The sequence below is a fragment of the Vipera berus genome (assembly GCF_964194415.1).
Source record: "Vipera berus genome assembly, chromosome: 3".
NCBI classification, from domain to species: Eukaryota; Metazoa; Chordata; class Lepidosauria; order Squamata; family Viperidae; genus Vipera; species Vipera berus.
In genome coordinates, this window is record NC_138204.1 from 8,896,038 (window position 1) to 9,040,216 (window position 144,179).

A 144,179-nucleotide genomic window follows, 5' to 3' on the forward strand; every position below is an offset into this window, starting at 1 on the left:
AGGACTTACCTGTAGAAGATGGACAAGCCATCTCAGGGATGGTTCAACATGGATTCCTTGGAATAAGTGGCGAGTTGAAATATCGATGCATTCAATCCTTTTCTTGTTCCGTCAGTCTATCATTCTTCTATGCTCCCATGAACATTAACAGCAAAATCTTGTTGTTCTAGCACTGGTTCATCTTTCGGAGATATTCATGTGCACAGAGCAAGATTGGGGAAAAAAAAAGTTCCTTGCAAGTCCTCCTTTTCTAAACTTACTTACGGTGAAGAAATTTGCATTCAAGTCGCCCACTTGATGGAAATTTACATGTGAAAGAAGGAAAGAGCAGCGATTTCCCTTCGATTTTAGAAATGGCTTGCAGCAATTCATGCTCACCATTAAGCCGGTTAGGAGAGGTTGGGTGAAAATGTTCTGTTCCAGCCTACGACCGGCCCTGTTTGTGTGTCAGGGACAACCCCTTTTTCCTTTTAACAATCAATAGGCTGGAAAAAAAACCAACCCAAATTTATTTACAGTTTCAAATAATAAAGTCTTTCAAACAAAAAAGCAGCAGAATATTTTCTTCAACCCAAAATACATGATTCAAAACATCCAACAAGAGTCAGACAAGAGTCAAACAGATTAGCAAGAACAGACCAGGATTCTCTTTGAATGTCTCCGACCGCTTGCCTTCAGCAACCAGCACCGCCCACACCTTCCCCTTTTGTTATCTGTCCCAAGGCGTGGCTTCTCAATGCCTTCTCCTCCTTTTGCTGAGTTGCCTCATTGATTTTCTCTGCTCTGCTCTGCTGGATTGCCTTCTGCTTCTAGCGTCTCTGAACAGATTCAGCTGTGACTCCTCTGAGTCCGACACCTCGTACTCACACAGCTGAGCCTCATGAGGAACACGACTGGAGGGGCCAGGCTGAGAGTCCTGCAGTGCATCAGAGCCTGCCTCCAACACCGAAGGCTCTCCAAACCCCTCCTCCTCCTCCTCAGATTCCTCAGACTCAGCTGCTGGGAGCACAGGCTGACACTGAATCATAACAGTGAGAAAGTTATGTCATGTTCTTCAAACTTTATTTTAAAAATGCTCAGGAGAATCCCATGGACTAGGTGTCAACGCTGCTGACACCGGATGTTTTTGCATGGACAACAGATGGAAATGTAGCCATTTCCTTCCTTTCGCTTTTAGAGTTAGATGATGCTGGGGAAGGAGAGGATGTGAATGAGAGTCCAGCTAGACATAAAAAACACTGAACCTAGCGTGAGAACCAAGGTTGTTGAAATCAGAGCTGATAAGGAATCGGTGGGCTGGAGAGCTGTAGAGGAAGCCTGTGCTTCAAGCTAATTGGGGAACATGATTTATGACTGTAAATTGGAGGAGGGAATTGTGCTTTGATATTATTTACCCAGGGGAGGGGAATTCAGTTTTTGGCTTCGATTATGTAAGTGCCGATATTATGCTACTCAATTCAAGATTTTTTTAAGGTAAACAATGCCTTGAAGTTCTTTTGAAGAGCCTCATCTGTCGGAGCCATGACACTAGGTTAATTGGGTATGTCTAATTTAATGAAGGGACACGGTGGCTCAGTGGGTTAAGACGCTGAGCTTGTCGATCAGAAGGTCGGCAGTTTGGCAGGTCAAATCCTGAGTGCTGCGTAACAGAGTGAGCACCTGTTACTCGTCCCAGCTTCTGCCAACCTAGCAGTTCGAAAGCACGTAAAAATGCAAGAAGAAAAATAGGGACCACTACGGTGGGAAGGTAACAGCATTCCATGCGCCTTTGGCATCTAGTCATGCCGGCCACATGACCACGGAGATGTCCTCGGACAAGCGCTGGCTCTTCGGCTTTGAAACGGAGATGAGCACCGGCCCCTAGAGTCGGAAACGAGTAGCACGCATGTGCGGGGGAACCTTTACCTTTACCTTTAATTTAATGAAAAGGAGTAGGGGTGACATAATATTTGACAGGCTGTCACAGAAAGGTAGGTAGTCAACCTATTCGCTAAAGCACCTGAGGGCAAGACAAGAAGTAACACGTGGAAGATCATTAAAGAGGGCTCCAACCTAGAACTAAGGAGAAATTACCTGACTATGAGAACTATTAGTCTTCAAAAATTGTGGGTGCTCCCCAGTGGTGGGATTCAAATATGTGAACAAATGGTTCTCTGTGTGGATGCCACTTCCGGAAGTCCATTCTGGGCCTGGGCAACAAAAAATTAGCTACCGGTTCTGCTGAACTGGTGAGAAACTGGCCGAATCCCACCACTTGTTGCTCCCTCACTGGAGATTTATAAGAAGACATTAGACAACTATTTGTCTGAAATGATATAAGGTTTCCTGCCAGAATATGGGCTTGGACTAGAAGACTTCTAAGGTCCCTTCCAATCCTGTTATTCTGTTAGTGTAGGCAGTAAAATAAATAGGGACTTTTAGCAATTCACATTTCCATAACTAGAATACGTAATGGGAGAGATCAATTGAGAACGTGAACTTCCTGGTTATCAGGTTGATAATTGTTGGAATTAGGGTTTAGTTATAGGTACCGGTATTTTAGGCCGGCCTCTCTCTCTCAGCCCTAGGAAGAAGAAGAACAAACCACTTCTAAAAATGCTCGCCACATAAAGAAAACTCCATTCTTAATATCACCCACACGGAAAGCTTTCTTTTAAGATGGCAAGCTTGTCTATGTATGTGTGTATATATCCTGAAGAATTTAACAATTCCCATGCCTGTAGGGCTTGTTTAATGCATCTAGTTTATGTCAATCCAAGTAAAGAGGGGTGACATGAGAAGCCCTTAAGTTCCATTATCTCACTGTGAGTGTTATTGGAAATTGATACAGGCAGGAATGAAAAATGGCATGCCCCAACAGACATTTATAAAGGGCATGATCATCTCGTGCCATTTTAAAGGAGGCAGTGTTGTGTTAATCAAATCAGAATTTCTCTTAAGCAACCCATATAAAACTTCCTTTAGTGCAGGGTGGGGAAATCTGCGAGTTGATGTCCACGGGTCTTAAAGCGGCCAGCATTGGTTAAGGGAATCTCTGCAATTGTTAAGTTAATAACACGGTTGTTAAGTGAATCTGGCTTTCCCATTGACTTTGCTATTGGGGATGTGGTGGCTCAGAGGCTTAATGATTCTGGATGTGCTGGGCAATTGCCAGCACTCCAGTGGTTTGAGTCCAGCTCTGCTGGATGGGTTGAGCTCCCATCTCTTGTCTCAGCTCCTGCCCACCTAGCAATTTGAAAGCGCTGTTTGCAAGCAGATAGACAGGTGTCACATTTCGGTGGTGGGAAAATGCTGGTTGAGTTCTGTGCTGGGGTGCTGGAACTGACACTGAATCCTGGATGCAGTTGGTGGAAAAATCATGTAGTAAAGTCCCGGATGAACTGGCTTCCTCAGAGAAAGCTGAAGGCCAGCTGGTATGAAGCACGTTTTTCCTCCTGTGTTGCACTGGTGCAACACATGGACTAGGGATTGTTGGCTGTCCAGACTTCTACTATGTGCGTTGTCACAGCCGTCCACGCTGAAAGAACGACGACAACGTGGTACGGGTGACGACGAGGTTTTCTTTACTTCAGAAAAGCCTAGCAGATACAAAGTCAGCGTTGGGAGCTAGCCGTCCCAACGCGTCTTTTATACATTGGGGGTGATTAGCCCCACCCCTCCCCATGCAAACCAGCATCCGGCTGAGTCTGCTCAAAACCCGCCCCCTTCCCAGCTCTCCGCACGTCACCCCGCCCTTTGTGCCTGAGCTCCCACACAGACTCCAGGTGAGTGTATGCCCTTAACCCCCCTCTCGTGCTCCCCCACCCCTCCTCCGTGCTCCCCTCCACCGTCCAGCATGTCAGTGTTACAGCCCCCCTAACAGCTCCCCACAACGCCCCGCTATCCGGTCTTCGTTCTGAGCCGCCCGACGCCCCCTCTGAGCTGCCCGACGCCCCCGCCGAGGAGCAGGCAGCTGGGTAATCCCAGGACGAGCTGCGGCTGCCGGTCTGACTGCCTATGGGTCCCTTCAGCAGCTCCGTCGACGCAGACACGCCAGAAAGCCCCGGAACAGCTGCCCGTGGTTGCTGGCGGCCGTTTGACTGCTGGATGTGCTGTTCCCGGGTGGCTCCAGCAGGAAGGTTTGGGCGGGCGGTTTGCGCGGCGTTTCCCCTGCTCCCCTCGTGATGTCGAGCCCACGGGGCTTGACATGCGTAACATTATAGCCTCTTTGGCCTTGTATGCAATACGGTAAATAAATAATAATTGTCTTTGCTTGTTAGAAGGTGGCAAAAGGTGATCACTTGATCCCAGGACACTGCAACCGTCAAAAATATGAATCAGTTACCAAGAGTCCAAATTTTGATCACGTGACCCTGGGGATGCAGCAACCGTGGTAAGTGTGAAAAGTGGTCATAGGTCATTTTTTTCAGAGCCGTTGTAACTTTGAACAGTCACTAAACGAATGGTTTATGTTGAGAACTAGCTGTAATGACATTCAGAGCAATCAGACAGACTAGCCATCCTGAGGCTATAATGCAGATTGGAGAAACCACATAAGTCCCCCCCTCCAGTTTTTCTCAATTCAAGCTAGGTGGCTGGAGAGATAGACGCTTCCTTAGTTTTCTTAATGCATAATCGTGGTTCTCTGATGTTTTTTCATAGGCGGGGAATTGCCATCAAGGAGCATTTTCCCACTTGGCATTCTGATGTGAAACAATTTTGAAAGAACATTGCGAAGCACACCAGCTGAGCACATATGGGAGAATAGCATTTTTTTCAGCTGAAATTCCCCTTCCTTTCCAAAGATGCTTTTTCAAAAGGCAGCTGGATTTTCTTTGTTTTTTTTCCTTTTTGGATGAGAAGCGAAATGTTTTCAAAAAGTCCAGTTGCCTTTTGAAAAAGCACCTGAATTGTTACAGGCCACCCATGCAAACAGTAGGAGGTCTGCCCAGTCGTTTTGTTGGTAATTGATGTACCAGCAGAGGTATTGTTCCAGCACTCCATTCATACATTCACAAGCTCCATTAGTCTGAGAGTGGTGCAAGGAACGTAGACTCTGGGTGTCACAAATATGGCCACAATTGAGCACAAAATTTTTGTTGCTAAGAGAAACATTTGCTAAGTGAGTTTTGCTTCATTTTACAACCTTTCGCCCACAGTTGTTAAGTGAATCACTGCAGTTGGTAAGTTAGTAACCAGGTTGTTAAGTGAATCTGGTTTCCCCATTGACTTTGCTTGTCAGAAAATTGATCATATGACCCCGGGACACTGCAGCTGTCCTAAATACAAACCAGTTGTCAAGCATCTGAATTTTGATCACATGACTACAGGGATGCTGCAATGAAAAACAGTCATAAGTTCCTTTTTTCAACACGGTTTTAATTTCAAATGGTCACTAAGTGAACAGTTTCAGGTCGAGGACTACCTGTAAAAAGAATGAAATTGAAGAACAATGAGAAAAGAAAAATAGAAAAGAAAAAACTATAATGCAGTGGCTTCTGATAGTCTTTACAGCAGTTGTAAATACAAATATATTTCAATTTCTCCATCTAAAGCAGGGGTCTTCTAACTTGGCCCTTTTATGACTTGTGGACTTCAACGCCCAGAATTCCTCAGCCAGGCATGCTGGCTGAGGAATTCTGGGAGTTGAAGTCCACAAGTCATAAAAGAGCCAAGTTTGAAGACCCCTGGTCTAAAGTTACTTCTTCTTCTTTCTATAATCTATCCTGTCCAATAATCATCAAAACCATGTCACAAGTTCATTTTTTATTTTTAATGCAAAAAGTTCATTAACATTCTTTGAGTCATCAGTAAGTGTAGATATCTTTTCTCTAATCAAACAAGTTAATTTATCAATTTCAGTAATATTTGTCAACTTCATCAACCATTCCTCCATACTGGATAAGGGCAAATATTTCCATCTCTGTGCATACAGCAGTCTCACCATGGTAATCATATATTGAAATAATCTTCCGTGGCTTTGTTCTAACTGCTTGTCCATTAATCCTAATAAGGAAAGATTCTGGCTTCAGCTGAATATTAATCTGTAAAATCCTCTGAATCAAAGTGTGTTTTTGGATTCAACATTTTTTTTTTAGATTTTTCACATGTCCACCAAACGTAATAAAATGTCTCTTCACATTCTTCAGTGCCTTTATATATTCTAGATAATTTCTCTGGCATCATGTATGATGTGTTAATTCACTGTTTTATAAAGATTCTCTAGTGCAGGGGGTTGGACTAGAAGACCTCTAAGGTCTGCAGGATCCAATCTGGGTCGGTCATTGGGACGAGAGGTTTTGTCTTCCCAGTTTTTGGACTTGTGCTGGAACCCATCCTCAGGGAACTTCTCTCTGGCCAAGTGTGTGCTGTTCTGTATGTGGTATTTATATGGTGCCTGTTGTATGTGGCTCTTTAGATGTTGATTGGAGTGTGTTGATGGTTGTCATTTGCTTGTTCTGCCCAGCCTTCTAAGTACTTGATAGGCTGGTGGTAAATCAACACGTTTTTTGACTGACAAGGGGCCTGCTTCCCAGGCTTCAATCACTTCCCTGGCTGTTTTTAAGCCTGCTCGTCCAACAATCTTAGTAGTTGCAAAATTGAATGCGTGTCCTTGTTTCTTGCAGTGAGTTTGGGTCTCATTGTCTGACCGCTCACTTGTGTTCTTCCAATCTTGTGATCTTGCAATCTGGTGGTTAGCTTCCTCCCCATCTGTCCTACATAGTCACAGGGGCAATCCATGCAGGGGATCTGGTAGATTACATTGGAAGTAACTCCCACCTCCAAGTGATCTTTACAACACATAATTTGTCCTCGTATGTTAGCCTCTGGGCAGTGTGCAATGCCCACATGCAGATCTTAGAAGCTGCGTTCTACAGCTTCCGAAATGTTTTCGATGCAAGGCCTTCAAGGCCTCTCCCAACTCTGTATTTTCTGTTATTCTCTTTCAGACGTCAATTTCAATCCTTTTAACCTCTTTTCCCATTGATCCATTTGTATATTATAGTCAAAATTACTTCAGAGAGTTGATTCAATGCTTGCATGGTTTCTTTATTTCCCTAAGTTCATATGGAGAAATTGGTTCTGATCTGAGTGAGTCATTCTATTTACCGTTCAAAAACATTGAAGTTAAAGCATTTAACTAGGCCAAGGAGAAACTGCATGGATGCATCGCACAGACCACATTAAACCACATTAAATACATGGTTACCTGTTACAAGGATTCTTCTATTAATCATTTCCCCTAAAACAGCACTTGCAGCACAGCTAGTCCTCAAATTACAATAGTTCATTTAGTGACCATTCAAAATTACAACGGCACTGAAAAAATTACTTACGACCGTTTTCCACGCTTATGACTATATCCCCATTGTCATGTGATCAAAAGTCAGATGCTTGGCAACAATACCAACAACAGCAATAATAATAATTTTTTAAAAAAAGTTGGAAGGGACCTTGGAGGTCATCTAGTCCAACCCCCTGCTCAGGCAGGAAATCCTATACCATTTCAGACAAATGGCTGTCCAGTGTCTTCTTAAAAGCTTCCAGTGTTGGAGCATTCACCGCTTCTGGAGGCAGGTTGTTCCACTGATTAACTGACTCACATTTATGACTGTTGCAATGTCCCAGGATCCTGTGATCCCCTTTTGCGACCTTCTGACATGCAAAGTCAGTGGGGAAGCCACATTCATTTAACAACCATGTTACTAACTTAACAACTGCAGTGATTCACTTAGCAACTGTGGCCCAAAAGGTCATAAAACGGGGCAAAATTCACTTGACAAATGTTTCCCTCAGCAACAAAAATGTTGGGCTCCTTTGTGGTCGTAAGTCGGGGACTACCCATACTTGCTTCTTTGATGGTATATACAGGTAGTCAGTGCTTTTTTTGTAAAAAAAAAAAGGTGCTGGAAATTACACACATCGTACAACCCACCTTGCCTATCCTATAAGGTTCCATCCAAAAAAGATGCCGGAACTCCGTTCTGAGGGTTCTATGACAAAAAAAGCCGTGCAGGTCGTCCTTGACTTATGACCCCAACTGGGACTAGAATTGCCGTTGCTAAGCAAGGCGGTTGTTAAGTGAATCATGCCTGATTTTACAGCCGTTTTTGCCATAGTTGATAAGGGAATCACATGATCATTAAACAAATCCGACTTCCCTCATTGACTCTGCTTGTCGGAAGCCAGCTGGGAGAGTCCCAAATGGCGATCACGTAACCCCAGGATTCTGAAACCATCAGATTGTGTTTCCCCAAAAGTAAGACCTACCCCCAAAATAAGCCCTAGTTTTGGGGTGAGGCACATGCCTAAAAATCAAGCTAGGGTGGGGGTGGAGGGGTTGGAGCTGCCCCATGCGCCATGCACCAACTTACCTTGCAGCCAGGCCTCTCCTAGCTTGCCCACTTCTTCTGCGGCATCCCCAGGCCTGCATTTTGCAGTCAGGCCTTTCCAGAAGGCCTCTGCATCCGAGAACCGAGCTACTATTAAGAGTATATTTAGATACTAGTTCTAGGTTGAGGATAGTTTTGGAATTTATTTGGGCAGGATCAGAGATGAACCTGGCTTGCTTCTTTCCAAACATCAGAAATATAACCTCGACGTGTTTGAAAACTTTTTTTTCCTTTTGTTGTTGTTAGCTGTGAAGTCGTGTCCGACCCATCGCGACCCTATGGACAATGTTCCTCCAGGCCTTCCTGTCCTCTACCATCTTCTGGAGTCCATTTAAGCTCACACCTACTGCTTCAGTGACTCCATCCAGCCACCTCATTCTCTGTCGTCCCCTTCTTCTATTGCCCTCAATCTTTCCCAGCATTAGGCTCTTCTCCAGTGAGTCCTTCCTTCTCATAAGATGGCCAAAGTATTTGAGTTTGAGCTTCAGGATCTGGCCTTCTAAAGAGCAGTCAGGGTTGATCTCCTCTAGGACTGACCGGTTTGATCGCCTTGCAGTCCAAGGGACTCGCAGGAGTCTTCTCCAGCACCATAGTTCAAAGGTTTCAATTCTTTGGCGCTCAGCCTTTCTTATGGTCCAGCTTTCACTGCCATACATTGCAACTGGGAAGACCATAGCCTTGACTATACGCACTTTTGTTGACAGGGTGATGTCTCTGCTTTTTAGTGTGCTGTCTAGATTTGCCATGGCTTTCCTCCCCAGGAGCAAGCGTCTTTTAATTTCTTGGCTACAGTCCCCATCTGCAGTGATCTTGGAGCCCAGGAAAATAAAATCTGTCACTACCTCCATTTCTTCCCCATCTATTTGCCAGGAGTTGAGAGGGCCGGATGCCATGATCTTGGTTTTCTTAATGTTAAGTTTCAACCCAACTTTTGCACTCTCCTTCTTCACTCGCAACAAGAGGCTCTTTAGTTCCTCTTCACTTTCTGCCATTAGAGTGGTATCATCTGCATATCTTAGGTTGTTGATGTTTCTTCCGGCAATCTTAATTCCAACTTTTGATTCATCTAGCCCTGCCTTTCTCATGATGTGCTCTGCATATAAATTAAATAGGCAAGGCGACAGTATACAGCTTTGCCGGACTCCTTTCCCAATTTTGAACCAATCAGTGGTTCCGTGTCCAGTTCTCACTGTTGCTTCTTGGCCCGCATATAGGTTTCTCAAGAGACAAATAAGATGGTCTGGTATGCCCATCTCTTTAAGGACTTGCCACAGTTTGTTATGATCCACACAATCAAAGGCTTTAGCATAGTCAATGAAGCAGAAGTAGATGTTTTTCTGGAACTCTCTAGCTTTCTCCATGATCCAGCATATGTTAGCAATTTGATCTCTAGTTCCTCTGCCTCTTCGAAATCCTGCCTGTACTTCTGGTAGTTCTCGATCCACATACTGCTGGAGTCTAGCTTGTAGAATTTTAAGCATAACTTTACTAGCATGAGAAATGAGTGCAATGGTGCGATAGTTTGAACATTCTTTGGCACTGCCTTTCTTTGGAATTGGAATGTAAACTGATCTTTTCCAATCCTGTGGCCACTGTTGAGTTTTCCAAATTTGCTGGCAAATTGAGTGTAGCACTTTTACTGCATCGTCTTTTAAGATTTTGAATAGCTCAGCTGGAATACTGTCACCTCCACTAGCTTTGTTGTTGCTCAGCTTTTCTAAGGCCCACTTCACTTCACATTCTAGGATGTCTGGCTCGAGGTCAGTGACCACCTCATTGTGATTATCAGGGACATTAAGCTCATTCTTGTATAGTTCTTCTGTGTAATTTTGCCACCTCTTCTTAATCTCTTCTGCCTCTGTTAGGTCCCTGCCATTTTGGTCCTTTATCATGCCCATTTTTGCATGAAACGTTCCCTTCATCTCTCCAATTTTCTTGAAAAGATCTCTGGTCCTCCCTATTCTATTGTTTTTTTTTCTATTTCTTTGCATTGTTCATTTAAGAAGGCATTCTTATCTCTTCTAGCTATTCTCTGGAATTCTGCATTTAATTGGGCATATCTTTCTTTTTCTCCCTTGCCTTTCGCTTCCCTCCTTTCCTCAGCTATTTGCAAAGCTTCCTCAGACAGCCATTTTGCTTTCTTGCATTTCTTTTTCTTTGGGATGGTTTTGGTTGCTACCTGTTGTACAATGTTGCGAACCTCTGTCCATAGTTCTTCAGGCACTCTGTCTATCAGATCTAATTCCTTAAATCTATTTGTCACCTCTACTGTATATTGAACAGGGATATGATTTAATTCATACCTGACTGGCCTAGCGCTTTTCCCTACTTTCTTTAATTTAAGCCTAAACTTTGCAACAAGAAGCTCATGGTCTGAGCCACAGTCAGCTCCTGGTCTTGTTTTTACTGACTGTATAGAGCTTCTCCATCTTTGGCTGCAGAGCATATAGTCAATCTGATTTCTGTGTTGACCGTCTGGTGATGTCCATGTGTAAAGCTGTCTCTTGGGTTGTTGGAAAAGAGTGTTTGCTATGACCATCGTATTCTCTTGACAAAATTCTATCAGCCTGTGCCCTGCTTCATTTTGTACTCCAAGGCCAAACTTGCCTGTTATTCCAGTTATCTTTTGGCTTCCTACTTTAGCATTCCAATCCCCCATGATGATAAGGACATCATTTCTGGGTGTTAGTTCTATAAGGTGCTGTAGGGCTTCATAGAACTGGTCAATTTCATCCTCTTCAGCACCGGTGGTTGGGGCATAGACTTGGACTACTGTGATATTGAATGGTTTGCCTTGGATTCGAACTGAGATCATTCTGTCATTTTGAGGATTGTATCCCAGTATTGCTTTTCCTACTTTTTTATTGACTATGAAGGCTACTCCATTTCTTCTGAGGGATTCTTGCCCGCAGTAGTATACCTGATGGTCATCTGAATTAAATTCACCCATTCCTGTCCATTTTAGTTCGCTGATACCTAAGATGTCGATGTTTAGTCTTGTCATCTCTTGTTTGACCACGTCCAGCTTGCCTTGATTCATGGATCTTACATTCCAGGTTCCTATGGAGAAAAAATCTTTACAGCATCGGACTTTCCTTTCACCACCAGACATATCCACAGCTGAGCGTCCTTTCGGCTTTGGCCCAGTCGCTTCATTCTTTCTGGCGCTACTAGTACTAGCCCTCCGCTCTTCCCCAGTAGCATATTGGACGCCTTCCGACCTCAGGGGCTCATCTTCCAGCGTCATATCGTTTTGCCTTTTGGTACTGTCCATAGGGTTTTCATGGCAAAGATACTGGAGTGGTTTGCCATTTCCTTCTCCAGTGGATCACGTTTTGTCAGAACTCTCTGCTATGACCTTTCCGTCTTGGGTGGCCCTGCACGGCATAGCTCATAGCTTCATTGAATTACGCAAGCCCCTTCGCCACGACAAGGCAGTAATCCGTGAAGGGTTTTTTTTTCCCCTAGGATATTCCTATTTATTGTCCATTTGTGTGTGTGCGTGTGTGTGTGTGTGTGTGTGTGTATTTGTATGTAACACATACACACAAAGCTCTGGCAACAAGTGTTCCCCAATGTAAAATTGGAGATTGGCCATCCAATAGAGAAAAGAAAGGAAAGGGAAAGTTAAACAAGAAAAGAACATGGACCAGTTGGGTTTTCTTTTAATTTAATTTCCAGCTAAGCTACAGAGCCACAGAAACTACTCATGCAAGCTATCAGAGACAGAATGGATACAAGCTAAAGGGAAGGTAACCTCATGGGCCGGTGACACTGTTGAAGCTAGAATCAAATCGTGTTATTACATTGTCAGCAGTCCATGTTTTTCCCATTGTGGTTCGGCAGAACACTGAATGTGCCAGGAGAACGAAATTTATAAATATGTGGCATCAAGTGTAATGTTGTATTTCTCAAAAAAAAAGAGAAATAGGAATAGCTCTGGAAAATTATTCAGATGGGGAGGAAAAACTCTAATAACTAGGAGGTAATTGTCTGAAATCTTATTCAACCAAATTAGGCAGGCTAATTATTATTCATGAAAAAATTAAGCCTTTTTTAAAAACAACAACCAGGCACAGTATGGAAGGGACTGGTGGAGAAGATCGTATAACATTTATGGCAGGCATGTCAATCTGCCGGCCCACGAGCCAAATGCGTCACGCCAAAAACACGCCCACCCCATTGACGGCAATGGGGAGAAAGTTGTGATACCTCAAGTGATGTCACGTGATGTCGTGAGTTTAACATGCCTGATTTATAACACTGATGAGAACAGACAGTCCTCAACTTACGGCCACAACTGAGCCCAAAATTTCCATTGCTAAGTGAGACAGATGTTAAGTGAGTTTTGCCCCATTTTATGACTGTTTTTGCCACAGTTGTTGAATCACTGCAGTTGTTTGGTTGGTAAGATAGTGTTTAAGTCGATGTGGCTTCTCCATTGACTTTGCTAGTCTGATTGTTAAGTGAATCACTGCAGTTGTTAAGTCAGCAACACGGCTGTTAAGTGAATCTGGCTTCCCCATTGATTTTGTTTGTCAGATAGTCGCAAAAGGTAATCACATGACCCTTGGAAACTGCAGCCATTATAACTATGAGCCAATTGCCATGTGTCTGAATTTTTTACCGCATGACCACGGGGATGCTGCAAGAGCCTTGGTGGAGCAGTGGGCTAATGCCTCCTTAAGTAATACCAGCTGCCTGCAATTAGTGCAGGTTCGCGTCCCACCAGGCTCAAGGTTGACTCAGCCTTCCATCCTTCCAAGGTAGGTAAAATGAGGACCCAGATTGTTGGGGGCAATAAGCTGACTTTGTAATAATGCTGCTTGAGGGGGGGGGGCGGAAGCCCTAATAAGCAGGCCTATACATAGAATGAAGGCTATTGCTAAGCACATTTGATTTGTGCTTAGATTGTAAGCCGCCCTGAGTCTTCGGAGAAGGGCGGGATATAAATGGGATTAAAATAAAATAAATAAATAAAATGATCATAAGTATGAAAAATGGTCACAAGTCACTGTTTTCAATGCTGTTGTAACTCGAATGGTCACTAAATGAATGATGGTTAGTCAAGGATTATCTGTACACAAAAGTAGAAGGTATACAGTACACTGTAGAAAGAAAAAATCTTCATCAGGCTCCAGCCCAAGCCGGGAATAAACAACATGGCGACTGCTTTAGAAAGAAGGTTGTAGTTTATTGAAGAGGAGAGCCAGACAGAAAGATGGCTCTGGAAAAAACGTGACCACATGGAGCAGGGAGTGGTGGGTTTCTATGCCTTCTGGGGCTCTTGAGGTTGTTTCCTGTTCCTGTTTGAGGCTTTATATTTCCTGTGTCATGTACTTTGACCTGAATCTGAGTCTGCCCTTTTGGTTCTGAAAGGATTATTGAATTTGCATTTCTAAAAGCTGCCCTCTGCCTAGGGGCTGGGTTGATTTCTGGGGGCTGGTTTCTGTCCTTTTTTTTTTTTTTAAAAAAAAAGATCTTCTCCATTATTCTTTTGGGAAAATATATTCTGCCTTTTTAATATTTCCCCAAATATTCCTTTCTCTGGATTCTTCCCACAACACTTTTCAGAAAGTCTTTTCCGTAATTAACTTTGGGATGCAGAAGAGAAGGAAAAGAAATGGAAAAGAAGTTAGGAAGTGCCAATTCTGCAAATAATTTTAATTTCTTTATTCAGTTATGAATAGTCCATTACTGCTAAAGAAGAACAGAAGGATGCCAAAAAATAATATATAAGCAAAGGACAACATTTAGCTTCATAATTTTTTTTTTAAAAAAACCCAACATCCTTCCATCAGAGATTAGCAAGTGCAGTAGTCGTATATTTAAATAGCAGTTTGGTCTTTGAAGAGTTTGAAAATGTTCACTTAAATAGAAAGGTCATGACGTACTATTTAAAACTCTTAGGGAATGTTTGGTAAATCTCTTTTATTTTATTTTATTTCAAAAAATCAATGTTGCATATCTAAATATAGCCTGAATATATATATATATATATATATATATATATATATATATATATATATATATATATATATATATATATATATATATATATATATATATATATATATATATATATATATATATTAAAAAAACCATTTGTGCGTCACTTAAAATTAGTCTAATCTGATCAATTGAATAAAAGTAAATTTAACCTGTTAACATTAGCCTAATCCGATCAGTGGAAATTAATATTATTTTTTTCCAAAAAAATGTTCCTCCTATTACTTCAGTAGACCTAGATTGTTTTTTTTTTGAAGTAATGAAATTAAACTTTTGGAACAAAAGGGCAATTACGATATTATCTCTCTCTTGATGAAAAGCAGAAAATTCTTTACTAACAGAATACTCGTTGAAAAGTCTCATGTTGCACACATCCAAAGTGCCACCAAGTAGGACAAAAAGAAACATATTTATTTCTCCAACTACAGGCTCCCTCTTTTTCCCAATTTTCCCAAACTTTATGTGACAACAGGATTAAATATAAAGAGTATTTATATCGAGAGACAGCAAGATATGACAGCAGATATGAAGGAGGGTGTGAACTCTGCTTTCATTTCCTTGGTATGTCCTTCTGTTTCTTAGCTCTTAATTAATCCTTTTAGCTCTCTCTTTATGTGTCTATTGGCTGCGATGTACTTGTTTATTTTTTCAGTTGCAACCCTCCAATTAAGTTAAGGCAATTACTATTTTTAAATGTCACACAGACTCACCCCAGTACAGGATGGATATAATTTCCTTCATTTCACCAAGTCAGTGGGAAACTTAATGGAGATACGATATGTAGTGGACTCCATCTTCTAAAGAATTTGGACTTTAGGGGAATTCAAGGCTATATTCATGGATAGAGCTTTCTCTGCTGTTGCCCCCACCCTGTGGAACATCCTTCCCTGAGAGTTGAGGTGGGTCCCCACTCTCCTGGTCTTCCAGCATGAATAGATGGCTCTGCGGCCTTGCTTAGGGCTCACAGAGGAGAGGGGTAATTTCAAAATTTGGTAAATAATTATATAAAATAAAATAAAATCAAAAGGACCCGATCCATTTACTTTTCAGGACTAGCCTGTCTCTGCTCTTTCAGTATCCCATTCAATTGTGTTTCTGTTTCATCCCTGACATCATAGATATAATTCTTTGGATGGACATCTATTGTTGCTCTATGCGGCTTTGTGCTAATTAGCTTTGTGCTAATTAAACATGAACTTAAATCACGACAAAAAAGCAGGCCGTGCTCTCAAATGAAAAGGAGCATTGATTTGCAGCTCAGAAGGACGTTAAATAAGCCCAGGGTGTTTTCTGTTCCAGTTTACAAAACACAGTGGTATGTTTTCACCGGAGACCTCTTGGCACTTGAAAAATTGCTTAAATCAGCTAGAGACAAAATGCATCAGGCTCCCTCAGTGCCAACATACAAGACAGTTGATAACATTATTAGCATGCTAGGGTCAAAACTGTCCGCTCCAGTAAACCATCTCTAATGTGCCATGAACTCCTGGCACTGCAAATTGGAATTGAGGTTATCATCTTAACTAATAATTGCTTTGAAATATTGTTGTCATTGGTAACCTGGCTGTACAGATATTAGTTTGGTATTGTCCATTTTTATTTTATTTTTTGACATGGTTTACACACTCTGCAAAGGCAGTAGGCTGGCTAAGACGGAAACATAGCATCTGTGGCTAGAGATGGCACCACCAGTGTGCCTCTCCCCTCTTTAAAGGACATCTGCCACTTCCCAGTTAATCAAATTATTATTTTTAAAACGCACCAGAGCCCTAGAGGTGCAGAGGTTACAATGCAGTAATGCAGGCAAACTCTGCCCACTGTCGGGAGTTCGATCCTGACCGGCTCAAGGTTGACTCAGCTTTCCATCTTTCCGAGGTCGGTAAAATGAGGACCCCAGATTGTTGGGGACAAGATGCAAATAATGCTTCTACTGTCAACGCTGCAAACATTGGATGTTTTTGCTTTGACCATATAAGAGGAAGCCTTTTCCTTTAAATTGTTTTGCTCTTAGAATTAGATGAAGCTGTGGGGAGGAGTGAGAATGTTTCCCCCGGTTGTTTTTAATAAGATAAGAAATGGCACATTACAGAACGGAAGGGAAGCTTTGCCCTTCAAACTGATTGGAGAATGTGATTTATGGCTGCTAATTGAAGGAGAGAATTGTGCCAGATATTAGGTGCTGAAGGGAGGGGAATTCAGATCTTGGCATCCCACCATGCAATGCCGAGGCTTTGTTCTCATTATTATAGACCAGTGATGGTGAACCTTTTAGAGACCGAGTGCCCAAACCGCAACACAAAACCCACTTATGTATCGTCAGGTGCTGGGTGGGCGTGGCCCATTGGGTTGGCGTGGCTGCGATGGTAACAGCAGACAAGTAGGAGTAAAAACTTCAATCTCGCAATTCCAACTTTGCGAGATCTTTTTTTTTCCCATGAGAAGTTGAAACTGATTGATTGATTGAACTTTTTTTTTTGCACACAGCAGTGGAGGCCTAAAGTGAAAAGGTTTTATAAAACCCAGCTGAAGGCCTAGAACTGGGGCAACGGCGTGCGTGCCCACAGAGAGGGCTCTGCGTGCCACCTGTGGCACGCATGCCATAGGTTTGCCACCACGGTTATAGACTTTTTAGAATGAACAATGCCTGAAGGTTCTTTGAAGTGGTTCATTAGTCGGAACCATGACATCTACATTGTAGACTGCCCAGAGAATGCTGTAAAGCACTATGGGACAGCATATGGTCCTAAATTCTATTGCTACTATAATAAAAATGCCTGAAATTTTATTAAATTAATGACTTTTCCGAGTTCGGTATCAGCCCTTCAGTCATGTCCAACTCTCGGCCACCCTATGGAGCAGCACTCTGTCTTGCACCCCCTCATTCAGATCTGCCATGATCATCCCAGTGCCATCCTTTATGGTCTCCATCCAAGTTCACAGGTAAATATCCCACCTTGACACTCTTTTGCAAGATCTGGAAGGCATGTCTGTGGAGATTCTCAGTCATCCAGGACATGGTTGTACCCAGTGCTTTTTTTGTAAAAGAAAAAGGTGCTGGAACTCACACATGTCATACAACCCGCCTTGCCTACTCTACAAGGTTCCATCCAAAAAAGGTGCTGGAACTCTGTTCTGAGCGTTCTATGACAAAAAAAGCCCTGGTTGTACCAAAGTGGCTTTTTTCACTGGACTTTCTTTGAAGACATTTTGATTCTCATTCAAGAAGCTGCCATTCTGCCATTCCCAGCCATCCGGTCAGAGCTGAAGAAGCTTCTTGGATGAGAGCGAAACGTCTTCAAAGAAAACCAAGAAAGTCTAGTTGCCTTGTATAAAAAGCACCTTTGGGAGGATCCTGAAGGCGTGATTTTGCTAACGAACCTGGGGACAACCTAGGACTAGGGATAAACTGCCTGTCAATGAGAACAATTAATCAGTGGAACGGTTTGCCTCTGGGATGTTGTGAGTGCTCATCGCTAGAGGTTTTAAAGAACAGATTGGACAGCCCTTTGTCTGGAATGTTATTGGATCTCAGGGTTAAGCTACAAAAGTGGCCTCCAGCCTTTTGGGCATCAGGGACTGATTCCGTGGAGAGAGGTTTTTCCACAGAATGATGGGGAGTGTGGTTTTGGGTGCTGCCTGCATCCCGTGGATGGGGCTTCGCTTGTGCAGCTAACGAGTAAACTAGCTTGGTCACAGACTCTGGTGAAATGGGCACAGCAGTGCCTGCATTTTCTGCATCACATGAAAAAAAGCACATTTTCCTTCCCCTGTCCTGACCACTTTCTGCAGAGGGACAATCAAGAGCATCCTGTCATACAGCATCATAGTCTGGTTTGGAAGCATCACTGCTTCACACAGGAAGGTGGTGCAGAGAGTGGTGAGGATGGCTGAAAAGATCATTGGCAGTTCCCTCCCCTCCATCCCGGACGTGGCATATAAGTGATGCTCAAGCGGGGTCCGCAAGATTGTCTGGGACACTACACACCCTCTTCATGACCTGTTTTCCTTGTTACCTTCTGGGAGGACAGAGCTTCGTGGTATCTGAAGCAGAACATCCAGATTCAGCCACAGGTGAAACTAAGTTCACCATCACCTGGTGATTGACCCCAAATCACCTAGCCAGCTTTCAGGCCTAAGGTAAGACTAGAACTCACAGTCTCCTGGTGATTGGCCCCAAATCCCTCAGCCAGCTTTAATGGCTAAGGTGAGACTAGAACTCACCATCTTTGGGGATTGACTCCAAATCACCTAGCCAGCTTTCATGGTTAAGATGAGACTAGAACTCACAGACTTCTGGTGGCTGGCCCCAAATCACTCAGCTGGCTTTCATGTCTAAGGTGAGACTAGAACTCACCATCACCTGGTGATTGACCCCAAATCACCTAGCCAGCTTTCAGGGCTAAGGTAAGACTAGAACTCACAGTCTCCTGATGATTGGCCCAAAATTAGTCAGCCAGATAGTTAAGGTGAGGCTAGATCACAGTCTCCTGTGATTAGCCCAAAATCACTCAGCCACCTTTCATAGCTGAGGGGAGACTAGAACTCATTGTCTCCTGTTTTCTAGGCCAGCACCTTAACCACTACACCAAACTGGCTCTTCCACTTGATGTTTTTCAGATATGGGAAAAATTGCTGTGATCCATGGAGAGAACATATTTTTTCTGCCATGCCAATTAACCTTAATTATTGTAGCTATAGCCTAGTACAGGGGTAGGCAAGCTTGGCTCTTTTATGACTCGTGGACTTCAACTCCCAGAATTCCTGAGTCAGCATGGCTCAGCTTGGAAACCTCTCTCTTTCCCCTCAGCATGGCTGGCTCAGGAATTCTGGGAGTTGAAGTCCACGAGTCATAAAAGAGCCAAGGCTGTTTATCCCTGGCTGAATACTTTTAATTTTAATTTAATTTAATAATATTTATATACCGCCCTTCTCCCTGAGGACTCAGGGCGGTTCACAGGGCAGAATAAAATACCAAATACAAACATTAAAAAGAGATTAAATGATTGCCCAAGTTAAAACAATAGGAATACAATTCTAAAAACCCCAAGATAAAATTAAGACACCAAAAATAAAACAACCCCACCGATCCCCATCAGGCTAGGCCGGCTTGTACAAACAAAAACGTCTTGAGATCGCGACGAAAGGAGCGAAGATCGGGCGCCATCCGGAGCTCTACCGGTAGCTGATTCCACAGCTCCGGAGCGCCCACAGAGAAGGATCTCCCCCTGGGGGCCACCAATCGACATTCTCTGATCGGTGGCACCCTGAGGAGGCCCTCTCTGTGGGAACGCACAGGGCGCAGGGAGCTTGATGCCGGCAGCAGATGTTCCCTAAGGTACTCCGGCCCCATGCCATGGAGGGCTTTGAACACCGTTACCAGTACCTTGAATCTCACCCGGAAGACAACTGGCAACCAATGCAGCTCACGGAGCAGAGGTGTAACGTGGGAGTATCGGGAGACTCCCAACACAACTCTCGCGGCTGCATTCTGTACCAGTTGGAGCTTCCGGGTGGTCCTCAAGGGCAGCCCCATGTAGAGAGCGTTGCAGTAGTCCAGACGAGAGGACACGAGCGCATGAGTGACCGTGCACAAATCATCCCGGCTAAGATAGGGCCGCAACTGGCGCACCAGGCGAACCTGGGCGAAGGCCCCCCTAGTCACAGCTCCTATATGGTCTTCCAAGGTGAGCCGTGAATCTAGGAGGACTCCCAAGTTGCGAGCCCTATCTACGGGGGGTAATAGTTCACCCCCCATAGCCAGAGGTGGAATGTCCGAATAAACCCGGGATGAAGGTATGCAAAGCCACTCAGTCTTGTCGGGGTTGAGTTGAAGTCTGTTCCTCCCCATCCAGACCCGAACCGCCTCCAGGCAACGGGACATCACGTTGAGGGCATCACTGGGGTGGTTTGGGGTCGAAAGGAAAAGTTGGGTATCATCAGCGTACTGATGATACCCAACTCCAAAGCCACGAATGATCTCACCCAGCGGTTTCATGTAGATGTTGAACAGGAGAGGCGAGAGGACCGACCCCTGAGGAACTCCACAAATGAGAGACCTCGCGGTCGACCTCTGCCCTCCTGCCAACACCGACTGCGAAGGTCCCTGGAGATAGGAGGAGAACCACTGTAAGACTGTGCCTCCCACTCCCAGTCCCCTGAGACGCCGCAGCAAGATACCATGGTCGATGGTATCGAAAGCCGCCGAGAGGTCTAATAGGACTAGAACAGAGGAATATCCCCTGTCCCGAGCCCTCCAGAGATCATTCACCAGCGCGACCAATGCCGTCTCCGTGCTGTGCCCGGGCCTGAAACCCGATTGGTACGGGTCTAGATAATCCGCTTCATCCAGGACCAGAGGGAGCTGATGCGCCACCACACTCTCAACAACCTTCGCAAGAAAGCGAAGGTTGGAGACAGGACGAAAGTTGTTCAATACAGCTGGGTCCAAGGCAGGCTTCTTGAGGAGAGGCCTCACCACCGCCTCCTTCAAGACGGCGGGGAAGCTACCCTCACTCAGAGAAGCCGATATAACTGCCTGGAACCAGCTGCGTGTCCTCTCCCGGGCTGCATAGACCAGCCAGGAAGGGCACGGGTCCAATAAACATGTGGTGGTGCTCAGCCTCCCCATGATCCTGTCCACTTCCTCCGGAGTCACAGAATCAAACTCCTCCCAGGTGATATCGACAAGACCGCCCGTGTCCTGATCGTCAGACTCTGCCCAGTCAGAGTCCAGACCGGTCCGAATCCGAGCGATTTTGTCCGACAGATGTTGGTTAAACTCCTCGGCACGACCCTGCAAGGGATCCTCCCTCACCTCCTGATTTAGGAGGGAGCGAGTCACCCTAAACAGGGCGGCCGGGCGATTATCTGCGGACGCGATAAGGGTGGCGAAGTGGTTAGACCTCGCCTCCCTTATCGCAGCGAGATAAGACCTAATGTAGGCTCTTAGTCGCAATCGGTCGGATTCGGATCGGCTGGACCTCCAACCGCTCTCTAGGCCCCGTCTCCGACGCTTCATCTCCCGGAGCTCCGCAGAGAACCATGGAGCTCGACGGGATCTGCACCGGGTCAGGGGCCGCAGGGGTACAACTCGGTCAAGAGCCTCAGTGGCCGTCCTTTCCCAGGCTTCCACTAAGGCATCTGCCGAGCTGTGAGCAAGGGAGGCAGGTGGGGACCCCAGCGCCGCCTGGAACCTCTGGGGATCCATTAAGCGGCATCCTCCGGCATCACACTGGGCAAGACTTCAAAATTTATGGATTGGAGATAAATGTTAATCATTGTGGCTATACGGATGAGGGATTATAGGAGACGTAGGCTAGAACATCTGGAGGGTACGAAGAATGTACAAAATGTTCCAAACTTCAAACATTCTAAATGAGAAAGGTTGGTTGAGAGGATTTGGGCAGAAATGTCTAAATTTAATTTACACAGCCCTGATTATTTTGTACTTTATGTTAATATTTTATGAATTGGTATCAGATGTGCATGATCAGAAAAAAAAATCTGACAAAATTTGAGTCTGCTGAGAAGCTTATTTTGATACAAAATACGGTAGTCTTTTTAACTTGTTTACCTTGCTCTGAAGTGGGGGGGGGGAAATGTGGAAATTAATTGGAAAACGTTCATTTTCATATCAACATTCAGAAGAGTAGATCTTTGGAAAATCATATGTCTGCTTGTCCCCTCCCCCCATCTCTTCTCTCTTTATATATATGTATTAAAAAGAAGACTGTTTAACAGGGTTAAAACCAACCACTCAGAACAAATTAACTGGGGATTGTAAGAACTTATTTTATTTTAGCAAACTGAGAATGTAGCAGTATTTTTAAATCTGGTATCAGAATTCTCAATCGTGGGTGTGGATCTACTTATTCATTTATTTGTATCTTGCCTTTATTATTTTTATAAACAACAAGGCTGCGAACATATTCAGCACATCTTCCTCAATCCTATTTTCCTCGCAACAACAACCCTGTGAGGAGAGTGGCTCAAAGTCACCCAGCCAGCTTTCATGCCTAAAGCAACACTAGAACTCACAGTTTCCTGGTGACTGGCCGAAAGTCATCCAGCTGGCTTTCATGCCTAAGGTGGGACTAGAACTCACAGTCTCCTGGTGATTGGCCCAATTCACCCAGCCTGCTTTCATGGCTAAGTCAGGATTAGAACTCAGTCTCCTGATGATTGGTCCAAAGTCACCCAGCTGGTTTCATGCCTAAGGTGAGACTAGAACTCACAGTCTCCTGGTTATTGGCATAATGTCATCCAGTCAGCTTTCATACCTACGGTGGGTATGTGACTAGAACTTACAGTCTCCTGGTTTCTAGCCTGGTGCTTTAATCACTAGACCCATGGCAGGCCCAGTGTTGTACAGTAGAGCAAACTGCCATTGGAATCAAAACAAGTCTTCCCTTTATTACAGCTTAAAAAAGGACCCCAAAGCACATTGCTTACCCAAACTTCCCAATGATTTTACAATGGTTTGTATTGTCTTTCTGCTTTAGTTGTCTTTCAAGCTTTGTTTTGTTATGGCCAAATCAGCAGCAACTCTAAGGTATGGTACTAAGGTGAGGGAAGCAAAAGGATAAATCTCTCAAATTTAATAGCCTGCTCGAGGACAGTTTATTAAACAATGTCTATTCTCCTTGGTTTTCAAGTGTTCAGCTTTATTTTGCAACCAGGTGTGATTCAAGTAAGTGTCACTGCCTCACTCAAAGCTCTGAATAAAGAACAGAATTCGAGCAGAGACGTAACACTTTCCATCTGAATGGGTAATGGATGCTTTTCAAGTCACTGTATTGTCTCCCACAAAACTTCAAGTCCATGTAATTATCACCATGTGTTGAATTCCTCTCTGGGGAATCTTTTTACATCATTTTATGCGGCTTCCCGGGAACTCACCATAGAACAATTGACAAAGTAGGAGATAAAAATGATGAGGATGTAAAATTAAAATCGCAATGCATTAAAGACCTCCAAGGTCCCTTCCTTCCAGCTCTATTCTATTCTAAAAATAGTTAATATAAAAGTAAAAGGTAAAGGTTCCCCCACACATGCGTGCTAGTTGTTTCCGACTCTAGGGGCCAGTGCTCATCTCTGTTTCAAAGCCGAAGAGCCAGCGCTTGTCCGAGGACGTCTCCGTGGTCATGTGGCCGGCATGAGTAGATGCCAAAGGCGCATGGAACGCTGTTACCTTCCCACTGTAGTGGTCCCTATTTTTCTACTTGCATTTTTACGTGCTTTCGAACTGCTAGGTTAGCAGAAGCTGGGACGAGTAACAGGCGCTCACTCTGCTACGCGGCACTTGGGATTCGACCCGCCAAACTGCCGACCTTCTGATCGACAGGCTCAGCGTCCTAACCCACTGAGCCACCACGTCCCTTAATATAAAAAGTAGACCTTAAAATTGGGCATGAGGGTTAGTGATTAAGAAGCTAAGCTTGTCAGCTGGAAAGCTGACAGCCTGGGTTCGAGATCTGAACGCCGCATGAGGGGGTGAGCTCCTGTCCCTTGCTCCAGCTCCTGCCCATCTAGCAGTCTGAAAGCATGCAAATGCATGTAGATAAATAGGTACCACTTCAGTGGCAAGGTAACCGTGTACTGTGTTTTACCAGATGGTCTGTGCTGCGGTATGATGTCATTCTGGCCACATGACTGTGGAAATGTTTTCGGACAACGCTGGCTCCCTTGGCTAAGAAATGGAGGTGAGTCGGACACACTTGGATACAGAAAGCCTCTGCCTTTTCTTTTAGGCTTTAAAAAGAGGGGGGAAAGTGGATACCCCTTAATATTTATGGATAGCATTTGCAGAGGGAAGATCTGGGTGAAGGGACAGGTACTCCAAAGACATGAGAGTAGATAGGATGAAGTGGGATAGAGTAGGAGAAGATCAGGCAGAGATGGGGGTGGAGTTAAAGGAGTCATCAGCCTAGAGTCATTATGTTCTCAGAAACAGTCTAAGTCTAACCCTTATTGAATTCAATTGACCCTTGTCTGGTGCCAAGTTATTGTTGAACTTTAGTTGATTAGATTCTTGCATATAGGCTTGAGCAATAGATCTTCTTAAGTGTAACTTTTAATATATGGTTTTGATTCTTTGCTTTTGACAGGTAAAAAGGTAAAGGTAAAGTTTCCCCCGCACATGCGTGCTAGTCGTTTCCAACTCTAGGGGCCGGTGCTCATCTCTGTTTCAAAGCCGAAGAGCCAGCGCTTGTCCGAGGATGTCTCCGTGGTCATGTGGCCGGCATGACTAGACGCCAAAGGTGCACGGAACGCTGTTACCTTCCCACCGTAGTGGTCCCTATTTTTCTACTTGCATTTTTACGTGCTTTTGAACTGCTAGGTTGGCAGAAGCTGGGATGAGTAACAGGCGCTCACTCAGCATGCCTGGCTGAGGAATTCTGGGAGTTGAAGTCCATGAGTCATAAAAGGACCAAGTTTGAAGAACCCTGCTCTAGAAAAAGTGCAGAGAAGAGCAACAAAGATTATTAGGGGACTGAAGGCTCGAACACATGAAGAACGGTTGCTGGAATTGGGTATGTCTAGTTTAATGAAGAGAAGGACCAGGGGAGATGTGACAGCAGTGTTCCAATATTTGAGGGGCTGTCACAGAGAGGAGGGGGTCAACCTATTTTCCAAAGCACCTGAAGGCCAGACAAGGAATAATGGATGGAAACTGATCAAGGAGTGATTCAACCTGGAAATAAGGAGAAACTTTTGGACAGTGAGAACAATCAACCAATGGAACAGCTTGCTTTCAGACGTTGTTGGTGCTCCATCACTGGAGGCTTTCAAGAAGAGACTGGACTGCTATTGGTTAGAAATGGCGTAAGGTCTCCTGCTAGGATGGGGGATTGGACTACATGATCTACAAGGTTCCTTCCAACTCTGTTATTCTCTTATTATTAGCTCCCAGGTGACTCCATCCATGTAGAGCTATTTGTCAACGTTACAAAAATAGTTCAACATTACGTTTTTTTTCAGGAACATTTTTTTTAATTTAATAGATTAATCAAGAGACTTGGCCTCTTCAATTGACTCCCCTCTAAGTCCCTCTAAGCACTAAGGCTGACCTTAGTTGGCCTTTTCAAGGTCCAGGTAATCCTCAACTTACAACTATTTATTTAGTGACTGTTCAAAGTTTCAAACGCGTTGGAAAAATGTCTTTCACACTTAGGACCGTTGCAGCATCCCCAGGGTCACATGGTCACATTTTGGGTGCTTGGCAACTGGCATGTCTTTGTGACGGTTGTGGTGTCCTGTGATCACCTTTTACGACCTTCTGGCAAGCAAAATCAATGGGGAAGCCAACAACCCTATTACTAAGTTCACAGGTGCAGTGCTTCACTTAACAACTGTGGTTTAAAAAAAGGTCACAAAATGGGGCACCGAACAAGTGCCTAGTTTAGCAACAGAAATTTTGGGCTCAATTGCAGTCGTAAGCCGAGGACCACCTGTATACCCAGATGATTCCAATCGCTGCCGAGGCGATATTAATATAAGCAAATGGAAAAAATAAATAAAGAACAGATGGCTAACTGAGAGATATGCAATGGTATTTAAAGGTAAAGGTAAAGGTTCCCCCCCACATACGTGCTAGTCGTTTCCGACTCTAGGGGCCGGTGCTCATCTCCGTTTCAAAGCCGAAGAGCCAGCGCTTGTCCGAGGACATCTCCGTGGTCATGTGGCCGGCATGACTAGACGCCAAAGGCGCAAGGAATGCTGTTACCTTCCCACCGTAGTGGTCCCTCTTTTTCTACTTGCATTTTTACGTGTTTTCGAACTGCTAGGTTGGCAGAAGCTGGGACGAGTAACAGGCGCTCACTCTGTTATGCGGCCCTCGGGATTCGACCCGCCAAACTGCCGACTTTCTGATCGACAAGCTCAGCGTCTTAACCCACTGAGCCACCGCGTCCCTTGCAATGGTATTTACCCCTTAAGAAATAAGCAGGAAATCTAGTTAACACTTCCCCGCCACCTGGGTATCTTTTCAAATACCCAGTGTCTTTTAGCAGTGGATGTTTATTACTGCAGTGGTTCCCGCCTGTAATTCTGAATGCAGAAAACATTTGTTTTAATTGAATTTAATTCTGAGCAGCGCTTGCCTTTGGGGATATCGTTCACTTTCAGCCTTCCTTTTTCTAATGGCAGCCTAACCAGAGCTTGTGATATAACTATTTTCCCCAAGAAGCGTTCCTTTCCGAGTGGCAGCCTTCTTCCTTCAAGCTCTCTCCTTAAACCTATTAAAACTTGATTTGCAATTCATGGCTGGATTAAATAAGGCCCGGGTTAGGCAAGAGAAGATATAAAGCATTTCTCTTTAAGATGAATATTTATGAAGTCCTGAAATCAAAGCATCATTTGGCATAGATTGGAACCCTGCCAGAATTTAAAAATCAGAGAGAGCTTAAAGATGGAGCTTGGGGCGGGCTGGAGCATCATTGTTTCCCCCCCCCCCAAGTCCATCTGGAGTTAGTTTGGAAAACATGAAAAAGTTCTTGACATCCCAAGGTAAGATAGCCATACATTTTTAGATCTGATGGGTGCCTCACCAGCCTTAAACTGCTACTCAGGTCCACATCCAACGTAAGGCTTCTGAAACCATCTCCGCTGTGTCTGCACAGACACATTTAGCTCAGCTTTATCAGATTAGTTAGATGCCGGAAATAAAAAGGCTCTTCTTCTGGACTTTATTTTTACTTTTTCTCCTACAAGTGTTTTTTTTCTCTCCCCTTTCTTTTCCAGAGAGCTAGGACAGGGTCCCTCTGAGATCTCTTCTCCCATTCCTTCTGTGTTCTGAGGTATAGCTCTTCTCTTCTCAAACAGGCTAGATACTGTAGATAGATGGCAGGTGGGTGGGTGAATGGATAGATAGATAGATAGATAGATAGATAGATAGATAGATAGATAGATAGATAGATAGATAGATAGATGATAGGCAGATAGATAGATGGATGGATGATAGGCAGATAATATATAGACTAGAGGGTGAGTGAGTGGATGGATGGATGGATAGATAGAGATAGATACTGTAGGTAGATAGGTAGATAGATATAGGTATAGCTCTTCTCTTCTCAAACAGGCTAGATACTGTAGATAGATGGCAGGTGGGTGGGTGAATGGATAGATAGATAGATAGATAGATAGATAGATAGATAGATAGATAGATAGATAGATAGATAGATAGATAGATAGATGATAGGCAGATAGATAGATGGATGGATGATAGGCAGATAATATATAGACTAGAGGGTGAGTGAGTGGATGGATGGATGGATAGATAGAGATAGATACTGTAGGTAGATAGGTAGATAGATAGATGATAGACAGACGGATGGATGGATGGATGGATGATAGGCAGATAGTATATAGAGACTAGAGGGTGTGTGGGTGGATGGATGGATGGATAGACAGACAGATACAGATAGATACTGTAGGTAGATAGGTAGAGATGAGAGAGAGAGAGAGAGAGAGAGAGAGAGAGAGAGAGAGAGAGAGAGAGAGAGAGAGAGAGAAAGAAAGAAAGAAAGAAAGAGCTCTTTTCTCTAGCCTTTTCCCTTACTATTTTCTGTTTATTAAATTCTCTTGAGTGTTTTTTTTCTGTAAAGGAAAAACATGGGCAGAAATGCAGATAGTCCTCCTTTAATGACTAGCCCCTTTGCGACTGTTCAAAGTGATGACAGACCCTCCAAATAAGCTTCTTACCACCCAGTTCTGGAGTTCCAATGGCTGCACCCCACTGTGGTCACAGTGCATAATTTGGAAGTGTTCCTCTCTGCTCAAGGAGCAAGTGGCTGTGGGGCTAGGAGGGCCTTTGTCCAGCTTTGTGTTGTACAAAGTCTCCTGGATCGGGAGACTTTTCTCTCTCAAAGACTATCCAGTAGCTTCAGCTGGTGCAGAATGTAGCTGTGCGAGAAATTTTGGGCACTCCAAGGATGTAACACTTTTGCTGTGAGAGCTGCCTTGGATGCTGGTTTGCTTCTGGGTCCAAGGGTTAGTTATGACCTTTAAAACCCTACATGGCATGGAACCAGGTTATCTGAGGAACTGTCTTATCTCCATGACATCAATCTATCCCAGGCAGGAAAAATATGTTGCAGACCCTTTCAGTTAAAAAAATTCAACTGAGATTAGCATTTATTTATTGATATATTTTTTTAAATCACATTTTAAAACCATGCATGATTTGGGGTTTGGAATTTATTTATGAGAGTTTTTTTATTGCCTTTATTACTTTAGAAGCAACTCAAGTCTGTGAACATAGATAATACTCCTTCTATTTTCCCCACAACAACCTTGTGAGGTAGATTGGGCTGAGAGAGAGAGAGGGACTGGCCCCATGTCACCCAGCTGGCTTTCATGCCTAAGATGGGACTAGAACTCACGGTCTCCTGGTGATTGTCCCAAAGTCACCTAGTTGGCTTTCATGCCTAAGGTGGGACTAGAACTCAACGTCTCCTGGTTTCTAGGCCAGCACCTTAACCACTACACCAAACTGGTTCACTGTTTTACCAAGGATAACAGTGGGCCACATGAACTTATAAATTTTATTCAGACCATTTAACTTCCTTTTCTCTAGAGCTTCAAGAGAAGTGCTCTCAACACTCAGATTTTTCCCCAACAAAAGCTTTGTGAGATATGTTGAGCTGAGAGTGAATGATGTACTTTATATAGTACTTCTAACCAGGTAAATTATGGATCTAATCATTCATTTGATCATGTACTGAGGGATCTCAGAGTCCTACTGCACAATCACTTAAATATGAGCCAGCAGCGTGTTGCGGCTGCCAAAAAAGCCAACACAGTGCTTGGCTGCATTAGCAGAGCGATAGAATGAAGATCATGTGAAGTGTTGATACCACTTTACAATACCTTGGTAAGGCCACACTTGGAATACTGCATCCAGTTTTGGTCAAAACGATGTAAAAAAGATGTTGAGACTCTAGAAAGAGTACAGAGAAGAGCAACCAAGATGATCAGGGGACTGAAGGCTAAAACGTATAAAGAACGGTTGCTGGAACTGGGTGTGTCTAGTTTAATGAAAAAAAAGGACTAGGGGGTGACATGATAGCAGTCTTCCAATATCTCAAGGGCTGCCACAAAGAAGAGGGAGTCAAGCTATTCTCCAGCACACCTGAAGGCAGGACAAGAAGCAACCGATGGAAACTAACCAAAGGGAGATGCAACCTAGAACTAAGGAGAAACTTCCTGACAGTTAGAACAATTAACCAGTGGAACAACCTGCCTCCAGAAGCTGTGAATGCTCCAACACTGGAAGTCTTTAAGAAGAGACCGGACAGCCATTTGCCTGAGGAGGGTGTTGGACTAGATGACCTCCAAGATGCATTCCACCACCACCACCATCATCATCATCATCATCATCATCATCATCATCATCATCATCATCATCATCATCATCATTATTATTATTATTATTATTATTATTATTATTATTATTATTATTATTATTATTATTATTATTATTATTATTTTGCCAATCGCCTTCCCAAGCTCAATCCCCTATAGTTTTTGCATTTACTCTAGTTAAAAACAGAGAGAGAAAAGAAAAATATCTAATTAGACCTTCGCTCCTTCCGACGTGACCTAAAAACATATTTATTTGAACAAGCCGGCCTGGTCTGATGGGTTTAGGGGTATTTTAACATTTTGTATTAATCTATTAATTGGGCTATTGTATTTAATATTTCTTTAAATTTTTATATATTGTATTTTATTGTATTGCCCTGTACACCGATCTGAGTCCTTCAGGAGAAGGGCGGTATAAAAATTAAATTATTATTATTATTATTATTATTATTATTATTATTATTATTATTATTATTATTATTATTATTATTATTATTATTATTATTATTTACCAAAATCTAGATTATCTCTTAACGGGCAACTGAAACAGATTCTTCCCTGAAGAGATTATGGTGAAAGTATTTTATCTTTAATCACGATGGTATCATCTTTACAGCTTTATATTCATTCAGATAATGCATAGAAATAATAAATTGCATGAAACAGATTGGTTTACAATGTAACTGGGACCTTCTGTAATTGTGACATTTATAACCAGGATAATGTAGGAGCTGGCTTCTTTACAGTATAATATGGTGCCAATAAGATAAAATTAAGTTTCATGTAGATATTAAGAATTGGACCTATTTCAGTTTCTCCCTATTTTCATTTTAAAATAGTCAAAAAGCCAGCTACATTTTTCTGATTAGACAAGCTTTGACTTTAGTTACCTCAGAAGAAAAATCCATTTTGTGCTATTTTCACTTACAGAAAAAGGAGACAATTTCTCTTTAGTTCTCCTTTTAAAAAAAAACACTCCGATTTTGTAGAATTAATTCTGCCTTCCTTTCATCCTATTTTCGTCAACATTTGATGGACTTTATAGAATAGTGATCAAGTGCATCTCTCAAATTATTTGATTTTTTTTCCATAATTTTTTGCTCTTTGAGAAACAGTACTATTTCCTTTAGATTACAATAGTCCTTCGTTTCTACTTTTCTTCTAACTCAGCCACTGGATAAATCTTTATCTGGGATTTGGAAAGTTAATGTATCCAGCGGAAAGCCTCAGAAAGACTTATATATTTACTTATTTAATTTTTTAAAAAATCTTACCTTTATCACTTTATAGGTAACTCAAGGTGGCAAATACATCTAATACTCTTTCCTCCTGTTTTCTTCACAATAACAGACTGAGATGGGTTGGGCTGAGAGAGTCTGACTGGCCCAGAGTCACTCAGTTAACTCTCATGTGTAAGGCAGGACTAGAACTCACAGTCTCCTGGTGATTGGTCCAAAATCACCCAACCAGCTATAATGCCCAAGGAAGCCTAGAACTAACAGTGTCCTGGTGATTGGCCCAAAGTCGCTCAGCCAGCTTTCATGCTGAAGGTGGAACTAGAACTTACAGTCTCCTGGTGATTGGTCCAAAATCACCCAGCCGGCTTTCATGCCCAAGGCAGACTAGAACTCACAGTGTCCTGGTGATTGGTCCAAAATTACCAACCATGCCGAAGGTGGAACTAGAACCCACAGTCTCCTGGTGATTGATCCAAAATCACCCAGCCGGCTTTCAAGCTGAAGGCGGAACTAGAACTCACAGTCTCCTGGTGATTGGTCCAAAATCACCCAGCCGGCTTTCATGCCCAAGGCAGACTAGAACTCACAGTGTCCTGGTGATTGGTCCAAAATCACCCAACCAGCTATAATGCCCAAGGAAGCCTAGAACTCACAGTGTCCTGGTGATTGGTCCAAAATCACCAACCATGCCGAAGGCAGAACTAGAACTCATAGTCTCCTGGTGATTGGTCCAAAATCACCCAGCCAGCTTTCAAGCCGAAGGTGGGAGTAGAATTCACAGTCTCAAAGTCTTCCAACTGTTTTTCATGCCTAGGTGGGTCTAGAACTCACACTCCACTGATTTCTAGTCCAGAACCTTAACCACTACAGCAAACTGACCAAGAATTTATTTTTAGCCAAGCCAGATATATATATCCATAGTAGTAGACACACTAGAAATCAAGTATTTTTGGCTTAGTGGGTATATAAAACTAAAGCATTCATATATAAATTTGAGAAATGGCAAAAGTTAAAAAAACAACTAATTACATCTGATCTAAAGATGGATCTTCTGTATATAATGGCTGATCTGTACAGACGCATCAACTGCTGTTTTTGCCAGTGAGATTCTAACTCTTAATTTTGTTTTCGGCTTGCGGTGACCATTTTTATTTCACCTTGTTTCGTGTTCGGTTTCAATGGCACTTAGAAAATTGCATTCTATTCTGAGCCTTTTTTTAAGAAGGACCTCCACAAACTGGAGCTTGTCCAAGGAAGCGTAGCTGAGATGAAAAAGGGCCTGAGTGGAAAAATAAATAAATCATTGAAGCAATTGTATAGGCTTAGCAGGTTAAAGAGAAAAACTGCAGAAGGAGTGGTAGGTTTCTATCGTCGTATTCTCCATCAATTGGGACAGAAGATGTTCAGAAGTTATTCAGGACAAGTAACGCTGGATTTAGACTAGAAAGATGTAGATTTTAGGCAGGCATCAAATAAATAAAAATTCTAATGGTGTTCAACTTTCTTTGAGACACGATGGACTGTTCTTCACTTGGAGGTGTTTAAACAGGATAGAAAACTATGAAGAATCCCAGGTAGGGGATTCCTACGTAGGATAGGAATTGCATGAGATAATTTCCATGTGGTCCCTTCCAAATCTTACATTATACATTTCTATGACTCAGTGTTGAGTGTGCAGAATCATAGAATAACACAGTTGGAAGGGATCTTGGAGGGCATCTAGTCCAACTCCCTGTTCAAGCAGGAAACCCTATACAAGGGGTTGGCTCTATACGTTGGCTCTTTTTTTTTGAAAATTTTTTTACTAGTTTTTATAGGGTTAAAAAGGAGGGTAGGGAAATGGGGGTTTGGGATAGGGTAGCGGAAAGGTTGGGGCTGAGGGTTGGGTTTTCCCCCCAATAACATTCATATTTGGCAAACAGCATGTTGTCTGGGTAAATATATACAAAAAATAAAGGGACACGGTGGCTCAGTGGGTTAGGACGCTGAGCTTTTCGATCAGAAAGTCGGCAGTTTGGCGGGTCAAATCCCGAGTGCCGCGTAACAGAGTGAGCACCTGTTACTCGTCCCAGCTTCTGCCAACCCAGCAGTTTGAAAGCATGTAAAAATGCAAGTAGAAAAATAGGGACCACTACGGTGGGAAGGTAACAGCGTTCCATGCGCCTTTGGCATCTAGTCATGCCGGCCACGTGACCACGGAGACGTCCTCGGATAAGCGCTGTCTCTTTGGCTTTGAAACGGAGATGAGCACCAGCCCCTAGAGTTGGAAATGACTAGCATGCATGTGCGGGGGAACCTTTACCTTTAAAGGTAATAAAGGTAATAATAACACTGATAGGTGTAATAAATTATCAAAAACAATATTAAATTTTCAATGTATGATATCATTCTTACTCAAATAAATTCAAAGTTGCATATCACATTCCTTTCTCTCTAACTCGCTTATCTCGCCATTGATAAAATTTATTCCAAGTTCCATAGTAAACTAAATGTTCTTTCTCTTTAATCTTTCTCTTAAACCTTGGCTCTTTTATGACTTGTGGACTTCAACTCCCAGAATTCCTGAGCCAGCATGGCTCAGCTTGGAAACCTCTCCCTTCCCATCAGCATGGCTGGCTCAGGAATTCTGGGAGTTGAAGTCCACGAGTCATAAAAGAGCCAAGCTTGCCTACCCCTGCCCTATACCATTTCAGACAAGGGGCTGTCCAGTCTCTTCTTGAACACCTCCAGTGATGGAGCACCCACCACGTCTGGAGGCAAGTTGTTCCGCTGATTCATTGTTCTCCCTGTCAAGAAATTTCTCCTTAGTTCTAGGTTGGATTTCCCCTTGATTAGTTTCCATCTATTGCAAAACTATCCTGGTGTCCTTATCAATCTCTCCCCTGGAGACGTTTGCATATTTACACTGAATGGTTTGGATATGCTTTCTGCAAATGTTTATTGCACTAATGAGCCTTGCAGTGAACAGAAACGGAGTAGCACAAGGTCCCTGGCTGAAACCAAGTGGGGTGGAGCCATTGGTGCTCTCTGCGCTTAGTTCTTTTCTTGCGGACATTTCATTACCCAATTAGGTAACATCATCAGTGCTAGAAGGGAGTGGGGATTGCTCTCATGTTATATACAAATGGCTTGTCCTGACAGTTTTCTAGGTGGTTCCTTGACTAGGAATTTGTTCTGTACCAGCCTACTACCGGCCTTGCAGAAAGGCAACCCCTGTACAAACGGTAGAGACTGGAAAACAACTGAGGCTGGAAAGCGTCTGCCAAGTTTAATTCACAAGCAAAACAACAGAACATGAAACAAGATACCGGAACTTTGATCCTCAAACGGAGCGGTTGCTTTCAGCAACCAGCCCTTCCCCAAACACTCCCTTTATTAGAGTTCAGGGCGTGGCCTCCCTGTGCCTCCTTCCGAGGAGTCCCACAGCCTTTCTCTGCTTGTTCCTGCTTGACTGCCTCCTGCGTCGGGCGTCCTTGAACAGGGCCAGCTGTGGGTCATCATCATCCGCACTGTCGGGCTCGCGCAGCTGAGAAGAGGGCCCTGGCTGGGGGCTCTGCGAAGCCTCCAAGCCATCATCAGCAAGTTCGTCTTCAACACCCTCCTCCTCCCCCTCGTCTGAGTCATCCGAGACATCCGAGCCGGCTGCCGGACCCACAGGCTGGCCCTGAATCACAACAGAACTGTTGTTTACATATGGTGCCATTAAGTGGTTAGATCCACGGTGGCATGGTGGTTAGAATGCAGTACTGCAGGCTACTTCTGCTGACTGCTGGCTGCCAGCCATTCAGCAGTTCGATCCTGACAGGCTCAAGGTTGACTCAGCCTTCCATCCTTCTGAGGTCAGCAAAATGAAGACCTAGGACTCTGTAAACTGCTTAGAGAGGGCTGTAAAGCACTGTGAAGCGGTTTATAAGTCTAAGTGTTTTTGCTATTGCTATTTTCATCGTGTAGAATATAGAACACAGAACATAGAATAACAGACTTGGAAGGGACCTTGGAGGTCTTCTAGCCCAACCCCCTGCTCAAGCAGGAGACCCTATACCATTTCAGAGAAGTGGCTGTCCAGTCTCTTCTTAAAAGTCTTAAAATGGCTTCTGACCAGTTAAGGCACCAGTGAATTCTAGTTTTGTCTGGATGACTTTGGGCCCATCATCAAGAGATATGAGTTCTAGTCCCACCTTAGACATAAAAGCTGGTTGGTTAACTTTGGGCCAATCATCAGGAGATGCTGAGTTCTGGTCCTGCCTTAGGCACAAAGCCAGTGCGGTGACTTTGGGCCAGTTACTCTCTCAGGGCCCAACTCACCTCACAGGGTTGTTGTTGTGGGGAAAATAGAAGGAGGAAGATGTATTGAACATGTTCACCTCCTTGAGTCCTAATCCCACCTTAGGCAGAAAGCCATCTGGATGATCTTGGGCCAGTCCTTCTCTTTCAGCCCCCAGGAAGGAGGCAATGGCAACCCACTTCTGAAACCAAGAAAACTTGCCAAGAAAACTGTGGGGACTTGTCCAGACAGTCTCCAAAAATTGGACAAAATGGAACAGACGAGTACTGTATACAAAGATATAATCAAATGACAGAAACCAAATGAAGAGAAGGGTGAGGGGTGACATGATAGCAGTGTTCCAATATCTCAGGGGATACCACAAAGAAGAGGGAGTCAAGCTATTCTCCAAAGCACCTGAAAGCAGGACAAGAAGCAACGGATGGAAACTAGTCAAGGAGAGAAGCAACCTAGAACTAAGGAAAAACTTCCTGACAGTTAGAACAATTAACCAGTGGAACAACCTGCCTCCAGAAATGGTGAATGCTCCAACACTGGAGGTTTTTAAGAAGAGACTGGACAGCCATTTGTCTGAAATGGTATAAGGTTTCCTGCCTGAGCAGGGGGTTGGACTAGATGACCTCCAAGGTCCCTTCCAACTTTTTTATTATTATTATTATTATTATTATTATTATTATTATTATTATTATTATTATTATTATTATTATTATTAAATTGAACACTGAGTGTGGCAACAATAGTGTTACTTGTTATGTATTGAGGTTTGCTGAAACACCTACTCACTTGTATACTGAGAACTGACAGTTCTCCAGCACATGTACTGAGCTCTAACAGTTCAGGCGGGAACCAAAATAGCAGGAATAGTGGGTTCAATCTGATTGGTTGTATGATGGTATATAAAGAGTGCATGTACACCCTAAACCCCTCAGTACAGTTTGGTTATCAGTAAAGTTGCTGTTACTCTGTACTCACATGCCTGGCATCATTCCTGCTCATTTGAACCCGAAACACAACATTACTCATATCACATTGCTGGATGGGCGGCAACAAAAATAATCTTACAGAAGCCTTCAGTTTAATTTCAGCTTTTAGCAAGCAGACGCTGCTGTTTTTTTTTAAAAGATGAAGTTAAGCCACGATCCCATAAAAAGCAACTGCCACAACCATAAATAAAAATGCAGGGCTGTTTTATTGTTGAAGTTCAGTGAAAGAGCAAATGGTACCATACATTACAAAGGTTAGTAGCAGAAAATAACCATTATTTAAACATGAGATGGTTATATTTGTAAGACCACTTCTTTTTGATAAACTGGGAAGAGAAAACACACTGTCCCTTGCTTTGTCTTCGTTAAAACACAAACTATTAACAGGGACATTGCAGCACTCACGATTACTTCATTTTATTCAACAATGGACACTTTAGATGACTGACAATATAAGGTCTCCGTTGTTGCTTTAAATTACGCGTTTTTTGTATTTCTGCCACAAAAATAGAATGAGAGCCAAGCTGTTACATTGAACGAGTACAGGAATTTGCCAGCATACAGATGTGGGTTTTTTTTGAAACAAAGATTGCTTCACTATTTGTAATTGCCATCTTTCCCCCCCCCAGAAGACCCAGGCAAGGTTCATACCAGATTGTTACATGTCTATGGAGATTCTCAATCATCCAGGTCATGGTTGTCCCAAAGGTGCTTTTTTCAAAAGGCAACTGGACTTTCTTTTCCTTTGAAAACATTTTGCTTCTCATCTGAGAAATTTCTTCAGTTCTGAAGATGAATGCCATGTAGACTGGGGTGCAATGTAGGACTGGTTGCAATGTAGACTGGTTGCAATGCAGACTGGGGTGCAATGTAGACTGCGTGTAATATAGACTGGTGCAGTGTAGACTGGGATACAATGGAGACTGGGGTGCAATGGAGACTGGGGTGCAATGGAGACTGGGTGCAATGTAGATTTGGTGCAATGTGGGTGCAATGTAGACTGGGTGCAATGTAGATTTGGTGCAATGGAGACTGTGTGCAATGGAGACTGGTGCAATGGAGACTGGGGTACAATGGAGACTGGGGTACAATGGAGACTGGCCACCTCAGGCAATGTAAGTTAGTTACAACTAAATAGTCTGCACATTTTGGCTGCTGCGTCTCATAAGGATTTCCCAGCAAGAAGCAGCAGCATGAATACTGAAAAATAAAATAGCTGAAGTGACACATTATGGAATATGGGTAGTCCTTGACTTACAACCATTCATTTAGCGACCATTTGAAGTTACAACGGCACTGGGGAAAAAGTGACTTATGACCATTTTTTGCACTGACGACTATTGCAACATCCCCACGGTCATGTGATCAAAGTTTGGATCCTTGACAACTAGTTCCTGTTTATGATGCTTGCAGTGTCCCAGGGTCAGGTGATCCCCTTTTGCAACCTTCTGGCAAGCAAAGTCATTGGGGAAGCCAGATTCACTTAACAACAGTGTGACTAAACTTAATAACTGCAGTGATTCACTTGAGAAGAAAGATGTGGCAAGAAAGATTGCAAAATGGAGCAAAATTCACTCCACCGCTTAGCAACAGAAATGTTGGGCTGAAATGCGGTCGTACGTTGAGGACTACCTGTACTAACAGAAGTGGCTGGCAAAAGATGAACAAAGTCATTGTGTCCTTACCGAGGACCCCAGTTGTGAATGCGAGTATCGCTTATGAAGTGTTTCTGTCTTCCCCAACCCTCATATCAGTTCTATAGTAGAACAGGTGAGTATGTACATGGCACCTAATGCTTAAGCAACGGTAATTATTAAAGTTTTGGTAGGTTAATAACAACTCCCCTACACATCATGTGTTCTCTTGAACATTTCCTTACTAAGATGCCAAACTTCAATACGTAACACGGTGAGGTCCACTGCACAGCCTGATGAGAAAAAGCAGCAGGTGAGCGGTAGGTTGTAAAACATCTCCAGAACTTTGAGCAAATAGCATTGGTCCACGTAGCATCAAACAGCTCGAAACATGGGTGCCCTTAGTGATCCATGCACTTCATCATTACAAACGGCCATGTGAGCAATGGGGCAGGTGTGCCTCACAATTCCTTGCAGTATGTGCATCCTACTTTGGAATAATTATACAATTATAAGTAGTTCTCAACTTACAACGGTTTGTTTAGTCTCTGTTCGAAGTTACAACGGCGCTAAAAAAATAAGGGAGGGGACTTAGGACCATTTTTCACACTGACGACCATTGCAGCGTCCCTGGGGGTCACGTGCTCAAAATTCAGATGATTGGCAACTGACTCCTATATTTATGACAGTTGCAGTCACCCGAGGTCATGTGATCACCTTTTGTGACTTTCCGATAACCAAAGATTCACTTAACGACTGTGTTATTAACTTAACAACTGCAGGTTGTAAAATGGGGCAAAACTCACTTAACAAATGTCTCACTTCGCAACAGAAATTTCGGGCTAAATTTCAATCGTAAGTCGAGGTCTACCTGTAATGATAATAATAACTTGTTTCCCGTGGTTGGTTTTTTTTTTTGCTTCGTTTTGGTGGTTTAGGTCTTAAATGTAGCCCTCCATTCAATGGAGGAGCAGCCAGAATATTGTCCCCCTGCCCCTGTGCTCACTGTGATATCAGTTGAAGCAGAAGCAATTATCGGTAATTAACAGTAACTAGATTCCCTCTCCTCTAAGCTAGTTACCCTCTCTTTATAGCAGACATCTGGATGCTTGTTTGTTAATTAAGCAATTAACTCATTCATTCTATACTTCATCTCTCTGGTCTAGCAAACATTCCAAGCTCCCGGCCCCTAAGCAATTCCCATTTTAGGCATCATATGTGTTACGTCTCCGTCTGAGAGCTGGATCAAGAAATGAAGCCCTGGTGCAGAAAAATGGAACAAAAGCAGGGTTAGTCTTTCGACTTGCAACACTTCATTTAGTCACCGTTCAAAGTTACAACGGCTTGTGGCTGTTTTTCACACTTATGACCATTGCAACACCCTAACCTCCCCCCCGCCCCATGGTCATGTGATCAAAATTCAGACGCTTGGCAACTGACTCATATTTATGACGGTTGCAGCGTTCCGGTGTGATGTGATCCTTTTGCAACCTTTTGACAAGCAAAGTCGATGGGGAATCCAGAATTCACTTAACACTGAATTAACAACTGCTGTGATTCACTTAATATCTGCGGCAAGAAAGGTCGTAGAATGGGGCAAAACTCACTTAACAAATGTCTCACATAAGAAATGTTGGGCTCAACAGGGGGTCGCAAGTCGAGGACTGCCTGTACATAAAGCCACAACCCTCTTCTTGCCTAGACAAATAAAATCCTGCTAATTCTTCGCCTCCTCCCTACAATTTCAAGATAACCTGGATAAGTGATCTTGCCGATGGCACTTCTAAACCAAGAAACCGAATGAGGAGTATGGTAAAAGAGGCATTCATGCTTGGCCAACATTGACTCCATGGATAAAAAAGTTTCCTGGAGAACATCAACAGGCAACTTCTATGCTGGATCGACATGACAAAACATGGAGATATAACTCACAAAAGCCAGAGGCCAAGGCAGGAACATCACCTCAATGTTAACCATGGACATCTATTCATTCCAATGGACGGCAATCAGCTATACATGTTCATGCGGTGACGAAGTTGGAGGCCATGTCTGAAAGCAGGAGAGACCCCTTTCACAAGTTCTGGTTCCTGTCTTTTTCCTTCCTTCCTTTCCTCCTTGGGACTATCGAAGGCTCAATAGGTGGTTTCTCTGGTGACCTGGCTAGAAAAAGTATGATTACTAGAGATGCTGTTGGATTTTCTGTTGAACTTGGTTCTCTTCTTCTTCTTTCTCCATGGCAGGCATATGGAAATGAAGGTTGAAAAGAAGATCTGGCGGAAGTTGGTGGAGACCAAGTTGTAGAGGACCGGGTTAATCGCTGAACTAACATAGAAGAGGATGTTTGTCAGCATGTAGAAATAGTGATAGAAGTCGTAAAGGAAGCTGGGAGGAAACAAAAAGAGGAAGATGTTCTCAGTGGAATAGAATTCAACAATTCTACAAGTGGCTTGCCCTTACTGGAAACCCAGCCCAATTCCAAGAACCACCAAGAACACTCTAGCACTGATCGAGTTGCCTAGTTGGGTAATGAAACGTCTGCAAGAAAACAATCAGGCTTAGAAAGGACCAAGGACCCCACAATCCTCCTCCTCCTCCCTCTCCCTCTCTTTTCCTCTCCACAAACCCCACTCTTTTCTAGTCCTGATTATATCACCTAGCTGAGCAATGAAATATCTGCAAGAAAACCTCAAGTTCTGAGAGTACCAAGGACCCCAGAATCCTCCTCCTTCTGCTCCTCCTCTCTCCGCAAACCCCACTCCCTTCCAGCCCTGATGATGTCACCTAGTTGGGCAATGAAACATCTGCAAGAAAACAACCAAACTCATAGAGCACCAAGGACCCCACACTCCTCCTCCTCCTCCCAAACACCCTTCTAGCACTGATGATGTTACCTAGTTGGACAATGAAACATCTGCAAGAAAACAACCAAGCTCAGAGAGCACCAAGGATCTCTCAGATAAATCTTCAAATTGCACCAGAACTTTAAAAAAGCCCATTGCCTAGCTGTTGTATATTTGAGTCCAAAAAATACTCATGAGTTGGGATTGGCCATGGCATTTATGACTCACTAGCAAAAGAGGAATCCACAGACGACATTCAAGATGTTTTGGGAGAGAAGTCTAGACCCTTAGCCTGCGGATCTCTGCAAAACAGTTGTAGGAATCAAATCACTTACTTTGACCACTGATTTTCTGAGATATAGCAATACATAAGTCGCCGCACATGGTACGGAAGCCAGCACACCACAAAGGCAATCACAACGGCACCTGAATTGGAGAAGGAAGGAATAATGAAGTTAGCTACTCATTCTGTAAGGTGAAAAGAAATCTGTTGTGTCGGACTGTAGCTGGGCAGGGCTGACCTCCATTTCTTAGAGCCCGGGTGGCACAGTGCTTAGAAAGCAGTACTGCAGGCTACTTCTGCTGACTGCCGGCTGTCAGCAGTTCGGCAGTTCGATCCTGAGCAGCTCAAGTTTGACTCAGCTTTCCATCCTTCCGAGGCCGGTAAAATGAGGACCCCAGATTGTTGGGGGCAATTAAGCTGACTTTGTAAAAACCGCTTAGAGAGGGATGTAAAGCACTGTGAAGCGGTATATGTCTAAGTGCTATTGCTATTGCTTAGCTGAGGGAGCCAGCATTGTCCGAAGACTTTTCTGTGGTCATGACAATGCCAAGACACGTGGGATGTTTTTACCTTCCCTACCAAAGTGGTACCTATTTATCTACTCGCATTTGCATTCCTTCGAACTGCTGGATTGGCAGGAGCTGGGGCAGGAATGGGTGCTTGCTCACCTTTCATTCGGCAGCCCAGTGTTTTGACCACTAGGCCACCATGCTCATCATTCTTATCTTATCTTATCTTATCTTAACTTTTGTATATTGTATTTTTATTGCATTTTATTGCCCTGTACACCGCCCTGAGTCCTTCGGGAGAAGGGCGGTATAGAAATTAAATTAATAAATAAATAATAAATAAATAAATGTACATTTATCTAAACCACAGTGTTTATATTGCAATGATTCAATCTGATTTTCCTTCTTATCAGCATACAGGTAGTCCTTGATTTACGGCCAAAATGCTTGCTGCTAAGTGAGATCTTTGTTAAGTGAGCTTTGGCCCATTTTAAAACCTTTCTTGCCACCGTTGTTAAGTGAATCCAGCTTCCCCATGGACTTGGCTTGTCAGAAGGTCGCAAGAGGGGATCACATGATCCCGGGACACGGCGACCATTATCAATCTGAATCAGTTGCCAAGCGTCTGAATTTTGATCCCTTGACCGTGGGGATGCCTCAATGGTCGGAAGTGTGAAAAACGGTCATAAGTCACTTTTTTCAGTGCTGTTATAACTTTGAGTGGTCATTAAATGAACTGTTGTAAGTTGAGGGCTACCTGTAATTGCTTTTTCTGCGACTGGTATCATTTTATGACTGAAGGCTACCTGCTCAACAGGAGTTCAGTTCATGCCAAGGAGAAAGCGGAACACAATCAGAAGACCCTTTGAAGCCTCTGTTGTGAAATGCAGCTGAAATTTTATTTTCAAGGGGTGAACAATGCATTGCTAATCTTTTAAATCCTCTGTATGTCTGGAGTAATGGTCTCCTTTCAAGGCAGTAAGGCATTTGAATTATTTCTGCAATGGATCAGACTACTTGGAGGCTCAAGCAGAGACTATTTATTTAGCGTATGATGAGAACATGATGGAAGAAAAGTAAACATATATACACAGTCTACATAATTAGAATAGAATAGAATAAACAAATTGTAGAATAGAATAGAGTAGAATAGAATAGAATAGAATAGAATAGAATAGAATAGAATAGAATAGAATAGAATAGAATAGAATAGAATAGAACAGAATAGAATAAACAGATTGTAGAATGGAATGGAATGGAATGGAATGGAATGGAATAGAATAGAATAGAATAGAATAGAATAGAATAGAATAGAATAGAATAGAATAAACAGATTGTAGAATAGAATGGAATAGAATAGAATGGAATGGAATGGAATGGAATAGAATAGAATAGAATAGAATAGAATAGAATAGAATAGAATAGAATAGAATAGAATAGAATAGAATAGAATAGAACAGAATAGAACAGAATAGAATAAACAGATTGTAGAATGGAATGGAATGGAATGGAATGGAATGGAGTAGAGTAGAATAGAATAGAATAGAATAGAATAGAATAGAATAGAATAGAATAGAATAGAATAGAATAGAATAGAATAGAATAGAATAAACAGATTGTAGAATAGAATGGAATAGAATAGAATGGAATGGAATGGAATGGAATGGAATGGAATGGAATAGAATAGAATAGAATAGAATAGAATAGAATAGAATAGAATAGAATAGAATAGAATAGAATAGAATAGAATAGAATAGAATAGAATAGAATAGAATAGAATAGAATAGAATAGAATAGAATAGAATAGAAGCTGGAAGGGACCTTGAAGGTCTTCTAGTCCAACAGGGATGCTGCAATGGTTCTAAGTGCAAGGAACATTCATCTCTTTTTCAGGACTCTTGTAACTTTGAACAGTCGTTAAATAAATGGTCATAAGTTGAGGACTGTATAATCATTATAGGGATGATATTTTAGCCCTGTAATTTACCACTCCCTGGGACGTTTGCCTGTTTGCTTTTAACTTCCTCATCTAGTCCAGAATCCTAGGATTCTCTGGTTGATTCGCATCCATGTCAGATTCTGATCTGACTCTATTCAGTCTCTGTTCAGTTCTTTATCAGATGCTGCCAATGGTAAATCTTTTGGCAAGAATTGTTGGTATTTGGCACTAATCTCTTATTCCACCACTTGGAATACAAGCTGGTGACTTGTTTCTCTACCAAAGTGTGAAACTTGTAAGAATTGCAGCTCTGATTCCAATTATGGAACTCCAAATAGCACATTGCAGTGAAAAAAAAAACATCTCTCCATTTGAATTTTAGCCAGCTTTTTTGCTCAGGGACATTGTCAACATTCTCAATATTGCATTTCAATCTAAGACCTTAGTCAGATTTTAAAAGAGAATGACGTTTGGGTCATGTTCAAATGACTTCATTAAGGGTTATAAGCCTGGGCTGTAGTTCTTGAGACAGCCACTTGGTGGCAGCAAAGAGATATAAACATCTCACTCTCTGCTCCCCTCTGATGGGTCAAGATGGTACTACTAGTCCTTGACATCTGACCATAAAGGAGCCTGCCCATTATGGTTGTATGTTATGATGGTCACAAAAGTCTATGACACTTTTATGGTGGTTGTTAAGTGAACACGGTGGTTGTTAAGTGAAGCAATAGTTCGTTAAGGACTCAGTTTCGACAAAAACTGAAAGTAAGTGCCGGTTTGGGGTAAAATCATGGTAAAATGCAGTCACGTGATTGCAGGATGCTGCAAACAGCTGAAAATGGGGTCAAGTTGATGAGTGCTCAAAATTTGATCATGTAGCCACAGAGGGCTTCCAAATCTGAGTCATGCCCCCTTTCTTGGGGCTGTTGTAACTTTGCTGGCTAAGCAGGCAGTTGTAAGTTGAGGACCTACCTGTAGCCCAGTATAACAGAGGTTTAGTGTTTAGATCAGTGTTTGATTTCTGCATGCAAACTGGTTTGAAGAGAAACAGAAACGTTATCAGAATAACAGAATAACAGAGTTGGAAGGGACCTTGGAGATCTTCTAGTCCAGCCCCCTGCTCAAGCAGGAAACTCTATACCATTTCAGAAAAAAAATGGTAATGCAATCTCTTCTTAAAAACTTCCAGTGCTGATAGATTGTTCTAACCGTCAGGAAATTTCTCCTTAGTTTTAGGTTTTTCTCTCCTTGATTAGAATAGGATAGAGCTGGAAGGGAACTTGGAGGTCTTCTAGTCCAGCCCCCTCCTCAAGCAGGAGAACCTATACCATCTCAGACAGGTGACTGTCTAGTCCAGGGGTAGGCAACCTCGGCTCTTTTATGACTCGTGGACTTCAACTCCCAGAATTCCTGTGCTGACTCAGGAATTCTGGGAGTTGAAGTCCACGAGTCATAAAAGAGCAGAGGTTGCCTACCCCTGGTCTAGTCTCTTCTTAAAAATCTCCAGGGATGGAGCACCCACAATTTCTGGAGGCAAAGCTGTTCCACTGGTTGATTGTCCTCACTGTCAGGAAGTTTCTCCTTAATTCCAGGTTGCTTCTCTCTTTGATCAATTTCCTGCCTTCAGGTGCTTTGGAGAATGGCTTGACTCCCTCTTCCTGAGATATTGGAAGACTGCTATCATGTCACCCTTAGACCTTAGCATTAAACTAGACTTGCCCAATTCCTGGAAGTGTTCTTTGTGCGTTTTATCCTCCAGTCCCCTCTTTCTTTTCTCGTTTTCTCTTTCTAGAGTCTCAACATCTTTTCTATATTGTGGCAACCAAAACTGGATGCAGTATATTCCAAGTATGGTCTTACCAAGGCATTATAAAGTGATATTAACACTTGATTCTATCCCTCTGTTAATGTAGCTTAGAACTGTGTTGGCTTTTTTGGCAGCTGCAGCACACTGTTGGCTCATATTTAAGTGATTGTCCACTAGGACTCCGAGATCCCTCTCACAATTTCTACTTTTGAGCCAGGTACCACCTATATTATACCTGTGCGTTTGTTTTTTCTTGTCTAAGACCCTTACTTTTTCCATCATTGCATTTCATTTTGTTAGATTGCGCCAAAGGTTAAAGTCTGTCCAGATCCTTCTGTATCTTAAGCCTATCTTCTGGAGTGTTGGCTATTCCAGCCAGCTTGATGTCGTCTGCAAATTTGATGAGTTCCCCATCTATCTATATAGAACTGTCTGTATCAGTACAGACAATTCAACACAAAATTTAAAAGTTTTTATATTATATAAAAAGAGTCTCCTTGCAGCGAGATAAACGGCAAATAAATTTAATAAATAAAGAAATGAATTTAAAAAGATAGAATTCCAACATTTATTATGATTTTCCGCAATAGAAAAAAAACAATAATTAATTCTCTGTGAAACAAACTGAAATTTCATGACAGTTGCTGAAAGGTTGGATCAGGATGGAGATATGATGAAACAACGTTATTCAACCTAATCTTGGTTTTGCATTTGTTATTATGTCTTTCACATTTCATCTCTTCAGAAGACAAAACTGGATGATTTGGAAGAGGCTTTTTTTTGCTTAGTTATGTTCGCTGATACTGTATTATTGGGCACAATCTTATACAGTATCTTATTCACTCATCTATCCAAGTAGCCAGGTCTCAGTAAATGAGTAACCAATTAGCAGTGTCTTTATGTTAATTTGTAATGTTCTATGCAATCCTTGCTCTCAACACTTTGTAACCAGGGGAAACTCTGCCATTGGTCGTATCTTAAATGAATTTGCCGATAAAGAAAGAGTGATAGATCAAAGGGGAGAGTGTCCTTGGATACATTAGTATGACAATATTATGCAGGCATGACTGAAAATTGCATTACCGACTTTTCTTTTAGGCATCTTAACATAATTTCATTAATAAATTAGTATGTGGCTGGATTTCATTTTTTTTAATGAGTTTGCATCTCTTTGAATTTTATGATGTATTTATTTGCTTAGGAAGTGTGTGTAATAATGTGTATATATATATATATATATATATATATATATATATATATATATATATATATATATATATATATATATATATATATATATATATATATATATATATATATATATATATATATATATATATATATTAATCCATGCAATGCTGAAATGATGAATATATATATATAAAATCTTAACCATTTGACCATTGCTTGGATTTTTAAAAAGGTATTATTATTATTATTATTATTATTATTATTATTATTATTATTATTATTATTATTATTATTATTATTATTATTATTATTACTATTATTATTATTATTATTATTATTATTATTATTATTATTATTATTATTATTATTATTATTATTATTTAGCATATCTACATGGCACCTACAGAGGTCATGTAATCACAACAACAACAGTACAGTTTCCAGACTCCTTAGCATCTTTGTTGCTCTTTCTAGGATTTCAACGTCTTTTTTGCATTGTGTTGACCCGGTTGGATCCAAGGATGACCTCCTGAGCAGGAAGTGCTCCACTGGGCATTGTGGATTGCCACAATCAGACATCAAGCACTACTTGGGTCCAACCACTGACCATTAACCAGTGGAACAACCTGCCTCCAGAAGCTGTGAATGCTCCAACACTGGAAGTTTTTAAGAAGAGACTGGACAGCCATTTGTCCGAAATGGTATAGGGTTTCCTCCCTGAGCAGGGGGTTGGACTAGATGACCTCCAAGGTCCCTTCCCACTTTATTACTATTATTATTACTAACCCAACCAGTTCAAAAACCTCCCAGGTAGTTTGGGAGTATTGGAAGTTTCTTTTCTGGAAGAGACAATGCATCATTTCCAAGCCACAGGGGCCAAACCTCAAGCTGCACGGATAGGTTGAATATCAGATACAGGAAAATGGCCTCCAATCAGAGGGGTACATACGTAGAACCCGAACCCCGTGTTTCAAGGTCTGAATGCGCCCAGGTTCCATGGACATGCTAAGGATGGTTTGCTGTCCTCCAATGGTGCAGACTTGGTTTTCTTGGGCCGCTTGCTTAAACATGATGATCAGTTGGTTGGCTATGATGGTGTTGAGGATGGAGATAATGGCCATTGGGAAAATGAAGGAGATGAAGACATTGACCTGGATCAGACAGGAAGAGGAAAATACAAAATAGAGAAATCTTGTTAGCGTCTAGACGGGAGAGAAGAGATTAGAGATTTAGGCCTTGGTGGGATCCATTCTTTGCAGTAAAAATGCTACCATAGGTGGTCCTCAACTTACAATCATTTGTTTAGTGACCATTCAAAGTTTCAGTGACTGTAGGAGATGACCATGCTGAGATCGAGGGAAGGAAGTGGCCTTTAGTTCCTGAGAAGAGGAGGGGAGGAGACCTCTATCAATGTTTTTGTGTTACAGCAACCATCACCTGGTTCACCAGCTTCTTCCGAGGCGTGGGAGGAGGATTCCTTTGAGACAGCCTCGCTTCCAGGTTCCCATGAGAAGTCAGACTTTGAAGACACAACTCAGGAAGGGGAAAGCAGTAGAGAAGAACCCAAGGAAGAGGAGGGGGACCAAGATGGAGAGATGGGTAGAATAGAATAGAATAGAATAGAATAGAATAGAATAGAATAGAATAGAATAGAATAGAATAGAATAGAGTAGAGTAGAGTAGAGTAGAGTAGAGTAGAGTAGAGTGTAGAGTGTAGAGTGTAGAGTGTAGAGTGTGGAATGGAATGGAATAGAATGGAATGGAATGGAATGGAATGGAATGGAATAGAATAGAATAGAGTAGAGTGTGGAGTGGAATGTAATGTAATGTAATGTAATGGAATAGAATAGAATAGAATAGAATAGAATAGAATAGAATAGAATAGAATAGAATAGAATAGAATAGAATAGAATAGAATAGAATAGAATATGGAATAGAACAAAATAGAACAAAATAGAATAGAATAGAATAGAATAGAATAGAATAGAATAGAATAGAATAGAATAGAATAGAATAGAATAGAATAGAATAGAATAGAATAGAATAGAATAGAATAGAATAGAATAGAATAAGAGAGTTGGAAGGGACCTTGCGGGTCATCTAGTCCAACACCCCCACCCAAGCAGCAACTGTGCACCATTTCCAACAGATGGCAATCCAGTCTCTTCTTGAAAGCCTCCAGTGATGAAGCTCCCACAACGTCTGAAGGCAATCTGTTTCAATGGTGGATTGTTCTCACTGTCAGGAAATTTTTCCTTATTTCCAGGTTGAATCTCTCCTTGAGCACTTTCCATCTGTTATTCCTTGTCTGGCCATCAGGTGCTTTGGAAAATAGGTTGATCCCTCTCCTCTCTGACAGCCCCTCAAATATTGGAACACCGCTATCATGTGTCCCCTGGTCCTTCTCTTCACTAGACTAGATCTGCCCAGATGACCAGGCTGAGCCCAAGGGAGGGGTCAAATGTGTTATCAGTCTAGAATTCCTTTGTGCCCACAAGAGATCTAGGTCCAGCCCACCTTGAATTCCGTTGACTCTTATCTACCCCCAATTTGCATGGCCCATTCAGATTCGGCGTCAGATTAGAGCTGGAAGGGACCTTGGAGGTCTTCAAGTCCAACCCCCTGCTCATGCAGGAGACTCTCATCTTATAGAGAGCTTAAACTTGCAATAAATCTTTATACTCATTTGGACTGCCTGGATATTCTAATTTCTCTGAGGCTTGACAATGACTTAGAACGAATCCTTTCACTTACGACCATCACCGCATCCCCTTGGTCATGTGATCAGAATTCGGGCACTTGGAAACCAGCATGTATTTACAAACGGTTGCAGCATGCTGGCATCATTTGTCATCATTTGTGACCTTCCCGGTTGGTTTCTGACAAGCAAATCCAATGGAGGAAGCCCGATTCCCTTAGCAACGGTGTGATTCCCTTAACAACCATGTATTCTCTTAATAACTGCAACGATTCATTTAGCAACCAGGGCAACAAAAAGTCATAAAATTGGGCGCTATTCCCTTAACAACCGCCTTGTCTAGCCATGGGAACTGTTATCCCAATTGTGGTCGCAAGTTGAGCACTAACTGCATTTCAAAAGGCGATGCCACAAGCTTGATGTTCTTTCCCAGCATTGCAGAAAGTTGCTCTAGATTATCTTTATTGTCTTTCCAAATCTAAATTCTGTGATTCATCCCTGTTGGACTGAGTAATTGCACCTCAGTTTAAATATTTCTCGGCGGCTTATGAATCAACTAAGAAAGTACCAAGTACAAATAGCCCTAGAGTTACAACTCCAATTGTGCCCAAAATTTATGTTGCTAAGTTAGACATTCGTTAAGTGAGTTTTGCCTCATTTTACGACCTTCCTTGTCACAGTTGTTAAGCGAATCAATGCAGTTGTTAAGTTGGTAATGCGGTTATTAAGCAAATCTGGTTTCCCCACTGACTTTCTTTATCAGAAGGTTGCGAAAGGGGATCACATGACCCTGGGACACGGCAACCGTCATAAATATGATGATGTTGCCAAGTGTCTGAATTTTGATCACCTGACCGAGGGGATGCTGTGATGGTCATAAGTGTAAAAAAATGGTCACAAGTCACTTTTTTCAGTGCTGTTGTAACTTTGAATGGTCACTAAGCTTGTAAGCCGCCCTGAGTCTTCGGAGAAGGGCGGGATATAAATGGAATTAAAATAAAATAAATAAATAAAAATAAATGAACTGTGCTACTACCTGTATTTTATCCTCAGGGTAGCATCACACAGTTTGGCTGGTCTTAAAAAAGCAAAGTAGAGTTGGAATTCACATTCTGTGAACAAGAGACCACTAGGCAATTTCTGGACTACAGATAGACTGAGAAGTCAAAGAAAACAACATTGCGATGAAAACCGTGGCTAATTACTTCCGCGTGGCTGCTCGGAAAAATGATGAGCGTGTCTGAATTCACAGGGAAATGAAAAAAAGACGTGTCTATTTTCTGTCCATTGTGAAAGTGTTCTTAAATAGTCTCTCAAGCTCCAAGTCTTTGTCGGAACTCACTGCACCAAACACATAAATAAATAGACCACAGAAAAAGCACAAACATTAAATCAGTAAAACGGTACAATAAAGTCCTAAAATGATATATGATGGATTTTAAAGTCTAGGGAAAGATAAATCTTTTCAACTTGCTGCCCCGTGTCAAAAGCAAAGTGGGCAGCTGCTGAAATCCCTGGATGTTTTCAATGTTCCATGTAAAGAAACCTAGAATAAAACACTATAATTAAATCACTGAGAGACTACAGTAAATCAGGACCACACAATCAATAAATAGCACAATAAAACTCTTCAATAAGCTAGTGAAGTTGAAAGTCTTTTCCTCTTGCCTGTCCAGTACAGGTAATCCTTGACTTACAACCACAGTTGAGACCCACATTTCTTTTGTTAAGTGAGACATTTGTTAAGTGAGTTTTTCTCCATTTTACAACCTTCCTTACCACAGTTGTTAAGTGAATCACTGCAATTGATAAGTTACTAACATGACTGTGTTAAGTGAATCTGGCTTCTCCATTGACTTTGCTTGTCAGAAGGTCACAAAAAGGGATCATGTGACCTTGGGACAAAGCAATGGTCATAAATATGAACCAATTGCCAAGCATCTGAATTTGTTTACATGATCATGGGGGGATGCTGCAAAGGTCGTAAGTGTCATTGTAACTTTGAACAGTCATTAATGAACTGTTGTAAGTCGAGGACTACCTGTATCTCTAGTAAGAGTTACTGACCAGCTACTGGAGGCCTAAAATATTAGATCCCAACTTGGTTGACATCTGCTATAGACACAAATTTATTTTATTTATTTTTATCCTGCTTTTAATTTTTTATAAGTAAGTCAAGATAGTGATTGCCTTCCTCTTTTGGTTTTTCACACACAAAACAACCCTGTGAGGTGGGTTGGCTAAGAGAGAGGGACTGGCTCAAAGTCACACAGCTGGCTTTCATGCCTAAGACAGGACTAGAACTCACAGTCTCCTGGTGATTGGCCCCAAATCACCCAGTCGGCTTTCATGCCTAAGGCAGCACCAGAACTCACAGTCTCCTGGTGATTGGCCCCATATCACCCAGTCGGCTTTCATGCCTAAGGCAGCACTAGAACTCACAGTCTCCTGGTGATTGGCCCCAAATCACCCAGTCAGCTTTCATGCCTAAGGCAGCACCAGAACTCACAGTCTCCTGGTGATTGGCCCCATATCACCCAGTCGGCTTTCATGCCTAAGGCAGCACTAGAACTCACAGTCTTCTGGTGATTGGCCCCAAATCACCCAGTCAGCTTTCATGCCTAAGGCAGCACTAGAACTCACAGTCTCCTGGTGATTGGCCCCAAATCACCCAGTCAGCTTTCATGCCTAAGGCAGCACCAGAACTCACAGTCTCCTGGTGATTGGCCCCATATCACCCAGTCGGCTTTCATGCCTAAGGCAGCACTAGAACTCACAGTCTTCTGGTGATTGGCCCCAAATCACCCAGTCAGCTTTCATGCCTAAGGCAGCACCAGAACTCAAAGTCTCCTGGTGATTGGACCCAAATCACCCTGTCAGCTTTCATGCCTAAGGCAGCACCTGAACTCACAGTCTCCTGGTCATTGGCCCAAAGTCACCCAACTTGCTTTCATGCCTAAAGAGGGTGTAGAACTCATGGTTCCCCAGTTTCTGAGCCTGGTGCCTTCAGCTGTCAGTCTATTCAAAGTTTGTGGCTCCAAGATGCCTAGTGGTGTGAGCTCCATTATGGCTAGGCGTATCAGTATCTGAAAAAAGTCACCAGGATTCATAGCTGGTGTATCTCAGGAGCCATAGAGTTAAACTCAGCCAAAAAAGGGGAAGGAGATGACTTCTTCATAAAAAAATAGAAAAATAAATAAATCCACCCGCAGGCAATGATTTTGGTTTCTAAAACTCCTCACCCCACTGAATATTCTTGGCAGGTTCTTGAGCTGGAATAAATCCACAGTAAAATTTCATATCTCAGTAGGCTTGTCCTGTAGCATAAGGTGAAGGATTCCTACTGCCACCACAGAGAATTTAATAAGATAATCAAAACTGAAACGTTCATTGTTACACTGAATGTGGATGTGTCTACCTGTTGTGGTGTCTGCTCCGATGATGCTCTGGAAGACCTTAAAAACCTGGTTGTTGTCCCAGACTTTGGTGGACAGTTTGTAGAACCTTATAGGTTTTTGTTAGGGTGGGTTCTTCAGATGCACGACATTTGCTTGTGATTTTATTCTTTCCTGCTTTGACTTGACTTGCTGTAAGATGCCCAGAATAATTTTGGAGTTGTGAGCTTCGGTATCTCAGCCATACATAAATAAATATATTTTATCTGAATAGGGGATTATTTATACCAGGCAATAAAATATTGTTGAAGAAAATGGGATGGAGAAATCTTTTGACCACAAGGGTATCTCTGAGATTGTCTCACGGGATCCATCACAAAACACTGCCAGATTCACAAGTGCCCAGATTCACAATGCTCATTTACCAAAGGAAAAATTGGGGAATGTTTCCACTCTCCAATATTCTCCTGGGATGTTTCCTATAAAGTTCTCAGTATGTCCTGGAGCTAGGAAGCATTCTAGAAAATAAAAGTTGATGCCAGAAACTCATGCTTTATTGCATACCTAGTTTGGCTTCTTTTAGATCAAGTAAGTAAAGTTAATTTCAGTTCAAGATAACAACAAGAACAACAACAACAACAACAACAACAACAAAAGTTGGAAGGGACCTTGGAGGTCATTTAATCCAACCCCCTGCTCAGGCAGGAAACCCTATACCATTTCAGACAAATGGCTGTCCAGTCTCTTCTTAAAAACTTCCAGTGTTGGAGCATTCCCAACTTCTGGAGGCAGGATGTTCCACTGATTAATTGTTCTAACTGTCTAACTGTATAGGTACCATCTATACTATACATGTACATTTGGTTTTTCTTGCCTAAATGTAGAACCTTACTTTTTTCACCACTGAATTTCATTTTGTTAGATAGCACACAGTGTTCAGGTCTGTCAAGATAAGACTGCTGAAGATTTCATAGAAACATCAGTGTGGGTCTACAGGCATCAAGAAAAAAAATAATAATTATAAGAACAAAATGTTTGGATTGAAGCAAGCCTCAAATCTCAGAAATTGCAGGTATTTCTGAGGGATTTCTTAAAAGTGTTTAATAAGGGCATAGGCCTTGTAGACATCAGGTAAATGGGTCTTACACACATGACGATGGGAGACTCTATATTGCCAACCCACCTTTTCTGAAAGTGATCTGGTGAAAATTTTAAAGAAAAAGACCTGACCTTACATCCTAGTTGGCCACCCTTGAAGGTGCTTATTCTTCATGGCCTCTTGATTGCTTTCTAATCTTGTTCAGCAGTTAAAGAAGCAGAATAACAGAACAGGAAAAAAAAAGAGTTGAAAGGGATCTTGGAGGTCTTCTAGTCCAACCCCCCGCTCAAGCAGGAAACCCTACAACATTTCAGACAAATGGTTATCCAATCTCTTCTTAAAAATCTCCAGTGATGGTGCCTTCACAACTGCTGAAGGCAAGCTGTTCCACTGATTAATTATTTTCAGGAAATTTCTCCTTGGTTCTAGGTTGCTTTCTCTCCTTGATTATTTTCCATCCATCGTTTTTTGTCCTGTCTTCAGATGCTTTGGGGGATAGTTTGACCCCCTCCTCTTTGTGACAGCCCCTTAGATATCAGAACTCTGCTATCATGCAAGCAAAATGAAAATAATTTCTTCTCAAGTATCTAGGCCAGGGGTAGGCAACCTCGGCTCTTTTATGACTCGTGGACTTCAACTCCCAGAATTCCTCAGCCAGCATGGCTCAGCTTGGAAACCTCTCCCTTTCCCCTCAGCATGGCTGGCTGAGGAATTCTGGGAGTTGAAGTCCACGAGTCATAAAGCGGCCTAGGCCAGGGTTAGGCAACCTCGGCTCTTTTATGACTCGTGGACTTCAACTCCCAGAGTTCCTGAGCCAGCATGGCTCAGCTTGGAAACCTCTCCCTTTCCCCTCAACATGGCTGGCTGAGGAATTCTGGGAGTTGAAGTCCACGAGTCATAAAAGAGCCAAGGTTGCCTACCCCTGATCTAGGCTAACCATTTGTGCAAGTAGTCCTTGACTTAAAACTACAGTTGAGCCCCAAATTTCCTTTGCTAAGCAGGACAGTTGTTAAGCCAGTTTTGCCCCATTTTATGATATTTCCTTATCACAGTTGTTAAGTGGATCATTGCAGTTGTTAAGCTAGTAACACGGTTGTAAAGTGAATCTGGTTTCCCCACTGACTTTGCTTATCAGAAGGTCACAAAAGGTCAACTAGTCAGAGAAATGGTAATTTTGCCAGCCATATTACCCAAACACTGCAAAAGTCAAGCTAGGTACTTCTCTTGATCAAGTAGAAGAAGCCATCTCATCAAGAACCTCATAAATTATTTTCCCAGAACTTAGCAACGGTTTCAGTTGCAGAAAAGGAATGCAGTATATGTGTTTCTCTCCATCTTTAAAGGAGGGGGAAAAAACCCTGGGAGATTGACAAGACTGTCACAACTGTCTCTGTATTTTGTTTGTCTGAAAGATGACAGATTCCATCTCAAGAGTTCTTAGAGCAATGGTGTTCCTTCTTCTCAGGAGGAGGGGAAAAAACCCGTTGCAGTTTGACACGTACAAGCGCTTTATAACACAGCAACACTTAAAAAGGCATTTCTGTCCTTTTTCTTTGTTTTCTAAAGGCAGGGGAGGTAAGAAAAGAAATGAAAAATAAGTAATTCTTGACAAGAGTACAAGAAGGCCTAGAAAATCTTATTGATTGGTTGATTGACTATGCACCATCAACTTGGTGTCAGTTCTTGGAGGATGGATGGATGGATGGATACCTAGCCAGGGTAGACAGACAGACAGACAGACAGAGGTAGGTAGATAGAAACTTGGTAGGTACGTAGATAGAGATAGATAGATGGATAGATAGATAGATAGATAGATAGATAGATAGATAGATAGAATGGAAGGAAGGAAGGAAGGAAGGAAGGAAGGAAGGAAGGAAGGAAGGAAGGAAGGAAGGAAGGAAGGAAGGAAGGAAAGCTTAGAATAGAATGGAATGGAATGGAACGGAATGGAACGGAACAGAAGGGAACACCAAGAGCCTTGGTGGAGCAGTGGGCTAATGCCTCCTTAAGTAACACCAGCTGCCTGCAATTAGTGCAGGTTCGCATCCCACCAGGCTCAAGGTTGACTCAGCCTTCCATCCTTCCAAGGTAGGTAAAATGAGGACCCAGATTGTTGGGGGCAATTAAGCTGACTTTGTAATAATGCCGCTTGGGGTGTGTGTGAAAGCCCTAATAAGCAGGCATATACATAGAATGAAGGCTACTGCTAAGCTTGTAAGCCGCCCTGAGTCTTCGGAGAAGGGCGGGATATAAATGGAATTTAAAAAAAACACAGAATAGAATAGAATAGAAAGGGACCTTGGAGGTCTTCTAGTTCAGGGCTTTTCAACCTTTTCACCCATTGTACCACTTTTAGGATATGGCAACATCCGAGTACCACCAGTCGCCTAGCAAGGGGTCAAAAACCTGATGACCAAAAAAGAAAAAGAAAAAGGAAAAAAAGTGATGAAGTACAGGTATTCCTCGATTTACAACAGTTCGCTTAGTGACTGTTCAAAGTTACAATGGCACTGAAAAAAGTGCCCCCCAAGCCACAGCCGAGCAAGACACCTGCCTGCCCGCCCGGCGGCGCTCTTCCTCCTGTCCGAGGTTTTCATTGTTGTGAGCATTTCTGTTGAGGATTGGCATAAGAGACCTTTGAGGTCTTCTAGTCCAACCCCCTGCTCAGGCTTGTGCGGTGCTGCCATTCCCCTCTCCTGCTACCGCTTTTCTAGGATGGTCGCGTACCCCCTGCCAGGTACCAATGTACCACAGGTGGTACCCATACCACTGGTTGAAAAGCCCTGTTCTAGTTCAACCCCCTGCTCAGATAGGAAACTCTATACCAGACATGTCAAACACAAGGCTCGGGGGCCAGATCCGGCCTGCAAAGTGGTTTCACATGGCCCGTGAAGCCATCCTGGAAACAGTGAGGGAACGGCCCCCTCTGCCTTGGCCCTGGCCCAGAGACCCTCCTTCTGCCAGAGACCCTCAGATCTCTCCCACTCCTGCCCAGACCCCCATAGGCACACTTGATGCGAATGATGTAGAGCTGGCCACGCCCATCCAGTAGGCCATACGCACTCTAGCCACACCCACCCAGTAGGCCATGCCCACCCTGGCTACACCCACCCGGCCCCCTGAGGGCAACCGCAATGCTGATGCGGCCCTCAATGAAATTGAGTTTGACACCCCTGCTCTATACCATTTCAGACAAATGGTTGTCCAAGGAAGGAAGGAAGGAAGGAAGGAAGGAAGGAAGGAAGGAAGGAAGGAAGGAAGGAAGGAAGGAAGGAAGGAAAGTTCCTTGATTGATTGATTGATTATATGCCATCAGATTGTGACCACATAAATAGGGAAGCTCATAGATTCCCCAACCATATACTGGCTGGGAATTCTGAGAATGAACACCATGTCTTAAAGTGGCCGAAGTTGAGAAACGCTGCTGTATGCTCTACACTGATTTTATTGAATGAGACCAGAGGAATTCTTTTATAACATGCTTCATCATGTCTAGGGATGATCAACAAGATGAATTAGAAGCTAATAAACTTTCTCAGTGCAAGTTTTTTTTAAGACCCAGCTTGCTTACTTAGCTTCTGGTTCAATATATAGTATTGTTCTATCCCAGAATACTAGATAATGGAATAACCCACTCATCCCTCTTAGCACTAGTGATGTTACCTAGTAGGATAATAATAATAATAATAATAATAATAATAATAATAATAATAATAATAATAATAATAATAATAATGATGATGATGATGATGATGATGATGATGATGATGATGCTGTTGGAAGGGACTTTGGAAGTCCTCCAATCCAACCCCCTGCTCAAACAGGAAACCCTATACCATTTCAGACAAATGGCTGTCCAGTCTCTTCTTAAAAATCTCCAGTGTTGGAGCATTCACAGCTTCTGGAGGCAGGTTGTTCCACTGATTAATTGCTCTCACTGTCAGGAAATTTCTCCTTAGTTCTAGTCTGCTTCTCTCCTTGATTAGTGTCCATCCGTTGCTTCTTATCCTGCCTTCAGGCGCTTTGGAAAATAGCTTGACTCCCTCTTCTTTGTGGCAGCCCCTGAGATATTGGGTAATGAAATGTCTGCAAGAAACCACAGAACTACAGATATTCGGGACTGCTGTTTTTCTCCCAATAGGCAAATCTAGCCTACATGTGCCGAGATGAGCTCAGCCCACCTCACAGGGTTGTTGTTGGGGGAAAAATAGGAGGTTGAGGAGAAATAGGAGCATTATGAATATTCACTGCCTTGAGTTATTTATAAAAATAATATAGGTGTGATAAAAAAAAATCCCCTGAACAAACAAACAAACAAAAAAAGTAAGGCAGAACTTTACAATATTAATTTCTGAGTCACAGCTGCTGGTTTACTCTTTTTTGATTATACTAATCTCGGCCACCTATAACTCAAATTTATTGCACCTTGTCCAAAAAAGCTGCTTGTTTTTTTTTTGTTTTATTTTAAGATTTAATGACAGCTTTTAGGAGTCAGTGATTTAATTACTTTGTGCCCAGGAAGATTAGCACTGATCGGATTAGCATAATGGTTATAAAAATCTAGTGGTGAGGCTGGTGAACCCAAAGGGATGAAATTGGGGTTAAACCTAATAGAAGATACATTGGCATCAAAATCTCTTCCAAGCAGGCTCCTTTGCCTCATAAATCTGCAGTGCAGTTTCAAACTGTTTTGAAACTAATTTAAATAACCTTCATCCAATTACTTTGGAATATACTTTAAACAGTTGCTAAAATCCATTTCACACAATCCTTTTAGAGACTGACTGCTAAAAATTCTCCAAGGTTGAGAGCAGTACCGAATAAAATATTTTGGGTCCGTTTTTTGGGTGTGTAAACGAAGACAATCAGTGACTATAAAAATCAACAAAATTCTGCCTAATTATCCATTCAGATCCCTCCAACAAAATTTCTCTTTGATCGTTGCTCCTGCAATTTTGTCTCACTGCATTAATGTATCCCACATTGCCCCTGCTTTGCTTAAAAAATGTTCAGCTTACACACAGGTTGAATAGAATAAAATAGAGCTGGAAGGGACCTTGGAGGTCTTCTAGTCCAGCCCCCTGCTCAAGCAGGAGAACCTTTAGCCTCTTCTTAAAAATCTCCTTAGGTTTCTAAGGATTTGTTGCAACAGGATATATGAATATGCATACATCACTTCCACCTACTTTTATTGGTTTCTGATTCTAAATCATCATCATCATCATCATCATCTTCATTATCATAAGTTGGAAGGGACCTTGGAGGTCATCTAGTCCAACCCCCTGCTCAGGCAGGAAACCTTATACCATTTCAGGCAAATTCTTTGTATCCCACTTCTTAAGAAATCCATGGATATAAATGCGTGTCCAAAAGTCTCACATACCTAATCCAATGGAGTAACTACAGCAAGGAGGGGGAGTTTGATGTCTCTACTCTTAGGTAACTTTTCAAGATCAGAAATCTTGTAAAAAAATAGCTAAGTTTCAACAATGGACTTTTAAAAGATAAGTACTCCAAGCTTAAGAGCCACTTTGGCATAGTGGTTAAGCTGCTGGCCTAGAAACTAGGAGACGGTGAGTTCTAGTCCCATCTTAGACATGAAAGCCTTCTGGGTGGCTTTAGGCTAATCACCAGGAGACTGTGAGTTCTAGACCCACCTTAGGCGTGAAAACTACCTTGGGGACTTTGAGCCAATCATTTAAGAAGCATGCGAGTTCTAATCCCGCTTTAGGCATGAAAGCTGGCTGGGTGACTTTGGGCCAATCACCAGGAGACGGTGAGTTCTGGTCCCATCTAAGGCACAAAGCCAGCTGCGTGACGTTGAGCGAGTCCTTCTCTCTAAGCCCATGAATCAGGGAATGTCAACAACAATTCAAAGTCAGTCTCCTCCCCCCCTCTCCTTCCCTCCCTCCTTCCCTCCCTCTCTCTTTCTCTCATTTTTAACTTTGCTTTCTCCCATATTTAGCATTTTTTCCAAAGTTCATTCCAGCTGGTTTTCCAAAACTGTGATATTTTTCATCACCGTATAAAACAGTGATGGCGAAACTTTTAGAGACCGAGTGCCCAAACTGCAACCCAAAACCCACATATTTATCGCTGGGTGGCAGGTGGGCATGGCCTACTGGGTGGGTGTGGCTGTGATGGTCATGGAAAATTGGGTGGGTGTGGCCAAGGTGGGTGTGGTCACCTCAATGTCGCTCATGGGGAGGGAGACCTGGGGGGGAGCAGCTGGTTGAAGAGGGACAGTTGCCACCTCCGAGGCATGACGCGGGTGCCCACAGGGAGGGCTCTGAGTGCCGCCTCTGGCACCCGTGACATAGGTTCACCACCACTGGTATAAAACATCAAAACATGAGCAAAATGCTTTGGTGGAGCAGTGGGCTGATGCCGCCTTAAAGTAACACCAGCTGCCTGCAATTAGTGCAGGTTCGCATCCCACCAGGCTCAAGGTTGACTCAGCCTTCCATCCTTCCGAGGTAGGTAAAATGAGGACCCAGATTGTTGGGGGCAATTAAGCTGACTTTGTAATAATGCCGCTTGGGGGGTGTATGAAAGCCCTAATAAGCAGGCATATACATAGAATGAAGGCTACTGCTAAGCACATTGATTTGTGCTTCTTAGATTGTAAGCTGCCCTGAGTCTTCGGAGAAGGGCGGGATATAAATGGGATTAAAAAAAGAATGCTTACTGATGTCATGGCTGTTTTCTCAAGACTACACGTATCCAGCTCCCTCTTCATGGTTTAGTTTTGTGTTCCCAGATTACTTTCTCCAAACCAGTTCTAATTTCCAACCCCTCTTAAAACTGATTGCTCATAAATGGAGACAGCAACACGATTTTGTTTAATTTGGAGATTCTATTTCTGTTGATGCAGCTTACGTTGCATTTTCCTTTTTTCTAACCCCAACTGACCTGTATTTATGAGGGTTGCAGTGCCCCAGGGTCTTGTGATCACTTTTTGCGACCGTCTGATAAGCAAAGTCAATGGGGAAGCCAGATTCACTTACCAGCCATGTGCCTAACTTAACAACTGCAATGAGTCACTTAACAACTGTGATACAAATGGTCGTAAAATGGGGCAAAATTCACGTAACAAATGTTTTTCACTTTGCAACAAAAAACTTTGGGCTTTTGTGGCTGTATGCCGAGGACTATCTGTACATTGCTGGTTCATATTTATTGTACCTTCAGCTATACTATTCCAAGATCTTTTCCATCAGCATCATGACCAACACATTAACATGGTATTCCAGGTCAGTTAGGGTTTCCTAAACGAAGAATTTTACATCGTATGTCTGAAATTAATACAATTTCTCCATGTTTTCAAGGTTGCTTTGATTTTTACTTTTGCCTTCTTGGGTAGTAGCCTGCCTTCCTTCCTTCCTTCCTTCCTTCCTTCCTTCCTTCCTTCCTTCCTTCCTTCCTTCCTTCCTTCCTTCCTTCCTTCCTTCCTTCCTTCCTTCCTTCCTCTCTCCCTCACCCCTTCCTTCCTTCCTTCCTTCCTTCCTTCCTTCCTTCCTTCCTTCCTTCCTTCCTTCCTTCCTTCCTTCCTTCCTTCCTTCCTTCCTTCCTCCCTCCCTCCCTCCCTCCCTCCCTCCCTCCCTTCTTCCTCTTCCTCCTCCTCCTTTAAGAATATCTTTAACTGCCATCTACCAAATCATCTGGAATTCTATTGTTATTTCACTTTTTTTCCATTTTCTGTTTAATGCACCATTTCAAAATTGGTATTGTTGTTTATGAAGAAATAATACTCAGCCAAATTAGTCAAGAGAGTGCCACTGAAACCAGTGAAGAAATAATGAGCTATAACGGCAGATTTAAATACTATAAATTTCGGAATGACTCTGTCTGAATAGCACCCATGAATTCTAGAAGCCAGCTAGGCTGACCACAACTGTATGAAATCAGTCAACCCATCTTATATTTTGCAGCGTACTCCAGTAAAGCACTGTTCATGTCTTGACATCTATAATAGGTTATTTTATTAAAACCTCACCATATTTCATGTCTTTAGCTCTGTGGGCAGCTTAAATCTTATTGACAACTGCTTACTCCTGTGTGTTCTGTAAGCTTTAAAATACATCCATGGCCTTTTTTTGTTGTTGTTGTTGAAAACATGGTGATAGATGATAGTATTTTTTTTCATGATGGAAAAGAATTAACTTAGGTCTTCAGAGATATCATAAACTGCAAGAACACTTCCAAAATTCTTTATGTTCAAGACAGAGCCCTGAAATAAACTGTAGTGTCACAAGAAAAATGGGATTGAAGATGAATAGCATGAGGTTTTCTGGAACATTTATAATGGGGGGGGCTGTTTATTGCATATCTCCCAAACTCTTAAACATGGGTGTGTGGTAAAAACGCAACCCCCCCAATCCATTTTACTATGCCCCCCAAGACACAAGAATAAAGCTGAGGAAAAGAAATACAGAAACGATGTTTCACTCATGAAAACCCCTGGCTATTGCGAAAAGTGGAAACGTTGAATCAAGCCTGTTGATTCACAAAGAGAGAGCTCAATGGAGGCAATAGACAGACTAAAGATAAGGGGGTAAAATTGATTACATTTCTTTGACAGGATTAAAACCCAAGGAAGCCAGTATTTCAGACCCATTGCTAGCCTTTGCGAAAAAAAAGCTAAACAAATCTAATAACAAAAGCACACAAGGCAAGCTTCCAAATTATAAAATGCTGTAAAACTGTATAAAAATCCTTGTACTCATCAAATCAATATGTTAGCTGTCCCAGAATAGCATGCTGTTGCTGGTTCTGCTCATCAATATGCCTTCTTTCTTAAGCAGCCTCCATTTTATTCCCTACTTGGAACTAGTTTTGATTTTTCTTCCAATAGGTGTTAGCAATAGGGCACCTTTTGACCAATCACTAAGGAAGGTCAAGCTGAAAGATTTTCCCTCAGTGCCCTACACATTAACTACAACCAAACATATAGAAGTAGTCCTTGACTTATAACCATCTGTTTAGTGATCATTCCAAATTACAACGGCACTGAAAAAACAGACTTATGATCATTTTTCATCCCAATGATCATTTTTCACCCCAATGAGATCAAAATTCGGGCCCTTGGCAACAGGCATGTACTTATGACAGATGCACTGTCCTGGGGTCATGTGATCACCATTTATAACTTTCCTGCCACTGACAAACAAAGTCAATGGGGGAAGCCAGATTTGTTTAATGACTGCACGATTTGGTGAAAACCTGTGGCAAATCTTACTCAACATCTGTTTTGCTTAGCAAAGGAAATTTTGGACTCAAATGTGGTTGTAAGTCAAGGACTCCCAGTATTACACTTGGGCACATTACTCAGTTGAACCCCAAACAAACAAACAAAAAAACCATATTTCACTGCCAAAGGGAACACGATCATGTATTTGTGTCTTGATTCGATGGCCAGAATGCCAGCATTATCTGATTCAATCTCTTCTGTGCAAGATCTCAATCAAATACAGCCATTCTGTCACCAACAAAACAGTCCTTCTTTTCTACAAAAATTTTCATCTTTCCATTCAGGTCTGACTTGGAAAGAGATGCAATATTTTTTTGCAATTATTCTCATGCCTCCAAGGAGCAATATAATCAATTGTTGACAATCAAAGAACTACCAGTTCAGACAAACAAGCAAACTCCACTCCCTTCTAGTACTGAATATGTTACCTAGTTGGGTAATGAAATGTCTGTAAGAAAACCACCACCACACTCAGAGAGCACCAAGGACCCCACGGTTCAACCCTGAGCTACGAATATTCTCCTCTATCATGTGGTTGACTCAAGTGTATTTTTTGATTTTTCTTCAAAAGTCCAACTAGGTCAGTCATATATAGACCAGGCATCCAGCCATGTCTGGATGAGAGCATAATGTTGCAAACCCATAGACACTGAGACCTACAGAGACCCATGCAACAATTTCAGCATCTTATTGTTTGGAAACAATTGCCTTTGTGGCCAAACATTTCGTCTGCTGAAACATTTAGTGGAAGTGCTTAGCAGTCCATAGGATGAATCTCAGTTTGGCTATTCATTGATGTTAGGAACACTAAATCTTCCTCCTCTCTTATAGTGGTTGCTAGCGAGCAAGAGAAAGTGTGCTATTGTCTGATTTCATTCTACGAGCATGCTGGGGTTCGCCGGAGTTAAAAAGCAGCTCAGACACTTGGCTGCAAGCATTTGTGAGATGCAATTACTTCCTCAGGACCCAGGTTATTTCTAGTCTTTATAAAATAACCAGCCAATAAAGTTCCATTGCTTCTCCAGCCCTCCATGTTCACCTGCAACTCCAGGGGCAAAGAAAGAGATTTTTACGGACACAAAACCATTTCCACTACTTTTTTAATTCTGCAAATCAGAATTATATACCCTTTCCTCCCATTTTGCAAGAGCTGTATTTATGAGAGCCGGTATTTCCCTACTGTTAAAAAAATTGAACAATGCTATATTTCTTCCCCCCCCCCCCCCCTTACACACACACCACGTTTTGGTTTAGCAGTTGATTTTACTGAATTTTCTGAAATATTTTCTTGATCGGAGGGAGCAGTCCTTTAAAACATGCTTCTTGAAGATGTGAGGAAATAATTATGTGATTAATTTTCTGCGGAGTTAGTATGAACCTTAGTCCCTGATTAAAAATGAATAGAATCAAAGGGCTAAAAGGGACCTTGGAGGTCTTCTGGTCCAGGGCTTTTCAACCTTTTCACTTATTGTACCACTTTTAGGATATGGCAACATCCGAGTACCACCAGTTGCCTAGCAAGGTGTCAAAAACATGATAACCAAAAAAAAAAAGGAAAAAAGTGATGAAGTACAGGTAGTCCTCGACTTACAACAGTTCACTTAGCGACTGTTCGAAGTTACAATGGCACTGAAAAAAGTGCCCCCCAAGCCACAGCCGAGCAAGACACCTGCCTGCCCGCCCGGCAGCGCTTTTCCTCCTGTCCGAGGTTTTCATTGTTGTGAGCATTTCTGTTGAGGATTGGCAGCGGGGGTGGGGTGGGGGGTGTTTGGTTTTTATTCCACCCCCCCATCTGCTGGGTGGTTGCAGCTGGTTTTGGTCACTTCACATGACCCTGGGACACTGTGACCGTCATAAATATGAATCAGTTGCCAAGCATCTGAATGTAAATCACAAGACCCTGGAGAGGCTGCAACATTCCAGCTGATCGGTGCTTCTTCTGGGTTCAGCAGAAGTGCCAGGATCAGCGCTGAGCTCCAGCTGGAGCCTGGCACTGATCCTGGCACTTCCACTGAGCCCTGACAGCCCCAAAGAAGCGCTGATCCTGGTGCTTCTGCTGAGCCCTGACAGCTCTGCAGCTCCAGCTGTCTCTCGCTTAGGCTTGTGTGGTGCTGCCACCGGTTCAGCTCATTCCCCTCCCCCACTACCACTTTTCTAGGATGGTCGCGTACCACCTGCCAGGTGCCAATGTACCACAGGTGGTACCCATACCAGAGGTTGAAAAGCCCTGTTCTAGTCCAACCCCCTGCTCAGGCAGGAATCCTTATATCATCCAGGACAAATAGTTGCCCAATTTTTCTTAATAACCTCCAATGATGGAGCACCCACCACTCCAGGAGGCAAGTTATTTATTGATTAATGGTTCTCCCTGTCAGGAAATTCTTCCTTATTTCCAGGCTGGATCTCCCTCTGGTGAGCTTCCACCCGTTGCTTTTGTCCTGCCCTTAAGTACTATGGCCAATAGATCAACATCCTCTTCCCTATTGGCTTCTCTAAAAGTATTCAAGTAAGATGTGGTTGAAAAGCATCAGGGTTACTGTTCGATCTGCTTTCCACCAACATGAAAAAAGAATGCCTTATGCTTACACATAATAGCTATTCCAATTGTCAGACATTTCATTTGTTGGCCTAATCTAATATTGTTCCGAGTCCCTTGGACTGCAAGGCGATCAAACTGGTCAGTCCTAGAGGAGATCAACCCTGACTGCTCTTTAGAAGGCCAGATCCTGAAGTTGAAACTCAGATACTTTGGCCACCTGATGAGAAGGAAGGACTCACTGGAGAAGAGCCTCATGCTGGGAAAGATTGAGGGCAAGAGAAGAAGGGGACGACAGAGAATGAGGTGGCTGGATGGAGTCACTGAAGCAGTAGGCGTGAGCTTAAATGGACTCCAGAAGATGGTAGAGGACAGGAAGGCCTGGAGGAACATTGTCCATAGGGTCGCGATGGGTTGGACACGACTTCGCAACTAACAACAAAAATATCATTCCAACCGAAGGTCCAGCAATAGTGATGAAGTAAGAATAAACAAATACAACACTGCGATCTCATATCACACAGCAAAATGTACTCTCCATATCAGCAGCAGTAACAATCAAATTCTCAGATGTGTTTTAGCTGCTGCTCCAGTGATTCACTGTTCAGAATTACATTTTTTTCTGTCTCTGGAGATTCTCAGTTATCCAGGTCATGGTTGTCCCAAAGGTGCTTTTTCATGAAGTAACTGGACTTTCTTGTTTTTCTTGAAGACATTTCGCTTCTCATCCAAGAAGCTTCTTTAGCTCTGACTAGATGGTGGGGAATGGAAAGATTTATACTCCTTGTAGACAGCTGTTCATTTGCCTTCTTTTAGAGAGTGATTGAGGCCATTTGGAGGCTTATCTGTGTCTCCTGGGCCACCTGAGTGGTGCAAATGGGTGTGGAGCCTTCTTGGAACTGCTGAAAGGACTGTGTTGTAGACTGGAGATAGATGATGTCGTATCCCTCCCCCTCTGTTGAGAGAGGGCTGTTCTGTTTTGACCTAGATGGCCTCTTTGACCCCTCTTTCAAACCAGTGGTCCTCTCTGTCCAGAATGTGGACCTTCTTCTGTCTCCTAATAACAATATACTGATAGTCCTCGGCTTATGATCACAATTGAGCCCCAATTTTCTGGTGTTAAGTGAGTTTTGTCCCATTTTGTGATCTTTCTTATGACAGTTGTTAAGTGAATCACTGCACTTGTTAAAATTAGTTACATGGTAATTAAGTGACTTTGGTTTCCCCGTTGACTCTGCTTATCAGAAAGTTGCAAAAAGTGATCACATGACCCCGGGACAATGCAACTTGGTGGAGCAGTGGGCTAATGCCTCCTTAACTAACACCAGCTGCCTGCAATTAGTGCAGGTTCGCATACCACCAGGCTCAAGGTTGACTCAGCCTTCCATCCTTCCAAGGTAGGTAAAATGAGGACCCAGATTGTTGGGGGCAATTAAGCTGACTTTGTAATAATGCCGCTTGGGGGCGGGGAAAGCCCTAATAAGCAGGCATATACATAAAATGAAGGCTACTGCTAAGCTTGTAAGCCACCCTGAGTCTTCGGAGAAGGGCGGGATATAAATGCAATTAATAAAAAAAACTGTCATAAATACCAGCCAGCTGTTAAGTGTCTAAATTTTGAACACATGACCATAATGCTGTAATGGTGTAAATGTGAAAAACGGTCATAAGTCTGTTTTTTCCAATGCTGTTGTAACTTTGAACTGTCACTAAATGAGCTGTTGTAATTTGAGGACCTGCCTGTTACTCGTCCCAGCTTCTGCCAACCTAGCAGTTCGAAAGCATGTAAAAATGCAAGAAGAAAAATAGGGACCACTACGGTGGGAAGGTAACAGCGTTCCGTGTGCCTTTGGCATCTAGTCATGCTGGCCACATGACCACGGAGACGTCCTCCGACAGGCGCTGGCTCTTCGGCTTTGAAACGGAGATGAGCACCAGCCCCTAGAGTCGGAAACGACTAGCACGGATGTGCGGGGGAACCTTTACCTTTACCTTATAGGTTTACCAATATTGGTTTTATGCATTTTTTGTTTAAATTGATCTTTGTACATCATCTAAACTAAAGTGTGAGATAGGCAGAGAGAGAGACAGACAGACAGACAGACACACAGATAGATATCATAGATAGATAGTTAGATTGTTGTTGTTGTTAGCTGCAAAATCGTGTGCAACCCATCGCAACCCTATGGACAACGTTCCTCCAGGCCTTCCTGTCCTCTACCATCTTCTGGAGTCCATTTAAGCTCACACCTACTGCTTCAGTAACTCCATCCAGCCACCTCATTCTCTGTCGTCCCTTTCTTCTATTGCCCTCAATCTTTCCCAGCATTAGGCTCTTCTCCAGTGAGTCCTCCCTTCTCATTAGGTGGCCAAAGTACGGTATTTGAGTTTTAGCTTCAGGATCTGGCCTTCTAAAGAGCAGTCAGGGTTGATCTCTTCTAGGACTGACCGGTTTGATCGCCTTGCAGTCCAAGGGACTCACAGGAGTCTTCTCCAGCACCATAGTTCAAAGGCCTCAATTCTTTGGTGCTCAGCCTTTCTTATGGTCCAACTTTCACTGCCATACATTGCAACTGGGAAGACCACAGCCTTGACTAAACGTACTTTTGTTGACAGGGTGATGTCTCTGCTTTTTAGTGTGCTGTCTAGATTTGCCATGGCTTTCCTCCCCAGGAGCAAGCGTCTTTTAAATTCTTGGCTACAGTCCCCATCTGTAGTGATCTTGGAGCCCAGGAAAATAAAATCTGTCACTACCTCCATTTCTTCCCCATCTATTTGTCAGGAATTGAGAGGGCCGGATGCCATGATCTTGGTTTTTTTAATGTTTAGTTTCAACCCAAATTTTGCACTCTCCTTCTTCACTCGCAACAAGAGGCTCTTTAGTTCCTCTTCACTTTCTGCCATTAGAGTGGTATCATCTGCATATCTTAGGTTGTTGATATTTCTTCCGGCAATCTTAATTCCAACTTTTGATTCATCTAGCCCTGCCTTTCTCCTGATGTGCTCTGCATATAAGTTATATAGGCAGGGTGACAGTATACAGCCTTGCCGGACTCCTTTCCCAATTTTGAACCAATCAGTGGTTCTGTGTCCAGTTCTCACTGTTGCTTCTTGGCCCACATATAGGTTTCTCAAGAGACAAATAAGATGGTCTGGTACTCCCATATCTTTAAGAACATGCCACAGTTTGTTATGATCCAATCAAAGGCTTTAGCATAGTCAATGAAGATAGTTAGATAGACAGATATAAAATTGATAGAGATAAATAAAGATAAAGATAGATAAAGATAAAGATGGAAAGACTGTCTGACAAAGAGATAAATGAGGCCTCAATTTCTTGTTTATAAGTGCTAAACTCCAAGATTGGAGGAAGAGACAGTTTACTCACTTCAGGATGTAAAAAGAAGATGTGGAGGTTTTTTTATAGTGGAAAACCCCCTGTGTAAATTGTTTTTCCTAGTGTTTACAGCTTTCAAAGGCTGTTTAAAAGAAGCAAAAATGATGCCTTCATAAAAGAATAACAACTTCATAGGTGTAAAGGTTTCCTCTTGTACCAACAGCCAACAGGATTTTATTGGCAAGTGATCACAAACATGCACACAAAATGCACTGAAAATAAGGTTGCTTTAGGAAAGGGTGATTATTATTGCCTCTTTGTTCTTTCTGAAGTGAGCAAGGGTGGAGGGATCTTTCACAGGATTGTAGTGTTGAAAGGATTTTTTTTTTAGGTAATCAAGTCCAACAGAAACCGCAATCTCTCTTTTTATTTCTAATGAAGGGGAACCGTCATTGATCCAGGTCAGGTTTCCACTGCTAAATTGTTCTTACAACTGAGGCTTTTTCCCCCCTAGCATTCAATCAAAATTTTCTTTATTGCACTTGAAATCCATAATTCCACGTTGTGCGCCTGAATGACAAAAGGGGACATCTTGACCTTCTTCTATGTGACCCTTTCTACTCTGGGAATTGCATTAAGTAATGGAGTATGATTACGCTTAGATTGTCGATCAGAAGGTCAGCAGTTTGGCGGGTCGAATCCCGAGTGCCGCGTAACAGAGTGAGTGCCTGTTACTCGTCCCAGCTTCTGCCAACCTAGCAGTTCGAAAGTACGTAAAAATGCAAGTAGAAAAATAGGCACCACTACGGTGGGAAGGTAACAGCGTTCTGTGCGCCTTTGGCGTCTAGTCATGCCGGCCACATGACCACGGAGACGTCCTCAGACAAGTGCTGGCTCTTCGGCTTTGAAACGGAGATGAGCACCGGCCCCTAGAGTCAGAAACGACTAGCATGCATGTGCGGGGGAACCTTTACCTTTACCTTTATGATTACTTATGAAATTTACAACTATTAGTCAGCTGGAGGGAACACCGAGTGGTGATGAGGCCTCTTGTCTGGCTTTGGATGCTGATATTAGGAAGACAAGTCTACTGGGGAACAGGTATAGTGCTAATGTGGATTGTTACTAGGCAAGAAAGCGGGAGATCTAGTCCTTCCTTCGGCATGAAAGCAGCTGGGTGACTTTAGGACAATCACCAGGAGACTGGGAGTTCTAGTCCTGCCTTAGGCACAAAAATCATCTGGGTGATTTTAAGGCAATCACCAGAAGACTGTGAGTTCTAATCCCACCTTGGCACAAAAACTGGATGGGTGACTTCAGGCCAAACACCAGGACAGTATGAGTTCTATCCTATCTTAGGCATGAAAGTGGCTGTGTGACTTTGGTCCAATCACCAGGAGATGGTGAGTTCTAGTCCCGCCTTAGGCGGAAAAGTCAGCCAGGTGACTTTAGACCAGGGGTGTCAAACTCAATTTCATTGAGGGCCGCATCAGCACTGCGGTTGCCCTCAGGGGGCCAGGTGTGTGTGGCCTGGGTGGGCGTGGCCTACTGGGTGGGCATGGCTAGAGTGCGTATGGCCTACTGGGTGGTCGTGGCCAGCTCTACATCGTTCGCATCAAGGGTGCCTAGGGGGGCCTGGGCAGGAGTGGGACAGATCTGAGGGTCTCTGGTAGGAGGAGGGTCTCTGGGCCAGGGCCAAGGCAGTGGGGGCCGTTCCCTCACTGTTTCCAGGATGGCTTCGTGGGCCGCATGAAACCACTTCGCAGTCCGGATCTGGCCCCTGGGCCTTGTGTTTGACATGTCTGCTTTAGACCAATCACCAGGAGACAGTGAGTTGTAGTTCTGCCTTAGGCACGAAAGCCACCTGGATGACTTTGGGCCAACCAACAGGAGACTGTGAGTTCTAGTCCCATCGTGGCATGAAAACCTGGTGGGGGACTTCAGGGCCAATCACCAGGAGACTGTGAGTTCTAGTCCTGCCTTTGGTATGAAAGTGGCTGGGTGATTTTGGACCAGTCACTCTCTCTCAGCCCAACCATCTCACAGGATTGTTGTTACGGTGAAAATAGGAGGAAGAAGGAATATTAGTTAGGCTTACTTCCTTGGTTGTTTATAAAAATAATACATGAGGGACAAGAAAGAAAGAAAGAAAGAAAGAAAGAAAGAAAGAAAGAAAGAAAGAAAGAAAGAAAGAAAGAAAGAAAGAAAGAAAGAAAGAAAGAAAGAAAGAGAAGGAAGGAAGGAAGGAAGGAAGGAAGGAAGGAAGGAAGGAAGGAAGGAAGAAAGAAAGAAAGAAGGAAGGAAGGAAGGAAGGAAGGAAGGAAGGAAGGAAGGAAGGAAGGAAGGAAGGAAGGAAGGAAGGAAGGAAGGAAGGAAGGAAGGACAGGCCAAGAATATGTTTCCACAATGTGTAACCAAAGACATCTCTAAGAGCCAATATTCCACATTACAGAGTGAAATAATGACCATTCTATCCAGGGAAAGAAATTTGGCTTTCTTGGGGAGGGAGGGGGATAAGGAAGAGAAAGATTTGGGGCAGCTCATTGTGAAGTTGCCACCTTCTCAAAGCCTAGCAAGAGCCAGGAAAAGTTTGCAGCCTCCAGATGGCTATTTGATCAAGGCAAAAAGCAGTCACCATTTCGGCAAGGAACTGTTGAAGTACTGAAAATGGTGGGTGCTTTTGGGACACATGGGGAGCAGGCCCAAGCACTGCAGGATCCCAATGGGGCAGGATGGGGTGAAGGGAGGCCCTGCAGCATATCTTCAGGGAGAATGACCATGGGGTTGCTGCAGCCAACGTAACTTTGAAATAGAATTGAATACAATTTTGGAGCATCTATTTTTGAAACTTTGAACGGTCATTAAGTGGCTTGTTGTATCTTGAGGACTGTCTGTAGGAATGCCAAGGGAAAAAAGAGATATCCTTAGGTGATCATTTTGTTTTAACATTCAAGAGGGTTAAAAAAAAATCCCCGGGATAATTTTCCAGCTATTTTGGTGGGACCAATTAAACTTATTTTTAAACCCATCTCTTTCCAGATCCTTGTCAAAGCATCTCGTGACTGTGTCAAAGCACTGTCTTTTTTTCCCCTGAGAAGCTAAGTAAACATCTACTGTAATTATGGAATCATTTTGTTTAGAGAGGTTGGATGATCGAAGCATCCAAGCAAACAGAATACAAAAAATCAATTTAAGTTGTAGTGTATTACAGATTCTTCTCTTTTGCAGCTTTCCTCCTTATTTTGGTTTTTTTCAGCAGTAAAACAGGGGTTTGCAAGCCCCGGCCCGTGGATCACCACCGATCCACAGCATGCCAGAAACTTGGCCATGCAAACAAGGAAAGCCCCATCAGAGGGATCCAGGCAGAATGTGCAACCATGCTCCCAGAAAAATCTCTCTCCACAGAACCATTGCAGTAGACCATACTCCAAAGTGGATGGATTCAGTTACAGCCGTGACAGAGGCACCATTGGAAGACCTCAAAAACCAGGTTAGGAATGAGTCAACAGGGAGAAAGTCTGTTTATGAAGAATTAACAATGAGTTGATTTCTCAGAATCAGTCAATCAGAATTACACCACTACACTACAGTCAGAATTGTTGCCTGTTATCCATCGGCATATTTCCACAACAATTACTTTTATTTCAGGTAGCAATTTTGAGCATATTTTATTATTGCAAATGTTTTAAAAAGCACTATTTGTGGCATGGTTACTTTCTGCGACGCATCTTCCCACACTTCTGCAGCTTCCGAACGAAGGGGATTAGACGTGTCCCAGGATAATGCTGCAGGAGCCAATCTGAGTCAGTCACTGGGACCAAAGGTTTATTCTTCCAAGCTTTTGGACTCATGCTGGAGCCAATCTTCAGGGAACTTCTTGTTCTGTCCCAGCCTATGTACGTCCTTGTTAAATGCACAAGGACAAAACCCCTTTTGACAAGTAGGATGGAGACTCAGAAGAAAACAAACCCCCTTTTAATGTTGGTAACAAACCTGCCAAATGGTCCAAAACCAAAGGCAACAAAACACAATCCAAATGGAGAAAATTGTCCACATGAAACACAATGCAAAACAGAGAATTATTCACTGGCAATGCCAACAGAACATGATCCCATGAATTACTTTGCAACAGTTGCCTTCAGCAACCAACACCACTGACACATTCCCTTTTTGTAATTCAGTCCTCAAGGCATGGTTTCTCAATGGCTTCTCTGGAGTCACCCCATTGCCTCCCTCTGGCCTACTCTCCTGGCCTGTCTTCGTTTGTGGGCGTCTCTCATGTCCTCCAGCTGTGCGTCTTCCGAATCCAAGCCAGCCGTGTCTCATCCTGAGCACGAGTGGAAGGGCCAGGCTGCTCACTGGAATGTAAGTCTTGGAGCTCATCAGAGCCTTCCCCTGACTCCGATGGCTCCCCAGGTCCCTCCTCCTCCTCCTCCTCCTCCTCCTCCTCCTCCTCCTCCTCAGATTTCCCAGACTCAGCTGCCGGGATCACAGGCTGGCACGGAATCACAACACTTCTCTCTAGTAGAGGGTGTGCTGTTCTGTGTCTGGTATTATATGGTGTCTGTTGTATGTGGCTTTTAAGATGCTGATTGGGGTGTGTTGACGGGTGGTTTTTAAGTTGTTGGCTGTCATTTGCTTCTAAGCAAAACTCAGAAGGCAAGGGCTGGGCAGCAAAAGCAAAGGACAGCCAATGACTTAAAAGCCAACCATCAACACACCCCAATCAGCATGTAAAAAGCCACATACAACAGGCACCATATAAATACCACACACAAAACAGTACACACTTGGCTAGGGAGAGGTTCCCTGATGGGCTCCAGGACAAGTAAAAAAACTCGGAAGACAAAGCCTCTCATCACGATGACCGACCCAGGTTGGATCCTGCAGACCTTGGAGGTTTTCTAGTCCAACCCCCTGCGTTAGAGAATTTTTATAAAACAATGAATTGACACATCATACAAGATGGGCTCCAATAAGAGTCCGAAAGCTCAGAGGATGAAACCTCTGGTCCCAGTGACTGACCCAGATTGGATCCTCTGTAGCTTCCTTGCTCCACCCTTGCAAATATCCCTTGAATGCCTCCCATGTGCCTTAGTTTTAGTGGAAAATTTCAAGAGAGTGATTCAGTCAACATATCAAACTGAAGTCTAAAAGCAATGGGTGAATGTTGCCTCTATGGTCAGAGACAGTTGTACTGTTTTACTCTGGCCACTTCTTTCAGACATACAGGAGCTGCTTGCCAAGAAGCTTAGTGGTCAGTCAAGCTGAATCCACCTCACCTGGATGGGGCGCATGGCCACAGATACTCAAAACCAAGCACCAAGGCAGATCATACTCATTTTGCATAGTGTTTAGAATCATGTCTGAGATTCAGGGAAGTCTGACCTCCAAATTATATTGATTCCTCAAGCTTGGGGTCTTCTTTGTCTGTTTTTGTCAGTACCTCACTTTAACAAGCACCTCTTTAGTCCTATCATTTCTGTGTTCGACTATGGGCTCAGCTGGCTGCAATTAACCAATTAAAAACAAAACCTCATGTGGGTCTTCTTCACTCTTCTACTCCTTTCGTTTGAGGAACCTCCTCCTTTTCTTTCTTCTATCTGACATTCCCAATTTAGTGAAATACTCTTTCTTCTCCTTTATTGCATCTAATAAGCTGATTAATTTAGGGCTGGACTCATAGAACCAGACAAAGTCTGTGGGGCTGTGGTTTAATACATTACAAGAAAGCCAACTGTTACTTTAGTAAATCATGTAAACCAAGAGATGGTATTAAGTCACAATATAGTTGATTCATTTGAACATGACAAGGTAAGTGTTATTGGTAGCCTCACATTGCAATGAACAAGGACATGCATTCAATGTTGCCACTACTATGATTGTTGGCCGAGCAGGGACAAAAACAGAGAAATGGCAGAAGCCTGGGAAAGCGGCCCCTTGTCAGTAAATGGGAGTGCTGATTTACCACCAGCCTACTAGGTATTTAAGAGCAGAGGGCACAGCAGCAGAAGGAAATAGCAATTAACAACTTAATAGCCAGCCATCGACACCCTAATTAACAACTAAAAGTCACACACAACCAGGCACTATATAAATACAACATTCAGAATAGCCTAGGGCACATATTTTGGGGAGAGATGTTCTCTGATGATGGGCTCCAGCTTAAGCCCAAAAGCTTGGAAGAATAAACCTTTGGTCCCAGTGACTGACTCAGATTGGATCCTGCAGTATGATCCTGGGACATGTACATTTACCTTCATTCGCATGAGTGTCATCGCCCAGGACTCAGACTGACTCTGAAAACAATTGCTCCAGTTGAACTTGTAGAATGCCAGTTTCAGGAGACACCAAGCCAAGCATCACTTGAGGCTGCTCAAATACAGGCACCGTCAGAACAGCTGGAGCAGTCAGATAATGAGGTGTGGGCTCAGTGAATAGAGTGGGAAGAAGAACAAAGGCGTTTTGTGAAGCTCCTTGCCAAGCAAGGGAGTAGCTAGCTCAAAATTAATTGGCTGATTCCTGTTGCTTTGTTGGAAGCAACCATCTGATCTCCTGCTCTGGTATCTGGTTCCTGTGAATTCTACTCATGAATCAGGAAACTCTGATATTTGGACAAACCTGTCATGCCTCTCTGAACTTTGGACTGGATTTTAACTTCTCTCCTGTGCATTTTTGTTGAAAGCAAAACTATCTATATGAACTTTCTTTCTCACAAGCTCTGCTTTGATTTATATTCTTTTTTTCCCCTTGTCTGCCAGTTATCTACCCAGCCTTGAGTATATTGCTATTCTCACCTGGTAACTGTGTGGGTCTGACTTTGAAACTTGAAACAGGACATATTGAAGACTGTAAAAATAGCCCATTTCTGGCTTTGTGCAATAAATTGAGCGATACGTTAATTATCATAATCTGCTAAACCCTGAAAAATATATATATATATAACCAAGGCATAAGTAAGGAAGCTTTTTTAAAGCATACAAGTGAAGCTGTTAGATCTTTAAAAGACTTGATTATCTATATCGTGTGAAGATATAAATTTGTGTTTTCCCAGCTGAGCCTTGTGTGTGCCAGACAAAATAACAGAATTGGAATAAGGGAAGGGATTTTGGAGATCTTCTAGTCCAACCCCCTGCTCAAGCAGGCAACCCTATACCATTTCAGACAAATGGTGTTCCTATCAATTATATTATTGGCCAGTTTTTGTGGCAGTTGGGCTGGCTTTTTAACAAAACTTTGTCTCAGAGTGAGTTGTCTATGGAGATTCTCAGTCATCCAGGTCATGGTTGTCCCAAAGGCGCTTTTTCAGGAGGTCAACTGGACTTTCTTGTTTTTCTTTGAAGACGTTTCATTTCTCATCCAAGAAGCTTCTTCAGCTCTGACTGGATGGTGAGGAATGGAAGGATTTATACTCCTTGCAGACAGCCGGTCATTTGCATTCTTTTAGAGCAGGGATGTCAAACAGCCAGCCCACGGGCCAGATGCGTCATGCTGCAACCGCGTCCATCCATAGCCGGCAATGGAAAAAAAAAGTCACAATACGTCACGACACGTCACGTGACATTGCGAGTATGACATCCCTGTTTTAGAGAGTCATTGGGGCCACTTGGAGGTTGTGAGATCAGAGTGAGATCAATTCTCATGTCCAGTTTCAAGGGCAACACAATTCACCTTAGTAAGGGGATTTGTACTGTCTAAAATTCTCAGGTAAAATTTCCACCAGCAAGAAGGATTGTTCTACATTTGTCACGCATGCTAAAAAGTTTCTTTTGGTTGCCTTGGGAAGGCAAGTGGAAGTGTCAAAAAAGGCTTACACTAGTCCTTGACACACAACCCATAATGGAGACTGCCTAGTAGTGACAGTTGTAAGACTGGTCAGTCACATGACTGTCCTGATTTCACAATCTTTTTTTTACGATGGTTATTAAACAAACATGGTGGTCAGTGACTGAAAACCATGGTTGTGAAGCGGACCCATTGTTTGCTCTGGTGTGATTTTGCTGGATAGGGAAAGTAGCAGTTTCCTGCAAAACAGTAGTTAAAAAAATGTTGTGTGAGTGTGGGCTTCTGCAAACAGCCATAAATGCAGCTATGTTGCTGAGTGCTAAAGTTAGACCACGTGACCATGGAGAGGGACTGACTGTTGGAACTTTGAATGTGGATTGTAAATCCTCTATTTTTGTTCTGTCAGACCTTTGAACGGTCGCAAATGGATGACTATCTGTATGTGCATGCTCATAGTATGTCAGAAACATCTTCTGGTCACTGAATTCTTAGAGGACACCTCAGAAAACAGAACTCATATAATGTTAACATTGGAAAGGACCTTGAAGAACATTTAATCTAACCCCTACCCAATGCTGGAGTTCTCCATTATGATGTTATCTAGTTTGGTAATGAAACACCTGCAAGAAAACAACCAAGCTCAGAGAGCACCAAGAAAATCCTAGCCCCCCCTCCTCCTCTTCCTCCTCCTCCTCTTCCTCCTCCTCCTCCTCCTCCTCGCAAACCTCACTTCCTTCTAGACCTGATGATGCTACCCTGTTGGGTAATGAAACACCTGCAAGAAACCCACCAAACTCAAAGAGCATCAAGAACTCCACAATTCAACCCTGAGCTACAAATATTCTCTTCTAACCATTCTCCATTATAACACCACTCTACAATGCCTTGGTAAGACCACACTTGGAATATTGCATACCGTTTTGGTCACCACAATATAAAAAAAACCCATGTCAATACTCTAGAAAGAGTGCAGAGAAGAGCAACAAAGATGATTAGAGAACTGGAAGCTAAAACACATGAACGGTTGAAAGAATTGGATATGTCTAGTTTAAAGGAAAGAAAGACTAGGGGTGACATGATAGCAGTATCCCAATATTTGAGGGGCTGCCTCAAAGAAGAGGGGGTTGGCCTATTCTCCAAGCACCTGAGGGCAGGACAAGAAGCAACGGATGGAAATTTACCAAGAGAGGGAGAGATCTAACCTAGAATTAAGGAGACATTTCCTGACAGTTAGCACAATTAATCAATGGAATGACTTGCCTTCAGAAGTTGTGGGTGCTCCAAGACTGGAAGTTTCTAAGAAGAGGTTGGACAGCCATTTGTCCAGAATGAAATTAGGTCTCCTGCTTGAGCAGGGGGTTCAAGTAGAAGGCCTCCAAGGTCCCTTTCAATGGTGCTATTCTATTATTCTTATTCTGCAATAATACACCAGAACAACTTAAGTAGCAAGACATTTTGCTTCACTCTGGGAAAGGCATGTCACTGACAAAACAATTCTGAGGTGGGGGATTCTTCGCTGAGTCTTTGACGGAGCCCAGTGTCCTTTCAAAGATTTCTACAGCTTTTTGTGTGACAATTTTGCTTCCTGGAGTAACATTCTCCAAAGTTCAAGTCCACAGTGACAAGTGTAACAGTTGAAATAGGGCAATAGGTATGAGACTTAGGTCACCATTTTTACCTGACCCACAATGTATGGTCCTACACACCAACTTTCCTCCATAGGATTCAACATTTGTTGAAAAAACAACAACAACACCTGGCTTCTCTTGTATTTAATTGTCCACAATTATAGACGTGAAAAGTAGAATGGGATTCTGAACCTTTTTTTCTTTCTTTCTGAATCTGCTCTTTCAGCCATCAGTGGGGTTCTTGCAAAAGAAAACAAAAAAAGTGGCACCTTTTCTAACCAGGTGCCAAACAGCTGAAGGACACTGAGCCAACAATTGTGTGAAAAGGTCAGTTATGAATTATATGTGTATCTTTTGTAGCGGGATACGACCTAATATTGATTGTGGAAAGGAGAACGGCAATAGAGTAAACAAGTGCAGTGTTGCTGTGTAAATGATCACTTCCATTCTTTTCTCAGTCAGTCTTTCAAATCTTTTCTGCCTTTAATTTTTTAAAACTGTTTTTTTAAAAATAGATATTCAAGTATCAAGTGCACCAAAGAATTGAAGCCTTTGAACTATGGTGCTGGAGAAGACTCCTGCGAGTCCCTTGGACTGCAAGGCGATCAAACCGGTCAGTCCTAGAGGAGATCAACCCTGACTGCTCTTTAGAAGGCCAGATCCTGAAGCTAAAACTCAAATACTTTGGCCACCTAATGAGAAGGAAGGACTCACTGGAGAAGAGCCTCATGCTGGGAAAGATGGAGGGCAAGAGAAGAAAGGGACGACAGAGAATGAGGTGGCTGGATGGAGTCACTGAAGCAGTAGGCGTGAGCTTAAATGGACTCCAGCAGATGGTAGAGGACAGGAAGGCCTGGAGGAACGTTGTCCATAGGGTCGCGATGAGTCGGACACAACTTTGCAACTAACAACAACAACAATCAAGTGCACACTTTTCTATAATTATTTTGTGTAAAGTATATTTCTGAAAACTTCCCTTAGGGCTGTTAATTTCTTGTGTACCTGTTGTAGGGCGGCTTGATTCAACCTGGATTCATTAAACATTATAGACAAACATTAATTTTCCCATTTGAGAGCTGAAACCTTGTAAGAGATGACCAGGCTGAGATCTAAGTCCAGCCCACCTTGAATGCCTTCTTATCTCCCAATCATTTCCTTTAATGGTTAGTGGATCAGATTCTTGTAGGGAGCTTAAGCTTGCAATAAATCTTTATCTTCCTTTGAACTGCCTGGATCTCCTGATTTCCCTGGCATTTGACAAACATGTGGGGAAGAACAGTGGGTGCTGAAGAATGATATGTAACATATTCAGGTAGATAAGAGATTCATCAGATATTGGTGAATTTCTTGATGATGGGGCACACACATTCGTAGCTCATCCCATTGCAGGCAGGGCTGGAAACACCTTGGCTGTTGATACTCATAACAGTTGATTGAATGAACCTGTAAATGAACTCATATAGAATCAAGATCACACAAAGTACTAGTTATGCTTTATAAAGCCCTAGTAAGACCACACCTGGAATACTGCAGCCAATTTTGGTCACCATATCACAAAAAAAGATGTTGAGAGTTTGGAAAAATTTCAGAGAACAGCAACTAAGAGCATTAAAGGCCTGGAGACTAAAACATATGAAGAATGGCTGCAGGACTTGGGTGCTCCATCACTGGAGATTTTTAAGAAGAGGCTAGATAGTCACTTGTCTGAGATGGTATACGTTCTCCTGCTTGAGTGGGGGGGGGGGGCTGGACTAGAAGACCTCCAAGGTCCCTTCCAGCTTCTCTTCTCTTCTCTTCTCTTCTCTTCTCTTCTCTTCTCTTCTCTTCTCTTCTCTTCTCTTCTCTTCTCTTCTCTTCTCTTCTCTTCTCTTCTCTTCTCTTCTCTTCTCTTCTCTTCTCCTCTCCTCTCCTCTCCTCTCCTCTCCTCTCCTCTCCTCTCCTCTCCTCTCCTCTCCTCTCCTATTCTATTCTATTCTATTCTATTCTATTCTATTCTATTCTATTCTATTCTATTCTATTCTATTCTATTCTATTCTATTCTATTCTATTCTATTCTATTCTATTCTATTCTATTCTATTCTATTCTATTCATTTTGTTGGGAAAATTTTCTGGCAAAAAATATATCGAGATAGCAATCTATTTAGCAGAACATATGCTTGGAAATAGAATCAAGCCCATTAAGTACCTTTCCTTCCTTTAATAAATGCTATTTCCTTAATTGACATTGTTGGTCTTTTTGGACTATAAACATCTGTTAAGTGTACCTAGAGAAAGATGTTCAGAGGTACAAAAGGAAAAGAATAATTTATTAGAGAAGTGATGGACTTAAATAGAATGCCTGCATCTTTTTTGTTCTGATTATGAGAGAGCAGGAAGAGAAGAATGCTCCCTTTTGAAGGAATAAGCAGGATGGGAAGGCTGGACGTTGCTGGAAGTTACCAAGTGTTCTTTGTTGGCTTATCACCATTCTTGAGACCAGTATTAGTTGAGAAGATTTTAGAACTCTCACAAAAAGGAGGTCTATTTAGAGGAAATGCAGGATAAAGGTAATTCAAGGTGTTAGGACTCTAGAAAGAGTACAGCCAAGAGCGACAAAGATGATTAAGGGAGTGGAAGTTAAAGCATACAACGGATGGTTGTGGGAACTGGGTTTGTTTAGTGTAATGAAGAGATGAAGATCTAGGGCAGTGGTGGCGAACCTATGGCACGCATGCCAGAGGCAGCACTCAGAGCCCTCTCTGTTGACACACGCGCCAACGCCGCCAGCAGCAGGTCCATCAAGCCATCACCATCACCCAGAGCAGGACCCCCACCCAGCACAAAGGAGGCAAAGCAGCCAACTAACAAGCTCGAGTAGAGGTGGTAGAGCAGAGGTCACCAACCATTGTCGATTGGTAGACTGGAAGAAAAGGGAGGGGGAAGCATTTTACATGCGTGCATGCATGTACGGGGCCACGAGCATGCATGCGCTGCAAATGGGGCGTGGTTAGTGCCTGCGTGATACTCACTAGCCCTGCCCTGTTCTTACGTGGTGCAGCGCCTTCTATCTGCACCCTGCAGAACAGCAGGAGCCGTTTTTGTGCCTTGCAGCACAGTGGCCCATTTTTTGTGCCCCCCCCCCAGTTTTTGTCTGCCAGAGGCGGCACTCAGAGGCGCTTCCCTGCCCCCCCTCCCCAAGGGCACCACAATGCTGATGTGGCCCTGGCACTTTGCGATAAATAAGTGGGTTGTGGGTTGCGGTTTGGGCACTCGGTCTCTAAAAGGTTCGCCATCACTGATCTATATAGCCTTGGTGGAGCAGTGGGCTAATGCCTCCTTAAGTAACACCAGCTGCCTGCAATTAGTGCAGGTTCAAGTCCCACCAGGCTCAAGGTTGACTCAGCCTTCCATCCTTCCGAGGTAGGTAAAATGAGGACCCAGATTGTTGGGGGCAATTAAGCTGACTTTGTAATAATGCCGCCTGGGGGGGCCCGAAAGCCCTAATAAGCAGGCATATACATAGAATGAAGGCTACTGCTAAGCTTGTAAGCCGCCCTGAGTCTTCGGAGAAGGGCGGGATATAAATGGAATTAAAAAAAAGTTTTCCAATATTTGAGGGAGGTGGACCTACTCTCCTGCGGAAAGTCACCCTCCCCCCACCAGAGAAGGAAATATTAAAAGGGCAGAAAAATATATTTCCTCAAAGGATCTTAAAGAGGCAGAAAAGCATGCCCAGTTTTCTTAATAGCCTCAAGTCTCCCTCCCCCAAGCAGAAACCAGCTCTGTAGAAATGCAGATGATAATCTTGTCAGAAAGACTGGAGTCAGGAAACTGGGATTAGGAAGAAAGATTCCTAGAATCAACACCAAAAATCTAAGAGTCATCAGCCCCAGCCCCAGGGAAGCAGGATATGACCTTTGGGACATAATAGGATTAACCCACCACCATCAGAATACCAGAAAGGTGCACTCAGACTCAGGTCAATGTTCATGCCACAGGAACAACTCCAAACAAAAGTCTCAAGAAGATATAAAAACCCACTCCCTACATGTGCTTGCTCTCTTTTCTTCCAGAGCCATCTTTCTGTCTGGCTCTCCTCTTCAATAAACTTCAACCTTCTTTCTAAAGCAGTCGCCATGTTGTTTATTCCCAGCTTGGACTGAACCATGATGAAGACTTTTCCTTCAACACTCCCAAGCACCTGAGAACAGGACAAGAAGTAACTGATGGAAGCTTATCAAAGAGAGATCCAACCTAGAATTAAGGAGAAACTTCCTATCAGTGAGAACAATTAATCAGTGGAACAGCTTGCCTCCAGATGTTGTAGGTGCTCATCAATGCAGGTTCTTAAGAGGAGATTGGACAGCCATTTGTCTGGAATTGTATATGGTCTCCTACTCAAGAAGGGAGTTGGACTATAAGACCATAAGACCTTCCAACTCTGTTAGTCTGTAAGCAAAGCTTAACATCTAGCTAACTACAGACAGTGGCGTAGCGTGGGGGGTGCAGGGGGGGCGGGCCGCACCGGGCGCAACATCTGGGGGGGGGCGCGCTCGCACTGAGCTGCTCAGGGAGCCCCAAGGGCTGCACAGAGTCGGCTTGGCTCCGCTCTCGAGCTGCTCTTTCTTGAAAAGCGAAACGAGTCCGGCAGGTGAGATGGGCGGCCACATAAACTGAATAAAATAAATAGAAGCGCCCAACTCTCCGCCCAGGCTCAGGCCAACCGCAAGCGCCCCGCAGGCGCCCCGGCAGGCTTGGCCGAGCGAAGACGGACCCGCCGGCCGGCTGGCCTAGCTTCATGCGCATGCGTGGCTTTATTTAGCGGGGCTCACGTGCGAGCTTGAATGCAGCGGCTCTTGCAGGTCGGAGCCCCGCCCAGCCGCCCTCGAGAGGGACCCGGAAGCATCCCGCATGCGCGCGACTCTTCTTGGAAAGTCTACGCCGCTGCGGGGTGCGTCTTTTCGGCGGTGCCATGACGTCACCGGGTTAGGGGGCGCAAATTGCCCCGGGTGCTGACAACCCACGCTACGCCACTGACTACAGATTAGAGACTCCATGCTTGTATGTGTGGGAAACACAACAGAAGCAAATGTCCTAGCAATCTCCTAGACCAGGGCTTTTCAACCACGGGTACCACCTGTGGTACATTGGCTTGGCAACTGATTCATGTTTATGACGGTCACAGTGTCCCAGGGTCATGTGAAGTGACCAAAAACTGCTGCAACCACCCAGCAGATGGGGGGGGGGAAATAAAAACCAAACACCCTCCCATCCCACCCCCTCTGCCAGTCCTCAACAGAAATGCTCACAACAATGAAAACCTCAGACAGGAGGAAGAGTGCCCCCAGACAGGCAGGCAGGTGTCTTGCTTGGCTGTGGCTTGGGGGGCACTTTTTTCAGTGCCACTGTAACTTCGAACAGTCACTAAGCGAACTGTTGTAAGTCGAGGACTACCTGTACTTCATCACTTTTTTCCTTTTTTGGGGGGGGTCATCAAGTTTTTGACACCTTGCTAGGCGACTGGTGGTACTCAGATGTTGCCATATCCTAAAAGTGGTACAATGGGTGAAAAGGTTGAAAAGCCTTGTCCTAGACTACTGGTCTCCAACCTTGGCAGCTTTAAGACTTGTGGACGTCAGCTCCCAGAATGCTGGCTGAGGAATTTTGGGAGCTGAAGTCCACAATTCTGGAGACCCTTGTCTTAGACTATATTTTTCAAACTTGACAAACTTTGATATGTGTGGACTTTAGCTTGGAGCTAAAGCAGGACAGGTAAGAAACAACGCCAGGTCAAACATGAGCTAAGGCAAGCTGCACATCGGGATGGGTCACCCCACACAGCCTCTGCAGGGCAGTGTCTGGGCTACTTCCTCTTCTAACTGAAATCCAATAATTTATGTCAAGAGTTGAAGGTCAGGTCCAGAGATAGAAATATTTATGAGATCAATGGGTAGTTATGGTTATTAAAGTCCACTGTTCATCTTTCCATTCTAGATCCCTGTACATCTTCTATCAATGGATGGAAACTAACCAAACTAGCCATCATCAAGGAGAGAAGCAACCTAGAACTAAGGAGAAATTTCCTAATGGTGAGAACAATCAACCAATGGAACAACATGACTTCAGACGTCGTCGGCGCTCCATCACTGGAGGCTTTCAAGAAGAGACTGGACAATCATTTATCCGAAATGGCTCGAGCAGTGGGTAGGACTAGAAGACCTTCAAGGTCCCTTCCAAATTTATTATTCTATGCTCTAGCACTGGGGACCAGAGACACACTTAATTCTAAGCAGTTTCTATTTCTATTGTGAAAGCGGGAGTTTCATTTTACAGCCAAATTTCTCATTTCCTTCATTTGTGCTGTGCCACCAGCCATGCAAATCATCAAGGAAACCGCATTTGCCATTGTGCAGCAAATATTCTCTTATTAAAAGAGGCACTCTTTTATTTTATGGGGCTGTAATTCAGATGCCACTAATCTCATACTGGAAAACCCGGTGGGCTCTCTTTGAAAGGTTCATTTAATTAACTCGAAGCACTTTGATTCTAACAATACTGGATTGAATTAATGTGATTTAGCCGAAACCAGAAAGGTCCAGAAAAAAAAAGCTCTCATCATACTCCTTAGGTAACTAGTCCTGTGGATTGTCTGCATAGTTTATGGCCAAGGCCTTCCCATTGAAAACTTTTGAAATGGTTCAACTCATTTCACATTTCAAATCAAAATTAGTTCCACAGTGTTGGGACACACCCATATAGTTTCCTTAGCTACAACCCAAAAATGGCTTCTTATTATTGCTTTTTGCAGAATATCTTTTATCTTTGCTGTCCAGTGGATAGGCCTGGGATAGTCCTAGAGCAAATCAAAGTATTTTATTTATTCATCTGTTTTATTTATATACCCCTTTGTTATTTTCTACGAACAACTCAAGGGGCAAACACATGTAATATTCCTTCCTCCTCCTATTTTCCCCACAATGATAACACTTCCTGCTGAAGTGGGTAGGCCTGAGAAAGAGAGATTGGCCGAAAATCACCAGCCAACTTTCATGCCTCAGGCAGGCCTAGAACTCATATATCTCCTGGTGATTGGCCCAAAATCACTCAATCAGCTATTATGCTTAAGGTGGGACTGGAACTCAGAATCTCCTGGTTCCTAGACCAGCAACCATTAATATAAAGGTAAAGGTTCCCCCGCACATGCGTGCTAGTCGTTTCCGACTCTAGGGGCCAGTGCTCATCTCCGTTTCAAAGCCGAAGAGCCAGCGCTTGTCCGAGGACGTCTCCGTGGTCATGTGGCCGGCATGACTAGATGCCAAAGGTGCACAGAATGCTGTTACCTTCCCACTGTAGTGGTCCCTATTTTTCTACTTGCATTTTTACGTGCTTTCGAACTGCTAGGTGGGCAGAAGCTGGGACGAGTAACAGGCGCTCGCTCTGTTACACAGCATTCGGGATTCGACCCGCCAAACTGCTGACCTTCTGATTGACAAGCTCAGCGTCCTAACCCACTGAGCCACCATGTTCCTCCAACCATTAATATATTGAATGACAAATTAAACTGGTGAGGGGGAATTTGTCGCACAAATTAGCTCCTGCCCCATTCAAATGAACAAAGCCAACAGGATCTAAGAATTGTGTGTTCTATAAATTGAGTTGCTAGATCTTTCAGTGAGCAGTTGGGTGAACCCTGCTGCTGTGTGACAATTATAGAATCCAGGGGAGTCAGAGGGCATGGAAAATTTGATTAATAATAATTTTGCATTGATACTACTGACTCAGTACCATTGATCAGCCTTGAACTAGTATTCTGCATACATCCTGGTAATAATTGGGCAACCATTTGGCAGGTCATCAAAATAGGAATGAAATAGAGAACTGCTTCCAGTATCCAGGATGAGACTTTGAAAATAAACATTCCTAAACTTCCTTGAAAGAAAATAACGTGGCAGCCCCCCATGGACAGGTTTGCCACTGTAGGTATCCATATGTGCACAGGACGATCACATAACCCAGAAAATCGTGAAAAGATGAACAGGGTTCTTATGAACAATTGTGACTTTGGGGGATCTTGGTTGTTTTCTTGCAGATGTTTCCTACATACCATTGAAAAGAGTCAACAAGCCAGAAGGGAACAAAAAGTCCTCCTCATCAGTCAACACCAGATGAGCAGAGATTAACAGCAAGATTAACATTAGATCCACAATCAAGAAGCAAACAATAGTCCAAACAAGTTAACAGTAAACAACCCAAAGAATTGCAAAGACTACTCCTACTAACACTGACAGGGAAATTTACTAGAATATGAGAGCAAACCCCATCCCCTAATAGCACTGAGGATGTTACCTAGTTGGGTAATGAAATGTCTGCAAGAAAACAGCCAAGCTCAGAGAGCACCAAGGACCCCACAATTCAACTCTGAGCTACAAATATAGCAGTAGCACTTAGATTTATATACTGCTTTGCAGTGCTTTACAGCCCTCTCTAAGGGGTTTTGCATATTACTCAGCAATCTGGGCCCTCGTTTTATCAACCTCGGAAAGATGGAAGGCTGAGTCAACCTTGAGCCAGTCAGGATCGAACTTCTGGCAGTGGGCAGAATCCACCTGCAATACGGGATTCTAACCACCGTGCCACCACAGCTCTTTTATTCTAATCTAATTGTGATTTTGCCTAGATAGGGTACAGATGAGAAGCAATGGCATCCTGGAGAGCTGTATTACCATCTTATGCAGTGGCCCCCAAGCTTTTGGCCACCAGGGACCGGTTCCGTGGAGAGAGGTTTTTCCACGGACCAGAGAGGTGGTGGTGGTTTTGCATGTTGCCCGCATCCCACAAATGGGGCTTCACTTTTTAGCACGGCCTATTTTCTGGCATGCCATGGCCTGGTGTCGGTCCATGGCCTGGGGATTGGGGACCCCTGATCTTATGGATTCACACGAACAGTTGGAGTTGGGTAGCTAATAAATTTAAAACAACCACAACAGCAACAACAACAGCAACTATATTGTTGATTTTCTTGAAAAAGCCGGACTGCCTCTGAGACAAAGAGGAACATGGTCAAATACTCTATTTTTATTATACTTCAGGACGATAACTCTATTTGATGGTTGACAGTGGGTAAGGTCATTCAGAATTTAGAGCCAGCTCATATAAATATTCCTTTGTGCTAGCAAAAGGTGAGACTGGATTTCGGCTTATCTCTGGCTCTCAGTGTTCATTGCTAACAAATGCTTCTTTATGTTCTTGCCATTCCTGCTCTGCCATCCAGACAAGGAAGGAATTTCTGATCTAAGAGCCAATTTAGTGTAGTGGTTAAGCGGTGGTGGGATTCAAATACCTGAACAACCGGTTCTCTGCGTGGATGCAGGCCTGGGTATCCGAGGCCTAGACTTCCAGAAGTGGCATCCGTGCACTTCCAGTGGGCAATTCTACACTTGGGAGGCCTCCTCCAGGCCTCCCAGGCCTAGAACGGACTTCCGGAAGTAGCATCCATGCACTTCTGGTGGGCCATTCTAGGTCTGGGACAGCTTCTCCAGGCCTCCCAGGCCTAGAACGGACTCCTGGAAGTGGTGCGTATTCAGCCGGTTCTCAGAAGTCAACAAAATTTAGCTACCGGTTCTGTTGAACTGGTGCGAACCAGCTGAATCCCACCACTGTGGTTAAGGTGCCAGATTAGAAACCAGGAGACAATGAGTTCTAGTTCCACCTTAGACATGAAAGCCAGCTGGGTGACCTTGGACTAATCACCAGAAGACTATGACTTCTAGTCCCGCCTTAGGCAGGAAAGCCAGCTAAGTGACCCTAGGCCAATCACCAGAAGATTGTGAGTTCTGGTCCCACCAGCTGGGTGACCTCGGGCCAGTCATTCTCTCTAGGGCCTAAAATATGATCTGCTCTTCACACAAGTCTTAAAAGAAGATGAGAAGCCAACTAAATAAATGAATAAAAAACACTACACTTGTTCACTTATGTACTGTACTGAGAAAAAATGACTTGAGGCTTTCAGGCAGTGCTAGAACTAAAATTCCCAGAATCCCCTGGGGCATTCTATGAATTGCAATCTTAACAGATGTTGAGGCTACCAGAACAGAAGGTTCTGAGTTAATGCTCTCTTCATGATGCTTCAAAGCCAGCCAATAAAGCAGGCAAGGCCACATCCTATTCCTAAAAAAATCCATGCATTTACTACTAGTTTTGTAGACAATTAGCTCCAGGCAGTTGGCTTTGGGGCACTTTATGAAGCAAACATCCACTTGACCACCTTTAATTTTTCTCATTTACATTTAAAAACAATAATATTCTTGCCGGTTATTGCAAAGATGGAAAACATTTAGCTGGGGCTGCTTTTGATGTCTTCTTATAAATTGCCAGCGCGCCGCCCCAAACGAGGCTATAAATTTCAGTTATAATAAAGTTTGATCTGCGTATAGATGCCAGGAAAATTATATTGGAGGTCTGTTCTAGGAATCGCTCGATGAGGCTGTAACGGTTCGCTGTCCATCAGCTCCTCCTGGAAATTGTGGATAGAATTAAATGTAATACTGACCGAAAAGGCTGCCCTGTTCTCTAGCTGAAAAACAGGTCTTCTCCTCCTTAACTGTTAGTACCAGTAGAAGAGTAGGACTGGTACTTTGAATAATTCCTGGTTGAGGAGGTCCCAAGAGTGACTGTGGGATAGACACGGATCTTCTGCTCCTGAGAACTGGAGCCCAATGAAGCTTGAAAAATTAGCTTGACAGAATGCCAGCTGAGCTCTATAAATATGTATGCCAATACAGGCTGGGAGACCATTTAACCCCATTTCTCTGCATGAATCACGACTCCCTGTCTAAAATGCTCTCTGGCCATTCATAAATAATTCCATAGCAGGTATAAAGTGCGGTCTGAATTGGACATTTTTAAAGTGTGTCGGAAAGGGACCCATTTTAAGAAGCTATCACAGGTGCCTGGTGGAACGGCTCCAGTATCCTGGTATGAAGAGGTCAGATGTTAACTGTGACTAGATTAAGGTTTGTTTTGACTTTTTGGGCGCAGGAAATGATCTAAGGCAGGGATTTGAAACAAGAGATTAACACAGTTGGAAGCTTAGTTTGGCTCCAACATGGTTAACTGTTGTTGTTGTTCAGTCTGTTGAAGGAAAAGTCTTCATCCTTGGTTCAGTACAAGCCAGGAATAAACAACATGGCGACTGATTTAGAAAGAAGGTTGCAGTTTATTGAAGAGGAGAGCCAGACAGAAAGATGGCTCTGGAAGAAAAGAGAGTGAGCACATGTAGGGAGTGGGTTTTTATACCCTCTGAAGCTCTTGTTTGGAGTTGTTTCCTGTTCCTCTTTGAGGCTTTGTATTTCCTGTGTCATGTATTTTGACCTGAGTCTCAGTGTGCCCCTTTGGCATCTGTGGTTTAATCCTGTCTTAGAGTTTGGGTGGGGTATGCAGATTTTAGGTGTCTTTATCTTCCTAAGCTTCTAGCTGGGGGCCTCCAACCTTCCTGGATTATTTACATCTGCATTTCTACAGAGCTGGTTTCTGCTTGGGGGGAGGGAGACTTGGGGATATTAAGAAAAAACTGGGCATGCTTTTCTGCCTCTTTTAATATTTCCTTCTCTGGGGGGCTGACTTCCCACAAGTCACTAAGTCATGCCCGATTCTTCACGACCTCAGCCAGACCTACCTGATCTTCCACCATCTCCCAGAGTTTGCCCAAATTCAAATTCATTGCATTAATGGCACCATCTAACCATCTCCTCCTCTGGCCTCCCCTTCTCCTATTGCCTTTCATCTTTCCCAACATCAGAGTCTTCTCCAAGGAGTCCTCTCTTCTCATTAAATGGTGGCCAAAGTATTTGAACTTCAGCTTCAGTCTCTTTCCTTCCAAAGAGAACAATCAGTTTCGAAGAAGCTTTTTGGATGGGAAGCGAGAGGTTTTCAAGGAAAAAAATCCAAGAATAGCCAGTTGCCTTTTGGAAAAGCAGCTTTTGCAAGGGTCCCCAAACTGTGGGCTGCGGCTAACTATCAGGCTGCGGCCTTGGTGGAGCAGTGGGCTAATGCCTCCTTAAGTAACACCAGCTGCCTGCAATTAGTGCAGGTTCGCATCCCACCAGGCTCAAGGTTGACTCAGCCTTCCATCCTTCCGAGGTAGGTAAAATGAGGACCCAGATTGTTGGGGGCAATTAAGCTGACTTTGTAATAATGCCGCTTGGGGTGTGTGTGAAAGCCCTAATAAGCAGGCATATACATAGAATGAAGGCTACTGCTAAGCTTGTAAGCTGCCCTGAGTCTTCGAAGAAGGGCGGGATATAAATGGAATTAAAATAAAAAAATAAAAAAAAATATTGGCCACTGGGCTGTGTGAGTGGCTGGCCAGTGGCACGTGTGCATGTGCATGCACAGCCCCACTTGCACAAACATTGCCGCAAACATCAGAGGGTCTCGTGGCCCCATTTGTGTGAGCGTTGCCACAAGCGTTGTAGGCATTTGTGGCCCAACTTGTGTGACTGTCGTTGCGAGCATGGCGGGAGTTCACAGCCCCATTCACACGAGTGTCACCATGAGTGCCATGGGGGTTTGCAGCCCGACTGAAGCAGTAGGCGTGAGCTTCAATGGACTCCAGAGCGAGCGTTGATGCAAGCACTGCGGGAGTTCGAAGGCCCATTCCTGTGAGTGTCGCCATGAGCATTGTGGGCATTCATGGCCCCATTTGCGTGAGCTTTAGGAGTGGCTGATTTGATCTCCTTGCAGTCCAAGGGACAGTCAAGAATCTTCTCCAATGCCACAATTAGAAAGCAACATGCTTATTAGAGGCAGTCAACAACAAACTGAGAAGTATGCTTGAGTCCGTCTTGTCTCCATCAGTGAAGGAACAGGCATGAGAAGAATATTAGATCACGTGAAGTGTTAATACCACTTTACAATGCCTTGGTAAGGCCACACTTGGAATACTGCATCCAGTTTTGGTCACCATGATGTAAAAAAGATGTTGAGGCTCTAGAAAGAGTGCAGAGAAGAGCAAGAAAGGTGATCAGGGGACTGGGGGCTAAAACATATAAGGAACGGCTGCTGGAATTGGGTATGTCTAGTTTAATGAAGAGAAGGACGAGGGGTGACATCATTGTTGTTAGCTGTGAGGTTGTGTCCGATCCATCACGACCCTATGGACAATGTTCCTCCAGGCCTTCCTGTCCTCTACCATCTTCTGGAGTCCATTGAAGCTCACGCCTACTGCTTCAGTGACTCCATCCAGCCACCTCATTCTCTGTCGTCCCCTTCTTCTATTGCCCTCGATCTTTCCCAGCATTAGGCTCTTCTCCAGTGAGTCCTTCCTTCTCATTAGGTGGCCAAAGTATTTGAGTTTTAGCTTCAGGATCTGGCCTTCTAAAGAGCAGTCAGGGTTGATCTCCTCTAGGACTGACCGGTTTGATCGCCTTGCAGTCCAAGGGACTCACAGGAGACTTCTCCAGCACCATAGTTCAAAGGCTTCAATTCTTTGGTGCTCAGCCTTTCTTATGGTCCAGCTTTCACTGCCATACATTGCAACTGGGAAGACCATAGCCTTGACTATACGCACCTTTGTTGACAGGGCGATGTCTCTGCTTTTTAGTGTGCTGTCTAGATTTGCCATGGCTTTCCTCCCCAGGAGCAAGCGTCTTTTAATTTCTTGGCTACAGTCCCCATCTGCAGTGATCTTGGAGCCCAGGAAAATAAAATCTGTCACTACCTCCATTTCTTCCCCATCTATTTGCCAGGAATTGAGAGGGCCGGATGCCATGATCTTGGTTTTCTTAATGTTAAGTTTCAACCCAACTTTTGCACTCTCCTTCTTCACCCGCAACAAGAGGCTCTTCAGTTCTTCTTCACTTTCTGCCATTAGAGTGGTATCATCTGCATATCTTAGGTTGTTGATATTTCTTCTGGCAATCTTAATTCCAACTTTTGATTCATCTAGCCCTGCCTTTCTCATGATGTGCTCTGCATATAAGTTAAATAGGCAGGGTGACAGTATACAGCCTTGCCGGACTCCTTTCCCAATTTTGAACCAATCAGTGGTTCCGTGTCCAGTTCTCACTGTTGCTTCTTGGCCCGCATATAGGTTTCTCAAGAGACAAATAAGATGGTCTGGTACGCCCATCTCTTTAAGGACTTGCCACAGTTTGCTATGATCCACACAATCAAAGGCTTTAGCATAGTCAATGAAGCAGAAGTAGATGTTTTTCTGGAACTCTCTAGCTTTCTCCATGATCCAGCGTATGTTGGCAATTTGATCTCTAGTTCCTCTGCCTCTTCAAAATCCTGCCTGTACTTCTGGTAGTTCTCGATCCACATACTGCTGGAGTCTAGCTTGTAGGATTTTAAGCATAACTTTACTAGCATGAGAAATGAGTACAATTGTGCGATAGTTTGAACATTCTTTGGCACTGTCTTTCTTTGGAATTGGAATGTAAACTGATCTTTTCCAATCCTGTGGCCACTGTTGAATTTTCCAAATTTGCTGGCAAATTGAGTGTAGCACTTTTACTGCATTGTCTTTTAAGATTTTGAATAGCTCAGCTGGAATACTGTCACCTCCACTAGTTTTGTTGTTGCTCAACTTTTCTAAGGCCCACCTCACTTCACATTCTAGGATGTCTGGCTTGAGGTCAGGGTGACATGATAGCAGTCTTCCAATATCTCAGGGGTTGCCATAAAAAAAGAGGAAGTCCAGCTATTCTCCAAAGCACCTGAAGGCAGGACAAGAAGCAACGGATGGAAACTAATCAAAGAGAGAAGCATCTGAGAACTAAGGATAAATTTGCTGACAGTTAGAACAATGAACCAGCGGAACAACCTGCCTCCTGAAGTGGTGAATGTTCCAACACAGGAAATTTTTAAGAAGGGACTGGACAGCCATTTGTCTGAAATGGTATAGCGCAGGGGGTTGGACTAGAGCAGGGGGTTGGACTAGATGACCTACAATTTCTCTTCCATCATCATCATCATCATCATTTTATTAACATAATGCAGACAGTCTTTGACTTATGACCATTCATTTAGTGACTGTTGAAAGTTACAATGGCACTAAAAAAAGTGACTTACAACCAGTTCTGGCACGTCTGACCATTTTAGCATCCTCATGGTCACTTGATCAAAATTTGGATGCTTGGCAACCAGCGTGTATTTACAGCTGTTGGGGTCATGGTGTTCACCCTTTACGACCTTCCCAACAGCTTCTGCCAAGCAAAGTCAATGTGGGAAGCTGGATTCACTTAATGACCACATGAGTCACTTAGCAACTGCGGTGATTTGTTTAACAACAGTGGTTATAAAATTGGGCGTGACTCACTTAACAAACACCTTGTTTAGCAATGCAATTCTGATACCAATTTTGATCGTAAGTAGAGGACTACATATATACGTGTCACTTCTATTTCAGGCCTGCAATTACAATTTAGCTACTGCACAGTGCAGAATAAGGGTTTTTGGGATAAGAGCTTTATCTCAGCTCATTCAATTGCCGAAATGACTTTTTTTTTTAACCACTCGATCTGGACTCTGCTCCTTGAAATCTGTTCTTATTTTGAGTCCCAGACAACTCAAATTTCTGTTACCACTTTGACAACAAATTGTCCCAAATGTTACACATACTTGAACTCTTCACCTTAAAGGAGGCCTTGATCACACCTCTTTGACTTTGCCTGTCAGTGATTCTTACTAGCACTGACCCAGAATTTTCTAACAATGCCTCTTGCAATGTTATGCGTGATCTAGAGTGTCACAACTTTGCACATATTGTGGGTGTGGTGGTGGTGTGGAGCACCCTCTGGGAGCGCCGAATCACAATCGCACCATTTTTATTTTGTTGTTGTTGTTAGCTGCGAAGTCGTGTCCGACCCATCGCGACCCTATGGACAACATTCCTCCAGGCCTTCCTGTCCTCTACCATCTTCTGGAGTCCATTTAAGCTCACGCCTACTGCTTCAGTGACTCCATCCAGCCACCTCATTCTCTGTCGTCCCCTTCTTCTATTGCCCTCGATCTTTCCCAGCATTAGGCTCTTCTCCAGTGAGTCCTTCCTTCTCATTAGGTGGCCAAAGTACTTGAGTTTTAGCTTCAGGATCTGGCCTTCTAAAGAGCAGTCAGGATTGATCTCCTCTAGGACTGACCGGTTTGATCGCCTTGCGGTCCAAGGGACTCGCAGGAGTCTTCTCCAGCACCACAGTTCAAAGGCCTCAATTCTTTGGCGCTCAGCCTTTCTTATGGTCCAACTTTCACTGCCATACGTTGCAACTGGGAAGACCATAGCCTTGACTATACGCACTTTTGTTGACAGGGTGATGTCTCTGCTTTTTAGTGTGCTGTCTAGATTTGCCATGGCTTTCCTCCCCAGGAGCAAGCGTCTTTTAATTTCTTGGCTACAGTCCCCATCTGCAGTGATCTTGGAGCCCAGGAAAATAAAATCTGTACCATTTTTATTACAAAGCAACCAATGCATTGTGAATTAGTTTTTTTATAATGAATGTGCTTTTAGTCAGTCTAAAACCTCAGCCTTCTGTGTAGCTTTTGACCCTTCCACACTGAATTACAATTTGTACTTTTCTATTACCAGAAACTAAATCTTCTACCACCTCACCAATTTGCTAAATTACTCCCTTTCTTCAGAAGACTTAATTGTCTGGAAGAGACAGATTAATATTTTCCATTGTCAAAGGACATCACAGAAAACCCAGGATTATTGATAAAACCATAATCTCCATTAAAATTGCCTTTAAACTGTCCTGAAGAAGTCTAAGAGAAGAGCAACAAAGATGATTAGGGGACTAGAAGCTAAAACATATAAAGAACGGTTGCTGGAATTGAGTATGTCTAGTTTAATGAAGAGAAGGACCAAGGGTGACATGATAGCAGTCTTCCAATATCTTAGGGACTGCCACAAAGGAGAGGGAGTCAGCCTATTCTCCAAGGCAGGACAAGAAACAACGGATGGAAACTAATCAAGGAGAGATGCAACTTAGAACTAAGAAGAAATTTCCTGACAGAACAATTAATCAGTGGAACAATCCACCTCCAGAGATTGTGAATGCTCCAACACTGCAAGTTTTTAAGAAGAGATTGGACAATCATTTATCTGAAATGGTATAGGGTTTCCTGCCTGAGCAGGGGGTTCGACTAGAAGACCCCCAAGGTCCCTTCCAACTCTGGAATTCTGTTAAGAGAGGACATTGTTGTTGTTAGTTGCGAAGTCGTGTCCGACCCATCGCAACCCCATGGACAACATTCCTCCAGGCCTTCCTGTCCTCTACCATCTTCTGGAGTCCATTTAAGCTCACGCCTACTGCTTCAGTGACTCCATCCAGCCACCTCATTCTCTGTCGGCCCCTTCTTCTCTTGCCCTCAACCTTTCCCAGCATGAGGCTCTTCTCCAGTGAGTCTTTCCTTCTCATTGGGTGGACAAAGTATTTGAGTTTCAGCTTCAGGATCTGGCCTTCTAAAGAGCAGTCAGGGTTGATCTCCTCTAGGACTGACTGGTTTGATCGCCTTGCAGTCCAAGAGACTCGCAGGAGTCTTCTCCAGCACCATAGTTCAAAGGCCTCAATTCTTTGGCGCTCAGCCTTTCTTATGGTCCAACTTTCACTGCCATACATTGCAACTGGGAAGACCACAGCCTTGACTAAACGTACTTTTGTTGGCAGGGTGACGTCTCTGCTTTTTAGTGTGCTATCTAGATTTGCCATGGCTTTCCTCCCCAGGAGCAAGCGTCTTTTAATTTCTTGGCTGCAGTCCCTGTCTGCATGGATACCTCCAACTAATTTTCTTGCCAGACCATGAATATAGTCCTATTGCTTGGTCCAGTATTCAGATAGTCCTCGACTTATGATCACAATTAAGCCCAAAATTTACGTTGCTAAGTGGGACAGTTGTTAAGTGAGTCTTGTTCCATTTTACAACCTTTCTTGCCACAGTTGTTAAGTGAATCACTGCAGTTAGTAATACAATTGTTAAGTACTGTAACTTTGAAAGGGCATCCCAAAAGTGCTTTTCCAAAAGGCAACTGGACTTTCTTGGTTCCTATTTTCTGCAAAGATAATATAAATCCTTCCATTCTCCACCACTCAGTCAGAACCGAAGAAGCTTCTTGGATGAGAAGCGAAATTTTTTCAAGGAAGGAACCAAGGAAGTCTAGTTGCTTCTTGGAAAAGCATTTTGGGGGCAACCGTGATCTGGATGATTGAAAATCTCCATAGACACTTTGAATGGTGACTGAATGGGTGCTCATTAAATGAAGATTTGTCTGTACAGCGATATTCCCTACCCTGCTTCTGTTGGCCTCAAACTTTCCCTCCTCCCCCTTTTGTCTTTTTCTTCAAAATATTGTGGTAAACTGAATGCTTTTTTTTTTGTGTGTGAGAGATTAGAATAGGAACCGAGTAGCTTTCTCTTTCCTACCTCTGAGAAATTTGTCACCTTTACAGAATAGCTGCTAAGCTATAATTCCTTTCTTTCTGTTTGGAATACATCTCTACAGAATCTTTTTGCAATTTACAACGTCCTTCACTTTGTTGTTGTTGTTGTTAGTTGTGAAGTCGTGTCTGACCCATCGCAACCCTATGGACAACGTTCCTCCAGGCCTTCCTGTCCTCTACCATCTTCTGGAGTCCATTTAAGCTCACGCCTCCTGCTTCAGTGACTCCATCCAGCCACCTCATTCTCTGTCGTCCCTTTCTTCTCTTGCCCTCCATCTTTCCCAGCATTAGGCTCTTCTCCAGTGAGTCCTTCCTTCTCATTAGGTGGCCAAAGTATTTGAGTTTCAACTTCAGGATCTGGCCTTCTAAAGAGCAGTCAGGATTGATCTCCTCTAGGACTGACCAGTTTGATCGCCTTACAGTCTAAGGGGTTTTGCAGGAGTCTTGCAGGAGTCTTTTCCAGCACCACAGTTCAAAGGCCTCCATTCTTTGGCGCTCAGCCTTTCTTATGGTCCAACTTTCACTGCCATACATTGCAATGTGTAAAATGTTGTGCTGCCTGTCTGTACTCTCCTTTTCTGACTTGGTCCTCTTTTCATTTCTAATATATATCCCTTTGGCGCAGGTGTGTGTGTGTGTGTGTGTTGCTGCTCAAATCCTTCCTAACCTTTTGCCAAGCGACATTGGCTTCATCTACTGTGTTCTCGACTTAGGTAGCCCTCGACTTACGACCGCAATTGAGCCCAATGTTTCTGTTGCTAAATGAGATACTCGTTACGTGAGTTTTGCCCCATTTCTTGCCACAGTTCTTAAGTGAATCACTGCAGCTGTTCAGTTAGCTGTTTAGTAAACTTAGCTTCCCCATTGACTTTGCTTGTCGGAAGGTCACAAAACATGATCACACGATCCCGGGACGCTGCAGCCATCATATATATATATATATATATATGAGCCAGTTGCTAAGCCTCTGAATTTTCATTACATGACCACAGGGATGTTGCAATGGTTGTAAGTGTGAAAATCGGTCATAAGTCAATTTTCTGACTGTCCTTGTAACTCTGAACAGTCACTAAAGAAATGGTTTTAAGTCAAGGACTGCCAGTAATTAAAGCCTCTGTCAATACCTCTTCATGCCTCTTTTGCAGGTCTGTGGTTTGTTTTCGGAGGGTGTTTTCCATATCTGCTTCTTGGCCAGGTGAGTTATACATAAACTAAAGGTAAAGATTTTCCCTTTCTAGTCATTTCTGACTCTAGGGCAGGGGGTCACCAACCCCCGGTCCATGGACCAGTACCAGGCCGCAGCATGCCAGCAACTGATCCGCAAAAAAAAGCAAAGCCCCATCTGTGAGATGCAGGCGGCACATAAAACCACGCACGGAAAAACCTCTTTCCACGGAACTGGTCCCTGGTGCCCAAAAGGTTGGGGACCTCTGCTCTAGGGGACAGTGCTCATCTCCCTTCCTTAGCTGAGAAAGCCAGCATTGTCCAAGGACACTTTCTGTGGTCATGTGGCCAATATGGCTATACAGTATACACCAAATGTGCACGGAACGCTCTTACCTTCTCACCACAGTGGTACCTATTTATCTAGTTGCACTTGCATGCTTTCGATCTGCTAGGTGGGCAGGAGCTGTGGCAAGTAACGGGAGCTGACCCTGTCACGTGGCACATCGGGTCTGTCTAGATCAGGGCTCCTCAACCTTGGCAACTTTAAGACTTGTGGACTTCAAATCCCAGAATTCCTCTTCATTTCAACCCTAATGCGGTCTACTGCATTGCCAAGAACATTTATGTGGGATGGACTTTGTTTAACATATAGCACAAATCCTTTCCTTTTTCCCCCATAGTTTCTTTTTGATTACATACTGCTTTTCAGTGTTATATTCCAGGCCTGGCCATTATCTTGCCAGCTCTCTGTTATATCTCTTAAATTATGTTTGACTTTCTATGTTAAGAGCTTACGTTCATTTGGCTTACTTTCCACGCTCTGAGCATCAGTGTAGGCAAAAAGGCCATGAACTTCAGAACGCCTTCTGATTTTAATTTCACTTTGTTTTAATTTAAAATGCTCCATTTGTATAATCTCTGTGGTGTTTTTTTTATAAAGTGCAAAGAAATGCGGGGTCCTTGATGCTCTCTGAGCTTGGTTTTTGTTTTTTTTTGCAAACATTTCATTTCCAAACTAGGTAACAACATCAGGGCTAGAAGGGAATGGGATTTGCTTTCTTTTTATATGCCCTATATGTCCTTGGTGGGACTGTTCTTGGTGATTCCTTGATTAACTTTCTAAGGTGTGGCACTTCTGGACCTAACTCTGCCAGTGTTTCAGATTGTCTGCCACCCAGCCATCTTATCTGATCAAATAAAGAGCTGTCTCAGATGCCTCCGCTTGGGTTATCTGATTAGATTGATATGGTATCTCAAGTTCAAGTAAGGGACTGGGACGTTACGCTACCTTACGCCAGTTATCCATCATCCAGACAATACGGAACATGGGCTCAGAAACCAGTTCTTTGCAATTGACTTCATTTGGGTGCTTACTGACTTGCAGTAGTTCTTAATATACAACCAGACAAATGCACACAATATGGAATAATGATACGGGTGTATGAGGAACAGACTATTTTACTGTCCATTTAATAATAATAATAATAATAATAATAATAATAATAATAATAATAATAATAATAATAATAATAATAATAAAGTTGGAAGGGACCTTGGAGGTCATCTAGTCCAACCCCCTGCTAAGGCAGGAAACCCTATACCATTTCAGACAAATGGCTGTCCAGTCTCTTTGTACAGAAAGGGGGTGGTGGGAATCAGAGGATTTTTCTTACTGTAGGTTTATGGCAGGCAAGTGATCTTTAAGAATATTATATTCACGAATTAACGATTCTCTGTGTTTTAATGTTGATATAGGCTTGATGATAGACTGGCTTCAAACTCCTTTCAAGGGATCAGAGAATGGAAGCAGTGATGGTGCGGAAATAAAAGTAAATTACTGTGCAACATTCTACTCGTTACACTTCAGAATTATACAGCTGGAGAAATATAGGAAAAGCCAATCAAAATTACTGGGGAATTTAAACAACTCCTGTAAAGGTTGCATGGAAGAGTTGGATCTATTTAATTAAAGAGGACAGGATAGCTAAGTACAATCAAGATCACGTCAAGTATTAGTACTGCTATATAATGCCTTGGTAAGACCACAGTTGGAATAATGCATCCAGTTTTGGTTGCCACAATACGAAAAAGATGTTGAGCTTCTAGAAAGAGTGAAAAGAGGAGCAACAAAGATGATTAGAAGGCCGGAAGCTAAAACATACGAAGAATGGTTGTGGGAATTGGATATGTCTAGTCCACAGGTCTGCAACCCGCGGCTCCGGAGCCGCATGCGGCTCTTTCAGCCGTCTCCTGCGGCTCCCAGTCTTCTGTCATGTGCAGTCCAAAAAAAAAGTGGGACTAAAAAAGTTCAACCAATCAATTCAAATATGCAGGGTAGGTGCATATCTCGCCTTGGCTCCACTCTTCAGTCAAACCCTGTTCTGCACATGCACGCATGTACGCGCATGCACACACATTTTTTGCGGCTCCCAGTTTTTCCTTTTGTGAGGGAACCGGTTCTGAGTGGCTCTTTCACTGTTTCAGGTTGCTGACCCCTGGTCTAGTCTAACAAAGAGAAGGACTAGGGGTGACTCCTCAAGCATGAGACCTGATATCATTTCAGGCAAATGGCTGTCCAATCTCTTCTTAAAAATGTCTAGCATTTTGAGCAGCCAGAACTTCTGGTGGCAAGGCGTTCCACTGATTAATTGTTCTCATTTTCAGGAAATATCTCCTTACTTCTAGATGAGATCTCTCTTTTCAAAATCACATCACCCTCACAAGATTGTTGGCAACCACTATTGAGGCTGTTTTCCAGTGCACGGTAGGTTCTCTTGATGGTTGAATGAATGCTGATATAAGCGGATCAATATCAGCGATCCTGACATTTGGAAAGTCCAGAACTAGCAATCTGTCAGTCATTCCCCATTTTATTTTCCCTTTTAATAAACCTAACACACCTACGGTGTAACTGTCAGGACTGCCATGATGCTATGCTAGCCATGCTTCGCAAAATGCCAGCCATACGCAACAGGAGGAAGGGGCGGCAGAGTGGGATAAAAATGAGGGGGAGTTAACCTAAGGGGAATCGAAACTACTGTGTTTCCCCAAAAATAAGACTCGGTCTTACTTTATTTTAATTTTTTTTTGCCTCCAAAAGAGGCACCAGGTCTTATTTTCGGGGAGTGTCTTTTTCATTCACGTCCGGCGCCAACAACCCCACCCCAGCCGGCCCACTTTTTCTGCGGCCGAAGGAGCAGCTTCATTCTGCAGCTGAGAATGGAGCTTGGGCCTGCATTTCGCTGTCAGAGGCCTTTCCGAAAAGGCCTCTGACTGTGAAATGCAGGCTGGGAGATGCCACAGAAGAAGTGGGCCGCTGAGGATAGGCAGGTGTCAATTCATGGGAGGCCTGGTAAATGGGTGCATGGCGCATGGGGCAGCTCCACCCCTCCACCTGGATTTTTAGGTGTGGGCCTCACCCCAAAACTGGGGCTTATTTCTGGGGTAGGGCTTATATTAGGCCCACCCCCAAAAAATCAAGCTAGGGCTCTATTTTCAGGGTAGGTCTTACTTTCAGGGAAATGTGGTATTTGTTATGTCATCCTGTGAGAGCCGCTGGCTGTTCTGAAGTTACACCATGGAAAGCAACACTGTCCAAAACAATTTGCTTGAATGTAATTGGACAGCTAGAGATAACCAAGGGGAAAGTGGGAGCGGGGGGGAAAGAAAAATTAACCAGATGTTTGGGGCACGAAAATTTAGATCCGGCATTGCTACCCTGTAACCGCTTGGCTTTAGTGGAGTGTACTTTGGCTAATCATGGCATTGAGAGTCTTTCTTTTCTAACTAGCCAAGTTGGGACAGTAACTAAGGGTCAGGGGTGGGGTCAGGAAGAGAAAACTGATAGCCGATGGTTTTCTTTGTTCATGATGAACAAACATCTTTTCTATTAAGGTTGCTCCCAAGAGTGAGCGGTGGATCGACTTTTTGCCAGGAATGACACACCTGTCAAAACAAAGAAATTGCTGTTCTATTTGTTGTTCGTCACACGTGGTTGTTCTATTCTGGGCAAGCCAAAGAATTCTTCTTTCTCCTCTTAAGTTTTTGAAAAATCAAAAACCAAAACTGTCAGGCGGGCAGGCATGGGAAGACCTTATTTCCTGGGTCTCAGGAAATTTTCGGCAGTATACAGGTGGTCCTCCACTTACGACCACAATGGAGTCCAAAGTTTCTGTCGCCAAAATGATAGCTAAGTGAGTTTTCTCCCATTTTACATCCTTTCTTGCAGTTGTTAAGTGAATCACTGCAGTTGTTAAGTTAGTAACACCGGGTTGTTAAGTGGATGCCTATTACAAGTTTTTTTCCCCCCCAGTGGCAGGCTAAGCAAAGTATGTATCTCTTTCTCTCTCTTTCTCTCTCTCTGTCTCCTGGCACATTCATTTGTTCTTGCTTTTGCTTTGTTTAAATACACTGTTTTAAAAGTTTACCCATTACCTCACTAGGTAACATCATCAGTACTAGACATCAGTGCTCTGATGAAGTTACTGAGATGGATAATGAAACATCTGCAAGAAAACAACAAAGCTCAGAGAGCACTAAGGACTCCATCCTCCTCCTCCTCCTCCTCCTCCTCCAACCCCTCTCCCTTCTAGCACTGATGATATTACCTAGTTGGGTAATAAAATGTCCTCAAGAAAACCACCCAGCTCAGAGAGCACCAAGGACCCCACAGTTCAACCCTGAGCTACAAATATTCTTTTCTGTATGTATTCTTTTCATATAGATATACTCCGCATGTGATGAAGATTTTGGGGATTTCATTTGACCCAGAGAAGATTCTTGAGGCAAGCATCAGAAATGACAAAAATGGAGGACTTGTTGTATGTGTTAATGGTTGCTTTTTTCGGTGAATAAATTAAAACTGGTCTTCCCCAGGGCCGTACAAGGCAAGCTGGCCTTCTTGCTATTGTGACATTTCTGCTTCCATGTTTTTGCCCTGCCTGTTCATTCTGACAAAGAAGTACACATGCTTTTAGCAATACTTGAAATGCATTTTCTAAACTCTTAGCAATGCAGCCCGTTTCTTCTGCAACCAGCAATCAGCAATTGGAGAATTGGTTTAACTTAGCAGACCCCAGAGGGATAATTCTTAAAGAAACTGTGCAGTTCTAAAAGAGCAGTTATAACTGTAATGTAATATATGTGTGTGCGTGTGTATGTATATATATATATATATATATATATATATATATATATATATATATATATATATATATATATATTCACACACTCTATCTCTCTCACTCACTCACAAACTCACAAACACACATACCCACACACAGATGCACAGAATTCTATAATGATAAAGAATATTATTTATATCAACACATAAAGTTGTAGAAAAGACTGAATATGTTTGACTGAATATAAATCAGGGGTTTTCCCCCTCAACTGTGGGGTGGATTTCACTAGGGATGATTTATGTCTGGATTAAAAATAAAAATAATTGGGCATACACATCTTCTAGTTTACTGAGGGGCCGGGGGTGGGATGGGGTGGGAAATATGCATGGGAGACTGTGAGTTCTCTCTCTCTCTCTCTCTCTCTCTCTCTCTCTCTCTCTCTCTCTCTCTCTCTCTCTCTCTCTCTCTCTCTCTCTCTCTCTCTCTCTCTCTCTCTCTCTCTCTCTCTCTCTCTCCATTATTTACTTAATAGCTGCAGTGATTAGCTTAAACAACTGTGCCACCTTGCTTAGCAATGGAAATTCTGCTGACAGTTGTGATCATAGGTTGAGGATTACCTTTATTTGTAACTAAATAATGAATGTGAAGCACATAACTAAGAAGCAGGGTTGCTGTTCATATCTGACCCACCATAAATTGGCTGAGAGGGAATGACCCAGTCATACACTTAATGGAGCTCATAGGAAAGGTCTTCAGCCTCTATAATAAAAACAATGATTGAAAAACAACATGGCTCTCTCCAATTCGGGGGGGGGGGAGGATGTGGCTCTCTCAGACTCTGAGTCAACACGCTGTTTGCTATTCTCTGCAGACTGTTTGCCAATGTTCAAGGAGGAAGGATATCATTGTAGAACATGGGCTACACTTTGTGGCCTAAAGAAAGCGTAACACTGAAGCTATCCAACATCTCCTTTTTAATTGAGATCCGGTATGGGGAGAGCAAGATGAAACACTCGTATGCAAAATGATAATCACACTAGGGAAAACCATCTGCTTCTCAGTAGGAAGAAAAAAAATACCTCCTTGAATCTGTTTAGAGATTTTATCACACACCCACGTGCACACATGTGAGAATTAGAGAGTGAATGAGAGAGAGAGAGAGAATGAATGAATGAGAGAGAGAGAGAGAGAATGAGAGAAGAGAGAATGAAGGAGAGATGAAAGAGAGAATGAGAATGAGAGAATGAAAATGAGGGAATGAGAGAGAGAATGAGAGAAGAATGAGAGAGTGAACGAGGAAGAATGAAAGAGAGAATGAGCGAGAGAACGAGAGAGAGAAATGAGAGGATGAGAGGGTGAATGAGAGAAGAATGAGAGAGTGAAAGAGAGAATGAGAATAATAGAATAAATGAGAGAGCTTTGAGAAGCAAGAAATTTATCTATATTTGTCACCATAAAGAGAAATCAGATACCTCTTTCTAAGAGGCACATGGGAAATAAGTGATTTACATGCTTTCATTTCAAAATTCTGCATTGCATATTAAAGCAGCACCTTTAAAAAAAACAGATCCTATCCTAATATTTTGGCCTTAACTTCTCAAACCCTGATGAGCTTAGGCATTGGCTGCCTATTACTTTGGAGAATTTCTGATTGTGGAAGGCTGTCAACCAACATATATCTGAAAAAATAATATTTCCTGAAAAATGTTGGTTAAATTACCAAAAGCAAGTTTAGGGAAAAAAATCAGATTCAGGATATGATTGGTCCTCACTGGTATTTGAAAGAGTCCTGAAGATTTGCATGTTTGCCCAGGCTGTGGTTGGGGTGGCTGAAGGCCATCTTAATTTGTGTGGGTTGTTACCCTGGATCCCATCCTTGATCCCGTTTTCGCCATCTTTACTTTTCATTTTTGTTGTTTTGTTTGATCAGTAATGTTTTAATTTTTTTGTAATTAAAATTGGGCTAGAAGACCTCCAGGTTTCCTTTCAACTCTGTTATTCTATGTAACAGAATTGCTGAGAGTCAGGTGACATATACATTTAATATTTTATCGTTCCTTGCACAGTCAGCCAGATTTTAGACTAGATTTGGCACTTTTATCCACCTATTGAGTCTGTCTCAAGGACATGGGATAGATAGATATTGATACTGGATGTATTTAGAGGTATAGAGATATAGGATCAGGATCTCGTGAAGTGTACATGCCACTTCATAATGCCTTGGCAAGGCCACACTTTGAATACTTGCATCCACTTTCGGTCACCACGATGTAAAAAAGTTGTTGAGAGTCTAGAAAGAGTGCAGAGAAGAGCAATAAAGATGATTAGGGGACTGGAGGCTAAAACATATAAGGAACGGTTGCTGGAGTTGGGTATGTCTAGTTTAATGAAGAGAAGGACGAAGGGTGACATGATAGCAGTCTTCCAATATCTCAGGGGCTGCCATAAAAAAGAAGGAGTCCAGCTATTCTCCAAAGCACCTGAAGGCAGAACAAGAAGCAATGAATAGAAACTAATCAAGGAGAGAAGCATCCGAGAACTAAGGAGAAATTTCCTGTCAGAACAATTAACCAGTGGAACCACCTGCCTCCAGAACTGTGAATACTCCAACACTGGAAGTTTATAAGAAGAGATTGGACAACCATTTGTCTGAAATGATATAATGTTTCCTGCCTAACCAGGGGGTTGGACTAGAAAACCTCGAAGGCCCCTTCCAACTCTCTTTCATTGCAGGATGTCAGCTGTTTCAAGTAAAGCTACCATTTGCAATTGACTGATAGTGACTTTGTCAATGCCGATGGTGTTCAAGTGCAGCTCAGATTGTTTTGGAATGGTGCCCAAGGTGCTTATTACTATTTCAATTTCAATTTTCATTGTTATTTTAGACTAAGGAAAGAAAGAAAGAAAGAAAGAAAGAAAGAAAGAAAGAAAGAAAGAAAGAAAGAAAGAAAGAAAGAGAAGACTTAATCTCTTGCATCTGGGAAGCTTGCCAAATTTTACTGAGATAAATGCATGGTATGAATGTTCAGATATACTTAGCTATTCTTGGTTTCATTAGAGAGTCAACAGGGAGACAGTGTAGTAATCTTCAGTCATTTAGGAAACTCACTGGATGTATTTGAAACAGATCCTTTTTACTGCCTTGCTTATATTACTGAAGTGCCAGCGATATAAGAAGTACGATCTGCAATATGTAATGCTGGGCAACTCTGTGTTAAAATCTGCCCACCAATTTATCAAAAGTTTTCTCCACCATTGAAAAAGGATTAATTTTTTCTACTTTATTCAGCCACGGCTTGAAAATTTCTTTCAAACGTCTCCTGATCGAGAGTCGAAAAACTCAGGAGGGCAGTTCCAACCCTGCCCTCAAAACCCCACCTCTTTTTAACCTGATCACACAAAAAAAGATGAGTGTTTATTTATTTATTTTATTTATTTATTATTATTGGGACTTATATGCCGCCCTATCTCCCGAAGGACTCAGGGCGGCTAACAACAATAAAATACAACGATACAAAAGTTAAAAAGAATTAAATTAACAGCCCCAATAGAATAAATTAAAATTATAGTTAAAAATTAAAAAACATTTTAAAATCCCTGTCATCAGTCCAGGTCAGCCTGATGGAAAAGAAGTGTTTTAAGGCCGCGGCGAAAGGACTGGAGATCCGGGGCCATCCGGAGCTCAAGGGGAAGTTGGTTCCACAGGGCTGGCGCTCCCACAGAGAAGGCTCTCCCCCTGGGGGTCGCCAGCCGACATTGTCTAGCCGACGGTACCCTGAGGAGGCCCTCTCTGTGTGAGCATACTGGGCGATGGGAGATCGTTCCCGGCAGCAGACGGTCCTGCAAATATCCCGGGCCTAAGCCATGTAGGGCTTTAAAGTTAAGTACCAGCACCTTAAATCTCACCCGGAGGACAACCGGTAACCAATGCAGCTCACGCAGGAGGGGTGTAATACGGGAGTATCGGGATGCTCCCATCACTACCCGCACGGCTGCATTCTGCACCAGCTGAAGCCTCCGGGTGGTCTTCAAGGGCAGCCCCATGTAGAGAGCATTGCAGTAATCTATATGGGAGGTAACGAGTGCGTGAGTGACTGTATGTATGCATCTCGGTCCAGATAGGGGCGCAACTGGTGCACCAGGCGAAAATGCCCCCCTAGCCAATATGATCTTCAAAACTGAGTCGTGAATCCACGCCTAAATTGCGTGCCCTATCAATGGGAGGTAACACGTCTCCTCCCATAACCAAAGATGGAACCTCTTGGACTAAACGAGATGCCGGTACGTAAAGCCACTCAGTCTTGGCTGGGTTGAGCCGGAGCCTGTTCTTCCCCATCCAAATTCGTACCGCTTCCAGGCAACGGGACATCACGTCGAGGGCATTGCTGGGTTGGTTGTGGCCAGTTGGTTGTGGCCGCCATCTTTGATTTTGCCCTTGTCAGAAGAATAATTTGGGTTCCAACTCAAGCTGGAATTGCGCAAGAACAAATGAAAATGAAATCCAGACAGCTGTGAGGAAAAGAGCTGTATTTATTCCCAAAAGCAAAGAGGTTTTGCCAGTGGGGGTAGCTACAGAGAATATGAGGTAGAAAAGGGCTGTTTTATAGAAGAGTGTGTCTTTGGTGTGGGTCTTGAGGGGTGTGGATGTGTGCCTGTTTTAGTGTGACACCAGGGTCATGAGCTTATGTATGTACCTGTCATTAATGATGCTTATTTGTTTGAATGTGCAATTCTGCTGGGAGATACTTATAATTAACTATATTTGTGTTTACAAACCTCCTTCTTTGATGTGTGGATTAATCTGGTAGCTTATATGGGGCTTTAAGGAAGTTTGAGTAAAAGATTTTCCCCTGTTTGCTATTTTTACCTAATTAACTTAGTTTCAGCTTGATTGTCAATTATATACCGTAGCAGAGATGCTGATTCTCAGTCCACTGTGGATTCTGTTAATGTTTAAGGGTAGATGCAGACAGTATAAGGAATAAAATATAATTTGATATAAAACTTTCCACATCACCTCCCAGGAGCCCATGGTCATGCTGATATTTTTGAGCTGATTCTTTTTAGAGGATATTTTGACTGCCTTGTTTCCTGATGCTCAGGTTCCCACTCTCTGCTACCCCCTTGACTATCTGTAATTCCCAGTCTAAAAACACCCCACACAGGAGTTCTTTCCTCAATTCTCCCCTTGAAATTCAGTGGCACCTTGGGAAAATGGAAACTGTAGACGAATAAAGTCAAGATGCTGCAAGAAAAGCCAGACATTCACAAATCATCTTGGCCAGTTGTGCAAATCAGTAACTTGCAAGCCAAGGTATGAAAAGATAGCCTTTCCGTAGGTTAAAATCATCTCAGAAACAACGAGCAGAGTATTACAAATACTCTGCATCAATGTAGCACACTGTAGCGCACAAACCAACTAAGGCAATCCAAAATATCTTAAGCAAACCAGAAGACCCAGTAGTTACACAAGAAGAAAAATCCAGGAATCTTCTATGATGTAAGCACTGTAACAGGCACTATATAGGACAGACAGGCAGATGACTAATAAAGCACATCCATGGACACCAATTAGCAGTCAGGAGACATGATGAAAACTCCTTAATTGTACAACACACTGACAGACTTCACCATTGTTTCAACTGGGAAACTGTTAGCATCCTAGACCAGAGGCCCCCAACCTTTTGGGCACCAGGGACCGGTTCCATGGAGAAAGGTTTTTCCATAGACCAGAGACTGCGTGGTTTTGTGTGCTGCTCATGGATGGGGCTTTGCTTCTTTGTGCGGCCCAGTTTCTGGCATGCCGCGGCCCAGTACAGACCAGGGCTTGGTGACCCCTGTCCTAGACCAATTAAGTCCAAAACTGCTAGACAATTCCTGGAAGTCTGGCACTCAGACAAATCAGCCATCAACAGGCACATAGAGTTAAACAACGTCTACACATCATTCAAAAGGGCCAATCAAAAAGACAAAAAGGAAAAAAAAAAGACCAAAACCCCTCCTCACCAGAAATCAACACCCAGACGAGGAGAGATGAATACCAAGGTTAACATTAGATCAACCACCAAGCCATAAACAATACACCAATCAAGGAACTACCAACACAGACAATCAAAAAGTTAGTAATGGTCCAATCAAGAAAACACCATGAACATTGATGGGGCAAATCATCCTATGATGGGTCATGGGAAGTTTCTGTATATAACTGAGAGCCACAGATATGAGAGCCAGTTTGGTCTGGTGGTTAAGGCGTCAGGCTAGAAACGAGGAGACTGTGAGTTCTAGTCTGTCCTTAGGCATGAAAACAGCTGGGTGAATTTGGATCAATCACCAGGAGTTCTAGTCCTGCCTTAGTTATGAAAAACAGCTGGGTGACTTTGTGCCAATCACCAGGAGAGTGAGTTCTAGTCCCGCCTTAATCATGGAAACTGTCTGGATGGCTTTAAGCCAGTTGCTCACTCTCAGGACAATATACCTTATAGCAGGGGTCCCCAACCGCCGGTCCATGGACCAGTACCAGGCCGCAGCATGACAGCAACCAGGCTGCACAAACAAGCAAAGCCCCATCTGCAGCACACAAATCCACACACCTTCCAGTCCGTGGAAAAACCTCTCTCCACGGAACTGGTCTGTTGTCTACTGGGTTTCTTGCAAGCAGGAGGTGAGATGAGAGAGTTCAAACAGGAACATTGCTTTATTGAATAACAGGAACTGAACTAGTAACCAAGGCTTCTACGCAGCTACTTACACTGCTGGCCACTAGGCAGCAGCCAATAGGTTTGAAGGAACCTATTGCCGCCCTAGAGCCAACCAATGATCGTCCTAGAGACTGCATGTCTGGGAAGCCAGCGACCGTTACACAGACTCCCTGATTAAGCAATCTCAAGCAGCATTCAAAGACACGTGGAAACAGTTTAAGCAAATAGGCCCAATACATTACACGGTCCCTGGTGCCCAAAAAGTTGGGGACCTCTGCTTTATAGGGTTGCTGTTGTGATGGGGAGGATAGGATAGGATAGGAGGAGTATTAGCTATGTTCATTGCCTTGAGGTATTTAAAAAAAGTACAGGGAGGAGATAAATAAATGGAACAAAATAATATGACATAAACATGAAAGCGCTAACAAAAAACTCCGCGCTTTAATAAAAGCTCTGCTGATTGTTTTTTTCTTCTTCTCATTTTTCTTCAAAGCTGACTTCAAAATGGGCATTTATATTACAGTCCAGAGAAAGTGGCCTTCACACAGATACCCTTTGGCTACATCTCTCCCTAAATGCTCATTTCCAGTCTTGAGAATTCAATACATGCCATCCAAGATGAAATTAATTTCTAATGGAGAGGGTGGTGATTGCAAGCCAAATGGACTGTAATAAGCTGCCACATATGAGATATATTTTCAGAGCTTACAAATTGTCTCTGCCCAAAAAGAGAACATGCTCAATTCTTTATTATGTACTCTCTAAATCAGTATAGGTAGTTCTCGACTTAGAACCATTTGTTAAGTGACTGTTCAAAGTTAGAATGGCACTGCAAAAAGGACTTTTCACACTTAGGAACTTTGCAGCATCCCCATGGTCACGTGATCAGAATTCGGCTGCTTGGCAACTGGTGTGTACTTCATGACGGTTGCACTGTCTCAGGGTCATGTGATCACCATATGTAATGTTCCCAGCTGGTGTCCGACAAGGAAAGTCCATGGGGGAAGCTAGATTTGCTTAATGATGCATGCTTCACTTAACAACTGCAGTGATTCATTTAACCACTGTGGCAAAAAGGTCGTAAAATGGGGCAAAACACACTTAACAAGTGTCCTTGCTTAACAATGGAAGTTTGGGGCACAATTGTCAAGTCAAGGACTACTTTTATAGAATAACAGAGTTAGAAGGGGCTTTAGAGGTCTTCTAGTCCAACCCCCTGCTCACGAAGGAGACCCTATACCATTCCAGACAAATGGCTGTCCAGTCTCTTCTTAAAAGCCTCCAGTGATGGAGCACCCACAACTTCTGGAGGGAAGCAGTTCCACTGGTTAATTGTTCTAACTGTCAGGACGTTTCTCTTTAGTTCTAGGTTGCTTCTCTCCTTGATTAGTTTCCATCTGTTGCTTCTTGTCCTGCCTTCCGGTGCTTTGGAGAATAGGTTGACTCCCTCTTCTTTGTGGAAGCCCCTGAGATATTGGAAGACTGCTATCATGTCCCCCCTTATCCTTCTTTTCATTAAACTAGGTAAAGGTAAAGGTTCCCCCACACATGTGTGCTAGACGTTTCCAACTCTAGGGGCTGGTGCTCATCTCCGTTTCAAAGCCGAAGAGCCAGCGCTTGTCCGAGGACATCTCCGTGGTCATGTGGCCGGCATGACTGGACGCCAAAGGCGCACGGAATGCTGTTACCTTCCCACCGTAGTGGTCCCTATTTTTCTACTTGCATTTTTACGTGCTTTCGAACTGCTAGGTTGGCAGAAGCTGGGACGAGTAACAGGCGCTCTCTCTGTTACGTGGCACTCGGGATTCGACCTGCCAAACTGCCGACCATCTGACCGACAAGCTCAGCGTCCTAACCCACTGAGCCACTGTGTCCCTTTCATTAAACTAGACATACCCAATTCCTGCAACCATTCCATGTTGAGAGTGTGCCAGATATCCCATTCTCTACATATAGGAAAGGCAGAAGTGAAGCAACATATACTAAGTGTAGTATAGGATCTCCTGCTTGAGATGAGGGTTGGACTAAATGACCTCCAAGGTCCCTTTCAACTCTATTATTCTGCGTAGGAAGTGGTGATAGCTTCAGACCTTTGTGCAAAGATGGCATGGGTGAAAGTGAAGGCAGAGATGAACCTGGTGGGAAATAACTTCGTTCTAAAACTAGGATGCACATTTTTTTTTTATTTTGAGAGTTTGCTCATAGCCACCACCTCCATTAAGAAAAATGAAAACAAAGCAAAAATCTTGGAGTGTTCTTGGCTAGGATAAAGAAACGGGTGGGGCTAGGATTGAAAAAAAACTAAATAAAGTTCTTTTAATTGACATTTAATAAAATTAAATGGATGAAGTAATGGAGCCTAATTGTGCAATGGAGTTTCTGGAAGTACTTTAAAGTAGGGGTCCCCAACCTTGGCAACTTTAAGACTTGTGGACTTCAACTCCCAGAATTCCCCAGCCAGCAATGCTTAAACCATTCACCGTGGCTGGCTGGGGAATTCTGGGAATTATGTCCACAAGTTTTAAAGTTGCCAAGGTTGGGGACCTCTGCTTTAAAATATGCTCCCAGGTGTGAGACAACACATAATTGGGCCTCCTACGACATGGTAAGCTTGCCTGCATTATGATATTATATATGGTCGCCATCAGCTTCCTGAATTGTCCTTGGTTTAAGTCAGTGTTTCTCGACCTTGACAATTTGAAGATGAGTGGACCTCAGTTCCCAGAATTCCCAGCCAGCCATGGTGAATGCTTTAAGTCCATGAAGTTTAATTAAAATGAATTCATCTTTAGGTAAGACAGCTGATTGTGGGTGGTGGATCAATTTATGGATGAGTTAAAAAATGCTTTTTTCCCCCTGGACAAACTCCAGGAGTTGCTGGCATTAGAACTTGGAACAGCAATCTGTGTGGTTGAGTTGTGGGGAAAAAGAAGTTCTTTTCCTGACAGTGAAACTCTGTCAAGAATTAGTTTTATCCTGCCTAGATATTCAACGTCTTATCCATCACACTCTGACCTCATTGATTCTATCATCTGTCTGTCTCTCTCCCATCATCCATCTATCTGTCTGTCTGTCTGTCTGTCTGTCTGTCTGTCTGTCTGTCTGTCTGTCTGTCTGTCTGTCTATCTATCTATCTATCTATCTATCTATCTATCTATCTATCTATCTATCTATTTATCTATCCATCGATTCACCATTCATTACCCATCCATTATCCCTCCATCCCTCCATCCACCTCTCTCTCTATCCATCCATTCACCATCCATCTATCCATCTATCATTTTCTTGGCAAGGGTTTTTTCAGAAATGGTTTGCCATTGTCTCCTTTCTAGAGCTATTTATTTATTTATTTAGCGTATGGCTGGTCACACACGATATTAAAAACATTTCATATTTACAAGTTAAAACAATTAAAAAGAAGCAGTAATAAAACCTAAGAGGAAAACAGAAATAACATTTCAGAGTTTAATGTCGAGTTTGGAAATCCAGTCAGTAGCTACCATTGTTACGCAGAGGAAGTCCTTAAAATCTCCTGGGTATCTTCTATTAGTGCATTCCCTCACTATATATTGGATAGTCTGTCGGGGAGCCCCGCAATCACATTGCGCTGAAGATGTCTTTCCCCATTGATACAAAGAGTCGGCACACACCCCATGAGTCGTTCTAATACTATTGTATGTCACCCATATGTGTTGGGGTAAGTTGAACCCTGGAGGTATATTATTAGGATTAATATGCTCGAAAATATCTTGGGAGGTATAGCTATTCCATGCTTCCATCCATCCATCTATTGCTAAGAACATTGGTTTGTGCTTAAATTGTAAGCCGCCCTGAGTCTTCGGAGAAGGGCGGGATATAAATGGGATTAAAATAAATAAAATAAATAAATTTCTAGAGCTGTGAGAGAGGAACTGGCCCAAGCTCACCCAGATGGCTTTGTAACTAAAGCAAGACTGGAAATCATGAAGATCTGATCTCCAGCCTAGTGCCTTAACCACTACACCACACTTGCTCTCTGGAAGTAATAAGCCAGCAACAAGCCAGCTGCAGAAAGTTGGATCCTCATGTCATGCACCTTGATTGAAGAACAGGAACTGAGAAGGGCCCAAGAAACCTTTTCTCTTAGTCCCTGGAATCTCGGAAGCTTGCTTCTCTATTAATGGAAGCCAGAAGTTTTAAGAAAGTTGAGGAGAGCAATAGCATATTTGTACTTCCCTTCACTCTCCAGCAACAATAATTGAATCTCCCCGTGTGAGGTATTACAGACATCCATTTGCTGTCTAGAAATTGATTACGTTCCTTCCATGTGTAGCTCCAATACCTGCCCAATCTGTTCATTCTTGGTTGCAGACATGCCATATCTTGTAGTTTTTCTGTTTTTAAAAGAATAGTTAAGGTATTAACCAATTTCATATAGGGTTAGCTCCACTGCTCTGTGAAGGAATTTAAAGCCACAGCAGAGTCGTATTTTCTGGAAAGGAAAAAAAAACAACACACCACCCTATATTTCCCCATTTGTGCTGTATAATCATTCGTTTAGTGACCTTTCAAAGTTGCAGTGCCACTGAAAAAAAAGATTTATAACTGTTTCTCCCACTCAATGACCATTGCAGCATTACTCTGGTCACATGATCAAAATCTGGACACTTTGCAACTAGTTCACATTCAGTGTCCCAGGGTCATGTGGTCCCCTTTTGTGACCTTCCGACATGCAAAGTCAACGGGGAAGCCAGGTTCACTTTACAACCATGTTACAAGATTAATATTAATATTAAAAGATTAAGATTACCTTTACTGTCATTTTCCTGTATGTACAATGTCACACAATGTCACAAAATGAAATTCTGATGCATCACTCTTGAAAGAAGTAACGCCACCCACCAAACAATGTTACCATCCCAAGGATAACAATAATAATATAATAACAGCAGCTGTCTCCAAAAATGCCAAGTTATACAAAAATGACACCCAAAAAGTCATTAATTGGTTCCAGGAGTGCGACAAGTACTAAAAAGGAGAAGTCCCAAACAAACCGCGTGACCCTTCGTTTCAGCCAGGATTAACTATGTGCCTGTGCTTTTTCTTATGTCCGTGACCTTCCCAGCATGGCAGACTTCCTGGCCACCCTTTGTGGCTATCCCTCTCCTTTTGCAGTGGACCTTCCCAACATGGCTGACTTCCTGCCCACCACCTGTGGCTGTCTCCCTCCTTTTGTAGTGACCTTCCCAACATTGCTGACTTTCTGTCCACCTTCTATGGCTATCCCCCTTCTTTTGCAGTGACCTTCCCAGCATGGCAGACTTCCTGCCCACCACCTGTGGCTGTCTCCCTCCTTTTGTAGTGACCTTCCCAACATTGCTGACTTTCTGTCCACCTTCTATGGCTATCCCCCTTCTTTTGCAGTGACCTTCCCAGCATGGCAGACTTCCTGCCCACCACCTGTGGCTGTCTCCCTCCTTTTGTAGTGACCTTCCCAACATTGCTGACTTTCTGTCCACCTTCTATGGCTATCCCCCTTCTTTTGCAGTGACCTTCCCAGCATGGCAGACTTCCTGCCCACCACCTGTGGCTGTCTCCCTCCTTTTGTAGTGACCTTCCCAACATTGCTGACTTTCTGTCCACCTTCTATGGCTATCCCCCTTCTTTTGCAGTGACCTTCCCAGCATGGCAGACTTCCTGGCCACCCTTTGTGGCTATCCCTCTCCTTTTGCAGCGACCTTCCCAACATGGCTGACTTCCTGCCCACCACCTGCGGCTGTCTCCCTCCTTTTGTAGTGACCTTCCCAACATTGCTGACTTTCTGCTCACCTTCTGTAGCTGTCCCCCTCCTTTTGCAGTGACTTTCCCAACATGGCCGACTTCCTGTCCACCTTCTATGGCTATCCCCCTTCTTTTACAGTGACCTTCCCAAGATGGCCAAACTCCTTTCCATTCTCCACACCCTTCCTTTTGCAGCACATCGAATACTAAACAAACACCGAGTACTGGGACAACATTTTCATGTCAAAATGCATTGAGTACCAAATTTAACGAGGTTTGAAGGAGTTGAGTACTGAGGTACCACTCTCTGTGTGTGCATCTGTATAGTAATCACAATCCATTTTGAATACATACATACTAACTTAATAACAGCAGTGATTCACTTAACAACCGTGACCAGAAAGGTCATAGAATGGGCAAAGCTCCCTTAACAAATTTCTCGCTCAACTGTGATCGTAAGTTGAGGAACACCTGTATTGGTTTACGCTTTCTAGTTTGATTACAAGCACACCTGTTTGGCTTGTATACACCTGCATGAAACTGATTTGGAAACGCAGGAGCAATCAATGCCGGAGAAGAAGTAATGTCGTTTCTAAACCTGGGGAAGAATTGCCTTCAAAAATTGATAAAAGAAAGGCAAAGATTAGAATTCCAATAGGACTTTGACAGCTTCTCTTCCCCGCCAACCCCTCACATTAGAAAATGCAGACATGCTTCAAAAGAAGGAAGACTTTTATCGCTTCTAAAACTGATAATTGAATGTTCTGTCTTTGGGAATCTCATGTGTACAGGAGGAGATAAAGCTTCCATTTTTATTACGAGATGATTAAACGGGCTGCTTATTATGTCCAGTGTATCAGATCAGGCTTTTATAGAGGAAGAATTATAAATGCCCCCCCAGGGGGGCATTTGCCCAGGTTCGCCTGGTGCGCCAGTTGCGCCCCTATCTGGACCGAGATGCCTTACATACGGTCACTCATGCACTCGTTACCTCCCGTATAGACTACTGCAATGCTCTCTACATGGGGCTGCCCTTGAAGACCACCCGGAGGCTCCAGCTGGTGCAGAATGCGGCCACACAGGTAGTGATGTGTGTCCCGATAGTCCCATATTACACCCCTCCTGCGTGAGCTGCATTGGTTACCGGTTGTCCTCCGGGTGAGATTTAAGGTGCTGGTACTTACCTTTAAAGCCTTACATGGCCTAGGCCCAGGATATTTGCAGGACCGCCTGCTGCCGGGAACGACTTCCCATCGCCCAGTGCACTCACACAGAGAGGGCCTGCTCAGGGTGCCGTTGGCTAGACAATGTCAGCTGGCGACCCCCAGGGGGAGGGCGTTCTCTGTGGGAGTGCCAGCCCTGTGAAACCAACATTTCCTTGAACTTCGGATGGCCCCGGATCTCCAGTCCTTTCGCCGTGGCCTTAAAACATTCCTTTTCCATTAGGCTGACCTGGACTGACGATAGGGATTTTTAAAATGTTTTTAAATTTTATTTTGTTAATTTTAATTATTTTATTGGGGCTGTTAGTTTAATTCTTTTAAACTTTTGCATTGCTGTATTTTTATTGTTGTTAGCCGCCCTGAGTCCTTTGGGAGATAGGGCGGCATATAAGTTGCAAAAATAAAATAAAAATAAATAAATAAAATTTTCTTTCTTCTCTATCCCCCAAAGTTTTGGAAAGTTCACAGCCAGAAAGACCATAGGCCTGGAATTGTAGTGAATGGCGAGAATAACCTTGGGAGACAGAAGATAAAATAAGAGATATCACAGCCCACAGAAGGAATGGGAATAGAAAAAAACGTCTCAGAAGTAGGCCTTCCTAATACTCTGGTCCTTCCCTAGTTCTGTGGAAAGTAAAGAGAGACAGAAGAATGGTGAAAGGGCTTTCAGACCTGCAAGATTCTGTTAACTGCAATTTTATAATAAAGGTAGTTAAGTAGTGATTGTTGAAAGTTACAACGGCACTGAAGAAATTGACTTATGACCACTTTTCATACTTACAGTCAGTGGTGGGATTGAGCAGGTTTGCACCACTTCGGCAGAATCGGGAGCTAATTTTTTGTTGCCCAGGCCCAGAATGGACTCCTGGAAGCAGCATCCATACAGAGAACCGGTTGTTCACATATTTGAATCCTACCACTGCTTACAACTGTTGCAGCATCCCCATGGTTTATTGTTCAAAACTTGGAAGCTTGGCAATTGTTTCATATTTATGAGGGTTGCAGTGTTCTGAGGTGATAATCTTTTATGATCTTCTGTCAAGCGAAGTCCAAGGGGAAGCCAGATTCAACCGTGTTACTAACTTAACAACTGAAGTGATTCACTTAAGAATTGTGACGAGAAAGGTCATAAAATGGGGCAAAATTCCCTTAACAACTGTCTTGCTCAGCAGCAGAAATTTTGGACGCATTTGCCGTCGTATATTGAGGACTACCTCAAAAGGCTGATCTGCATAGGCAATTGAGCTTTGGGAATGGTTTGGAAAGTGGACTATAGCAATAGCACTTAGACTTATATGCTGCTTCACAGTGCTTTAAAGCCCTCTCTAAGCAGTTTACACAGTCAGCATATTACCCCCAATAATCTGGATCCTCATTTTACCAACCTCGGAAGGATGGAAAATTGAGTCAACCTTGAGCCGATCAGGATCAAACTCCTGATTGTGGGCAAAGTTAGCCTGCAATACTACACTTTAACCACTGCACCACTGTGACTCTTATTAGCCACTGAATTAGTGGTTAAGGCACCAGGCTAGAAGTCAGGAGATGGTGAGTTCTAGTCCCTAGGAATGAAATCCAGCTGGGTGACTTTGGGCCAATCAACAGGAGATGGTGAATACTAGTCCTGCCTTAGGCATGAAGGCTGCTGGGAGACTCTGGGCCAATCACCAGGAGACTGTGAGTTCTAGTCTCAGTTTGGCATAAAAGCTGGGTGGGTGACTTTGGGCCAGTCATTCTCTCTCAGCCCAACCCATCTCATGGTTGTTATTGTGTGGGAAAATAGAAAGAAAATAGAAGTATGGTCTGTGTTCACCACCTTGGGTTACTTATAAAAATAATAAAGGCAGGATGTGAACAAATTAAATAAATAAAAATATCACCAAGTGTCTCCACCTCCCCAACCAAGAAAGGCACATTGAAGTTCTTCTAAGCAACTTCCTTTCTTGTTCCTCGCCTACAGACATAAATCTTCCCAAACTAACACAAACTCCTTGCACCATTAAACATCTGCTCTGAGAAATCCTAGGATGGAGCTGTCTTAACTCTCTTTCTCCCTCTCACACTGTCTAAACTTCTGTGGTCTCTTGGTCCTCCGGAATACACCCCCTCCCTTCTGGGAATCCAGACTATATTCCACCCCACCAAGAGGAATATGAAAGAAATTCTCAAGCTCCCTGGGAGTAAGTAAGGTGGAAAAACAGAAGCCCCTTTTGCAGAAGAAGTGAATGTCAGGAAAAATGGGAAAGATTCATTTCCGGATGATGCTTCCACATAATCTAAAATGCCGCCATGTTTCATGTTCTGCTGGTACCACTGTGCCACCACAGCTATGTATGCGGTTCATTGAAGAACTAGAAAGGTTACAGCATAATTATCCTTACGCAGCAATATAGAAAGATAATATGCCTAAAGGCAGCAGATTCTGTCTTGGTGCTGTTATGCTTTTATTATTTTTTTTATGATTTATGTTTTTTTTATTTGGGATTACAGTATTTATTTGTTTGCTAGATGTAAAGGCTGCTCAATTACATCTACCTCTGGGCCCTTAGGTAATAAAAAGACAGAACAATGAAAAAGAGAAATGGATTGTATGTGCCCAGGCAAAATGTATAAAACAACATTAAAATTTTAAAAAGTCTCTGAAAGGCTTACTGCCCCAACACCTGAGAGAATATTCAGATTTTAAGCCTTCTTTGAAGCAGCATCAGGATTGGAGCTATTCATGGGGAAATTTGTTCCATTTATATGTACGCCACTCAGAATCCATGATTGGGTTGTCATGTAATGACATACAGGCAGTTCTTCATTAGTGACTGATTTGTTTAACAACTGTTCCCAGTTGCCACAGTGGTGAAAACGTAATTTTGCGACTAATCCTCACATTTACAGCCTTTGCAGATATGTAAAGCAAAGGAAGATCGTAAGGATTTAGACTGCAAGCACGGCCACAGTTTTATTTAGCGACTGCTTTGCTTAATGACTAAGCTTCTAATGACAAGGCCTCAGTTGTGCTTGCCAAATGAGGACTGCCTGTAAAAGAAATAGATCTGTGCTCTACTAAATATAATGGTCTCGGTCTCATCTGCTTTAGCAGGGGTCTTCAAATGTGGCCCTTTTATGACTTGTGGACTTCAACTCCCAGAATTCCTCAGCCAGCGTGCATGCTGGTTGAGGAATTCTGGGAGTTGAAGTCCACAAGTCATAAAAGGGCCACGTTTGAAGACCCCTGTTCTATAGGGACAGCTCAAGTGAGAATTCTCCACTTTAATTACCCAATATTAATAAACTTATTCTTGCTTTACAGATCTTTCCATCCAAGGATTAGTAGAGGAGATGTATTGATTCAAATTGATCTCCTCTGACTAAAGATTGACTCTGGGATATGCAGATGGTGAATTCTGCTTGTTTTTCTCTACATTGGGGTATCCAACCATGGCAACTTTAAGGATCCTTCCATCCTCCACCATCCTTCCATCCTCCACTGTTCAGTCAAAACTTGGATGAGAAGCGAAATGACTTCAAGGAAAAACAAAGTCCAGTTGCCTTTTGAAAAAGCACATTTTGGGGAAAAATTATGAGCTGGATGACTGAGAATCTCCATAGACATTTAAGATTTGAATTGAAGCCCACAAGTCGCCAAGGTTGCTCTACAACCATCAGATAAATTGTGTTTTACTTTCATATCCTCTTAATCATCTCTTAAATCCAAATTAAGCATTTGGCTTAATGAAGGTTATTTATGGAGTCATAACAGTATGCCTCTGAGAGTAGGAAAGATCACAGGATGATAAACACTGACGAGCTTGTCATAAAAGGTGCCATCTCCTAGCCAATCCTGCACGTATCAGAATCGACCCTGGTTAGTGCTTGAGAATTCTACAGGATTTATCTGGGAATTCCAGGGCTGGAAGGTTGAAAAAAACAGCAACCCTCCTTGAAGGCATCAGTAGCAAATTATTTCTGCAATAATTTCTGCAATTAGAATAGAATAGTATAGTGTAGAGTAGAGTAGAGTAGAGTAGAGTAGAGTAGAGTAGAGTAGAGTAGAGTAGAGTAGAGTAGAGTAGAACAGAACAGAACAGAACAGAACAGAACAGAACAGAACAAAAAATAGAACAGAACAGAACAGAATAGAATAGAATATAGCTGGAAGGAACCTTGGAGGTCTTCTAGTCCAACCCCTTACTCAAACAGGAGATCTTTATACCATCTCAGTCAGATAATTGTCCAGTCTCTTTTTAAAAACTTCCAGTGATGGAGCGCCCGTCATTTCTGGAGGCCAGCTGTTCCACTGGTTGATTGTCCTCACTGTCAGGAAGTTTCTCCTTAATTCCAGGCTGCTTCTCTCCTTGACCAGTTTCCAGCCATTGTTTCTCATCCTTCTCTCTGGTGCTCTGGTGAACAACCTGCCCCCTCTGCCTTGGGGCAGCCCCTCAGATACTGGAATATTTCTATCATGTCTCCCCTATTTCTTCTTTTCTTTAGACTAGCCAAACCCAAGTCCCGCAGCCATTCTTCATACGTTTTGGTCTCCAGGCCTTGGATCATCTTAGTTGCTCTTCTCTGAATTTTTTCCAGTCTCTCAACATCTTTTTTGCGATAGGGTGACCAAAATTGGCTGCAGTATTCCAGGTGTGATCTTCCTAGGGCTTTATAAAGTGATACTAATTCTTCAAATAATTATTTCTACAACCCCTGACATGGATGCAATCACCAAACCTCACTTGAGGCATCTCCATTTCCTGTATACTACTATAGGTAGTCCTCGACTTACGACCACGGTTGGGACCAGAACCTCCATTGCTAAGCAAGATGGTTGTTAAGGGAGCCGCTTTTGCTTTTTTGAGCTTTTATACCATGGTTGCTAAGCAAATCACAGCGGTTGTGAAGTAAACCATGTGGTCGTGAAGCAAATTCGGCTCAATTGGTGTGTCTGTGTAACGGTCACTGACTTGCCAGACTTGCTGTCTCCAAGAAGATCATTGGATGATTTGGGGTGGGAACTGGTTCCTTTAAACCAGGGGTAGGCAACCTCAGCTCTTTTATGACTCATGGACTTCAACTCCCAGGAATTCTGGGAGTTGAAGTCCATGAGTCATAAAAGAGCCGAGGTTGCCTACCCCTGCTTTAAACCTCTTGGCCGCCACCTAGTGGCCAACCGTATAAGTAGCTGCGCAGAAGCTTCTGATTCAGTTCTGTTCCTGTTTGCCTCAATAAAGCAATGTTCCTGTTTGCAACCTCTCGTCTCGCTTACTGCCTCCAAAGAACTCACTACACAATAGATACAGCAAAGGCCCTACAGTTCTAATGGTTCTAACCAGTGGTGAGATTCAGCCAGTTCGCACCAGTTCGGCAGAACCAGTAGCTAATTTTTTGTTGCCCAGGCCCAGAACAGACTTCCACACACAGAACTGGTTGTTCACCTACTTGAATCCCACTACTGGTTCTAATGCACCACCAGGCAAGACAAGAAACAACAGATGGAGACTAACCAAGGAGAGAAGCAACCTAGAAGTAAGGATAAACTTCCTGATGGTGAAAACGATCAACCAGTGGAATCAAATAATCAACCAGTGGAATCAAACAATCAACCAGTGGAACAGCTTGTCTTCAAAATTTGTGGTTGCCCCATCACTGGGGACTTTCAAAAAGACACTGGTCAACCATTTGTCTGAAATGGTACAGGGCAGTGATAGTGAACCTTTTAGAGACTGAGTGCCCAAAAACTGCCTCCACCCCCACCTGCTCTGCCCCTACTCTGCCCCCTGCCCCGTCTGCCTGCAGGGCCACCCTCCGCCTCCACGGCCTGCCGCAGATTGCCCAGATGGCCCAGCAGCGCCATAGCAACCACACCCTCTGTCCACGCCCTGCAGCATCATCTGCATGCGACGGGGCATGAGGGCAGACTCTTGTCCCTGCTTCCCGGCTGCCATGTCCTTGGCTATGCTGCTCTGCGTGGGCTGCACTCGGGGGGGCAACTCTCCTAAGGGGGGGGCTGCTGGTGAGGAGGCCACGTGGGGAGGTGGGGCTGGGGTGACAGTGCGCGTTCCCACAGAGAGGGCTCTGAGTGTCCCCTCTGGCATGTGTGCCATAGGTTCCCCACCACTGGTATAGGGTTTCCTGCCTGAGCAAGGGGGTTGGACTAGAAGACTTCCAAGGTCCCTTCCAACTCTGATATTCTAAGTCCAAGGACCAGTCACAAGTCACATTTTTCAGTGCTATTGTAACTTGGAACAGTTGCTAAATGAATGGTTGTAAGTCAAGGGCTGCCATTAACAAACCAGCATCAGTCCTTATTCCTTTCACACTGCAAATAGTGTAGATGCTATCATTAAGTATACCACTGCTTATTCAATATGATTGCTTATCATGTTGCATGATGATAAGCTTATAGTTAATTTCCCATTCTTAGATTTGAATGCAGTTGACATGTGCCAACAGCAGGGTATATTAGGATGTTTACATTCTGTTGTTGTTAGCTGCAAAGTCGTGTCCGACCCATTGCAACCCTATGGACAATGTTCCTCCAGGCCTTCCTGTCCTCTACCATCTTCTGGAGTCCATTTAAGCTCACACCTACTGCTTCACTGACTTCATCCAGCCACCTCATTCTCTGTTGTCCCCTTCTTCTATTGCCCTCAATCTTTCCCAGCATTAGGCTCTTCTCCAGTGAGTCTTTCCTTCTCATTAGGTGGCCAAAGTATTTGAGTTTCAACTTCAGGATCTGGTCTTCTAAAGAGCAGCCAGGGTTGATCTCCTCTAGGACTGACCAGTTTGATCACCTTGCAGTCCAAGGGACTTGCAGGAGTCTTCTCCAGCACCATAGTTCAAAGGCCTCAATTCTTTGGTGCTCAGCCTTTCTTATGGTCCAACTTTCACTCCCATACATTGCAACTGGGAAGACCATAGCCTTGACTATACGCACTTTTGTTGACAGGGTGATGTCTCTGCTTTTTAGTGTGCTGTTTACATTCTACCTAACATGAAACCATTCCTCCACTGACACAGCATGGTGGAAAGCAGTGATTCTGAACCTCAACAGCTATAAGGTGTGTGGACTTCAACTCCCAGAGTTCCTCAGCCAGCATGGTTGGTTGTGGAATTCTGGGAGTTGAAGTCCACCCATTTTAAAGTTGCTAAGTTTGAAAAATATTGTACTAAGACATTTCCTCCCAAGGGATGTTTCCATCATTCTTATAGCATGCAGGCCAATACTGTACCATCCCAATGCAACCATATACATTTTAAGGCAATTATATTTCATATCGATACTCCAAGGACCCCATCAAAAACCAGAGAAAAATCAATTCAAGTTCTAACAGGAAATGAATGCATTTAAACATTGCCCAATCAACCAGTGGCATCTGTACCTTGGTAACATCTGTCTCAATAAAACACAAATTGACTTTGTAATGCAATACTCCCAGCCTCATTTCCCTGACAAATGACTTTCTGAAATTTTGCATTATTGGATCATTTTCCAATCTAATTAATTTCCCTGTTGGAGTATTGTTTACTGAGATGCTTTGCAATGCTCTGAGTGGATTTATTGCTCTTGCTCTGCAATTGATGTTCTTTCATTAAACAGATTAAGCAGGTGGATAAACAAGTAAGGGTTTCTTTTCCTTTCTAATTGGGCACACGGGACTGAATGAAGAAAATGCTCTCTAGTGATCCCCAAAAGCTACAAACAAAGAATGGACAAGCCCAATCCACCCACAGTCCTCAATGCATTTGCAATGGTGCAACTGTGATTAGCAAAGCTAATTTCCCTTTTCGGCTTGCAACAGTTTGGAAACTGAATTTGGAACAGACACAGTCATAATTTTTATAGATTTGTCTGCAGCATTCTAGGAAACATGCAGCCAACATGTACAGTACATGTAGTTCTTGCTTAAGGACCACAACTGGGACTGGCAATTCCCTTGCTAAGTGATGCAGGCATTAAACAAGACAACACATGATTGTGATGGACTTACGATCTCGCTTTCCCCTCAGTTGCTAAATGAGACATTATGTGACCATGGCATTGACAGAAGACAATTACAAAGCACCTGAATGGTGAGCAGGTGACCCCAGGATTCTGCGATAGTCATAAATGCGAGGATCAGCCGTTAAGGTTTTTTTCCAGCACCGTCATAACTTCAAATGGTCATTAAACAGGGAAGTTGTTAGCTCACTGTTGACTACACATTTCCTGCAGATAACTGCAGGTTTAAATTTCTCCTTTGTAATGTGCTGGCAACTACATAATTCAACAATAGTACATAGATTTTACAGGTAGTCTTCGATTTACGACTGAGGTAGAAGCTGCCCATTATGGTCAGAAGTCTAATAATCATAAAACAGGCCAGTTATTTTGTGACTTTATTTGCAGTGTCCGTTAAGCAAATGCAGAGGGTAGTAAAGGGACCAAAGGCTTGGTCTGGGTGCAGTTTGCTGAAAAATGGAAGCAACTGCTGGTTTGGGGCAAAATTGTCATAAAACAGGGTCATGTGATTGCAGGATGCTGCAAATAGCTGTAAATGAAGCTGTGTTGCTGGTAGCCAAAGAGGGGTGTGTGTCATGTGGGGTGGGAGTGACTGTTGGAACTTCAGATTTGGCTTGTAAGTCCCCTTTTTTGGGTTATTGTGACTTTGACTGGTTGCTAAGCAGACTGAGCCCAAAGTTTCTGTGGATGTTGTGAGTTTTGCCCCTTTTGCGACCTTTCTTGCCGCAGTTGTTAAGTGAATCGCTGCAGTTGGTAAGTGAGTAACACGGTTGTTAAGTGAATCTGGCTTCTCCCAATGTCTTTGCTTGTCAGAAGGTCACAAAAAGTGAGCACATGAGCCCAGAACACTGCAACCGTCATAAGTATGAACCAGTTGCCAAGCACCCATTTTGATCACGTAACCATGGGGATGTTGCCATGGTCTTATATGTGAAAAACCATAATAAGTCACTTTTTCCAGTGCTGTTGTAACTTCAAACAGTTACTGAACTTCTAGCGATGGAGCACTCACAACTTCTGGAGTCAAGCTGTTCCACCAATCCATTATTCTCACTGACAGGAAATTTCTCCTCTGTCTTTAATAATCTTCCACCTGTTACTTTTTGTCTTTCCTTCAGGTGCTTTGGAGAATAGGTTGACTCCTTCTTTTCTATACATATGCATATACATATATTGTACATATACATATGCATACTCTGTATATATGAGGCACTAAGCTTTTAGAGATGCATGAGTTATCCTATGATTTGAATAAAAGAAAACCAGGGTATCCATGTGCAGCCTAAACTCTTAAGTTCCAATTTTTGATCTTAAAAAAAATAAAATAAAAATCAGTCTCTTTCCATTGCTAGCTCTCATACATATTAATAAATATAATTGTTCCAGCTAATGGATAGTTCAGTAATTGCCGCGTTTCAATTTAAGATGTGAAGGAAAAGAAACTTCATATTAATGCTTGCTCTGACGTGTAGCAATGATTTTTAATGGGATGTTCATATAAACAGGTTTTAACTGACACAATCAGATTCCTGTACTTTTCAAGCTTGAAGCTCAGATGGTTTGGAACTCTTTCTGACCTCCTGTTCTAGTTCTGTAGACTGAAATGAAATTGCCCCTTTTTCTTGAGCAATTGAATATTTATAAATACACCACCATGCCTTTAAAAGCGCTGAACTCAATCTGTTTTAGCCTTCATCAGTGCACAACCATGATATTACTTCCTTTCATAATGATCACAGCTAGTCACTACCACCTCATCTGGAACCAAATAATGTCCTAGAGGTAGAAAGAAGAACCTATTAGACTGGTGTGTGGAACTTAAGCTCCTTTTTTTAAAAAAAAAATCATTTAAGTTTGAGCTCACTGACTAGCTGCTGAATTGGAATGTTGATTGAAACCATAGTTAGAACAACTAACCAGTGGAACAACCTGCCTCCAGAAGTGGTGAATGCTCCAACACAGGAAGTTTTTAAGAAGAGACTGGACAGCCATTTGTCTGAAATGGTAAAGGGTTTCCTGCTTCAGCAGGGGGTTGGACTAGATGACCTCCAAGGTCCCTTCCAACTTATTATTATTATTATTCTCATAGAGAAGAGAGAGAGAGACTGACATCAAACAGGGTGATCTGATTGTCTATATCAGGCATGTCAAACTTGTGATGTCACATGATGTCACGCAACGTATCAGGACTTTTTCCCCATTGCCAGCAATGGGGTGGGCGCAGTTTCGGCGTGACGCACCCGGTCCGAGGGCCAGTAGTTTGACATGCCTGGTCGATATGGAACCCGTGACAGGAGAAAGCCGATGCGCCACAATATGGCTGTACTTTCTATCCAATGCGGGAACAATCCAGGCAAAGAAATATTTTTGGGAATATTAAAAAGGCAGAAACTTCTCCACACACATTCCCACCCACTCCCAGCCAGACAACTCAGCAGAAACCAGCTTTTAGAAATGCAGATGTAATAATCCATTCAGGAAAGGTTGGAGCCCTCAAATTAGAAGCTGAAGAGATCAGGAAGACAAAGAGCCTTAAAATCTACATGTTGTTGTTGTTAGTTGCGAAGTCGTGTCCGACCCATCGCGACCCTATGGACAATGTTCCTCCAGGCCTTCCTGTCCTCTACCATCTTCTGGAGTCCATCTAAGCTCACACCTACTGCTTCAATGACTCCATCCAGCCACCTCATTCTCTGTCGTCCCCTTCTTCTATTGCCCTCAATCTTTCCCAGCATTAGGCTCTTCTCCAATCTACATACCCCACCCAAACTCTAAGACAGGACATAATAGGATAACCCACCACCATCAGAATACCAGAAAGGCACACTCATCACCTGAACTCTATCTCCCTTCTTCATCCTGTCCCAATCCTGAAGGGCCCTGGCCTGCCTCGGCCTGCTCTTCCCCACGTTCCTCTGAAGCCACAGACACCTCTCCCTCGGCCTCCACAGGGTCCCGTTCTAGCTCAATTTCCTCCTCTGATTCAGGCTCAGACAGAGGCATGACGGGTTGACCCCTTCTTCTCTGGGGAAGCCCCTTAGGTATTGGAACACTGCTATCGTGTCTTTCCCATTTCCAAATGTTCCTTGTCACAACCAGTTTGGCCTCCACCATCCCTACCAACTTATATTTATCTCCCTTAGGTAAAGGTAAAGGTTCCCCCGCACGTGTGTGCTAGTCGTTTCCGACTCTAGGGGCTCATCTCCGTTTCAAAGCCGAAGAGCCAGCACTTGTCCGAGGACATCTCCGTGGTCATGTGGCCGGCATGACTAGACGCCAAAGGCACACGGAACGCTGTTACCTTCCCACCGTAGTGGTCCCTATTTTTCTACTTGCATTTTTACGTGCTTTCTAACTGCTAGGTTGGCAGAAGCTGGGACGAGTAGCAGGCGCTCACTCTGTTACGCGGCACTCGGGATTCGACTCTCCAAACTGCCGACCATCTGATCGACCTCAGCGTCCTAACCCACTGAGCCACCGCGTCCCTTTATCTCCCTTAAGCCCTTCTAATTAACTACTGTCAGATAACACATTTTGTCCAGTTAGCGAGATAATCCATTTTCAAGATCAATATTCACAGTGGTGGGATTCAAATAGGTGAACAACCGGTTCTCTATGTGGATGCTGCTTCCGGAAATCCATTCTGGGTCTGGGAAACAAAAAATTTAGCTATGGGTTCTGCCGAAGTGGTGTGAACTGGCCGAATCCCACCACTGACTATTCATTAAAACAACTAACTGTCCAAACTGACTGCGGTACACAAAGCTCCCAAAATTGCCCATAGTTAAAACTAGATAAAATTCATGAGTTAAACTAATAACTAATAACCTAATTTAAGTTTGGTAATGAAACATGTGCAAGTAAACAAGCTCAGAGAGCATCAAGGACCCCTCATTTCAACGCTGAGCTGCAAATATTCTCCTCTATTGGTAATTTAGCTTTGCGTGTCATATAGATGGTCCTAGCTATTTCACTGAAGCGCTAGCCCTAGCACTTAGACTTATGTATCGTTTCATAATGCTTTACAGCCCTCTCTGAGCAGTCAACATATTACCTCCAACAATCTGGGTCCTCATTTTACTGACCTCAGAAGGATTAAAGGCTGAGTCAGCCTTGAGTTGGTCAGGGTCGAACTATGGGCAAAATTTGCCTGCAATACTGCATTTTAACCACTGTGCCACCAGGGCTCCTGAAGCAACTAAACATAAGGTAGAAGAAGAACTATAGGTAGTCCTTGGCTGAAAATCATTTGTTTAGTGAGGGATATAATCAAGATCACATGAAGTGTTAGTGCCACTTTATAATGCCTTGGTAAGACCACACTTGCATCCAGTTTTGGTTGTCACGCTATAAAAAAGAGGTTGAAAATCTAGAAAGAGCGCAGAGAAGAGCAACAGATGATTAGGGGATGGAGGCTAAGACATGAAGAATAGTTTCAGGACAATGATAACATGGGCTAAAAACTTTGAGCACAATAGAGAGTTAGAAAATTGGCAAAATCTTTGGGAAAGAAACTAAAGTAACAATGGCAACTGCATATAAAGAAAATCTGTTCAAAATGTTTTATAGATGGCACCTACCACTGGCCAGACTAGCAAAAATGTTTAAAAATATGTCTAGTAGTTGTTTGAAATGTAGACAAAAACCAGGCACTTACTATCATCTTTGGTGGACGTGCCCTAAGCAAAAAGACTTTGGACAAAAATTCATACTTGGTTAGAAAAAATGTTAAGAAAGCATATAGAGTTTAAACCAGAATTATTTTTATTAGGTATAGTTACAGGAAAATATGAGAAGGAAAATGTATGTTTAATGGTACATGTACTAACAGCAGCAAGAATTGTTTATGTGCAGAATTGGAAAAATGAAGAAATGACTCTGAAGATGATATCATTAAGAAAATATTGGAATGTGCAGAAATGGACAGGCTCACATTGAAGATTAAAGAAAAAGAAGATACAGAGTATTTTCAAATGTGGGATGTATTTTACCAATGGCTGGAAAGACTGGATGGAGATTAGGATTTTACTACATGTTATTAAGATAAGACCCAGACAGTGCGTTGTTTATCAGGCACTTATGAAATGTAAATTTATATAAAAAAGAATAAAAGGTAAAGGTAAAGGTTCCCCCACACGTGCATGCTAGTCTTTTCCGACTATAGGGGCCGGTGCTCATCTCCGTTTCAAAGCCGAAGAGCCAGCACTTGTCTGAGGATGTCTCCGTGGTCATGTGGCCGGCATGACTAGACGCCAAAGGCGCACAGAACGCTGTTACCTTCCCACCGTAGTGGTCCCTATTTTTCTACTTGCATTTTTACGTGCTTTCGAACTGCTAGGTTGGCAGAAGCTGGGATGAGTAACAGGCGCTCACTCTGTTACACGGCACTCGGGATTTGACCCGCCAGTAAAAAAAGAGAATAGTTTCAGGAGTTGGGTATGTCTAGTTTAATCAAAAGAAAGACTAGGGATGACAGGACAGCAGCGTTTCAATATCTAAGGACTGCCACAAAGGGGTTCTACCTATTCTCCAAAACACCTGAAGGCAGAACAAGAAGCAATGGATGGAAAAGAGAGAAGCAACCTAGAACTAAGGAGAAATTTCCTAAAAGTGGGAACAATCAATCAGTGGAATGGTTTTCCTCCAGAAGTTGTGGGTGCTCCAGCACTGGAAATTTTAAAGAAGAGATTGGACATCCATTTGTCTGAAATAGTATAGGATTTTCCTGCTTGAGCAGGGGGTAGGACTAGAAGACCTTCAAGGTCTCTTTCAACGCTGTTATTCTGAAAATACTGTAGATTTGCAACAGATCAATGGGCAAGAGAGGAATAGCAAGGTTGGAATTGAGACAATCCCCAGGTACAAAATGGAACGTGTGAATTCTACTCTTGCCTAATCTAAGCCAATAACAACATTGCTACTTGAATGAATGAATGAATGAATGAATGAATGAATGAATAAATAAATAAATAAATAAATAAATAAATAAATAAATAAATAAATAAATAAATAAATAAATAAATAAATAAATAAATAACTCTAAGCCCAGACCTGGAGAAAGGAAATTGGTAAACTCTTATTGAAAGAGAATGTTAGATTAGATCGAACTTTGATAAGAGTTGGAGCCATACTTCTATCACAGGGGTGTCAAAATCGCAATGTCACGTGACATATCATGACATATCACAACTTTTTTTTTGCCATTGCTGGCAATGGGGTGGGTGCAGTTTCGCTATGATGCATCTGGCCTGTGGGCCAGCAGTTTGACACCCCTGGTCTATAGGAAAGTTCTTTTCTGAAGATTCTGATATCCCCGAATGGGGAGGATTTATCTAAAAACTTTTCTATAAAGTCCGAGACCAAGACAAACACTTTCTGTTTGCTTTTCAAAATTGCCTTTCACATATTTAAATGTTGATGTCATGAAAAAGCCCATATCAACACACGAGCAATAAAAATAAATACGAGAGGAGGAATGGGGAAAGATGCATACATACAGATACAAATAAGCAATGTTTTTAAAAGGTCTTATTTTAAAAACAGTTTTTAAAAAAGATATACGTCTGCCCCAAAAGACATAATCTATTTATAAGAATAAAGGTAATTGGGAAGTAATATATGTAAAAATGGAGACCAAATTTGGATAAAATGATCTTCCATTAAAACATTTTGATTCTTTGCTTTTATGAGTTTTTTTTAAAAGCTAGTACAGTTTTTCCACTCTTTTAATTAATATCCATTCAGGAAAAGATGAGATTTAGTTTTCCAACATTTTGCAATTATATATCTAGTTGGCTGGCAACACAAATTGGATTAATACCTTATTTTGCAATAGTTGGTCCCTCTTGGAAAGACAGCCAACAAACCAATAATAAGATTCATTGCCAAACACTGTTGAGCAATTCTGCATCTCTACTCCGAGAGCTTAATAGACCGTATAAATCAGTGTTTTTCAAATGTAGCACCTTTAATATGTGTGGATTTTAACTGGCAGAATTCTCCAGCTAGTATGGCTGGCTGGGGAATTCCGGAAGATGAAGTCTACACATCTTAAAGGGTGCCACATTTGAAACTGGTGTAACCAACTGTGATAGATTCTATACAAGTAGTCCTTGACTTACAACCATTTGTTTAGTGACTGTTTGAAGTTACAATGGCACTAAAAAAAAGTGACATGATCAAGCAGGTAGGAATAGCCAACACTCCAGAAGATAGGTTTAAGATACAGAAAGATCTTGACTGACTTGAACATTGGGTCCTATCTAACAAAATGAAATTCAATGGTGAAAAAGGTAAGGCTCTACATTTAAGGAAGAAAAACCAAAATACAGGTATAATAGGTGGTCTCTGGATCAACAGTAATAATTGTGAGAGGGAACTTGGAGTCCTAGTGGACAATCACTTAAATATGAGCTAGTAGTGTGCTGCAGCTGCCAGAAAAACCAACGGAATTCTAGGCTGCATTAACAGAGGGATAGAATCAAGATCACATGAAGTTTAATGCCACTTTACAATGCTTTATAAGACCACACTTGGAATACTGCATCCTCTTAATGCATTCTGAGATAACATTTGACTTTTTGGCACCTGAAAAACCTTGCTGGCTCATGTTTAAACTGTGGTCAACAGGGATACAAAGATCTTTTTCACATGCCAACACATCCTGCAGTTGTGCCTTACATTTTTCCAACCCAAAGCAGTCCTTTATCTGTTAAGTTCCATCTTAGTCATGGCAGCCCATTGCTCCAGCTTGTTCAGTTATTTTTGAACTTTCTTTCTTCCATCTCTAATATTAGCCAACCCTTCCAGCTTTAGGCTTTTCTGCTGATTTGATAAGCATTTCCTCAACTCCCTCATCCAAGCCATTGATAAAATAGTGAACAGCACAACTGTCTCTTTAAACAGAAGTAGAGCTATTAAAGAGGGACGCGGTGGCTCAGTGGGTTAGGATGCTGAGCTTGTCGATCAGAAGGTCGGCAGTTTGGCGGGTCGAATCCCGAGTGCCGCATAGCAGAGTGAGCGCCTGCTACTCGTCCCAGCTTCTGCCAACCTAGCAGTTCGAAAGCACGTAAAAATGCAAGTAGAAAAATAGGGACCACTACTGTGGGAAGGTAACAGCATTCCGTGCGCCTTTGGTGTCTAGTCATGCCGGCCACATGACCACGGAGACGTCCTCGGACAAGCGCTGGCTCTTCGGCTTTGAAACAGAGATGAGCACCGGCCCCTAGAGTTGGAAACGACTACCTTTACCTTTAGAGCTATTAATGAACACTTGAGTACAGTCATTCAGCCATCTCTGACTCCATCTAGTACTAATGTCTAGCCCAGGGTTATCAAAAGTGATCAGTATCAACCCTTAAGGATCAAATGCACCCATAGTGAACCACTGAATGATTTAACGACCATGGCAATTGCTTCACACTTACCATGTTTGCTTTAGGATTGCTGCATTCCCTTTATTTGTAGGGCTGCCACAAAGAAGAGGGGTGGTGGTGATGGTGGTGGTGTTTCAACCTATTTTCCAAAGTACCAGAAGGCAGGACAAGACGCAATGGATGGAAACTAATCAAGGAGAGAAGCAACTTAGAACTAAGGAGAAATTTCCTAAAAGTGAGAACAATCAACAAGTGGAATGGTTTTCCATCAGAGGTTGTGGGTGCTCCAACACTGGAGGCTTTTGAGAAGAGACTGGACTGCCATTTGTCTGGAATGATATAGGGTATAAACCAGGAGTCTTCAAACCTGGCCCTTTTATGACTTGTGGACTTCAACTCCCAGAATTCCTTAGCCAGGCTGGCTGAGGAATTCTGGGAGTTGAAGTCCACAAGTCATAAAAGGGCCAGGTTTGAAGACCTCTGGTCTATACCAGGGGTAGGGAACCTTGGCTCTTTTATGACTCGACTTCAACTCCCAGAATTCCTGAATCAGCATGGCTGGTTCAGGAATTCTGGGTATTGAAGTCCACAAGTCATAAAAGAGCCAAGGTTCCCTACTCCTGGTCTATATAAATATGGTATAAGGGGTAAATAAATGCCTGGGGTCAAAAGTGGTCAATAAATATCTGGAGGTTAATAGGTGATGGATAAATAAGGGAAGTTGATTGTGGTCAATTAATGTTTTGGAGTCTATGTAGAGCTCCATGCAAGTCCCTCTTTCTGAAGGTGATGTGACTAGCAGCAAGATAGTGATACTGAAGGTTGGGTGATCAATCACCAGCACAAGAGTGGGCTTGAGTTGTATATTATTACAGTTGGTTGCACAGTCAACCAGATGTTTAGAATGTATATGGCATTTTTATCCATCTATCAAGTCCTTCCCAAAGACCTGGGATAGGCAGATGTTGTTTGATTAAAGGCATTGTCAATGGGTATAAGCTGTTCCAAATAAAGCTGCCTTTTGCAATTGAGTGATGGTGATTTTTGTCAATGCTGATGGTATTCAAGTGGGGTCGGGATTGCACCCAAGGCAACTATTACTGTTGGTATTATGTTTGTTTTTCTTTTTGCTGTGGTTATTGCTATCATTATTTATTTAAATTATTTTCATATAGTAAGTGATAATTGGGGAATGGTGAACAATCTGTAACTTCATGAAGGGGTTGAGGAACTAAAGAGTTTGGGAATCCCTAATCAGAAGGTCGGCAGTTTGGCGGGTCAAATCCCAAGTGCCGCATAACAGAGTGAGCACCTGTTACTCGTCTCAGCTTCTGCCAACCTAGCAGTTCGAAAGCACGTAAAAATGCAAGTAGAAAAATAGGGACCACTACGGTGGAAAGGTAACAGCGTTCTGTGCGCCTTTGGCGTCTAGTCATGCCGGCCACATGACCACGGAGACGTCCTCGGACAAGCGCTGGCTCTTCGGCTTTGAAACGGAGATGAGCACCGGCCCCTAGAGTCGGAAACGACTAGCACGCATGTTCAAGGGTACCTTTACCTTTTTAATCTAACCCATACTTTATCATTTATTATGAAGAATATCATGAAGTTCTTTGTTGAAAGTTCTGGTAATAAGCAGCAAGGGTTGAATATTACTGCTTTGCCATGACTGAGCATTGTTTCTACAATAATCCCAAATATCTAGGTTAATCTGTTAAGCTTCAAAACAATGCCTGCCTATCTGAAAACTTTAGAAGAAAAATTTCAGGAAGCACTGGAATGAACATGGAATGAAAAAACCAGCATCAGCAACTCTAGATTAACAGAATAACAGAGTTGGAAGGGACCTTAGAGGTCTTCTAGTCCTTATACCATTTCAGACAAATGGCTATCTAATTTCCTCTTAAAAACCTCCAGTGATGGAGCACCCACAACCTCTGAAGGAAAAACACTCCACTGATTAATTGTTCTCAATGTCAGGATATTTCTCTTTAGTTCTAGGTTGGTACACTCCTTGATTAGTTTCCATCCGTTACTTCTTGCTTTGCCTTCAGGTGCTTTGGAGGATAGGTTGACCCCCCTCTTCTTAGCCCCTTAGATATTGGAAGACTGCTATCATGTCACCTGTAGTCCTTCTCTTTGTTAGACTAGACGTATCAGGTTCTTGCAACCAATGTTTGTATGTTTTAGCCTCCAGCCCCCTCATCATCTTTGTTGCTCTTTTCTGCACTCTTTCTAGAGCCTCAACATCATTTTTATATTATGACGACCAAAACTGGATGCAATATTCCAAGTATTTCCAAGCAGTTTTCTTTGGTGATTTTAGGATTATCAAGGGGTCAATGATGGTTAATTGCAATATCACTTAGACTTATATACCACTTTACAGGGCTTTACAGCCCTATCTAATCATAATCATAATAGTAAAGTTGGAAGGGACTTTGGAGGTCATCTAGTCCAACCCCCTTCTCAGGCAGGAAACCCTATACCATTTCAGACAAATGGCTGTCCAGTCTCTTCTTAAAAACTTCTAGTGTTGGAGCATTCACAACTTCTGGAGGCAGGTTGTTCCACTGGTTAATTGTTCTAACTGTCAGGAAGTTTCTCCTTAGTTCTAGGTTGCTTCTCTCCTTGATTAGTTTCCATCCCTTGCTTCTTGTCCTGCCTTCAGGCAGTTTGGAGAATAGCTTGACTCCCTCTTCTTTGGGGCAGTCCCTGAGATATTGGAAGGCTTCTATCATGTCCCCCCTCGTCCTTCTCTTCATTAAACTAGACATACCCAATTCCAGCAACCGTTCCCTATATGTTTTAGTGTCCAGTCCCCTAATCATCTTTGTTGCTCTTCTCTGTACTCTTTCTAGAGTCTCAACATCTTTTTTACATCGTGGTGACCGAAACTGGATACAGTATTCCAAGTGTGGCCTTACCAAGGCATTGTAAAGTGGTATTTAATTGGTTTACAGAGTCAGCATATTGCCCCCAACAATCTGGGTCCTCATTTTACTGACCTCCAAAGAATGGAAGGTTGAGTCAACCTTGAGCAGGGATCAAACTCCTGGAGTGAGCAATGAGTTAGCCTGCAGTACTGCATTTTAACTGTGGACATAGTATACTTAGATTTCAGTAAGGCATTTGATAAAGTAGACCACAACCTACTCCTTGGTAAGCTAGAAAAAGGTAGAATAGACAACATTACAACCAGATGGATCTGTAGCTGACTGGCAAACTGTACTCAACAAGTAGTCCTCAATGGCACTACATCCCCACGGAGAGAAGTAAGTAGCGGGGTACCACAAGATTCCGTCCTAGGCCCAGTACTCTTCAATATCTTCATTAATGACTTAGATGAGATAATTGAAGGGGAACTCATCAAATTTGCAGATGACACCAAATTGACAGGAGTAGCCAACATCCCAGAAGACAAACTCAGGATCCAAAAAGATCTTGACAAACATGAACAACAAAATGAGTTTCAATGTGGAGAAAAGCAAAGTTCTACATTTAGGAAGGAAAATTCAAAGGTACAAGTACATATTGGATGAGACCTGGCTGAAAAACAGTAATTGTGAGAGGGACATTGGAGTCCTAGTGGACAATCACTTGACTATGAGCCAGCAGTGTGCAGCACCAACCAAAAAAGCTAATGCAATCCTGGGTTGTATAAACAGAGGAATAGAATCAGGGTCACGCAAAGTATTAGTACCATTTTATAAAACTCTAGCAAGACCACACTTGGGATACTGCAGACAATTTTGGTCACCATATCATAAAAAAGATGTTGAGAGTTTGGAAAAAATTCAGAGAAGAGCAACTAAGATGATCAAAGGCCTGAGGACCAAAACATATGAAGAATGGCTGTGGGACTTGGGCTTGGCTAGTCTAGAGAAAAGAAGAAGTAGGGGAGACAGTGTTCCAGTTATTTGAGGGGCTGCCATAAAGAAGAGGTGGGTCACATTATTCTCCAAAGCACCAGAGGGAAGGATGAGAAATAATGGTTGGAAACTGATCAAAGAGAGAAGCAACCTGGAACTAAGGAGAAACTTCCTGACAGTGTGGACAATTGACCAGTGGAACAGCTTGCCTCCAGAAATCGTGGGCGCTCCATCACTGGAGATTTTCAAGAAGAGGCTAGACAGTCGCTTGTCTGAAATGGTATAGATTCTCCTGCTTAAGCAGGTGGCTGGACTAGAAGACCTCCAAGGTCCCTTCCAGCTCTATTCTATTCTATTCTATTCTATTCTATTCTATTCTATTCTATTCTATTCTATTCTATTCTATTCTATTCTATTCTATTCTATTCTATTCTATTCTATTCTATTCTATTCTATTCTATTCTATTCACCACAGCATTAAGAATGTGAAAAAATATATATAGTGGTTTCTTTTAGAATGGATTCCAGTATTTTAACTTATGTAGCTAATTTAAATAGCTTTGATGTTAATGGCACATTTTTAAAACAATCTTCCTTCCCTCCTTCTCCCCTCCCTCCCTTCCTTTCCTCTTTCTCCCATTCTCTCTCTCTCTCTCTCTCTCTCTCTCCTTCCTTCCTTCCTTCCTTCCTTCCTTCCTTCCTTCCTTCCTTCCTTCCTTCCTTCCTTCCTTCCTTCCTTCCTTCCTTCCACTATTCTCTTTCTCTCCTTCCTTCCTCCCTCCCTCCATTGCTTTGTGCAACCTTGTATACTACTTTTTTCTTTTCGTTTTTTTTTTTTGTTTCTTCTTTGCTTTGTTCCTCCTTGCTGTCTTCTAAGGATGAAAATGCAAACAATAACCAGGCTTTTATTCAGTGCCTTTTCCTCTTCTTAAAAAGGTGAGATAAAGGAGTGGGGAGAATGAAGCGGTCAAGCAAAAAATTGGGAATAAAGGAGTAGTATTGAAAACTACATGTGCTGGAATATTAATATGTACATTAAAGTAGAGTAGAATTAGAATTAGAATTAGAATTAGAATTGGGAATTAGAATTGGAATGGAATGGAATGGAATGGAATAAAATAGAATAGAATAGAATAGAATAGAATAGAATAGAATAGAATAGAATGGAATGGAATGGAATGGAATGGAATGGAATGGAATGGAATGGAATAGAATAGAATAGAATAGAAAAAAATGGAATGGAATGGAATGGAATGGAATAGAATAGAATAGAATAGAATAGAATAGAATAGAATAGAATAGAATAGAATAGAATAGAATAGAATAGAATAGAATAGAATAGAATAAACAGATTGTAGAATGGAATGGAATGGAATGGAATGGAATAGAATAGAATAGAATAGAATAGAATAGAATAGAATAGAATAGAATAGAATAGAATAGAATAGAATAGAATAGAATAGAATAGAATAGAAATATGGAATGGAATAGAATGGAATGGAATAGAATAGAATAGAACAGAACAGAACAGAACAGAACAGAACAGAACGGAACGGAATGGAATGGAATAGAATGGAATGGAATGGGGAATAGAATAGAATAGAATAGAATAGAATAGAATAGAATAGAATAGAATAGAGTAGAATAGAGTAGAATAGAATAGAATAGAATAGAATAGAATAGAATAGAATAGAATAGAATAGAATAGAATAGAATAGAATAGAATAGAATGGAGAATGGAATGGAATGGAATGGAATAGAAGTAACAACAGAGTTGGAAGGGACCTTGGAGGTCTTCTAGTCCAAGTAAAGAGTATCTCTTTACTCTCCTACCATCGGGTAGGAGATATAGGAGTATAGCCAGCCGTACCAACAGGCTGAAGAACAGCTTTTGTCCGTGGGCTGTTAGGCTTTTGAATGATAAATAACTTTTGTGAATTTTATGCAGAATTGACTTGGGAGGCCGGTGTGTGGTGTAGTTGGTTCACATGGTGTAGTAAGATGGAGGGTTTGTTGTCACTGTGTGTTGGGGGGGTGGGAGCACAAAGGGAGGCTCAGCTAATCTCAATGTACACATAGTTGTACTTTGACAATAAAGGTTCATTTCAGTATACGTATCATTTCAGATAAATGGTTGTCCAATCTCTTCTTAAAAATTAATACTTAATAGTGTCAATAATAGAGTGGATTTTTACACCCCACAGATCCTAATGAATAAACAAGGCTTTCTTTTAATCTCTTTGGTCTTTAGATTCAGGCTGATTCCGAACTCAGGTGTTTTTTAAACAGCTATTTTCTCTCCAAGAATTCCTTCGTCTTTGCTCTGCTGCAAATGCCTCTCTCTTGCTACTGCCATCTTCTTTCCACAATTTCACTTCTCCGTAGCTGAGCATGTTCTTATTCTATTGATCTAGTCACAGCTAGTGTGTGTGTGTGTGTGTGTGTGTGTGTGTGTGTGTAACCCACAGCTGACACCTCTACTCCAAGCTTTCTAATAAAAGGCTGGTGAAGTAATTAAAGGAGCACTGAACACAGTTAGCAGCTTCCCACTGCACAGGAGGATAAGAGAAAGAGAAATCAACATGAAACACCCCTGCAACGGACATATCGATGCTCTGGTGACTGTTGTGGTTTAGTGGCTAAGGCAAAATCTGTAATGAGGGTCCAGTGTTTCTTAAGCTTAGGTGGGGGGAGAACAGCACAGAAGAGAAGAGCCAGTTCCCCCCCCTTTTTCTTTTCCCATTGTCTCCAGATATAGAAATTCACACAGACTTCCTGTTTTGGAATTCTGATTGAACTTGGAGGATGTCTCAAGGGCTCCAAAGGGGCCTGGTCACTTGTCTGCAATGTCTTCTCAAACCACATCATGTCTGACTTGTCATCAACTCAACTGCAACACTCACAACAGGAAAGCGCTCCAACTCCATCCAAGGATGACCTCCATCAATGGACCTAGACCAGGGGTAGGCAACCTCGGCTCTTTTATGACTCGTGGACTTCAACTCCCAGAATTCCTGAGCCAGCATGGCTCAGCTTGGAAACCTCTCCCTTTCCCCTCAGCATGGCTGGATCAGGAATTCTGGGAGTTGAAGTCCACGAGTCATAAACTGGCCTAGGCCAGGGGTAGGCAACCTTGGCTCTTTTATGACTCGTGGACTTCAACTCCCAGAATTCCTGAGCCAGCAGAGCTCAGCATGGAAACCTCTCCCTTTCCCCTCAGCATGGCTGGCTCAGTAATTCTGGGAGTTGAAGTCCACGAGTCATAAAGTGGCCTAGGCCAGGGGTAGGCAACCTTGGCTCTTTTATGACTCGTGGACTTCAACTCCCAGAATTCCTGAGCCAGCATGGCTCAGCTTGGAAACCACTCCCTTTCCCCTCATCATGGCTGGATCATGAATTCTGGGAGTTGAAGTCCACGAGTCCTAAAAGAGCCAAGGTTTTCCTACCCCTGCTATAGACGGATGGACTGCTGTTGAAGCTGTTAAGACAGGAACCCCATAGGGAGCCATCCAAAGAAAGCTCCACAGGTAGTCCTTGACTTAATGACCACAACTGAGCCCAGAATTGATACTGCTAATAAGTGAGAAATCTGTTAAGTGAGCCTTGTCCCATTTTATGACTTTCCTTGCCACGTTGGTTAAGTGAATCACTGCGGTTGTTAAATTAGTAACACAGTTGTGAAGTGAACCTGGCTTCCCCCGTTGACTTTGCTTGCCAGAAGGTCGCAAAAGATGGCCACACCACCCCTGCAACTGTCATAAATATGAGTCAGTTGTCAAGCATCCAAAGGCAAATCATCTCACCATGGAGATGCTATAATGGTCATAAGTGTGACAAATGGTCATAAGTCACTTTTTCGGTGCTGTTGTAACTTCGGTCTCTAAATGAACTCTTGTAAGTTGAGGACTACCTGTATATGACAGAACTGGAGAAAACTGGCCACTCTCATCAATAACGTGTGGGTCGAAGTTAAATGACAAGTCTTCCCGATGCTCTTGTCATCTTTGACCTTTGACCTTGGTTAAACGAAAAATTTAAAAGTGTGCTTATTACAGAGGTACAATGGGAAAGTTAGCAGTTTTGACCTTAACTATCTCACCTTCTCAGGAATAGATGTGACCCCGCCTAATCATATTCTTCCATCTGTTTTTAGATAGATTTGTACATTTATGATGTAGTCCGAGATCACCGCAGATGGGGACTGCAGCCAAGAAATTAAAAGACGCTTGCTCCTCGGGAGGAAAGCTATGACAAATCTAGACAGCACACTAAAAAGCAGAGACGTCACCCTGCCAACAAAAGTGCGAATAGTCAAGGCCATGGTTTTCCCAGTTGAAATGTATGGCTGTGAAAGTTGGACCATAAGAAAGGCTGAGCGCCAAAGAATGGAGGCCTTTGAACTATGGCGCTGGAGAAGACTCCTGCGAGTCCCTTGGACTGCAAGGCAATCAAACTGGTCAGTCCTAGAGGAGATCAACCCTGACTGCTCTTTAGAAGGCCAGATCCTGAACTTGAAACTCAAATACTTTGGCCACCTAATGAAAGGGAAGGACTCACTGGAGAAGAGCCTAATGCTGGGAAAGGTTGAGGGCAAGATAAGAAGGGGACAATGGAGAAGGAGGTGGCTGGATGGAGTCACTGAAGCAGTAGGTGTGAGCTTAAATGGACTCCAGAAGATGGTAGAGGACAGGAAGGCCTGGAGGAATGTTGTCCATGGGGTTGCGAGGGGTGGGACACAACTTCGCAACTAACAACAACAATAACAACCACAACAAAATGATGTAGTCTGCTCTTCATCTTCACCTGTGTTGCAGGACTGCTCACGTTGTGATTGATGGCTTCTGATTCTGTGTCCAGTTGTAGATACCACAACTCAGCAGAATTTTTTTTCTGGGGGATGCTGGGAAGCTTTCGTTTGGATTTTTGTACCAAGTGGGGAGCTTGAACTAAATGTCTCTCTATGATTCTGTGATCCGCTTGAGTAAGATCTATATAAGGCTATGGATTTGGACTTGCCACCCAGGTCAAAACTGACATTTTTCTATTGTCTGCTGTCACCAGGGCTAGCAACTTTGGAGGAGTTCATTTAACATCCAACATATACAAAGCTTGTTGTTCCAAGAAAAACAGCCTGATTAATGTTTCTCATTTTCTTTGCCATTATTCCACATAACTTTTCTATTCCCATTTTTGGCTCTCCTCAAATAAACTTGTCAAGAATGAGACTTTGGCAGCTATGTGCCTCTTCGTTTCAACTTGCCATTAGAGTAAGAGGGGGGGAAGTGTTACTTTAGAATAGGTTAGACGGAGAAATGAAACCTGTACGATTCCGCTGAACATTGTGAAAGCCTGAAACCTTTTGAAGGACACCATAGCAGGTGTGGAGACGAAGCAGACAGTTCCCATAACAAAGTGAAATTGTTTACATGGAGAGAGTGGGGTTTTGGTTGGAGAAATTATTGTTAAATTCTATGAACTGGTGTCTGGGAATCTCAGAGTTAGTTTTGTTTCAACATTACCATGCGGTGTATTCAATAAACAGTAAGATTTTCGGAAACGGAACCTGGAGTTTTATTTGGATTCTCGAGCTGGATGTTGACAAAACTCTTTTCTCTATTCCTTTTTCTCTACTCTGACCTGAATTGATTAAATGATAATATTTTAATTAAAGGAAAAGGAAAGGGTTTCGGAAAGGATTGCCAAAGTCTGTTTCCATTCCACTGAATTACACACACTGTATAATATAGATTTTAAAAGTTTACAAGGCAGGAAAGAGCCTTCTTCTAATTTCCATCAATGCTCTAAGTCAGGGGTCTTCAAACTTGGCTGCTTTAAGACTTGTGGACTTCAATTTCCAGAATTCCTCAGTCAGCCATTCTGAAAGTTGAAGTCCACAAGTTTAAAAGCGGCCAGGGTTGGAGACCCCTTCTCTAAGTTATACAGCCTAATAGTTTTGTCATGTATAAAGCAAGTTTCCTCCAAATTGGGGACAGCATGCCTCTAAGTATGAGCCAGCAATGTGCTGCAGCTGCTGAAAAAGCCAACACAGTGCTAGGCTGCATTAACAGAGGGATAGAATCAAGATCACGTGAAATATTAATACTACTTTACAATGCCTTGGTAAGGCTACACTTGGAATACTGCATCCATTTTTGGTCACCACGATGTAAAAAAGATGTTGAAACTCTAGAAACAGTACAGAGAAGAGCAACAAAGATGATCAGGGGACTGGAGGCTAAAACATATAAGAAATGGTTGCTGGAATTGTGGATTAGGAGTGACATGACAGCAGTGTTCCAATATTTGAGGGGTTGCCACAAAGAAGAGAGAGTCAAGCTATTCTCCAAAGCACCTGAAGGCAGGACAAGAAACAATGGATGGAAACTAATCAAGGAGAGAATCAACCTAGAACTAAGAGGAAATTTCCTGACAGTGAGAACCTCCAGAAGTTGTGAATGCTCCAACACTGGAAATTTTTAAGAAGAGATTGGATACATTTGTCTGAAATGGTATAGGATTTCCTGCCTGAGCAGGGGGTTGGACTAGAAGACCTCCAAGGTCCCTTCCAACTCTGTTATTCTGTTAAAATATCATATACAAAAGGACAATATCGGGAATTGCTTGTGAACATCAGGAGAACATCTGATCAGCCACATGGAGTACTAACCTTGACTAACCTTGACTTGGTCAAGCAAGACCATTATGACATTTAACAGAATAGCAGAGTTGGAAGAGTTTCTGGAGGTCCTCCAATCCAACTCCCCGCCCAAGCAGAAGGCATAATACCATTCCAGACAAATAGTTGTCCAGTTTCCCCTTAAAAGCCTCCAGTGATGGAGCACCCACAATCCTGAAGGCAAAGCTGTTTTACTAGTTAATTGTTCTCACTGTTAGGAATTTTCTCCTTAGTTCCACATTGTTTCTTTGCTTGATCACTTTCCATCCATTCTTTCTTGACTTGCCTTCTGGTATTTTGGAAAATGGATTTCTAATAAGTTTCTTCGGAAAATAATTTCTGATGTGGCTTCCTATTTTTGGGACCCAATTGGAAGAAATTCTTTTTGCTGGACTTGCAAAAGTGGCTATTCGAAGTATGGAAGAAATTCATAACAACGATCAACCATCACCTGACGGGATTGTGGAGAAAGATTGTTTTGCATAAAAAAGAATACAAAGTCCATTTATTTGACCAGATTTAAAATAGGATCTGTTGTCATTTTGGCTGATTCTTTTTGGATGCTGATATCCCAACTGGAAAAATGTGACGTCAGTCATTTAATAGGACGTTGAAACTCTTTATAACTTCTTTATGTTTCCTAAGTTGATAGCACTGTCTCTGTATCTTTTTACTCTTTGGTTCATAGTAGGATACC

General features: G+C 42.9%; 1 protein-coding gene across 1 annotated transcript; it reads right to left on the reverse strand.

Annotated features, from left to right (window-relative positions):
* Nucleotides 1–36,443: 36,443 nt before the first annotated feature.
* Nucleotides 36,444–116,601, reverse strand: LOC308666314 (neurotensin receptor type 1-like). Its single transcript, XM_081325026.1, has 4 exons — nt 116,531–116,601; nt 47,403–47,604; nt 41,060–41,150; nt 36,444–40,266 (listed from the first exon to the last, which is right to left on the reverse strand). The coding sequence occupies exons 2-4, from the start codon at nt 47,572–47,574 to the stop codon at nt 40,017–40,019; spliced, it is 513 nt and encodes a 170-aa protein (XP_081181152.1). The 5' UTR covers nt 47,575–47,604; nt 116,531–116,601; the 3' UTR covers nt 36,444–40,016.
* Nucleotides 116,602–144,179: the final 27,578 nt, after the last annotated feature.

What these genes read in the sequence shown, in the direction of transcription:
- LOC308666314 (XM_081325026.1), bottom strand. Translation starts at nt 47,574, where the DNA reads ATGGCCATTATCTCCATCCTCAACACCATCATAGCCAACCAACTGATC. An exon ending in ACACGGGGTTCGGGTTCTAC is followed by an intron (nt 41,151 to 47,402) that starts GTATGTACCCCT and finishes TCTCCAATTCAG; the next exon opens with GTGCCGTTGTGATTGCCTTT. An exon ending in TCAGAAAATCAGTGGTCAAA is followed by an intron (nt 40,267 to 41,059) that starts GTAAGTGATTTG and finishes GTTTCCTCCCAG; the next exon opens with CTTCCTTTACGACTTCTATC.